This window comes from Schistocerca cancellata, chromosome 2 (assembly GCF_023864275.1).
Source record: "Schistocerca cancellata isolate TAMUIC-IGC-003103 chromosome 2, iqSchCanc2.1, whole genome shotgun sequence".
NCBI classification, from domain to species: Eukaryota; Metazoa; Arthropoda; class Insecta; order Orthoptera; family Acrididae; genus Schistocerca; species Schistocerca cancellata.
Window position 1 is genome coordinate 677,132,354 of NC_064627.1, and position 144,179 is coordinate 677,276,532.

The 144,179-nt window shown below is 38.8% G+C and overlaps 1 protein-coding gene across 1 annotated transcript; it reads right to left on the reverse strand.

The window, feature by feature from the left end:
* Nucleotides 1-25,676: 25,676 nt before the first annotated feature.
* Nucleotides 25,677-116,417, reverse strand: LOC126162410 (acyl-coenzyme A thioesterase 9, mitochondrial-like). The gene is made up of 11 exons (XM_049918906.1): nucleotides 116,082-116,417; nucleotides 115,912-115,964; nucleotides 93,677-93,801; nucleotides 81,459-81,579; nucleotides 78,118-78,233; nucleotides 63,711-63,933; nucleotides 58,270-58,472; nucleotides 56,648-56,733; nucleotides 34,418-34,505; nucleotides 29,215-29,365; nucleotides 25,677-25,862 (listed from the first exon to the last, which is right to left on the reverse strand). The coding sequence occupies exons 1-11, from the start codon at nucleotides 116,213-116,215 to the stop codon at nucleotides 25,777-25,779; spliced, it is 1,386 nt and encodes a 461-aa protein (XP_049774863.1). The 5' UTR covers nucleotides 116,216-116,417; the 3' UTR covers nucleotides 25,677-25,776.
* Between the last annotated feature and the right edge of the window lie 27,762 nt (nucleotides 116,418-144,179).

Here is a 144,179-nt window from a genome sequence, read left to right on the forward strand (position 1 = left end):
ACAGGAGTAATCACTAAAATTGAATCCATGCTGAAAGATATGGAAGTAAATTAGAATATGTAAATATAATTAATGTGTATATAGATGGTGGTATAGTGTGTATATAAAATTAAAAGTACTTATTTTAAAGTACATATTTTAAAGTGACTCATAATGGCTTTTCAATTATGTGGAACTAGTGAATATTTTATCTTAAGTTTGCAGCTTCTTTTTTTAAGTTTTATCTTTAGAATTCATGTGTTCACAGGCCTCAACAAGGTCCTTATTTTCAGAGTAGAAAAAGAATGGGAAACAAATTGCATGACTATGAACAGTTTTTAAAACATTCGACATAATAGATCATTGACGTTAAAGTTGGTGCTTTCGTAGATTAAAGAGCACATTCATTGTAATCTATTTCGTTACACCACATAGTGATTGTATCAATTAGTCAAAAAGTTTTATTAACAAGTTGTTTGCTTTATAGTCCTAACCAATCTCACCAAAAAATGGGTTTGTATACTCTTGTATCAAACAACGGTGACTGCAAAGTGAAAAACCAGACAGTCTTAGTATTCCCATAATAGTTACATACATGGGTTAAGGTTAGTGATAATCTGGCACAAATAGAATTTTTCTTACGATTTTGGTCAGATATTCCTTTCAGTAATTTTAAGTTCAGCCAAAATGTGCTTTTACAGTATGGTTTGTTTACTATGTTTCAAATCATTTATGTAATGTTCTAATGCATCAGTTAATGCTTAACCCACTCAGATATGCCAGTGTGTTCATTCTCTCACACAGTGCTGTTTCCTGCTTCCACCGCTAAGCACAATGCATGATTCGGACCAGGCTTTTGCAATCATTATGTTTTTTTTTCCCCAGTGCTCTAAACTTTAAAATATGATGATTGTTTTAAGATGACATGTAATATTTTATAAACATTTTCCATACAGTTTGTGAGGTGGAAGGACTGGTATTTGATAATACAGGGTGCCCATAAACTAAGTATCCATTTTGCGGAAAACGTATATGTGGATTATACAGGAACCGTGAAGAGACATCACAATGTTAACAATTGTCAAAAAAATCACAATTCTGGAGCATTGTTTACGTGGTGAAACCTATGCTGAGGTCCAGAGGCTGTTTGAGAGAAAGTATTGGAAGGATGCCCCTACATGACTTGCCATTCTGAAGCTCGTCAACAAATTCCAGCGTGCAGGATCTGTAGCTGATGAGAGACACACTGGGCGACCACCAGTCAGATGACAATCTGCACAGAATGTGAGGGAAGTTTTTGAAAGAAGTCCAACGGAATCTACCTGCTGGCTGAGTCGTGAACTATCCATGCCAAAATCCACCGTGTGGAAAGTGCTTCATTACACCCTTAAAAGAAGGTATATCATATCCAGGTGCTTCACCAGTTGGAGGATGAAGACCATGCAGTACGAGCAGCCATGTGTCATGATCTGTTGGGGGCTGTAGCCGAGGAGGACCTGATGAATCATGTTATGTTCAGCGACGAGGTGACATTTCATGTCTGTGATGTCATCAACAAACACAATTGCCAGATCTGGACAGAGGAGCAACCCCATGAATGCACTGAGTGGCAAAGGGACTCTCCCAAAGTCAACGTGTGGCTTGGTCTTATGAAAGATAGGATCTATGGTCCATTTATATTTGCTGAAAAGACAATTACCAGAGCAATCTACCTGGACATGCTGCAGTTGTTCTTGGAGCCACAGTTGCAACAGGATGGTATCCTTGCCTCTGTCTTGTGTTAACGAGATGGGGCACACCCCACTATGCAAACATTGTCCTGGATTACTTGAACGACACCTTTGGCTCTGAGCACTATGGGACTTAACATCTACGGTCATCAGTCCCCTAGAACTTAGAACTACTTAAACCTAACTAACCTAAGGACAGCACACAACACCCAGCCATCACGAGGCAGAGAAAATCCCTGACCCTGCCGGGAATCGAACCCGGGAACCCGGGCGTGGGAAGCGAGAACGCTACCGCACGACCACGAGATGCGGGCCGAATGACACCTTTCCTAACAGCTGGATAGGAAGAGCTGCAGATCACATGTGGGCTGTTCGCTCCCCCGATCTTGGTCCCCTGGACTTTTTTGCATGGGTTTTTATCAAGAGCCTAGTTTATGCTACCAGAGTGCCACATTTGAATGTACTGAAATGGTGAATTTGAGAGGCATGCTTTCTAATAACCGCCCAAATGTTACAGCGTGTGTTCCACGCAACCACCAGGCAATAGGAATAGGGTCTTGCCAATAAAGGTGGACATATTGAGCAGTATTAGCTACTTTCTCTAAATATAATGTTTATTTTGTTGTAGCACATCTGGAAAATGAAAATGGATACATACTTTATGGGCACCCTGTACTCTAGTCATAGGTATCTGCAAGAAGATGGGGAGAGGCAGTGAATTTATTTTATATGTAAGAAGAATTGTAATAAATCCTGAAAAAAATAGGCCATGGTATGCTATATGCCTGCTCATTCATGCTTTATGTGTGGATTCAAGAGCAACAGTGCAAAAGAGAAAGCTCCATTTTCTGAATTAAAAAAGAGAGAAAAAAAGCTTGGAATTTTTTAAAGTAAAAGTACGTCCTTTTTAAATCCTCTTAACCTCTACTGGGTGCAAAACAGCACAACATACAGCTGCAGAGTTACAAATTTGGCAGTCCAGTGAGTGCTGCTGCATAGTATGGTGTTTAGCTAGGGAGGTGAAGATACTCGTGGTTCAGTCTTAAGATGTTAATAGTCAGTTATTTAGGCCAATATGAAGGTAATTTTGGGAGGTTTTGTCACATTCATGTAATTGAATGTTGGGTGTGGGGTGTGGTTACATAAAAAACTAAAAAAAATGTAGCTTGCAAAACAATTTGCTTGAGCTTTAATTATCTCAAGTCAACATTAATAAATAGAAATCATGAAGATAATGTAAGAAATTCATTTAAAGGATCATATGTGAAGCTTTGTATGCAAAGTGTTACAGATTGCATCAAAGTTAAATACTGATAGTTTTAAAGTTTATGTCCTGCATTCCACTTTGAGGAGCATTGCTCAATGATATCTTTTGTTAGTTATATTTGTTGATTTCCCATATGAATTTCTCAGTTCTGTTCTTTTTTCTCCTACCATTATTTCAGATCTTTTATTTTTGCTGTCAGCCTAATAGTATTGGCTTATAAATAAAATATGTTTTGTGTATGTAGATTTATATCCTAACTCATTAGATACTCAGATAAAAATTAGTATCATTATTTAAAAATTGAGCAGCATCCGTAATTTAATAATATAAATATAAAATTACATAATTTGTGTACCTCAATGAAATATACTAACCTGCCAGTTATCAAGGAAGTCTGCCTGTCACTCCTTTGAGTTACTATATGTTTTGCATTTTCATCTTGGAGCACAACACTCACTGAATCAGCTATACCATTAATGGCAGTTTTAGAATTGCACACCCTGTTCAGTAAATTCCCACAGACACCCAAGGTTCCAGTCTTTGATGTTTATGTCAGCTTTGTTAATTAATGAAGAAAGAAATTCTCATTGGTACATGTATAGCAAATTTTATGTCTTACTATACAGCAACATTGTAGGTTAGCAGAATCTGAACACTCAGCTGTTTTGGAGGAATTCTGAATTGTGAAGCTGATGTTTTGAAAGCATTTTTCACTATGTTCATAAAGACAAATGTTACGAGAAGGCTCTTCTTTAATGGGTGATGAACAATATTTAGAAGTTACATTTAACAATAGTATTATATTGAATTGATCAATGATACTATAAAAAGTAAATCAGTTCCTTAAAAATGAAATTGGTCACAGATGTTAATTTTAAGGAGGGTTACATCATTTTCTGTGAGGTTCCAGTATTAGATACTTTCTGTCAATGACTGGAACCATGGTGTTATTTTTACATTGAATTAAAAACATATCAGTTACCAAAATTAATTACATTACATCCCATGGAATTTTATTTCTATGCAGATTTGTTCCAGTATTTGACATGTGTTGATCACTGCAACAAATAAGTGGAGCATCTTGTTGCAAGTATAGGGCCCAAAAGAAATGATAGAAGCTGTCCAGGCAGGCACACAAATGGTTACTGCAGCCAAAGAGTTTGGTGTGCCAAGGGTGGCACTGTATTAGAAACTAAATGGCAGAAGTCCTGAACTGTGTAACTTTGGCCCATGTGTTATACTGACTGAGGATGAAGGAAATATTCTAGTCTAGTGGCTTTTGCCAACTTAAAAAGTACACTATCCAGTCCTGGTAACAAAAGAAATATTGCTGGACAGTGTACAGTGGAAAATAATTAAACACAATAAATAAAGACAAAATCCATTTAGTAATGGAAGAGCATCCAGGATATGAAAAAAACATCCAGTTCTAGCTGAAAAAAAAATCACACACTACTTGACAACTTACCATAAAAATGTGACTGAGCAACAAATTCATAACTAGTTTTTGGGAATGGAACAGCATTTGAAACAATACAAAACAAAACAATAGTTGAACAAGAAATCCAATGGCATATCATTTTTCATTGATGGACCTGTATCTCACATGACTTTTGTCTGAGATCTGTTTGGAGAATGGTATAGTGCTTATTGCATTGTTCCGTAACTCAAATATTTTCATGTTATAATTACCATAGAATTATTTAGAACCCTTTAAGTCTGTGTTCAGCTGTCAGTGACTGGTAGGCATACATGATTGTCCAATGACTGTTACACATGAAAATCTTGCGTATTGAAAACTGGTTCTACAGCCTTGGCTTACAGAACATTTTTGAAAAGTATTACAAACAATTTTATCATAAAAAATTAATCATGGTATTCATTAAATCCCCAAGGGAGCTCTAAATTATGAATCAACATGTTTTAAAGTAATATGTTGAGAACTGTGTATGAAATATATGTAATACTATACTGTCAAAGACTGGTGCACCTATCTTACAACTCCGCACCTGAAACGGTGGGAAATTGTCAGTTCTACTTGGTAATAAAACATAGGACAGTGGTTACCTTATTCTTCCCAATGTATAAAAACAAGAGTAACAACACCCTGGACACCTGGTGAGTTTTAGGGATGCATAGCCCAAGTAGGCAGTTTCAAAAATTCTATTTTCGTTTTATGTTGGAGAGTTTTTATTCAAAATAGACAATGATTCTGTCAGTTTTCTTTTGGGCTGTATATTTTCGAGAAGAAAATGGTTGACTCTTTCTCACTAGGGACCAAAGTAAATTAGCAGTATGTTGTGCAGAGTGAGACCTATTTGGATGACAAGTGATTTCATGTTGAGTAATGGTGAGGCATGTTTTGTTTTTCTTAGAAGCTGTCGCTAACATAATTTTATACTTATTATGAATAGCCATAATAATGATGTGCAGGCTTGTTCAATGTAAGGCTTAAAAGTTTTAAACATTAATTTCAGAAAGGGATTTGGAAGAGTGGGGACAGGGTATGGTATTCCTTATAGCACTGACAGTGAGACTCATGACACAAGTTGCAGAGATGCAGGCCTGACCTTACTCTTTTGATTAAATGCCATTCTGTGCATGCTATGCCCTAATTGGATTAGGCTTACTAATGGTTAAATCTGTAGGTGGGTGTACGAGTACTGAAATTTATTGAAATGTTACTGTTCTGATGTAGACTTTTTTCACTTTTTGTGTCAAGCATAACTGAGGTCAAAACATTAATCTAATACACCAGTAGATGCAGATAACTGCTGGAAAACCGTACAGGGACTGACTATCAGGACCGACTTGAAACAGCCTGGGACCAAACTGGGACAGCATTCATCTACACAATCTGAATACAATCTTTTCAAACTTTATTGTGTAGTGACCTCAGAAGATTGTTATTGTGTTAGGAGAGGGGGGGGGGGGGGGGGAGAGACTGTCATTTAATCATTTACGTGTGTAAAACAATTGACTTTTCTTGCTGTGTGAAATTATCTAATGAAAGTCCATCTGTGGCACATAATGTGGTTTTAATGTCTTGACTAATGGTTTATTATGTTGACCACACAATTTAAAAAGAATGGTGCATAGTATCTTTTAGTTGTTAAATTAGTGAAAGTAAATTTTATTAGAAGTTACTTTTACATATTATATGGAGGTAAAATTACACATTTAACAAATAAGTGTGTATTGCTGAACAGGTGCCATATAGTTCAGCAGAGCTATGGGCTCAATGTGACATTAATTGGTCCTTGGCCCCTCCTATCTTGAACTATTCTTCTAGGTGTAAATCTAGTTGTATTTTTCTAAACTTACATCACAATTTTTTTACTCACTCCTGTCCAGACTGAAATGTTTCAAGCTCCTCCTTGAGATATTACACCACTGCCTCTTTATCTAGTTTACTGAACATGTAAATATTCTCTCACTAACTACCTGAATGTAGACAGGATGTTAAACACTAACCTCCCTTTCATCCTTCATATGAATTTTTCAGTTTGTTTTAGTTGCCCTTGTACTATCATTGTTGCAGCTGCCTAATTGTTACTTATACCAGTTTCAGTGTAGACATTTGAAAAGAGGTCAGGTCTGTTTGTTGCTATTAGACCTATTATGTTTCTATTACAAGTGGGCTTCCAAACAATCTGCTCTAGATAGCTTTCAGAGAAGACACTTAGTGTTGTTTTGCCTGATTTCCTGCCATGCTCACCACTTAGAAAATTGCATGCTGCAGATTGTGAGCTTCATTGAAATTCTCCAAGAGCAATTAATTTTTTCAGACTTTTCTTCCAGTCACTGGGTCACTGGAATGATTCTAGTATGACTTGGGAAGCCCAGATGACAGGCACCATTTGTACTGAAGTGTGCCACAATCTACAGTTGGTTGCACTTTGTTCTGTCAATAGCTGCCTGAACAGCATCACCAACGTTTTGAATAATGCCTCCATATATGCATGCACGCACGCACACAGAATACACTAAATGTGCCTTGCGGTCCTTATTGCCATTTCCCAGAGGGCTACCCTTATTTGACACACATTCACTGCTGATGATTAACAGACCCCAACCCTTTCATACATGTTCCCCCTGACATGGGACATAATAGGTCAAGTGTGACTCACTGGTTAAGTTTCAGTTTCAGTGGAAGACAGAATCTCAATAAGAAGATGAGCATAATACCCAAGGTTCTTGTTGTTGCCGGCCTTCCCTTTACAAGGCCCTTAGACCTACCACTGATATGGCACTTACAGCCAAGTAGATGAGTAGTAATAGATCCTGCATTTCTTTTGGTGGAGACTGTGTCCGTTGGAGAAGATAATACTTGGGATACTTTTAGTACCTCTGGTATGTGTATCTCAGTAGCTCTCCCGACACACCAACCAAGAGTAGTGTCCAATTGCTTAGCATCATTCAAGGTGATTTATAGCTGCTTCCGAACAGCATGTAACTCATTATGCTCCTGAGTAGGGCTGCATTGTGATGGTACAATGTTTTTATCATCCCATTGTTTATTTTCTGTCTATATGTATGCTATTAAAATATTATATAATTTTGCTATTATTAAGTTAAGCAGTTAGGAAGTGAGTGTAATTTTGAGTTACAAGTCCAGCATTTCGAATAATAACATGTCAGCTGATAGAGACTGCCAGAAAAGTACTGTAGCAGAAGACAACAGCTGGGATATGAAGGATATAATATTTAAAATTATTAAAATCCCCATCCGCTGTAAAGGATGACACACACAAAAATAAATGAAACACCATACAGAAAAAAGTAAAAAGACTAATGATAAAAATATGTACTAATACCCATTGAAGCATATTATTTTCCAGTATCACTAGCAATATTTGCAATTAGCCATAGTCTTATCTGTGGCCCAATGAAACATCAATTTGATAAATGTATCTTAATTGGATCATTCTATCGCCCACTGGACTCATCTCCTGATGTAACCGAAATCTTCAGAGAAAACATCACTTCACTTGTACGTAAGTTCCCCAGTCATACTGTAATCGTTGGTGGAGACTTAAATCACCCAACAATTAAGTGGGAAAATTACAGTTTTGTTAGTGGTGGGCATGATGAGACATCCTGTGAAACTTTACTAAATGCTTCTCTGAAAACTACTTAGAACAGCTATAGTTAGGAACCCTACTCATGATGGAGATATATTGGATCCAATGGCAAAAAATAGATCTTTGAGGATGTCCACATCGAAACTGGTATCAGTGACCATGACATGGTTGTGACAATGATGAGTACCAGAGTACGAAAGGACAACTAAAACAAGCAGAAAGATATACGTGTTCAGTAAACTAGATAAAAATCAGTAATGTCACATCTCAATGAGGAACTTGAAACTTAAAGCACAATTCAGGAGTATGTTGGGGAACTCTGGCTCAAGTTTAAAAGTGGAACACACACTAGATAAATACGTACCCAGTAGAACAGTTCATAATGGGAGATAACCTCCATGGTATACAGTCACTGTAAAGAAACTTCTAAAGAAATGGAGATTACTGCATTGTTGTTGTTGTGGTCTTCAGTCCTGAGACTGGTTTGATGCAGCTCTCCATGCTACTCTATCCTGTGCAAGCTTCTTCATCTCCCAGTACCTACTGCAACCTACATCCTTCTGAATCTGCTTAGTGTATTCATCTCTTGGTCTCCCTCTATGATTTTTACCCTCCACGCTGCTCTCCAATACTAAATTGGTGATCCCTTGATGCCTCAGAACATGTCCTACCAACCGATCCCTTCTTATGGTCAAGTTGTGCCACAAACTTCTCTTTTCCCCAATCCTATTCAATACTTCCTCATTAGTTATGTGATCTACCCATCTAATCTTCAGCATTCTTCTGTAACACCACATTTCGAAAGCTTCTGTTCTCTTCTTGTCCAAACTATTTATCGTCCATGCTTCACTTCCATACATGGCTACACTCCATACAAATACTTTCAGAAATGACTTCCTGACACTTAAATCTATACTCCATGTCAACAAATTTCTCTTCTTCAGAAACACTTTCCTTGCCATTGCCAGTCTACATTTTATATCCTCTCTACTTCGACCATCATCAGTTATTTTGCTCCCCAAATAGCAAAACTCCTTTACTACTTTAAGTGTCTCATTTCCTAATCTAATTCCCTCAGCATCACCCGACTTAATCCGACTACATTCCATTATCCTCGTTTTGCTTTTGTTGATGTTCATCTTATATCCTCCTTTCAAGACACTGTCCATTCCGTTCAACTGCTCTTCCAAGTCCTTTGCTGTCTCTGACAGAATTACAATGTCATTGGTGAACCTCAAAGTTTTTATTTCTTCTCCATGGATTTTAATACCTACTCTGAACTTTTCTTTTGTTTGCTTTTCTGCTTGCTCAATATACAGATTGAATAACATCGGGGAGAGGCTACAACCCTGTCTTACTCCCTTCGCAACCACTGCTTCCCTTTCATGTCCCTCGACTCTTATAACTGCCATCTGGTTTCTGTACAAATTGTAAATAGCCTTTCGTTCCCTGTATTTTACCCCTGCCACCTTTAGAATTTGAAAGAGAGTATTCCAGTCAACATTGTCAAAAGCTTTCTCTAAGTCTACAAATGCTAGAAACGTAGGTTTGCCTTTCCTTATTCTTTCTTCTAAGATAAGTCGTAAGGTCAGTATTGCCTCACGCGTTCCAGTATTTCTATGGAATCCAAACTGATCTGCCCCGAGGTCGGCTTCTACTAGTTTTTCCATTCATCTGTAAAGAATTCGTGTTAGTATTTTGCAGCTGTGGCTTATTAAACTGATTGTTCGGTAATTTTCACATCTGTCAACACCTGCTTTCTTTGGGATTGGAATTATTATATTCTTCTTGAAGTCTGAGGGTATTTCCCCTGTTTCATACATCTTGCTCACCAGATGGTAGAGTTTTGTCAGGACTGGCTCTCCCAAGGCCGTCAGTAGTTCCAATGGAATGTTGTCTACTCCGGGGCCTTGTTTCGACTCAGGTCTTTCAGTGCTCTGTCAAACTCTACACGCAGTATCGTATCTCCCATTTCATCTTCATCTACATCCTCTTCCATTTCCATAATATTGTCCTCAAGTACATCGCCCTTGTATAGACCCTCTATATACTCCTTCCACCTTTCTGCTTTCCCTTCTTTGCTTAGAACTGGGTTTCCATCTGAGCTCTTGATGTTCATACAAGTGGTTCTCTTATCTCCAAAGGTCTCTTTAATTTTCCTGTAGGCAGTATCTATCTTACCCATTGTGAGATAAGCCTCTACATCCTTACATTTGTCCTCTAGCCATCCCTGCTTAGCCATTTTGCACTTCCTGTCAATCTCATTTTTGAGACGTTTGTATTCCTTTCTGACGGCTTCATTTACTGCATTATTATATTTTCTCCTTTCATCAATTAAATTCAATATTTCTTCTGTTACCAAGGATTTCTACTAGCCCTCGTCTTTTTACCTACTTGATCCTCTGCTGCCTTCACTACTTCATCCCTCAAAGCTACCCATTCTTCTTCTACTGTATTTCTTTCCCCCATTCCTGTCAATTGTTCCCTTATGCTCTCCCTGAAACTCTGTACAACCTCTGGTTCTTTCAGTTTATCCAGGTCCCATCTCTTTAAATTCCCACCTTTTTGCAGTTTCTTCAGTTTTAATCTACAGGTCATAACCAATAGATTGTGGTCAGAGTCCACATCTGCCCCTGGAAATGTCTTACAATTTAAAACCTGGTTCCTAAATCTCTGTCTTACCATTATATAATCTATCTGAAATCTGTCAGTATCTCCAGGCTTCTTCCATGTATACAACCTTCTTTTATGATTCTTGAACCAAGTGTTAGCTATGATTAAGTTATGCTCTGTGCAAAATTCTACCAGGCGGCTTCCTCTTTCATTTCTTAGCCCCAATCCATATTCACCTACGATGTTTCCTTCTCTCCCTTTTCCTACTACCGAATTCCAGTCACCCATGACTATTAAATTTTCGTCACCCTTCACTATCTGAATAATTTCTTTTGCTTCATCATACATTTCTTCAATTTCTTCGTCATCTGCAGAGCTAGTTGGCATATAAACTTGTACTACTGTAGTAGGTGTGGGCTTCGTATCTATCTTGGCCACAATAATGCGTTCACTATGCTGTTTGTAGTAGCTTACCCACATTCCTATTTTCCTATTCATTATTAAACCTACTCCTGCATTACCCCTATTTGATTTTGTGTTTATAACCCTGTAGTCACCTGACCAGACGTCTAGTTCCTCCTGCCACCGAACTTCACTAATTCCCACTATATCTAACTTTAACCTATCCATTTCCCTTTTAAAATTTTCTAACCTACCTGCCCGATTAAGTGATCTGACATTCCACGCTCCGATCCGTAGAACGCCAGTTTTCTTTCTCCTGATAATGATATCCTCTTGAGTAGTCCCCGCCTGGAGATCCGAATGGGGGACTATTTTACCTCCAGAATATTTTACCCAAGAGGACGCCATCCTCATTTAATCATACAGTAAAGCTGCATGCCCTCGGGAAAAATTACGGCCATAGTTTCCCCTTGCTTTCAGCCGTTCGCAGTACCAGCACAGCAAGGCCGTTTTGGTTATTGTTACAAGGCCAGATCAGTCAATCATCCAGACTGTTGCCCTTGCAACTACTGAAAAGGCTGCTGCCCCTCTTCAGGAACCACACGTTTGTCTGGCCTCTCAACAGATACCCCTCCGTTGTGGTTGCACCTACGGTACGGCTATCTGTATCGCTGACGGACGCAAGCCTCCTCACCAACGGCAAGGTCCATGGTTCATGGGGGGAGGTTCATGCATAATAGGTGTAAAACAAATTGTAGGGCTATAGATAGAGAGATGCTGGATGAAATACATTTGGCTGTCAAGAGAGCAATTTGTGATGCTTTCAATGACTAACATAGCAGAATATTGTCAAATGACATTTCACAAAATCCAAAGAAATTCTGGTCATATATAAAGGCTGTCAGTGGGACCAAAGTTAGTGTCCAGTCCCTAGCGAATGAGACAGGTACTGAAATTGAGAGTAGCAAAGCAAAAGATGAAATGCTTAACTCCATTTTCAAATGTTCATTTACAAAGGAAAACCCAGGATAATTGCTACAATTTAATTCTCATACCACTGAAAAGATGAGTGAAATAAGTATTAGTGTCAGTGGTGTTGAGAAACAGCTGAAATTATTAAAATTGAACAAAGCTCCAGGCCCTGATGGAATCCCTGTCAGATTCCATACTGAATTTGTGGCTGAGTTAGCCCCTCTTCTCACTATATCCTATTTTAGATTCCTCGAACAAAAAACCGTGCCCATTTCTTGGAAAAAGTCACTGGTCACACCCATCTACAGGCGCAGTAACATAAGTGATTCACAAAACTACTGTCCAATATCCTTGAGATCAATTTGTTGTAGAATCTTAGAACATATTCTGAGCTCAAACAGAATGTGGTATCTTGAAGAGAATGACCACCTCAATGCCAAACAACATGGATTTCAAAAACATCGATCATGTGAAACCCAACTCGCACTTTTCTCACATTACATACTGAAAGCTGTGCATCAAAGCAATGAGGTAGGTGTAGTTTTCTTGATTTCTGAAAAGCATTAATGTCAAATGTACGATCACATGCGATGTCAAGTGATATTTGTGACTGGATTGAGGCCTATTGGTTGGAGGACACAGCATGTTATCCTGGACGGGGAGTCATCATCAAATGTAGAAGTAACTTCGGTTGTGTACCCCAGCATAGTGCTTACAAGTTACTAAAGTGACCTGTTCTAGAATATTACTCAAGTTTATGGAACACGTATCAGATAGGATTGACAGGGGATATTGAAAGTGTACAGAGAAGGGCAGCACGAATGGTCACAGGTTTGTTTAATCTGTGGGAGAGTGTCACAGAGATACTAAAGGAACTGAACTGGAAAACTCTTGAAGGTAGATGTAAACTATCTTGTGAAAATCTAATAACAAAGTTTCAAGAATCAGCTTTAAATGATTACTCTAGGAAGGTACTACAACCTCCTATGCGTTGCTCACATAGGGTCATGAGGATAATATTAGAATAATAACTGCATGCAAAGAGGCATTCAGACCACCATTCTTCCCACACACCATACTGAATTGTACAGGAAAAAACCCTAATAATTGGTACAATGGAATGAACCCTCTGCCATGCCCCCCATGGTGGATTACAGAGTATAGATGTAGAGTTTTGCATGCAAAGACAACTGTATTCCATTGGAATATTGCTCAACTTAAATTGTCTGGTGATGACAGGAGCTGTCTTGAGTCAGTAGATTTACTTATAAAGACTTCCTCTATTGAGAAGGTTGGCAGAACAGACAAAAAATGTGTTGGTTTTTATCAGAATAAATTCTCCACATTGAAGAAAAAAACCTGTCAAAGACTTTGAATTATGTACAGAAGAACCCAGACTGTCTCTTGCCGGACATATGTTTTAATAGAATGCCAAGAACACAATGATATCTTGCTGTGTGTTGTAGAGGCATGCTCAATTGATGTCTTTTAAAAGGGGTTGATCTCAGAGTAGAAAGCAAGATGAAGTTCATGTCCCCTGATACTTTACAAGAAGTGGTATGACTTGCTTTATTAAGGGAGGGGCAAACCAATTTGTAACAACTGCAAGATGTGCGACTGATGCTGTGCACACAATTTCCGAGCACCATGTTGCAAGCATTCACATTAGTAGTCCATATGTAACAGGAATGCCATAGCCTATGGTACCAGCAAAAAAGGAATCTGACAAGTATCAGAGGCACTCACAGAGGAAATAATAGAGGCCGAAATGCATTAGGAGCTGGAGTAGTCAAGAGCTTGAGCTCCCATTGATTCGGATTAATTTAATGAGGAACCAAGGATTAGAAAAGGCACGAAATGTGATGTTGATCGGAGAATTAGATAAGAAATAAGTGAAGATACTTTATGATGTTGGAGCACAGGTGAGTTTAATATTAGCCCCCCTTAGAGACAGGTATGTCTTGTGACAGCCTCACTGTCTTCTAAGGGGGTTAGGAGGTGAAATAATACTCCCTGTAGGCTCATGGGAGATTAATTTGAAGATTGATTTGGAAGTAGTTGTGCTTACCAGTAGAGGTATTGTCACTAGAAAATACAGATTTTGATATGCTTCTGGGGAGTGATTTCCTGTGCTGCGTTTGCAGTACAGTTGACTTTTTTTGCATACTTTTTGAATAGGTGATCAAGAACTCTTGTTTGGCAGTGACATTAGAGCACAGGCATCTGAGAAGGGCATGAAAGAATCCATCCTAGCATCTGAAAAGGGCATGACAGAATCCATCCTAGCATTACTGAAAGATAGAGTGCTGAAAACAACTGAATACGAAACTATACTCAGTGACATGAGATGGGCTCTCTGGGTGAAGGCCAAATCTAAATTCCCAGCACACCCTTTTTATCTGGGGGATCCGGTCCCCAGCAATAAGTTGCAATTGCATATGAAAATAATTATGCGTCTCCTGTTTGTACTGAATGAAGAAATATTTTTTGCTGTTAGTACTTATAATTTTTGTAGGACACATGCCATGATACCCAAGGGAACATTTTAGTGAGTGTACAAGAGTTGCCAGCAAATGAAACTGGGAAATGGGAAGACAAAGAAAAAGAAGGAACAGGAGGAAATTAAGATGTAGAAGAGAATATGTATATAATGTAAATGTAGATGTCATGACCACCTTAAAAATAGAACAAAAATGTGTTGTATTCATTACTTGAAAAATTTAGTTGTATTTTTTAGGAACGACAGGATTTGTCTGCTACAAATTTGATTCATAATGAATCGCTACCAGAGATACAATGCTGATCAGTCAGAAACCATGTAGAATTCCATGTTATTTGCAATCTGTGGTTGAACACAGCAGTAGAGGACAGTTGGAAGGGGGGATAATACAACCATCATGCAGTACCTGGTGTTTGTCTATTGCCATTGTCCCTAAAAGGCACAAAATTGAGAAAAAGCTTACTGAATGTGTGTCAACATAAGTGGACTGAATAAAGTAACCACTCCAGGCTCATATCTCCTCCCAAGGATAGACAAAACATTTTGGACCATTTAGGCGTCTGCCAATACTTAACAGTGTTAGACATGTATTCTGGATATCATCAAATATCCCTCACCTGTAGCAGATCACGAGAAAACTGCACTTGTAGTAGTACTGTCAGGGCTTGAAGAGTATTTGAGAGCCTCTTGGATTACGAAACACACCCACCACATTCCAGTGGTTTGTGTGTTTATTGTTGAGGGGAACAAAATATTTCATGTGCCTAGTGTACCTAGACAACATCATTGTTTTTTTCCACTTCCCTAGAGGAACATGCACAATGAACAAGAGCTTTACTTTCCCATATACAGAACACAAATTTCAGCCTGAAATAAGGGAAATGTAAATTTGCGGAACCACAAGTTAATTCAAACCTTCTTGGCAGATTAAAACTGCGTGCTGGACTGGGACTCGATGCTGGGATCTTGTCTTCTGTGGGCAAGTGCTCTACTGACTGAGCTGCCTAAGTGTGACTCATGACCAGTTCTCACTGCATTATGTCCACCACTAGTTCATTTTCTACCTTCCAGACTTCACAGAAGTTCTCCTGCGTCATTTGCAGGATCAGCTCTCCCAGTCTGGAAGATTATTTTTAGGACAAATTTTCATCCTGCTGCAGAATGTTCACTAACATGAAACTTCCTGTGTGCTGGACCTGGACTTGAACCTGGGAAACAGTCCTGCAGGTTTCTTTCTTCCAGGGGATTTAATGCTGGAAGTTTTGCAGGAGAACTTCTGTGAAATATGGAAGCTAAGAGATAAGTTACTGGCAGAAGTAAAGTTGCGAGGACAACCTGTGAGTTGTGCTTGGATAGCTCAGTCAGTAGAGCACTCTCCCCATGATTAGCAAAGGTCCCATTGGAAGTCTCAGTCCGGCACACAGTTTTTACCTGCTAGGAAGTTTTGCATCAGTGCACACTCCACTACAGAGTTAAAAATTAATTCGGGGCACAAATTAATTATTTGGGCCACTTAATTTCAGTGGATGGGTTTTAGCCTGATCTACTATTAACTGATGCAGTAAAAGGCTTTCGTTCCCCATGTAATATGAAATAGTTACAGTCCTTTCTCAGTTTGGAAAATTATCATCATAATTTTGTGATGGAATGCACCAAAATGTTAAAGAATGGAGTAATGTTTACATAGTCCCGAGTGCAAAACAACAATGCTCCAATTAAAAGAAATTCTCACACAGTCACCTCTTTTGAGCTCCCTGATTTTGAGAAACCAGTTACACTCGTGCGAAACCAGCGATTTTGCAATCGGGTGTGTTTTAGCAAAGTACCAGTTCACAGGGAATTTAAATAGCCTATTGAGTATTGCATCTAGGCAGTTAAATCAGGCCAAGCTCAACTATAACACAACAGAGATGGAGCTATTAGCTCAAGTATATAGGGTGAACTAAATGTTATTTATACGGGAAAAGGTTTACAGTTGTGACTGGTCATGAACCGTTAAAGTAATTGTTGAGCATCAAGGACACTAGTAGTAGACTGGCTAGGTGGGCTCTGAAGTGAAGTGAACATAATAATAATAATAATAATAATAATAATAATAAAAAAATAAAATAAAAAAAAATTTCTGCTTATACAGCCTATGAAGGAATGACCGGCTGGCTACCACGTCATCTTCAGCTCACAGGCGTCACTGGAAGCGGATAAGAGGAGCATGTGGTCAGCACACTGCTCTCCTGGGTGTATGTCAGTTTATGCGGCTGGAGCTGCTACTTCTAAGTCAAGTAGCTCCCTAGTTTGCCTCAAAAGGGCTGAGTGCATCCGTCTTGCCAACAGCGCTTGGCAGACTGGATGGTCATCCATCCAAGTGCTAGCCGAGCTTGATAGTGCTTAACTTCGGTGATCTGATGGGAACCAGTGTTACCACTGCAGAAAGGCTGTTAGCAAATTAAGTGAATATGGTCCCTTAGTAAGGGACAAACCAGGAAAGCTCCATCAAAGTGCTGATGTCTTGAGTCGAAAAGTTCTGTATATACAAGCCAACAAGATCCTGGCTGCTGAACTACAGAAAGACTAGCTAGAGCATGATAAATGAAAGTAATTTGCAGCATCACCAGACTTCATGGTGTTGATGAAATTATTTACAGTAAAACACACCAAGGCAGTCAGCTGGTTATTCTGAAATTCTTTAGAGAAAGAATTTTGCCAAAGCCACATGATAGTATACAAGCATGCCAAAGGGGTAAGAAGACAACTGATGAAAAAATAGCCTCACAGTTCTGGTGGCCTACTTGTAAGGAGGACATCAGAAGTTATGTACACTCTTGCTTATAATGTGAACAAAGGCACAATATATATTACCAAAAACCCACTTCAAACTCATCCTCACTAAACTATTGACTTGGTGCCTTTGACATTGTGGGACCATTACCAGTTTCAGCTGACAATGGTAAATATGTTTAATTAATTATTGATCACTTTTCTTGTTTTTAATTATGGTGCCTCTGGCAGATATAATTGTAGAATCAGTTGTCAAAGCTTTTGTGACAAATATCATTTTGCCACATGGAAGCCCTGAAAACATCATAATAGATCAAAGGAGCAACTTCTTATCATCTCTTTTCATGCACATTTGTAAGTTATTAAAAATCAAGAAGTGAGGTACTACCCCCTTCCGTCCAAAAAGTAACAGGCGTGTTGAGTGTGTCCATAAGTCTATTCTCAAAATGCTGTTGCATTATTTGAATCAAAGTTGTACAGACTGCTCCGGTTCATTTTGTCCACATATAATGCAGGAGAGCATGAACTGACTGACTGGACAGCATTCGAGATGGTATACGGATGGAAACTGCATTCGTCATTTGAACTAGATAAGTTTTCCCCAGATGCTGATGTGACAGTGGCAAAACAATTGTCCCTATGAGTGAGAAACAGGTACTGCTACTGCTGTTGGTAGACAAGTAAAACAAGGCCAAAAGAAGGCAAGAATTCTTGATTATCAGCCTGGACAGTGGGTGTTTCTCAGGAATATGGACCGAATAATATGCTTAACCTCTCAATTAAATGCAGGTTTACAGATGCCAGGCTAAATATTTGTGGAGCACTTTGAATGGCTGCAACTTTGCCAAGGATGACATGGCAGTGACCAGCAGAAATCAGCTGATACAGTGCCCCAGACCCAGAAAGGCCAGCTGGCAGTATACTGTTATGCTCCACTATAATTTACAATCAACTCCCTGTATCAGTGTTGGTAAAATGACTGAGCACCTACCAGATCTGAGAGTAAATACACTCCTGGAAATTGAAATAAGAACACCGTGAATTCATTGTCCCAGGAAGGGGAAACTTTATTGACACATTCCTGGGGTCAGACACATCACATGATCACACTGACAGAACCACAGGCACATAGACACAGGCAACAGAGCATGCACAATGTCGGCACTAGTACAGTGTATATCCACCTTTCGCAGCAATGCGGGCTGCTATTCTCCCATGGAGACGATCGTAGAGATGCTGGATGTAGTCCTGTGGAACAGCTTGCCATGCCATTTCCACCTGGCGCCTCAGTTGGACCAGCGTTCGTGCTGGACGTGCAGACCGCGTGAGACGACGCTTCATCCAGTCCCAAACATGCTCAATGGGGGACAGATCCGGAGATCTTGCTGGCCAGGGTAGTTGACTTACACCTTCTAGAGCACATTGGGTGGCACGGGATACATGCGGACGTGCATTTTCCTGTTGGAACAGCAAGTTCCCTTGCCGGTCTAGGAATGGTAGAACGATGGGTTCGATGACGGTTTGGATGTACCGTGCACTATTCAGTGTCCCCTCGACGATCACCAGTGGTGTACGGCCAGTGTAGGAGATCGCTCCCCACACCATGATGCCGCGTGTTGGCCCTGTGTGCCTCGGTCGTATGCAGTCCTGATTGTGGCGCTCACCTGCATGGCGCCAAACACGCATACGACCATTATTGGCACCAAGGCAGAAGCGACTCTCATCACTGAAGACGACACGTCTCCATTCGTCCCTCCATTCACGCCTGTCGCGACACCACTGGAGGCGGGCTGCACGATGTTGGGGCGTGAGCAGAAGACGGCCTAACGGTGTGCGGGACCGTAGCCCAGCTTCATGGAGACGGTTGCGAATGGTCCTCGCCGATACCCCAGGAGCAACAGTGTCCCTAATTTGCTGGGAAGTGGCGGTGCGGTTTCCTACGGCACTGCGTAGGATCCTACGGTCTTGGCGTGCATCCGTGCGTCGCTGCGGTCCGGTCCCAGGTCGATGGGCACGTGCACCTTCCGCCGACCACTGGCGACAACATCGATGTACTGTGGAGACCTCACGCCCCACGTGTTGAGCAATTCGGCGGTACGTCCACCCGGCCTCCCGCATGCCCACTATACGCCCTCGCTCAAAGTCCGTCAACTGCACATACGGTTCACGTCCACGCTGTTGCGGCATGCTACCAGTGTTAAAGACTGCGATGGAGCTCCGTATGCCACGGCAAACTGGCTGACACTGACGGCGGCGGTGCACAAATGCTGCGCAGCTAGCGCCATTCGACGGCCAACACCGCGGTTCCTGGTGTGTCCGCTGTGCCGTGTGTGTGATCATTGCTTGTACAGCCCTCTCGCAGTGTCCGGAGCAAGTATGGTGGGTCTGACACACCAGTGTCAATGTGTTCTTTTTTCCATTTCCAGGAGTGTAGATTAAGACAGTTATTGATTAAAATGATATGCTATTCACTTTGTACCTTGTTTTATGTGTACTGAATGAGAAATTACATATGTGGTGGGTAACTTTAAGTATGGTAAGGGTTCTAATGTTTTATGTTTGAAGAAAATGTCTGTAATTGATGCGATCAATAATGTTAGCTTTGGCAAATAATGGTTGATATAATGAATGCCTTTGCATTAGTACATGTATTAGTGTAGAATTCAACAGCATGTAGTATAGCCTTGTGGCAATGGAGACATTAGTGGATGTGTTGGCAGAAGGACATGAAGCCATGCAGCACTTGCATAGTGACAGTCCTGAGAAAAGAGAATTGGGGAGACTTAAATTTTCTCTGTTCTTGTATAAAGGAAGAGATAATCTGGTTTTGGAGTGTGATCTGGTGACATAAGTAATCGGAGGATGAAGATATAGCTACTTTTGTGTTCTTGTGATTTATTTGTACCTATGGCAAAGCCAGAACATAGCTTTCGTTTATCCACCGATTTTCTCTTCCTCTGGAAAAGTACATAGGTTTCAATGGGACATCAGGATGGTATTAACACACGACATGTATAAAAAGATGAGCTAGATTTGTGTGCTCCTTGCATTTGAACCTTGGCTCATTATTATCAGTTATAGCCAGATAACCTGTTTCTGCAGCAGCACAGTCTTGTGTTTCTGATGAAAGGAAAATGGCCTGACTGGCCAGTAGAGTCTGTCTTCCTAGCCCATCATGATTTCACATATTCGTTGGAGGCTTTCCGCATTCTAGTGGTATCCTTAGGATTATTCCCTTTTTTGAAAAACATGTTAATGCTAAAACAATACCCATTGTTTTGATATTTCTACTCTATTGATCACATCTTTTTTTTTTTGTACATTAATGTCAGACCTTAAGAGGGACTAATCAGACCAGTGTCATATAGAACCCTCCAACCATGCAACAATACCACTAATGTTCCCCTATACCTATTGATATATTTTCTAAAGTACATTGTCTCATTTCCCACTGAAGAGCAGAAAACTGGTGCATCAGATAACAGACATCACTGATAATGTGCAGTATGCATGCTGATTTCACAAGTAAGCTTCACAGTGCCGTAAAGTCAGTGCTGTTGCATAAACGAGTTGACTGTGAATGCCTGTGGTGACACATGCAAGTGTTGCCTGTCAGTCACACAATGAAGGCTTTCACGACCGAATGTTTCAGCTGCCAAGAATTCTTCTGGGTTGTATGGCCGTGGTCCATGAAACTCTTCAATCCCTGATGTTTCGTCCAAGGCTACGTTGGACATCTTTGGAAGTGCTCCTGGAACCAGGAACACCTCCAAAGATGTCCAACGTAGCCTTGGATGAAACATCAGGGATTGCAGAGTTCCATGGACCAAAGCCACACAACCAGGAAGAATTCTCAGCGGTTGCCTGTCAGTGTCGCACTACTGCACCTCGTCTCAGATCAGCACTTCTGCTTTTGTTCTCACAAACACTTTGGCATTACTAGCAGCTACTAATTCTTATTTCATTTTTACATGTTTTCCATCTACCAATCTAACTTGTTATAGTTCCCACCTTTCATGCTCAGTTTAGAACATTCTGACCTTTTACCAAAACTGCCTAATTCTACTAATGGTGAATTAGTTGCAACTCTCATAGGAAAAAAGCAATTCCCTATTTCCAAAGTAGCGTTATCGTACCAAAATGCTTACTCCAATTTACATCATTTACAGTTGCAGATTTATTAATCATAGGAATATTGGAGTAATTGTAGAATGAAAGATACCCCTTTGCCTGCTGTTGCCCTGCCTAGTCCATATACTGAAGGAAATTGGAGCCTCCCAATAATCAGCTGATACTAATGAATAACTGTGTATTATTAATCCAATATTTTTTATCCTTACACATGTGCAAATTATATATACCATATTAAAGCATAGTAAAAGCATGCAAAGTGTGGCACCACATTTCAATTTGTTCCATGTATGTTAGTCATTGCATTTGAAAGAAATATTTTTACTTAATATTTTGGGAATTTATTCACTAATTTATATTTACCTCTATTAAGGAACAGATCATGCTACGTTATATTGCTGTATCTTGTGCCATTTGAATGATGTACCCATTTGAGAGATCAGTATACTTTGAACAGCATACATGGTATGGAAAAAGTCTAAAGTGGCATTATCTCATCTACTTCTCCCCATCCTCCCTCACAATTGAGAGTCATTGTGTTCCACATGTATTATACTTACCTTTTGGTTGTTGAATAGCAAGCATAATTTCTGAAGAGTTGTGAGTGCTAACAGACAAGCAACACAGCATGAAATAACACAGAAATCAATGTGGGACTTATAATGAATGTATCAATAATGACAGCACAGCGAAATTTGGGGCTAATGGATTACAGCAGCAGACAACAGGTGAGAGAGTCTCTGCTAACATCACAACTCCACTGCAGCTTGTCTCCTGGGCTCGTGATGATATCGGTTGAACCCGAATTCAATGCTGTCAGCCACTGTGTTGTCCATGGTGAGAGGTAATGCCTGAAATTGGTATTCTTGGTACTCTCTTGACACTGTGGCTCATTCCCTAACAATTTCCAAAATGGAACGTCTCGTGCATCTACCATTCCATTTTCATAGTCTGTTAATTCCTGTTGTGTGGCCATAATCATGTCAGAAATCTTTCCACATAAATCACCTGAGTACAAGTGACAGCTCCACCAATGGCTGCTCTTTTATACCTTGTGCACACAATACTACTGCCATCTGTGTATGTGCATATTGCTGTCCCATGTCTTTTGTCGCCTCAGTGTACAGGCACCAGAAATGTTCTACTAATTTCACATTCACATTAGCACTGGTCTAGCTTTCCTACAATAACCCCATTGCTGAAGAGCTCAATTATATGTAATTCTTATTTTGTTTCACGATTTATTCTTGCGAGTATGAGTAACTGGAGGAGAATGTTGTGGCAATTATGATACCTATGTAGGAAACCTCTCCCCATTTTATCAGTTAATTCTGAAGATAAAATTGGTCATTTTGCTATATTTAACTTGGTCCTAGATGAGCAAAAGAGATTAAACTAATGTCCACTTATTTTCTTAATCATTGTTAAGGTAGTTAATTTAGAACCTAATGAAGCACTGGGAATATGTAGCTATCTAGTTATTTACATGTGCTTACAATGGATTATGTAGATCTAATTTATTCTGATTTCTCACAATATGCAGAAAAATATATAAACTACTTAACTTTGATTTTGTGATTGCTATTCTTAAAGCAGTAATATGTTGTCATTTCATTCTCAAAGCAAAAAAGTAAAACCATAGTAATTACTGTTAACTTCTAACATCTCGGTTTAACCAAAAGTTTTAAACTGTAATTTTTCATTGCCCTGCCAGTACGATTATAATGCAGTAATTCCTCAGTCACTATGCTTGTATGATTCATACAAGTTTCAGTTCTGCTTCACATATCTACCGGTACCAGCCTGGCAGTTACTCTGTTCTATCTACTGTCTCCGTCGCATCGCCAGGCCACAGCTACCGCTCTTTGGAAGGCCAGTCACATAAATGTTACTGTTATTGCTGCTTTCATGGCCTTTGAAAATTGGATATTGTGAATGGAACACCATTAAACCCTTCTTCATCATCATCTTCTTCTTCTTCTTCTTCTTCTTCTTCTTCTTCTTCTTCTTCTTCTTTAGTATTCCCTCCGTTCACAGCAAGATCACCATGTCACATGGGCCTTTGTGAAGGTGGAGAGGTGTAGAATGTAAAATTGTTATCAAGTATTGTAACAGTCCTGAAATTTTTGATTCTTCCTCCCGAGGCAGGGGTGATAGGGTGGGGCCCCTCATGCCTTACTGCCAGTGTGGTGTCAGCATTGATCGTGTGGCATTCCTGAGACGATCAATGAGCCTTCCCTCACTTAGATCAGGCCAGTTATAGCTATAGTGGACCTGGGAGTCACATTGCTCTCTCTGTTACTGGCCTTGGTATGCATAAATTTGCAAAGAAGAAATGCAGACTGGCATAAATTCTAACTTCCAAACTCTCCAGCAGTCTTTATGCTAGCTGATCTGGGCGTGTGCAAAAGAATTCATACTGACTGCAGAGATGACTGTAGTATTGCCTCCAAATATGAGGAAGATACATGTGAAAAGACCTCCTTTACCAAGTATAACTTTACAGTAAATAATAACATTTAAATTGCTGAAGTAGTATTGTGGAGGTAGGTCATGGCTGAATTGAAAAGTTTACATTTCAAATACATTTACAACAGATATGACAAATATTTTATACTTAAGTCAATGGTTAGTTGTAACCATAACTCACAGTTCTCTCTCAAATGGCACGTTTACAGACCTATGTTTGGTGCAGCATTTTTGCTTCTATTGTCATATACTTTCACCTGTGTTAATTTTCACTACCAATTATAATATGTCCTATACAAAAATTCACTTCGGTGCCTATACAATACATGCACGGGGAGCCTGTGGTGCCCCTCTCAGCTGGATGCTCCAAACAGTTGCTTGTGTCACTTGGACCTTAAACTGGCCCTCAGTATCGCTTATACCACACATGTACAATCAAGATTGCAATTAATTTGTACAAGATTTGCAAGTATTATTTGGGAAACTAGTCCATGTAATTGTGATCTTGATTATGCGTTATAAGTAATACGAAAAATGCTTGTGTAGCCTTTTCCAGACTTTTTTCAGTTGATAGAACATGACTTCACTGTACAGCACAAACTGAGCAATTCACATTAGCATTCTGATGTATGAAATAATAAAGTCAACATTTTGCAGACAGATGAATCAGAAATTATGATTTTAAATGAGTTCAGAAATATAATAAGAAATGTGTAAGATATCCATACCTGTCAGAGTTCATAGCCAAAGATAAAATTTTGCATCATAAAAAAGAACGGGTAACATCTGCATTCACCAGAGTCACTTCAACAAAGTATTATCTATCCCTACTATGGTGGCATTTGAATGTGTAATAAGCATAAAGCCATTACGGATAGCAAAACCAGTTGAGGTGTAGAGAAACACACACTGAGTGTGTTTCCTTGCCAAATGTGTGTGGAATAATAGGCGCAAAACTTCATTATGAAGATTGCCAGAATCTACACATCCTTTTGAGGTAGTAGTGTTATATATTGTCAGATATTTGTCTCTCACTAGTCAGAATAAAATTTGGTAATTCATAAGTAGAGTTGAAAACAAATATTGTAGGATACAAAGCCATAGGCCTATGTGAAAAATTAGCATGATAGCTCTAAACTAAAGATGTTGATTAACAGATTCCCTATTTACATGTTTTCTGAGAGGTTCTGATTCCAAAATAAAATATTCATTGAGCACAAATTATAATTCAGCTGATCAAAAATAAGGGTGATGTAACTATTGTGCAGACTGTTCTAAGGAAATGTGGTAACCACTGTCAGAGTTCAGAAATAAGACTCAGTTCATATGTAAGCTGCTCTTTATTTTAGTAACAATAGCCATTATATGGACGCTCATTATATATATCAACATTAGTACAAGTCTGAAACTTGTTTATTTTTTGGATCATCATACCACTACACTTTATACTTTGTGCACTTTTTCTGATAAGGTATGTTCCAAACAAATGCTTTCAATGACTAATGCCATCATTTTCTCATTCTTGCTGGAACATGTATTTACATCAATATTCTCAGACACTTAACAAAATTTTCAAAATTTTATGTTACCTTCATTAAGTAATACTGACTGAGAGATGCCAACATGATGTTACAGCACAAAAACTATTAGGGAGGTTAATCTGACACATAGTCCATGTTGGCATTAAGTACATTTTGTATGTGGAGAGAGAGGGAGAGGGAGAGGGGGAAGGGGAGGGGGAGGGGAGAGAGAGAGAGAGAGAGAGAGAGAGAGAGAGAGAGAGAGAGAGAGAGAGAGAGAGGGGGGGGGCTTTAATGAATGAATAATTTAGCAAATAAGATGACCAAAGCAAGTTTATGTGGCTGTTGAACTATGTGTATTGTCAGAAAGACCCATCACATGCTGAAAATGTCGTCTGCCATCCAGGTACATCATTGCCTCTGAAACAAAAATAATGCACAAATCTCATAAAATGCATGATTTCAGGTAAGTATTAAACTACATGTTGTTTTAAATTCAAAACTGACTGTAAATATTGAAGAAAGAACATCAACACCCATAGTGAAGTTCAAATTGAAAACAAGCCTCAGAAAGTTAATAAAGTTGCTAAGTACTAGTATGGATGGCACTGATACTATAGTATTTCAATGTACTACATCATTAGTATTCATCGATCCTCGCCCCTTCACAAGAAATTGGCTGCACACAAACATTTCAATTCTACTTTTTCTATGTCATCTCTTGGCTTCAACTAACTACATAAAATGTAAATCTTTCACAAAATTATATAATTGTTATTTTTTAGTTGACATCACAACTGGCAACACAGATGCTTCTTTTTCTTTCAAATTCCAAGGCACCCTATAAGAACACATCTGAAGGCATGTGAAGTAACTTTCATATCAAGTGTACTTTGATTATCAACAAAGAAAATACATTCCTAGAATGAATCTGCAATCATTGTGAACTTTTACAAATAACACTGTTTAGATCCCCTAATGGTTTTTAAAAAAATTACATTTTTCTAACATGTTTCACCTACTACCGTCATCAGACCCTATAGTTAAAAACGATAGTCAGCAGCAATAAAAATATCACCCACCAAACTTAGAACTTCTGAAACAAAAGTTCAGTAAATCTTATGCCAAGGCAAGGTATCAGCTACCAACTTGGCTCAAAAAGCATAACTTTGACAGTTGTTGATTTGCTGGCATATACATAATATTTCTTACATTCTTTTGTTTTTTATTACTAGGTCTGATTATGGCTGTATCCGAAGCATGTTATGAAATAACCTAATAAATAAAAAATTATGGTGCAGTATTATTTGTAAAAATAAAACTTTTGGTTACTTTATATAAGTCTTTCTGAAAATGGTTAATCTAATGGATATAAAATTACTAAATACCCTTGAAGCTTTATTCAGTTTCTGAAGAGTGAAAAAATGTAGGGTTTCATTGGCAAAGATTCCCAGCTTAATTATGCACATCTTGAATGAATGGCCTACATCATAACCTACAAGAAATTCCTCTTAAACACAAAAAATATTTTTTGATGAACAAAAGCATTATCAAGACTATCATGTCCCATGTTGTTGCCTTCAAAAGTAGGCACGTAAGTATATGAATGAACTGTGTTACTTTACTGAGTAGAGACTGCGGGGTTAGGTGATAAATTGCTGCTAAGGACACAGAAAGGTGTGAAAACAAGCAGCAAACGAAAAATTACAACCAGAACATTAACAGGGCGGAAAGCAAAGCAATTGCATAACTTAACACACGTCTAATTTAACTTTCTTGTAACCTTTCTACTGCACTTAACTTTTTTGGGCATAGTATTTTGTTGTTACTTGTTTGATTTTAAGCTCCAGTCATATTCGTATCATCTTTTGCTTTCTACTTAGCTTCTTTTAGAGGTATATGTTTGTCCATTTGAGAGTATCCTATTCTATTCTATGTGAGGTTGTCACTCACTGCTGTCGGGATGGCTGTGTGTGTGTGTGTGTGTGTGTGTGTGTGTGTGTGTGTGTGTGTGTGTGTGTGTGTGTGTTTACATTTGATGAAGGACTGTATGATAGCTAATAATATTGAACAATCACTTCTGAATGTGCCTCTCTGCTGTTCAACACCACTGCTACATGGTGGGTAGCAATCTATCCTAATTAATATTATTGTTATTTGTCTTTTTTATACTTTCCTTGCATTATATTTATGTGCATTACATTGTGTATCATTTCATTATGGCATGGTAAGTAATGCCCCTTTATGTATTGTAATTAATAATATACGAGAGGCGTTTGAAAAGTCCTTGCAAAGTCCGAGATATGGCACCACTAGCACGTATCGAGGTCATGTTTAGTTAGTAGCATCTTTGGAAAGAACGCACACCAAGTTTCAGCCATATTGGTCTATTTCTTTGTGTTTGCATTCGTGTAAATCAAGGAAGTCGAGTGATTGTCAAAAAATGGATGAAAGAGAATTTCGTATGGTGATTAAACATTACTTTATTAGAGGCAATACGCCTCAGGAGACTAAAGAGAAGCTTGATAAACATTATGGTGACTCTGCACCTTTGGTTAGAACAGTTTATAAGTGGTTTCAAAATTTTCAGAGTGGCCATGTGGGCACAAGTGATGCTGAACGTTCTGGACACCCTGTGGAGGTTACGACTCCAGAAATCATTGATAAAATCCATGATATTGTGATGGATGACAGAAGAGTTAAGGTGCATGAGACTGATAGTGCTGTGGGCATCTCGAATGAACAGGTACATAATATTTTGCATAAACATTTGGACATGAGAAAGCTATCCACAAGATGGGTTCCGCGATTGCTCACGCTTGACCAAAAATGGAATTGTGTGAAGTGCTGCAAGGGTGGTTTGCAGCTGTTCAGGAAGAATCTGCAGGACTTTAAGCATCGTTTTGTCACTGTGGATGAAACATGGATACATTACTATCTCCTGAGACCAAACAACAATGTAAACAATGGATTACCAAGGGAAAATCTGCACCAAAAAAGGGGAAACCATTCCTTTGGCCGGAAAGGTTATGGCAACTGTCTTTTGGGATTCGCAAGGGATAATCCTCATTGACTATCTGGAAAAGGGTAAAACTATTACAGGTGCATATTATTCATCATTACTGGACAGTTTGAAAAACGACCTGCAAGAATAACGCTGGTGATTAGACCGCAAAAAAGTCCTTTTCCATCACGACAATGCACCATACACACCTCAGCAGTTGTGGTCGCAAAATTATTGGAAGGAATAGGATTCTTACTCATTTCACATCCCCCCTATTCTCCAGACTTGGCTCCCTCGGACTATTATTTGTTCCCCAATTTGAAGAAATGGCTGGCGGGACAAAGATTTTATTCAAACGAGGAGGTGATTGCACCAACTAATAGCTATTTTGCAGACTTGGACAATTCCTATTATTCGGAAGGGATCATCAAATTAGTACAGTGTTGGACGAAGCGTATAAGTCTAAAAGGAGACTATGTCAAAAAATAAAAAAGGTTTACCCCAAACACGTACGTAGTTTTTATTTTTGCATGGACTTTTCAAACACTTCTTGTATAATCTAACATCGTAACAATGACCACTTCTTCCTATTGATGAAGCCATTTTCCTATTCTTCTGCCCTCCCCCATTCCCTGAATGCACTTTAATTAATGATTACAAAATAAGCCTATAGGAGTAAAAGACAATGGAAGTTATCTGTGTCCGACTGGATTTATAAATGTCCAAATTAGACATATCCAGTAGTCCTTTTATAGTGAGAATACTTACCCTGATAGGATTTTGGAATTATCTGTGGCACTTCTTCAGGCATTTCATACGTGTAATGAAACACATTAGTTGTATTTTGCTGCCCTCCACGAGGGTCAAACACTTCTGCATAAACTGTTATCTGCACATAATTGCATTCTGTATATGTAACCTGGAAGAATGATTTATTTTTATTTTTGGTACAATAATGTGGTACATAAATTAGATGAAAATAAAAGCATAAATTAGATGAAGATGAAAGCAAGGTCGGAGGGGGAGGGAGGGAGGGAGGAGAGAAAGGGAGAGCAGTATGGGATGGGAGAAAAAGGGATGTGAACTATACTATGTACAATCTGTGTATTTTAATATAGAGCAACATTTTCTGAAAACCCTGAATACCTTTAAATTTGTCCTTCTTCAATACACAAAGAGAAAACAATGGAGCAAACAAGTTTCAGCATTGATTTCTTTGCATTATCCTTTCAAAATTGTTGAACCACAGTTTCAGTGTGAGAGAAGAAGCACTATTAAAATAATATTTAGTTACTGATACAAATATATGACAATTAGTTAGTAAAACAACTGTGTTTTATGCATATTTAATATAAGAAAAAATGATGATGGACAACAACCATAAAAACTTCACGAAATGCCTTAAGTGACAACTAGTATGTGTCCAAAAGTTGGATAGCAGAGAACTTTCATTGTTCCATATAATAACAAGGATGTTTCACTGCACTTAAATGAAAGCAAGAAGTAATAAAATATCACAACAGTAATATACAGTTGTAGCAAATCAGCAGTGTCAGAGAACTGTCAATTTCATAAACATTAACTGTTACATCAAGTGCCAGTACACATTATCAGATAGCTACTATAAGCCTGAAATCTTATGTCTGCTCATTCTAATAAGCAAATGTGAATTAAAATAGCTTTCTGTGACTTCTGTTAAACACCAAACAAAAGAGAAATTTCCTAAATTGGTAGGAACGTGAGCAACCCCGTCGAAGATTGTGTCGCCAACCCCAGTGGGAAACAGATTCAGAACAGATGGGGGTAGGAGTAATGATTCTCTGAAGTACAGGGGGTTGGGCTATGGACAGATAACCCACACCCAGAAAAAAGTCTTATTACGATATCTCACAAAATACTGCCAGACAGGCCCCAAGGCAAAGACATGGAAAAGTAACAAGAACATGATAATTGGATCATGGAATGTACTGGTATTATATGGAACTGGAACCCTTGGAAGCCTAAACAGTGGAAACATACAAGGTGGGTATCATGAGCTTGCAAGAGATAAGATGGACTGGACAGTGTACCTTCCAAAGACAATAGTGTACTATGTACTACAGAGGCCACAATAGTGAACGCATTTTTGGTGTGAGATTTATAGTCAGTCATAGTACTGTACAACTAGTGATAGGATTTAAAGCAATAAGTCCAAGGATATATTACATGTGATTAAAGAGAAATTCTTTAACTATAGTATCCTAAATGCACATGCCCCTACTGAGGAGAAGACAGCAGAAGAGGAGACCTTCTATGAGGAGCTGGAGCAAGCTTATCAACAGTTTCCAAAAAGTGATATAAAAATGGTGATAGGAGATATTAATGCTACTGGACGGTAGGAACAGGTCTTTTCCCCTACCACTGGGGAAATACAGCCTCAATAAAGAGAGTAATGATAATGGACTCTGCCTGATAAATTTTACTTAACAGTTTCTAGCATGTGGGTCCAGCATAAGAATATACATAAAATGATCCGAGTGTCACCAGACAACAATATATGGAACCTAACTGATCATATATTAATAGCTACCAGGCATTGCTCTGATGTGCTAGACTGCCATAGTTTCATATGTGCTTAATATGGACATTGATCATTACCTCCTCATAGCAAAATTCAGAGACAGCATGTCAAATGCACATAAAGTTAAAGGAGAAAGACGAAATCAGTATAATATCTCAGAACATAAGGACCTAAGGAAGGCTGAAGACCTAGCTTTTAATTAGGAAAACAGATTGACAGGAATCATGCACAACTATAGTCAAAACGTATAAGAGCAGTGGAATGCAACCAGAAATTAAATACAGGATGTTGCAGAGGGAGTGATTGGTATGGAACAATAAACCAGAAGGAATGAATTGTATGATGAATAGTGTGAGGAGTTAAGACACTTGCAGATCATTGAAACACTTACTAAACTCAATAACCTTAGAAAGGAATTCCATCCAGAAACAACAGCAGTATAGGGGAAAAAAGGTAAACTATAGCATCACAGGAAGGAGTGTTACATTGTTGGGCATAATACTTTAAAGAAGTATTATACTTGGGGAATGCGGAAGCACTGGAACTAACTGAAGACCAAGAAATGGAAGAAGAGGAAAATGGGATGCCCTTGATTCAAGAGATTTGGCTACCATTAAAGAAATTAGCCAACAGTCAGTCACCTGGCAGTGACAACATGCCAGCTGAACTTATTAAATGGAGAACATCTAGTTAGATACATGCATGCCCAGATCTCAGATATAGGGACGCAAAAAGTCATCCCATATGATTGGAATATCGGCATAATATATGCTATACATAAGAAAGGGGACATCCTGGAATGTATGAACTGTAGGGGAAGTACATTGTTAAACACAATACATAAAATATTTTCCTCTCTACTTTGTATCAATGAAAAAACCTTTTGCAGAAAAAGCAACTGGGAGATATCAGAAGGGCTTTAGATCTGGTAAATTAACTATTGACAAAATATCCTCCTTGAGGCAGATATTGGAAAAAAGGGAATACAATACAGAAACACATCATACATACATTGAATTTAAAGCAGATATGATTCCATAAGAAGAAATAAACTTATTGAAGCCATGAACGAATTGGGCACACCATAACATGTAATATGCCTCGTAAGTTTGACTAAGGGAAAATCTGTATATAAAGTATGGATACAAGGAAATTTAACACCAAAACTTTGAAACTAACTGTGGACTTAGGCAAGAGGATGCACTTTCACATATGCTTTTCAACATGTCACTAGATAAGGTAATAAGGACAGCTCAAATCAACACAACAGGTACAATATACAATAGAATGGCATAGGTTCTGACCCATGCAGATGATGTGGATATTATTGCAAGAACAGAATCACTGGCACTGGCACAGTATCAATAAAACCAAATACATACAAATAATATGGCCAGAACTAAATGCAATGTTAGAAATTGACTAGGTGCAAACAGAATCTGTTAGTGAATTTGCCTATCTGGGAATACTGGCAACATCCCAGATTGTTAATAGTATGGAAATAAAGTGGCACATCGACATCCACAGTGATCACAAAGATTCGCACCATCAAGATTGAAGGCTTAGGAGTTCCAAACCATGCAGGACATTCAGCTAGGTATCCAATCTTAACGGTTGCATATAGGATCATATTGGCGTAATGGGGTGATGAGAACTGATGGAATGTGATGGCATTCACCTGAATGTGAAACAGCCTCTTGTGGAACTTATTGTGAAATTGGCTATCCTTTAAATTGTAGCTGTGGATAGGGCAATAATATGTTTTATAGGCATGGAAAAAACTAACATCCAGATGCTGAGTTTGTCCATAGGTGGTATGAATTATAGTGTCACACACTTTTTAGGAGGCATAGTGTGCTCTAAAGGAGTTAATAAACAGACTAGGAATCAAGCAAAAACAAGTTATTTTGAATGGCTATTGGCCAAAAGCAGTGCTCATACCATAGTTGTAGTTCTCTTAAGCCCATTTTACCACTCTTCTTTGCTGTGATGTAAATATTGCCTACTGCTCTTGCAAGATCTCACACATGATAAGAACAGTAGGGGACAGAGCACCTCCAACTTCTCACAGCACAATAAATAACTTTTCAGCCAATTTACCACCCAGATGAACAGCTGACATAGTTGTACATGAATGCATTAAGGCATTAATGTTAGCTGATCTTGATACAACTTCTTAGTACCTCTAATTTCCAGTGTTCCTTTCATCTGTATTTCCTCTTCAAATCCTGATTAGTTGGAGTTGAAAACAAATTCGTTACTGAATGATGGATAAGTTTGTTTACCTCACCTACAGATGTTCAGGCCAATTTTGCAGTTTGCTATGCATCATCAAGTTGATGCTTTGTTTGGAATTTCGTTATCTTATGTCTTCAAATTTTGTTGCACTGTTTGAAGTTATTTAACCATTCACTGCTTCTCTTGAAATCACTATAATCTATACCATGTGCAATTTGGTGTGTGTGACATAGTCTGTGTCTATGAAGCACATCCTGTCAACTGTACCATGAATCCTTGAAACACGCAAACACCATATTTTGTAACAAGTGCACCTTGTCCTTCCTTGAATACACATAGTTCTTCTTATGCACTACACGGTCATACTGCTGTGAACTTATTCGAAATCTGTTTGTAAAATTTTTTTTTTTTACTGTGCTGCAGATGACCTATGTACGTAATTATGTTTGGTATTCCTCGGATAACAATGGTCCTTTACTATGTTTCACTGGAGATGGGATTTGTGACTCGCTGCCTGACAAGGATGATGAACTACATGACTCAACACCTGTTTCAGTATCACTTTCAGTTTTTAAGCATGTATCGTCGTCATTGTACTCCTCATGTACATGACACCACACACTCCACTGCCTCAATGCGAAACACTAATATTTTATCTGCCACTTCTTTCTCACTCTGCAAAATTTCTTGGATTCCTCTCTGACGAAATGTCACCTTCGGCAACTGTTGTTGTAGATATAATGCAATGTTTGTTTTATTTACAATTGCCATTGTTCTGCTTTGTATTAACACCACTAGTCCTGCAGCACTGTTGTGAGTCACTCGTCAACTAAGCAGTTCAACTATGCACTGTAGCCTCATGCTGTGCTCATCATTGGATACCTCCAGTCTTGCCCCCTGTTGCCATTAGCAGCCAATGTAGTGGTTGTATGATAGACAATATGTGGGGGCACTGAATGGTGTACACATCATTAGCTTTCTGCAATCTTGCATAGGTTTCTCGCAAGGCTTTGATCTTGGATGACATACAAGAAGACTTACAAATTATTGGTGTCAGAGGATGGAGCCACAAGACACTGGACAGGGACGAATGGAATGACGTTCTAGAACAGAAGAAGAAGAATGTAGAAACTAGATTTAAGTTTTTAAAGTGTTGTATAATTACATACATACCAAGGAGTTCATTCGAAGAAGTGATCCAACATCAACTGGCTTGTGGAAACTGATGTCACTTATGTGACACAATCTGGGGCGAAATTTGCTGAAATAAAGAAGTGGTATAATTGTGTGGTGGTACTATTACTATGTAAATAATTAAATAAAGAAATCCTCTGAATGCATGTGGTTTATACTTGTGAATTATTGGACCTACCTTCAAACTCTTGCGAGCCATAAAATAACTAAACAATAGTATTTTGTTCAAACAGTTGTAATTTCTCATTCACAAAGATCTCTATCCCTAGAAATTCAATTGCCACTGGATGTGTTGCACTGATTAATCCATAAATCCCAACATGAAGGAGAGCCTTCAGGTGTATGGAATGAGTCAAATTATATGTTAACTGACAGAAGCAGCCACTTTAGGCTACCTATGGAACATATACTAAAAAACAAATACAATTAATGCTAAGTCACACACATTTATAATTATGGGACTTACTTCTAGAACAGCTTGTAAGCAAAACATCAGTTACTTTTATAAATGGCACTGCTGTTCCTCTTACACTACTCAGGTGCTATTTTTATTCACAAATACTAAAAAACTAAGCATTTATGTAATTTTCACATTACACTATGAGCCTTTCAAGATTTCTTATTATGAGCCAGTCAAGATTTCTTATTATGAGCCAGTCAAGATTTCTTATTATGGGCATCTGTGGTAACTGTAATTGACTGCATGGATTCAAAATATCCTGATAAATTATAGGAGTATTTAATAAAGTATGGTTTCATTTAAGTTTTAAATATTAAGGATTTCCAATTTCCTGTCTCATTCCCTCCGGCAACTTGTTATAGACTCCTTCACCAGTATGTAAATCTCCTTCCTGGTCCAAGTCTAGTATGCGTAGACTACATGGAAATTATTGTTGTGGTCATACAATGTAGGCTTTCACAGCCGAGATTGTCTTCACTTAAAACTTCCGGGCTGATAGGCTGTGGTCGATGTATAAAACTTGGACGTTTCGTTTCCGACTGTGGGAGACATCCTCCGAGGCAAAGTGCCAAACTGCAGAGAGAACTCCAGGAAACACTGATGATACAGGCAGTACAGAGGGATAGGCAGTACAGAGGGCACCACTGTCCAGCAAGTGGCGTCGGCTATGAGACTGTCTCTGGTAATGTCAGCATTCTCAATTAAATGTAATCGATTGTCACACTTCCAGTGCAACGCTGACATCCAAATTTTATGAAGTTTAACGCCTTCCCCTTTCCTGTTAAAATTATTACGGTGTTTATCAATCTTTATAGCCTCTCAATAAATGCGCACATAATAATGAGGTTTTAGATATGACACTTGTCTCACTGCATTTTATCTCATGATTACCTTCCTGGTAAATATGTTCTGCTATGGCTGATTTATCTGTGTGACCCAGGTGGCAGATCCTCTTATGTTCACCAAGATGGGTGTTAACACTTCTCTTTGTGGTACCGATATAAACCTGTCCGCAACTACAAGGAGTTTTATATAACCTGGTGTAGCCAAAGGATGTCGTGCATCTTTTGCCGACCTTAAAGATTCTTTCATTTTTCCTGGTGGGTCTGAAAATAGTTTCCACCCTATACTTGATTAACACTTTTCCAATGCGATCTGTGACCTTACTAATGAGCAGAAGAAAAACCTTGCCATTGGGCAACTGTTGTGCATCGTTGCTTCTGATTCTCTGCCTAGAGCGAGGTGCCTGATCTATCTCTCTGCTAGAATAGCCATTCTTCACAAAAGTCGACTGTAGGTGTTCAATCTCATCTTTTAAATAAACAGGTTCACACATTTTGTATGCCTTGTCTACCAAGGTTTTTATTATAGCTCTTTTTTGTCTATGTTGGTGGTTTGAATCTTCATGCAGATAAAGATCAGTGGCCTTTCTATACACCGTAAGGCCCACTGTTCTGCCCTGTTGTTTAATCACAGACACACAGTACATTGATTTTTGGATTAATGCTGTTTAGATGTGTCAGGAAGGCATTCATCTCCACCGCTCCATGTGTCCACATTATGAAAGTGTCATTGACACAGCGATACCATCTGGTTGGTCTCTTACTGGCAGTCTGCAATGCCCGTTGCTCAAAAGTCTCCATAAACAAGTTAGCCACCACAGGACTGAGAAGACTGCCCATAGCCACTCCGTCCATCTGTTCATAAAAGTCACTATTATATTGAAAGCAGGTTGTGATGAGGCAGTGTCGGAATAATGCCACAATATCAGTAGGAAAAATATCCGCTATGCATGAAACAGCTTCGTTTACCAGAATCACAGTAAATAGCGACACAATATGAAAACTAATGAGGATATCTGGGTCAACACTCATTTTCCTTAACTTGTCAATGAAATGAGATGAATTTTTAATATGACTGTCATTCCTACCAACATAAGATGTCTAGCTAACTCGTGGGTGGGAAAGCCTACTACGCTGACAATTGACCTCAAAGGAACCTCAGGTTTATGCATTTTGGGTAATCCCTAGAGTCTAGGTGGGTATTCTTCTGTTTTACAAAGCAGCTTCTTATCATCGAAGGAGAATGAAGATGTTTTCACCAGTCGATTGGTTATTTTTAAAATCTTCATAGGCGGATCCTTCTGAAGTTTTATGTAGTTGGAGGGAACCAAAATATCATTGATCTTTCCATGATAGTCCTCATTCTTCAATATAACGGTGGAATTACCCTTATCTGCAGTAAGAACAATAATGTTTCTATCTGCGTCGATGTCTCTCAGCGCCTTCCTTTGTGCCTGCGACAAATTATTGTTAGGTGGCTTATATGTACGTAAAATCCTAGCTGTTTCCATCGTAATTACATCAGCAGACTGCTGTGGAAGTTGATGGATACCTGCCTCAGTATCTGCTACATTATCCTCCGTGGTTACATTTTGTACTTATTGTTACATGAAGTATTCTATTTTTTATTTAATATGTAATAATTACAGTATTGTGGTTGTGAAATTCACAATTTATCTAACTATTATTGTCTCATACTCTTATTATCAACCACAAAAAACAATTATGGAGTAAATGTATGGACATCTAAAAAATTTTACTCTTTCATAAACATATTCACAGGGCACTTTCGAGTCTCATTTTTCCTAAAATAAACAAAGCTAAATTGAATAGAAGCAAGGACAAGGAATGGATAATTACTAAGATTTACATATCTTTTGCTAGGAAGAGGGAGTCCACCTTATTCAGGGGACAATCCACAGTCAAGAGAGGAAATTCCATTACCAGCAGCATTGTAAAATATTCCAATCAATTATTTAAAAAACCAAAACACTATGACTGAGAAATTAAACACATCCAAGAATAAGGTAAAAGAAGTTGGAAATGAAATTGAGCCCTTTGAAAATAGCGGTAGCAGAAATGACAACATATTGCAATCACTGGCCGTCAGATTCGAAGATAATTTCCTCATTATGGAACCAAATATTGCACCCATTAATAAACATGTGCTGTAAATTTACTTGTAAGTACTATGAACAGACATTAGTTTCCAAAATACAACCCCTAAGGAGCTTGCCGATTGAATGAGGTAGTGCAGTTGTTAAAACACAGACTTAATATTTGAGAGGATGGAGTAAGCTCTGTTTGGCCATCCTGATTTAGGTTTTCTGTAGTTTTCATAAAACACTTAAGGCAAATTCCAGGGTTGTTGCTTCAGCAATGCCACGGCCTACCACCTCTCCTATCCTCATAAACATACTTATATATTTAGTGTGTACGTATGTAGAATCTAATTATTTTCATTGTACTCATATTACAATGACAGATTCTGTATCATTGTGAAATGATACCTAAATGAATGTATGAATATGTAAATAGATTGCAACATTCATGAAATGACAAAATGTAGTAATTCAGCTGGCAGTGATAAGTGTTTCTAGCAGAATATTCAAATACTGTCTAGCTTGCTTTGATTAGCCTTAAGCTGTCTTTATAATCAACCAATGACTCAGAGTATATTTCCTGACACATAGAAATCGTGGTAGTAACACCCACCAATAAAGCAGAAGATAAACAATCCTCCTCTAACTACAGACCTATTTCACTCCTTCGAGTCCCTGGCAAAGCTAAATGAGAAAAATGACCCTGTTAGTACATTTTGTGACCATGCCAGGTTCAATTGTCTGGATCACAGAATTCGATTTGGAAAATTACTGTTACAGCACAAATGACATCCATCTTCAATGGATGGAGTACTACTTTCATAACACAAAGCAAATTGTTACATTGACAAACTGTGTCACAAACGTGAAACCAACCTCACAATGGGGGAACATAATATGTTGGCTCCTGCAGTGATCAATACTGAGCTTGCTCATGTTCTTAATCTACATAAATAATATTCCAGTGAGTTTAAAGGACGGTTCAAAAATTATAATGGTTGCTGCTGATACAAGCATGCTCATCAAGTCTCCCGACTCAGTCTCACCAGACACAGCTCAGATGAAGGCAGCAGTAAGCCTACTGCTGGTTTCAGTTACTTTTTTTAAGTAATTCATCTCACAAAGACTCATAATATACTGATTTAAACAAACAGAAATGACCCACTAGCACCACAAGTAGAATTAGTGGGTCACACACCAAATGAGATATTCTGTGTAAAATTCTTTGGGGTATGGTTGAGTAACATGTTAAAATGAAGTCAGCACATAGAAAAACTAGTCAAGAATTTCATTTTCTCTTCTTGGAAGCATCACACGTTGTATTAACCTAAACACAAGAATGTTGTCCTATTTTGCATGTTTTCACTTCTTGTTGTCTTACAGAATTATCTTCTGGGAAAGTGCATCTAAAATAAATAAAGTATTTACGGCAGAAGTGAGTAATAAGGTAACTGTGTAAAGTAGATAACCAGACATCTTGCACTGGCCTTTTTATGGATCTTATAGTTCTTAGACTAACCTCTATACATTAACCCCTTAGTGGTTTTTGTTGTTTATAACAGAAATAAATTTCATCGGAATTATGTACTACTAAGTCATAGTATAAGACAAGACTAGTTCTGGTGTATGTTCCCAACTACACACAAAATCCACCCAACTACACACAAAATCCACTGTACTCAAGTAAATATTAAGCTACCACTAGGATGTAAATAGTAGTTTTCTCATACAACTCAGGAAGTGGCAACTTTATTATTAATTTACTTGCTTCAATTTAACTGTAATGATCATGAATTTTATTGAACAGTGTAGAGAGAGATTATTGTTAATACAGTCTATACATATTAAGTTTGTACAATCTGTTTGTCTTTTATTAACCTATACCTTTGCTCAGTGCTTGATTTTTAAAAAATGAGGTTCCAGCACTGCAATGCTCCAGGGGATGTTTTGAAGTTTAGACTGCTTAGAATGTTATTTTAACACTTTAATGATCATTTTAAAAGTATGAATACAACATTTGTTTTACATTGCTTCAACTGCAGCACTGTTCTGATTTTTTTTTCATCAGAGCTACCGGCACAGTGTGCTGGTGCACATCGTCACAAATCAAGCACTGCCTTTGCTCTTCTCTTACACAGTCTTTTGCTCTGTAATTGTGCCACTCTAACATCTTGGGTTCTGCTGTTTCATTCTTTCACTCTACTACTAGACTCCTACTCCACCCATCTGCCCCTCTCCCAGTCTTACATTGCCATTCTCCCACTGCCAACCTGCTGCACTCCAATTCCCACATTACCTCTGTCCTGCTTTCTTACTCCACCACTCAGCTGCTTAACTGCTCCACAACATTCTCTCACTGTGCCACTTCCCACTCTGCCATATTTCACTTCGCTGCTTTTCTGCTGTGCCACTGTCACTCTCTTGTTTCACCACATTTCCACTCCCCCATTCTGGAGCTAGACCACTGCTCCCCATACTGCGAAGAGCCTCTCTGCCCCTTTCTCAGCTGCCACTACGCTGCTGCACCACCCTTCCACTCTGCCACTTCCTCACTCTGTCTCTGTATTGCAATTCTCACTGTATTTCCACTGCTCTTTAGTCCCTCAACTCACAACCAACTAGCCAACCCAACCAATATTTCTCCTGCTTTTCTGCTACTGTTTTAGAATTAGTGACAGAATCAGTTAACTCTTTGCAACTGCCTATGAGAGTCAACTGTCTCCAACTCTTCCCTCTCACAACATGTTCCTCTACACTTGAAAAGGAAACAATAACTTGTAGCCGTTTGATACATTTATTCTGAAACTGGCACTATACGTACAAAACTGTCATTCAGACTTTGTCTTAACTGACTGTTATACAGTACAACTTTCTCACTGGATGGCCTTGGAATTTTCACACTGTGGACTACTAGCTGCTATTCATTGGTCATGCTATGCTTGCATGACTCCATTTCATATTTATGGTATTACTGAGGTACTGACTTTGGAATGAGTCCATCTCCTCAAAGCATACTTTGTGTTTCTTCCAGTTGAATAATTTTCTTCAGCTATGTCATTAGATATCTCACTGACTTTTATTATGTCCACTTTGTCCATTCTGTGGTTCGACAGCATCCAAACCAACTTTAATTCACTCACAAGTTGTATTCTGCATGTTCCATCATGAAAGAAAACCTCCAGGGTTGTGGAACAAATCAAAGCACACTAAGTTTGATGCAAGTATGGTGAAATGCTTCTATATGCTACCATCAAGATAATTGTATTACTTATCTAAGGCAATTAAAACAGAATCTTGTTAACTACTAGTGTGGATAAACAATTAATGATGAAGAGAAAATTTTTTATCTAATTTATTTATTTATTTATTTATTTATTTGGTGCATCAAATCCTACATGTACAAGATATGTAGGGATATTGGATAAACCGAATTTTTTAGAACATAATTCACTTTATGTGATACAAGCTTTTAACTATAACTTATACAGTATTGCTAAACAGACTAGCTTGTTTAAGAGAATTCACTAATAACTGAGCACAGCACAGCCATTAGACTAGATTTACAGTTAAAATCTTGATTAACTGCAAATTAGCAAAAAAATCATAATAGAACAACTCAGTCCAATTATGTACTATTCCATTAACATACTTTTTTTATTTATTCCTATATGCATTTCTACTTTCTGTAACTGAGAGGGGTAGTTTATTATAAAGCTCACTTCCCATATTTCTAATACCAAGCAGGCTTTTGGGCAGTCTTTGGCTATTTACATGAATGTCTGCACAACAACTAGTATTATGAACATGAAAACATTTATTGGTCTCAAACAAATACAGATTCTGATTAACAAAGGCCACTGTTTCTAATATATAAATGCAGGGAACAGCAGTATTTTTCAGTTCACTGAAAATAAAGTTAGTGGAGGTATGTGGAGACACATGGACTTCCAAGATGGCGTCAAGTGAAGTTGTATGTGATGATAAAGTGAACAAAAGTTACAGTGGAGTGGTAAAAAAGCGACCTTGTAGTGATTGCAACGGAGAAATTACGAAGTTAAAAGAGCGCATGTTAAGTCTACAGTTCACAATGGATGCATTAAAACGTGAAATTTCCCGCCTAACAAATGAAAATTCTGTGCTGCAAAAGCCACAGACAACACATGTTCCTGTATCTCAGACAAGTAAACCTAAATTGCAAGACTGGAAACAAGTAAGTGCTGAAAAAGCAAAAAGAGCATCAATTGTAGCAAGTGAACAAAATGTTATTGATAAAAATAGGTATAGTGTACTCTCAACAAGTGCTCACTGTAAATCTACAGAACTTGTAAAGAACATAGTAAATGCAAACTTGAAAGAAACACTGTGAAAAGTACGAAAGTAAGATACAATACGAGATCCTCAGTTAAAAATTGTAAGGAACCTTTGAAAATTGCCAAAACGAAGTGTAATGAACTCCTAAAAACAAACGGAATAATGTCAATTAATAATGAAAACGGATACAGTTCACAGAATGAATATAAACATTGCAATGAAGTTAGTGACTCCCGCAACGAACTGTATAATTCTTGTAGTATGAAACAAACTCTGAAGTGCATGTGCTTCTACTCTCAGATAGTCATGGAAGAAATCTCGTGGAAATCCTAAATGACATTAGCAATCATCTTCAAGTGAGTAGTGTTGTGAAACCCGGCGCGATAACAAAAAACGTTATAGAAGACGCTGATATCTGCATTGAAGCCCTGAAGAACTTCCTTGAAGAAAGTAAGCAGAAAAATACAATTGTCGCTACTGTTCCGCATCGGCACGATCTGATCTACAACTCGTGCGTAAACAAGGAAATACGAAAAACGAATATTAGAATTAAGGCACTATGTTCAAACTATGGAAATTGTTCTATTCTAGACATAGGAAAGTTGGATAGAAGTCAACACACATCCCACGGATTGCACTCAAATTATGCAGGTAAACGCTATTTGTGTGAAAAATTAAATTTAATCATAAAAGAAAGAATCGAAATGAAAACCTTAAATATATAAAAACAGTTTGTTAACAACTGAAAGAAGTCCGACAGAAACTTTTTTTGACTAACTCAGCCTTCACCATACATATGTGAGGGCGAAGTACTTGACATCGCAAATCACAGTAAAATCAAAATAACATCGCAAAATGTCCAATATATTACCAATAAAATTGAACAAATTGACGAATTTCTAAGTGTTAGTAGCCCTCATATTTATCTTGTGAATGAACTAGGGTGCAAAACTGAAGAATTACGCAGCATTAATTTAAGTAGTTATAAAATTGTCAGTGTCTATTGTAGGGAACAACATAAAGGTGGTGGTTCTGGTATTTATGTCAAAAATAATGTCCAGTGTGAAAAAATTGATTGGATAGATAAACTTGCATGTAAGATGGTCTCTGAAATAGCTACCATAAGAATAAAGCTCAGATATAGCAGTTTAATAATAGCTAGCCTGTACAGATCCCCTAACAGTAACATGGAAGAATTCTTTTGCCATTTAGAGGAACTTACTGATAAACTCTCACCTCATAAAAAACAGACTATAATAGTAGGGGATGTGAACATTGACTCCTTAACTAATAGTGTAAGTACCTTAGATATATTGATATATTACAGTCCTATAATTACAACCACATGAATTCAACACCAACAAGAATTACAGGTGACTCTCAGACATGTATTGACCATGTTATTACAAACTTAAGTAAGGAGGACCTTGTAGTTGGAACTGTTGAGAACCACATTTCAGATCACAGTGCATTAGTCCTAGAGCTTCACACTGACAAAGAAATAGTATCTCATAAGGAACAATTTACTTATAAAAGAAAGCTTGACTATCATGCATTAAAGGAAAAACTGGCACACACAAACTGGTATCAGGTAGGCCTATATGCAACAGAAGACATTAATGAAAAGTGGGAAATATTTTATACAACATTAACCCATTATCTAAATCAAGTATGCCCAAGGGTCAAAATACTAAAGAAAACTGACAGTTCCAGGAATCTTAAACTCTCCCCTAATGTGATGAAATTAAAGAATGACATGAATGATCTATATATTCTTTTTAAAGACACCAAACTGCAGTACTTTCAGTCTAAATACAAAACCTGTAGAAAAACCTATAGGGAAGCACTTAAGACATCAAAGGCACAGAAGTATGCAGAACAGATGAGTCAATCCTGTAATGTTAGCAAAACAGCGTGGAATATAGTAAAGAAGGAAAGTGGGGGGGGGGAATGACAAGGCATTGTGTAACAACATACCGTATTTACTCGTATCTAGGCCGCACTTGAATCTAAGCCGCACCTGAAAAATGAGACTCAAAATCAAGGAAAAAAATTTCCCGAATCTAAGCCTTAACTAAAATTTGAGACTCGAAATTCAAGGGGAGAGAAAAGTTTTAGGCCGCACCTCCAAATCGAAACAAAGTTGGTCCATTGTAATATGAGACACAATTTAAGTCAAATGAATTACGATTCAGCTATAGTAGTTTGGTTCGAGTCATAAGCTTAGCAGTTAGGCTTTACCAGGTAGCCATTGCTAAGCGTCAGGCGCTCCGTCCGTATTTATACGGATACCCTTCCTTTTTCACGTGCTTCTTCTGGTTTGAATTGATTGCTTATTTTTCTTTGATCTGATAAGTGCCATTCTCTTTGTTATAGGTGTTTAAGTCACTCTAAGCTGAAAATGCATTACTGTACTGTGTCATGCATTGTTTGTCGCATCTGATAATGAGTGTTTACGGCCTTTCGCCGCTCGCAGCAAGGCTTGCTTTTGTGCGCGCTACCGCTGCTTACAAATTAAAAAAAAGAGGAATCGTCTCATTAGCGTAACAATGGCAAGAGACTACTATTTGTTGTTACTTACACTGCTGCTTTCTTTGATAATGATCAACAAGAACCGAATAATAGACTGCGTATGATAGAAGATGTTCTGAATGAGAGTTTAGTGAAAATTTTTCTCCGTTTGAAAATCTTTGCAGACGCCTCTTTAGTACATTACATTCTGCACAGAAATTAGTCATTTTAGATTTAAAAATCTAGTCAATTGCCGTGCTTCATTTCTGACTGTTCCACTATTAGGAATAAGAATAACACGAATATAAACATGACATGATATGTATATTCTTCCACGTTTGCTGTTGTCTCACTCCAGTTTCGTAGTTTATTAGGCAGACAGGATTTAAATGAGATTGCAGCACACACGAAAGAATACATGGCGAAATGTTTATATTCGTATTATTCTTATGGTAACGAGAATACTGCATGTGATTCACAATTCATAAAAGTTCCTATTAGCAACCATCTCTTCTCACAGGTAGGAAAAAATTCAGAACGTAGAGTTGGCCATATTGACAAACATCCCAAACAGTCTTGCCAGTCGGATATTCGTAGTACATTGAAATGCCTCTACATTCGAAGATGAACAATACGGAATTTGTATTTACTTCGTTGAATAATGTATGAAAATGCAGTGGTCGAAACTCGGGGCGGAGAAAAAAGCTCGTCTTCCATCCTTTTTTTAAATTTATTTACTGGCGCAGAGATTTTGGCGCCAGTATTTTTCTTTGTGCCGGCAAAGCATGCCTGTGTAGCGCTACATATATTCGATGGCAGAAGTTAGTTGTGGCGGCACCTACCAACATTTTTGAGAACTTCCGCTTACTACACGCTCGATTCTAAGCCGCAGGTGGTTTTTTGGATTTAAAAAACCGGAAAAAAGTGCGGCTTAGATTCGAGTAAATACGGTAATAATAAGGGGCAATGAAAAATTGGTTAGTGACCCAAAAGAAGTATGCGAGAGATTCATAGATCAATTTAGTAAGATGAGTAAGGAGGATGTGATCAACCCACCGCAGGTGCTAAATCCCAGTAATGTCAGTCATTCGTTCTTCCTGAGGTGTGTTACAGAACAGGAAATCCTGAGAACCATTTCCAACTTAAAAGCAAGTACATCCAGTGGCTGGGATGACATCTTAGCCAAATTTCTGAAATAATGCAGTAATGAGTTAATAAAGCCACTGCAACATTTAATAAGCAGCTTTTTCAGACAGGGGTCATTTCCTGATTTGTTAAAAAGTCACTGAAATAAGACCAGTGCATACAATGGGAAAAACTACTGATGTACAAACTTATAGGCCTATTTCATTGACATAAGAACTTAGTAAGTTGTTGGAAAGGCTATTTTTTGATCAAGTGGAATCATTTTTCTCTAAGCACAATATATTGAAAAGTTCTCAACACGGTTTCAGGAAGGGCAAGTCTACAATAACAGCCATACCCACATTTACTCAAGCAGTATTGAATAAACTTGATGATGGAAACCAAGTTATTGGCACCTTTCTAGACCTAGCTAAGGCTTTTGATACTGTAAATCACTCCATTCTTCTACATAAGTTAGAAACTTATGGGGTCAGAGGAGTGGCATTATATTTGTTAAGATCGTACCTTGCTGACAGGAGACAATGTGTTAAGTTGTATCATACAACTGGGGGACTTATATAAACAGTAAAATCATCTTATAAAATTCAGGGAAGTATTGTTGGGCCTTTTCTGTTCATTGCGTACATCAATGATATAATAATTCCAAAAAATGCAGACCTTGTGAATTATGCCGACGACACCTCCTTCATAAGCTGGGGCCCTACAAAACAGCTAACAGTGCAAAATAATATGAAGAACACTAGCCTCATCACAGAATATGTGACTAAAAATAAATCGGCATTAAATAAGGAAAAGACAATTCTAATGGAGTTTATGCTAAATTACAAATCAAGACAAGTGGATACTGAGCCAGAGTTATCAATTGAAACAATTGATAAACATAAATTCCTGGGTATTATAGTTTATGAACATCTTACATGGAAGGAGCACATCAGCTACATGTGTAAAAAAATCTCGTGTAATACCTACCTGCTAAAACGCCTTTCTAGCATAATAGCGTCACCAGTCTTAAGACAAATCTATTTTGGTATTATACACTCCCACCTACAATACGGTATTGAGATTTGGGGCGGGGCACCAACAGTATACATGGATAGGGCTTTTAGAGCCCAGAAGAGAGCAATTAGGATAATAGCGAATATTAGTAAACGTCAATCCTGTAAAGAATACTTCATTAAGTATAATGTACTGACAGTGTATTCATATGTTCTAAGGACTATACTGTCTGTAAAAGAAAATATGGAGCACAGTATAATAAATAGTGATATCCATAGTTATACAACAAGGAAGAAATAAAAAAGCAACCAATCATAATCCATTTTCCGCTGGAAGATTTTTTTACAACAGATTGCCAAATACCATAAAAATGTTAAAAGGAAACATATTTAAAATAAAATTAAAGCAGCTGTTAATTGCTAAATGTTTGTACTCCATCAAGGATTTTTAATGTTGTGTGTACTTTATTTCTACTACTAAACTATTATTATTGTTCATGTATGTACTGACTGACTATGTCCACGACTGTAAAAGTCATTATGGACAAATAAACCATTATTATATTAACTTCAGGAGCCTTTTTTGCACCACAAAAATTTTACCAAACACCGACATACGCAGTGGGATTCCAGAAGAGAGAATTGAGTATACTAAAGCAAAATAAACTGTTTTTAGTGTTGAGAGATCACAGATTGACTAAGAATCTGAAAACCATAGTACAGACTGCTCAATTTCTTTAGCAGCTTTTCTCTGTGAATATTCCATTGTAAGTTAGTGTCTATCCACACTTCAAGGAATTTACAGGATGTATACGCGGACAAGGAAGAAAACACCGACTTATGCAGTGGGATTCCATAAGAGAGAATTGAGTATACTAAAGCAAAATAAACTGTTTTTAGTGTTGAGAGATCACAGATTGACTAAGAATCTGAAAACCATAGTACAGACTGCTCAATTTCTTTAGCAGCTTTTCTCTGTGAATATTCCATTGTAAGTTAGTGTCTATCCACACTTCATGAAATTTACAGGATGTATACGCAGACAAGGAAGAAAAATTCCCGGATTTCCCGGTTAAAAATACACTTTCTCCAGGATGGAAACATAGTTTTTCCCTGTTAATTGACAGTATATTTTCTCTCAGAACTGTATAACTTATCAATACTTTGAATGGTTATGGTTTTATACATGGGCGTAGAATTTTGAGGCGCTTTAGAAAACGAAACACGTTTTGGAAAGATGTTTGATGTGCAGTAACATGTACGCTGCATATTTTCGTATTACGAAAGTATAAATTCGAATCCCACCCAAACACCGCATGTTACTTTCCGAAGCATTGAAATCGAGGTTGCGATGTGTATTTGTAAGCCAGTCATAGCTCATGTCACGTGATCTCGCCAGCTGATGACAGCGGATATTCAGAGCTTCGGACACGTGGTGTAGTCAGCCAATAGCAACATCACTGTTAAGTAGCGCGAACACACGAACAGGAAAAGTTAAAGGTTTACATTAATATATGTAATGTTGCTACAAGAAAAACAAAGCTTTCACATATAAAATTGGTCTCTAAGGCCAATACGCTGCAAGAGAACCTAAGCTTTCACATATAATGTTGGTCTTTTATGCACGTATTACATTTTAAGATATATCACACAAATGTGACAGTAAATTTTTTAATAACGACATAAAATTGTGATCTTTTGGGCTATAAATTCTTCCAAGTGGCTCGTCATCAAAGAGCTGATTTTTAAACAAGTCCCAGATTCCCAGTGAAGTAGGCATCGACCTGATATTAAGCTTTTCAATGTGGTTTTGGGATGTAAATTTCCTTGGGTACCAGTATTTTGTTATTTCATGTCTGGTTCTTTGTTACGGCATAATGCCATATGTACTAGAAGATGAAAACGTAAACTTGAAATGCACCGAACAGTTGAAACTAGCCAATAGTTTGAAATTAAACCCTTTGTTTCAAATACACTGAGTGCCTCAGCGGAAAAGATTAATAAAAGAACATTTCTTCAGAAAACCGATAAAAATAACTTCATTGTTCTGCATGGCAATTAATGCTTGACTGTCAGAAATGCGGAAATAAAATAAAATCTGAAACTAATAACGTATTTTGGCCTTCCATAATTATGTGAATGTATTTTAATTGACATGATAGCTCCCGGCCAAAGAAATCAATTTCGTTTTCATTTGACGTGAGTGCAGTAGACAAAGAGGAAACAGCCAAATCACTAAATGTAAACACAGGTCACATGGAGACTACCCGCTTCCCTATTATAACTCAGACTGCTCTGCGCATCAGACCCGTATCTACAATATTTCCGAACTGGGGCAATAGTAGATAGTGGCGTCCCTCGAGCGTTTGAGATAGGACATTTTATATTTAAAAAAAAATTGAATTTTCAAAAATATGATCATTTTGTAGTGCACATCTTTCTGAAGACTCTAATACATAAAACATACTTGTCGGAGGAATTGTAAGATATGTTATCTCCTCTTAAGTGTGCCAAAGTGCAGCGCCACACCTCTTCACACAGCATTCTTCTATCGCATGTCACTGTATTTCGGTCTGTGGAACTGAAACGCGTATATTTTGTACTGGATGCCATCAAACTATATTCAGGACAGTGGAAATTACAATGTCCTACGGTGCCTCTCCTGCTTCCAGTAGGCCAGTTTGACATCCTGCCCCCCCCCCCCCTTTTTTTTTTTTTTTTTTTTTTAACTCTTCAGAAAACTTGCACTCTTTATTCCCTTTTAGATAACAACCTGCTGCTTTGTGTGACATAAAATTAAGTATAGGATACATAAAACCAGTAAAGAGAAGAGACAAGCAAGACAGTACACATTTCTTCAATCCTTAGCTCCTAGAATTTTTTTCTCTCTAATCTTGCTACAGCTTTACATAGCATGCTTTCCTTTCTGCAAAAGGATCTGTTACCTCATCAAAGTTCGTCAAACGTTTTGCTACATGAAAAATCAAAATGTCGTTGTCTAATACTGAAAAAGCTGTAATTACAAATAGGCCCAAGACTGGTGTGGTTTCTCTGATTACCTATATTTTGTAACTGTCTGCGAGATAAAACAAAATAGGCCTTTATAATACTGCAGCAATTTTAACACATGACAAATAAACGAGAATGTTTTGGCAGAAATGGTCATTTTTATAACACGGCAGAATATAATCCACAAAGTACCAATATCAAATGCCTATTAGGCCTACTACAAGCATAAAGCTTTACATTAGGAAATAGTTTTACACTTCATTCATACGCTCCAGTTTCTTAAGCATGAGATTGAAAAGTAGTAGCGCAAAATTTTTATATCAATTTGGAATCGTCTTATGCTTCCATAATTTGTGTGATGTCCCCGTTTCTTCTCCTTCCTCGTTCTAACAAACAATGTTGTCATCACTAATTTTGTATCTATTCCTGCCAATGTCAAAGCTTATTCGCCGGTTAACTTCACTAACTCTGCCAGAATCACCAGTTTAGTTATCCCGCAGTTATTCTCCGGTTAGGTATTGTTACGTGTTCGTACGACGCGTTTTCCTCGCTACTTCCAGAACAGACCTTAAAGCAGCTGCTTGCTGGAGATTGTACAACTGGCCCTTGCTAGTATAGCGATGTGGCCAAAAATTTTCTGTCAAAATTACATTTTCTTGGATACACCGAGAAGATAATATGTAATCTTTCTTACCTGTTATTCCTGTTAGTCGTTTATTCGCACTCTGGTAGTCTGAATCTATGGATTCGCTGGTAATCGTAACAATGCTCATCATTCACAAACCCAATCAACCACATAATCAGACAGTGGTTGGCTTTCTTTCGTTCGGCTATACTCTGCTCAGCTTGTATAGCCCCTTTTGTCTGCAGGAAAGTTTATTTCTAAATGTGACAAGGATTCGACTGACAGAGACATCACGTACACTATGCATGCATTCACAAATCAACTGATGATTCATTCAGAAATCAACTTAGAATGTATTCAACAATGTTCAAAAACCGACAGGAAGACGTTTCAAAGTCATACGAATAATCGATAGACCAACGTGCGCTGGATACTCGGCACTTTGTGAAAAACAAGGTTTATATGAATTTGCCCCCACTCCTGATCCAGGGCTGTTGCGCAACTTGCAGCTTGGGCGCGCCAGTAAAATTTTTCCCAGTAGCACGTAGCTGCCCCCCCCACCTTTTTTTTTTTTTTTTTTTTTTTTTTTGCTGCGACTGCTTACACATCCAACAGCCACGTTTCTGTAGCCAGAAGCAGAAGAAGATACTACTAAACTGCGCATGCGCATGATCCCACTCGTAACTGCTAAAACAACGCGTGGTTGCGTAACAAAAAGTTCCGATCGCGTACGTAAACAAACACAACGGAAAAATAACGTAAAAATATTTGGAGACAGTCATGCTCGCAATATTTCGACATGCATGTCGAACTCTGCTCAAGATGGTTCGTGTATATCAGCAATTGTTAAACCAGGAGCAAAATTCGTGAATGTGGTAGAAGACATACACACAGAATGTGCCAAATTCACGGAAAAAGACTGTGTTGCGATAATCGCAGGAGCAAACGATGTTTATTGCAACGAGGCCAACACTTTCATTAAAAAGCTACTCGTATTGCTGCAGTTATTACAGCATACAAACATAATACTAACAACTGTGCCCACGAGATACGACCTGGCAGACTGGTCTTGTGTGAACAGAGAAATTCGCCTAACGAATAGTAAACTGAAACACTTTTGCACTAAGTTTACGAATGTGACACTACTGGATACAGACAGGTATGAGAGACACTGCTTCACAAAGCATGGACTACATCTAAATCAGTTTGGCAAAAATAAACTAGCAGCAGACATTGGAAAAGCTTTCCATGAAATAATAGGCCTAAACAATAACGATCATGAAAGCAGACCAGTCATAGCCCTAACTAACGAGGGAAACTAGTGAACTGGGCCAACTCTAGCAGGATTTGGTACAGTAACAAAAATCTGCAACAAGTAATTAATACACAAACGAAAGTTCACTCAAGCAGCTTTACAATTAAAGACAAACAAAAGTTAACAGTGTTTCATCAGAACATAAGAGGCCTATACTGCAAGCTGGATCAGTTCACAGCAAATATAGAAGACACAAAAGGTATAAACAGTGCCCACATTCTGTGTCTAACAGAACACCACATCACTGCTGGTATTGAAGTGGTCCCTATTCCCAACTATGTTTTGGCAACGTCTTATTGCAGGAACTATATGGACAAAGGAGGAGTAGCTGTATATGTAAAAAACAATGTCTTGTTCACGGCAATAGATGTACAAAGATTCTGCTTTGAGCTACATTTTGAAGTATGTGCTATAGAGGTGCCAGACACTGCCTCTAGATTAACAGTTGTGGCAGTTTACAGGGCACCATCTGGTAATTTTAAAGTGTTTGTTAAACAATTAGATACTCTTTTGTTGTACTTAAGTAGAAAAAATAGGGGCACGGTAGTTGTTGGGGATTTTAACATAGATTTCTTGGTTAATTCTCCCTGCAAGGTGGAGTTTGAAAATCTCATGTGCACGTACAACCTTGTTCCCGTGGTTAGCTCGCCCACCAGAACCACAACCTCTTCCAGTACTCTCATTGACAACGTTTTTGTTGATCAGAGTAAAGTCAACCATATTAATATTGAAATGGTTATAAATGGTCTGTCTGACCATGACGGACAACGAGTTACTTTCAACAGTTTGGGAATTCCTCTGAGTGACACCTCACCTAGATGGAAAACAGTAAGGAAAATAAGTGAGGAAGCTATTCAAACGTTCAGATCATGTCTTCAGCATACTGACTGGACACCTGTTTATCTAGCAGAAACTGCTAATTCAAAATACAATTTATTCACAAATGAGATAGCAGGTACCTTTGAAAGTGTATTTCCAAAAAAGTCATACAGAGTCCAACCTGCTAGGTCTGCAAAAAAAACCATGGCTCACTAAGGGCATTATAGCTTCGTGTCAGAGAAAAAGACAACTCTACATAGCATCAAAGACTTCTAACAACCCTGCTCAGCTAAAACATTATAAACTCTACTGTAAAATTCTTGCCAAAGTAATTAAAAACTCTAAAAGTATGTGTATAGCATCTGAAATTACTAATTCTGAAAATAAAATTAAAACAATCTGGAATGTGATAAAGAGAGAAAAAGGGACTGTAAACTACACCAAAGACAAAAATATTGTTTTAACTGTTGACAACTCAGAGATAACTAATAGTGAGGAAATTGCTGAAATCTTTAACCAACATTTTTTAACTGTCCCAACACAGATAGGTTGCCATGGTTCTGTAGATAAAGCTGCCTGTATAATGAAAAATAATTTTCCAGAGCCTTTCAGTCAAAAAAGTGTGCCTCCATTACTGCCAATGAAATCAAAAAAATCATACAGTCTTTGAAAATAAACATTCTGCTGGTATCGACGATATTTCAAGCAAGCTGTTGAAGGCTTGCTGTAGTGAAGTGACCGAAGTTTTGGCTCACATCTGCAACACATCCATGCAACAAGGAGTGTTTCCAGACAGAATGAAATACGCTGTTGTCAGGCCCCTGTACAAAGCAGGGGATGCTACAAATGTGTCAAACTATCGCCCTATCTCTCTATTAACAATATTTTCAAAAGTCCTAGAAAAAGCTCTGTACAACAGGCTTGTGGCACACCTTGGTGACCTGAACATCATTAACAGTCAGCAGTTTGGTTTTCAAACGGGAGTTTCAATAGATAACGCAATTTTCTCATTCACAAATGATGTTCTAGTGTCTATAAACAGAAAGAGGCTGCCAATTGGTGTCCTATGCGACCTATCAAAGGCGTTCGACTGTGTAGATCACCAGATACTCCTCAAGAAGGCCTGTCATTATGGAATTACAGGACCTGTAGGAAACTGGTTAAAATCGTACCTCGAAAATAGGAAGCAGAAGACTATTCTAGATGTTTCAGATAGTGTATCACAATATATAGTGGACTCTGAGTGGGGAATTGTGCAGCAGGGAGTGCCACAGGGATCAGTGCTTGGGCCCTTGCTGTTCCTCATATATGTTAATGACCTGCCTTTATCCATCAATAAGCAGTGTAAATTTACAATGTTCGCTGATGATACGAGCATTGTGGTGGATGATGTGTCAACTACTGACTTAGAATCTGAGGTCAATGATATCCTTAAAGAAGTTCTGGGTTGGTTTAGTATTAACTCCCTTTCAATAAACCTGAAAAAAACCAATTTTATCCAGTTCCAGACAACCCACAAAAACCCAAAAGAAATAGTTATCACACAGAATGATCAGATGATAAAGCAAGTGTACTTATCAAAATTCCTAGGCGTATACGTGGACAGTAGGCTGAACTGGGAACATCACATTCTACAAACACTAAAACGGCTGACGTCGGCAACATTTGCTTTACGAATTTTGTCACGCTTCAATGACATTACCATCTCAAAGTCAGCTTACTTTGGCTATTTTCATTCAGTCATGTGTTATGGCATCATCTTCTGGGGCAATATACCTGCCGCAAAGAAAATCCTCACAGCACAAAAAAGAGCAATAAGAATCATTTGTGGTGTACCCCCACGAACCTCATGTCGAAATCTTTTTAAACGACTTGAAATACTGACAGCAACATCTCAGTACATATATTCACTGATGTGCTTCGTAATAAATAACCCCACTCTGTATGAAACGAATTGCCTACATCATGAACATAACACCAGAAGAAAAGAGGATTTCCACTGTGAGTTAAAGAACTTGACACTTATTCAGAAAGGGGTAAAGTACGCTGGAACGAAAATTTTCAATTCCCTACCCAACAGCATCAAAAGTATAAGGAGTAGTACATCAGTATTTAAACGTAGCTTGAAAAATTATTTACTTGAGACCTCACTTTATTCACTAGAGGAATTCTTTCAGAGAAATAAGTAAAACCCAGATTGGAAAGATGATTTTAAATTTTTTGACACTGTTTACTGTTAAACTGATGTAATAATGCCCTAATGTAAAAATTCCTGTTTTTCTCATTTCCATTTTTGGGTCACTTTTAAACCCAAAGTGGGAAGTTTTGATTACTGTTCAAGGTTAAAATAGATGAAATAATGCCCTATATATGAAACTGCTATCTTCACATTTATGTTTACTAGTTTTTAAGCTAATAAGCATGACTTTTGTGCACTGTTATTAATACTATAACAATGTCTTTATTCTATGTATTTTATTATGTACATTGACACGTTCCACATCTGAGTGACTTGCTCACATGTACAGATCTATGGAACAAGTATATAAATAAATAAATAAATAAATAAATAAAAATAAATAAATAATGTTAACAGTTGTGATGTCATGCTCATCGGAGGCAATTTGTTGTTACGAAGCATTGCATAGTCTTCCTGAAGCCTTTGAAACATTTTGCTGTTGGAAGACGCTTTTATGAGCACTGTGTTTTGTTGCTGTATATGGCGCATTTCCTTTGCAATTTAAGTTTTATTTTAGTTTTTTCTCTCGTTCATGTTTTATTGCTGCAGTATTATTCTGCAGTAGCAGGATACAGTAATATCCTTTGTTAGAGTATTCGTTCTTACCAGTTAAAATTACAAAAATTTAACTGAGAACAAAAACAATGAAAAATTCCTGGAATTCAAAAAAATTCCTGGTTTTTTACCGGATGAAAAAAATTCCCGGGTTTTTCCTGGATCTCTCAGGTCGTAGACACTCAGAATTTAATCCCATTGACTTGCTCTATTGTTTCATCCTCAATTATTATGAGCCTCATGTAGGTAGGGTAGTTTTTGGAGGCACTGAAAAGCATATGAGCAGTTTGCTTTTAGCAAACAATTTCAATTCCTGCATTTGCAGAGCCCAAAGATTCAGGTAATTAATAGCAGAAACGATTACAAAGAAATACCTCTAATAGTTTTTTTTTAAATTTCCTGAGATGTATATTCTCCTACCTGCTGTACACTGTGAGCAAGTTAAGAGGTTTTCCATGGGAATAAGAAACACAAAACAAGAACATAAGATCCATATGGGACTTCTTTCTAATGTCTTGTACTGTCATTGTGAATATCACAGTACATTTAGATCTGACTTTTGTTATTAACTTTGAATATAGGAATGTGTAAATATATTGAAAATACATATGCTGAGACCATTTAAAAGACACCTACAAGATGCCAGATTTTAAGTATATGCTTTAGTTTTAATTGATACTGGAGTTTCATGGGCGGAACACATAAAACAGAATGAGTTAACCTAACCACACCATATTTAGCGAAAGGGCTGAGTGAAGAATAAACAACCACCATGTGCCCCCTCGCCCCCACCCACACCTCCCAGCCACACACACACACACACACACACACACACACACACACACACAGAGAGAGAGAGAGAGAGAGAGAGAGAGAGATATGATGATGATGATCTGGTGGTGTCCCACGACATACTCACATGCAATATTTCAAATAAAAATAACATTAACATTTGTCAAAATATAAGACTGTAAAACTGTTAAATCTTCCTATATAATAGGTAGTGGTTATACAAAGTGCCTGAGACTGAATGACCCTTTCTTACATATCTATACTAAGGATAAATTACTTAATACATATAACTGCCAACAACTTCTAAAATATATGAGACAATGCAACTAACTGTCAACGACAGAATGCTTGTGTAATTCCAATTGAAGATTCCAGTAATGAATATATAAATAAAGAGCACCATTAAAATCATTACATCAAAATTATATCTTGTGTGTGTAATACCAAAATAATGTTGAACAGTAAATCATAATTATGATGTTACATACCTGTACAAATAACCAGCAGTCCAAGAGAGTTCTAAAGCCTGTCGCATAAGAAAGCCCCCAAAAACCTTGTTGTGCAGGTTACGGTCCTAGAAAATGTGCATCATTTCACACATTTCAGTCATTGTATGCACCAATAAACATTGTGGAGAATAAGGAAAAAAACAACTCTTTAAAAGTCTTTTATATGATAAATGTACCTATCTTGAGCAGATATGACAAATTGTGTTGCGATCACCAGAATCAATTAACTATTGTGTAGAGTAGAGAGAAGAATGGAAGAATAGAGCTTAGAATTTCATCAGTGATGGGTCCACTAGAGGTGGAAAACATGTCAAGATTGGAATATAAAGTAAAAAAGTACAACATTCCATTCTTGAGTGTTGCTCATATCATGATATCCAGAAGGGCAAGTGAATGTAACTGTCCACACAGCTCATGACACACTCTGCTGTTTGTACATTTTTAATATATGACAAGAAGCATTTGATCACATACTGCAAAGAGTTAAGGCACGTAGTCAGGCTAACATACAGTTTTGAAAATTAGATTGGAGTCTCCTGTTATCATAACACAATTGTTGTAGTAATTCAAAGACTGGTGGTTCAAACCCAACAGGTCAAGGGAAATTTTTTCGATATTTGCCATATTAACTTTTGATAACATTCATTAATGTGAATCATTCTTAGCTCTCAAATTGTTCCAATAATACATGAAACAATGTTAATCATTCTCAGAATGTAACTACTGATATCATAAAATGTTCATCACTATCTCTACTGTTATGAAGTCTTTTCTGTTCCAAACTTCTGTCTTATTTCATCATCTCCATATGTTTCAATATCTAAAGAATAATAAATAAGCTCTTTTTTAGACTGGGAAAATAGAAAAAACTTAATTTTTGAATGTGCTTAATACAAAAACAAAAAGACTTGCTGTTTCTTGAACTTGGAAAAAAAGTGAACATAAAGATAAGAAGAATGATTACAAAATGTGAGATAAGTTGTGAAAGAGAACTTTGACAAAACAACTTTTGCATAAACATAGGCATACAACACAAATGCACACAAAATAAATCTAAATATGAGTAGAAAATGTATACTACTCATCACTAAAAGAGTCAAGGTTGTGAAACACGCTTGACAGGCGACATTCTTGCAATGTAGTATTTATTTAAGGTGGGAACATACTGACTAAAAAGGACTTGCAATACGGCGGCCGAACTTCCCCGCATGGGGCCACCTGGCCAACAATGCCATACGATCATTTCATTCACTGACTAAGAGTGTTATTCAAAAATAAGAGTGAAAAGACTGACTCATGCTTTAGGTTAGAACAAAATTCTTACAAATATTAGTACCTAATTATTGTGACAATTGCCATGAGCGGTTTTATAAATCCTGGACATTTAGTTGGAGAGCCTTTGTGGAATTGAAGCAATATGAGAAGTTGTTTCTGCTTGCTCTAAATTAAATAAAGTCTTATACAAAACAGAGCAATAACACATGCAGAAACTATCAGTAAAACTTGATGAAAAGACAAATGAGTTTGGAAAGACAGCAGTAAAACCATTAATGACATAGCACACCTTTAAGTTACTTGTAACTATGAATATACATACTTACTTCGGGGTGACTAAAAACAATATTGCTGAGTTGTGCATCTTCCATCCATAAGCTCCTGGGAGGCAGAATTCTTTTGTGGAACGACATTCTATGTAGATCAATTGTTTTCAGGAAAAGGTCATGGATTAATCTCTGCTCATTAACATCTGGTGTCATTTTGAAAAGTGATTCCTGCTGTACTTTTACACGTCGTTTCTTCCTTACTGAAACACATGTCATAAACAAAAATGATTCTTTTACTCTGCAACAATGTTATAAACACATAACAGAGGACTCTGTAGATGTTTAAAGTGTTGTTCCATATTAAATTAAATATAGCACTAATGACAGAGTTCTCACTGAAAATTAATGAGACATTTGAGAGAAAGCAGATGTACATAACTTGCTTTTCCAAACATTTCTTCCTTGTTTACACTGAGTATTAGTACATCTGTCTGCACTTATCTTCCTTCAGCATTTATAAATAATGACAGGTGACTGCATTCAGCAGGCAGCTGGAAAGTTTTACATCAAAATGCATGAGGTGCAATGCAAATGGAATATAGTAACAAGTAATGCCCATGTGTACTTGATGTTTTTTACAGCAGCCAATGAAGTTATTATCGACTGAGAACTTGCCTACATCGCAAAAGGACTGAATATGGCTTACTACACTGCTTATTAGAAACTAAGATGCAAGGATAAATACCGCTTGCTCCATTTTTATTTTCTGCCTGCCTTAGGTTTTTACCTTTTCTATCTTTCATTCCTGTTCTAGCTTTTCAGCTCTTGCTCTTCTTCTACTGAAAGTATAAAGACATGTGTGAAAGTTAACCAGAGAATGAGCAAGAGCTTGAAAGCTAGTGGAAATATTGTTTTCTGTTGCAGATTTCTATGCACAACACATCAATCAGTCATAGGTAAATGGTTTGCCTTTCCTTTCTTTGATGTATTATTCCACCCAGAAACATCAATTGTAGTTTATAATTTTAGGTGTTCTTAATTGGAGACTCAATATTTGTGATGACTTTAATATTGTCTTCCTGTGGGGGAGTGCATACCAAGGACATCTATAATTGTTGACATCCATTTTTTGCTTAGGCCTAACACTAAGCTCCCAAAAAAGGTTGAAAATCACACTGCAACACAAGATAATGATAAATTGTTCTCAGAACCAAATACTTTTAGTTAATTAGCTGTAAATGTGAAAGTAAATGGTTTATCTAACTACAGTGGTCAAATATTCTGAATAAAACATGTAAAACAGGTAGCCAAAGATCATAAGATAAAAATATTGTGAAATGAAATCATGACCAACACATTCCAGTCTGTAACTAAGAGTTCAAACTCTTGACATCAGTATTACAAATTTCCTTTGTCTGTTATCAAATAAGTAAAACACGCAAAAAAATATAACATGAAGAATTAAGTAAAAACAATCTGGGAATTACTATACCAGGGAAAGGAAACAGTGTTGTGAGTGTTACTGATTTTGCAGACAATCTGTGACAGAAGTTATGATTAACAGAAATCACTGGCCACCAAATTCTATCATTACATCTTCACAATGACAAAAAAATGGCATCTGTTAACAGACAACTAAATACAGATATAGTAGTTATATACCATCAACAGTTTATTCCATTAATAAACATTAATAAAAAAATAAAAGAATACAGCGTCTAATAATGTTATAAAATTAATTTTGTTGCAAATTGTAGTGATTCTTTTAGTTGTAGTGGTGTTGAAGTCAGAGAGTGAAAATCTTGTACTGACTTTGTAGCAAACTTTTATCCTGTCTTTGTAATTAGTCAACAATTCTAGGCATGTTTCCTGATAAACTTAAAAATGGGTTAGTGATGCTCTCATATAAAAAGAGAGATCTCCCGTTAGTGACCCCTTTTACTTACTACAGTCTCTTCAAATTGTGTTGAGATAATAGCACAACATATCAACTGCCTCTCATATTGAACCTGATTGTTGGGTATATTCTATGAACTAGCCAACAGCTTTGCTTGTGTAAGGTATAAAATTCTACTACAGAAACTGAAGTTATGGCTTTCCCTTTACCTGTTTTACCACCATAATGGAAATCAGATGGTCACATGGATAAACTGCACTATACTAATAAAATTAACCTCAGAATAGGGAAACCATGAGATCCAGAATGTTTAATACTGGGTGTGCTCCTTTTCTAACCTACATAAATGATATTCTGGTGATTATAAGAGGGCTGTTCAAAAACTGAAATGTTTTCTGATTATGCAAGCATACTAATTAATTATCCAAACTGAACTGTAACAGACACAGTACATATATAGATGACAAGGCCCACTCATGGCTCACAATAGACAGAAATATTACAAGTGATGTAGGAAAAGTAGCAGTTTATTTAAATGGCTGTTTTTCTTCTAATATATGAGGTAATCTAATAGTAATTACCATAATTATCAGTGTGAGTAGATTAGTAATAGCCATAATTTGTTGTCTGTATACTTTAGAGATTTAGACAGCAGTTGTTGCTGCTGCTTGTTAATGTATAATTTGACTTGTTCCACATCCCTGACAGCTCTTGTTCATGATGGGATTTACAGAACATGATATGTGAATTAAACAGATGAGTGACTTTAATACCACAAAGACTCATGTATACAATTTAAAGAAAAATATAGCATGCTGGGACCTCAAAGAGGTAGTAGTGACCATACACTAAATGATACACTATGTTTAGAAGTTCCTATAATCCAAGTGTGCAACAATATAAATTTGATACTACACATATAGTTAAACTGATTAAGAAACTCAGCAAAGTGTGAGCTTGTCTTTTATGCTTATATTCCCTATTCTCTACTTGAATTGTAGGAAAATGCAATTATAATTAATAAATTATTTATCCAGAAAAATTGAGCAGTAAGAATATAGTGTGAAGTAGGTAACTGCACATCTTGCAGACACATCTTCAGATATCTAACTTGCATTTCCGTACATGGTTCCAGTTGAACTATGATTTTTTGATGGAGGACATTGAAAAAATTCAGAGAAGGGCAGCTCATTTTGCATTATCATGAAATAAGGGAGACAATGCCCAGATATGATACACGAATTGGGACAGCGGTCATTAAAACACAGGCATTTTTTACTGTGGCAAGACCTGATGAAATTTCAATCACCAACTTTCTCCTCAGAGTGTGAAAATATTTTGTTGGTGTCCACCTACATATGGAGAAATGACCATGATAATAAAATAAGAGAAACCAGAGCTCACGTGTTAAGATTGATAAGTTCATTTTTCCTGTGCACTGCTCAAGAGTGGAACAATAGAGAAGTAGCTTAAAGGTGATTTGATGAACCCTCTGTCAGGCACTTAATTGTGAACTGCAAAGTAATCATACAGATGTATATTTTTCAACTTAACCAACTTCTGACATGGTAAACCACAGTACTCTTGTAGACAACATGTTCCTTGTGGTGGCTATTTATGCAGCAACTATAAATAAATTGCTGTAGCTTACAAGACAAATGCCTTTTGCATGCTCCAGGTTGATTTCTTTATTTCATTTATGTGCCTAGACACATTTTGCCTTTTTAACAAGGCATTTACAATGAGTGTCACATCAGTGTCTAATTAAATTATTTGAAGCTCAGGCAGCTTTCCTTCTTGTGAAAAACTAGTTGAAAGCCTCCAAATTTTGATGTAGTCACTGGGTTTCCATAACATAAGACTTAACATCACATAAATTATTAAAGCTTTATGGTCACGGAACCTTGTGCTGAACGCTTTTACAGACCACTTAAATTCTATTTATCAATCAGGAATTGATCCAAGTCTGGCTGACTGGTTGGTGTTATTCTTATTACGAGGTTTACAGTAAGATTATATTATCTGATAAGACTGACCAGAATGGCTCTCTATTTACATTTAATGAGAAATTCTATTTTAAAGCCACCACAAACTATAACATCACATCTTGTTGCACTTACTTTATTTTGGGACCATTCCATTTTTTCCAGAAATATCCTTAATTTGGCTGATGGAGAATGTTATACTACAGCTATTATCAAATGTAACTTTAGAATTTTAATCACTGCCTCCTTGAAGTCTTTTTCACTGCTTTGGAGGGTAATATTACCTATATTAGTAACTTCTATACTGCCTTGGGTGTGCATGGCTTCTTCCCTGCAGTGATCACCAGGTCTCCAACAGTAGTCAACCAAAGAGGAATTCGTGTGTTGTTAACATATTTAAATGTTCTAATTTGTTGTAAATGGGCTGAACATTTTGGTGAAAGATTGGTGTTGCCAATTTTCATGGAATATTTACAGTATCACTTCCTTGTGTTTAAATGCTGCTTGTCTGGCACTGTTGTTTCTATTATAAAGAAGTTCTTGTGGAGAGCTGATTTGTTTTATGAAATAACTCACTATCTTATAATTTTTCAGCACAATATAATTGAAGTGAATATGTGCTTACTTGAGACAAGACAACAACAACAACAACAACAACAACAACAACAACTACTACTACTACTACTACTACTACTACTACTACTAATAATAATAATAATAATAATAATAATAATAATGGTTATTGGCATATTTATAGTGATGGGGTTAGCTAAAATTAATGGGATTTGATCTGAACTGCACTAAAAACTTAACTAGGGAAATAAATAGAGTACAGTATGTTGACCATATTTAGCTACTGGATTTATTTGAACAATTGTGTAATAATAATTATTTCACAATTCTGTTACTTCATTTGTAATACTTAGTTGTACTTGTCCATTTGCCTGAGTGATACTAGATATTACTTAAAATTACCAATTATATTACTGAAAACACTATTCAATGCACTATACTATGTTAATTTAAGTACATTTCCACTTAAACCAAAACAAGAAGTAATGCCAGCAGTTAGCTAGAGGCCAAACAAATTACAATTTTCATGACTAATGGGTAGTTTTGTTTGTAATTATTCTTTGATGATGTGGCAAATTGAACTACCCAATTGCAATGTGCTGAAAATTAAGTTTGCCAAATATTTAAGCTTACTGAAAATTTATGACACGTCATTGAGTACCATCTCAGAGCTCACATATCCAGAGCAAGTTTAAATCTGCAGAAGACCCACAGCCTTGATGAACTGCATGGCCTCCATATTCCGCAAAATGTAATAATATTTATTTTAATTCAAAACTGCCAATGGTTATCTTTCTTTTGTAATAATGGGCAGTGCAGCTTCTAGGTCCCTAACAGTGTTGGGCCTGTAACATGTGCAGATACCAGCACCATGTAATCTACAGACATGCCATATCTATGCATGGGCATTTGTGCTTTCTAGCTCTGTCATCTACCAGGACATATAGGATCTACACCATTATGGAGTGCATCTATTTTTCATGTGAAAAGTGGCTCAACACACAAACAGAGAAAATATACAAGAGAGGGCAAGCAATACTTACATTCACCACCTCTAAATATTTCCTTTTCTTCTTCAGTTTCAGGTTCAAGAAGGTTCACTATTGCTGGCCCAGATAAAATAGAATTTCGAGCTGCCATGAGGAAAACTGCTCTAGTCAGTTTCTGCCAAGAACCATGCAATAACTGTTCCAGCCACACAGTCACCTCAATTGAGGACTTCCCAACCCATGATACATGCCCCGACAATCTGATATCACCATCATGCTGTCAAACAAGAAGAATACAACTTTTTAATATAAACCTAGAAATGAAACATAAATAACAATAAAGATTAGCAATGGGGACCAAACAACATCTGCATAAATATTATGCACATCACTACGGATTCCATGATATATTGTTGTTAGTCACAGACTTATTACAATAAAAATAAAAGCTTCACACAACAATTAATGTCACATTATCAGGATGAAACTTCTACTCTTCTGCTATGTTACACATTTTTGAATCACCAGAACATTTTAAAACTACACACTGAATAAAGGCTTGATCTTAGATCTTTGACTTTTGCAGACAACTCTCCCAGCACAAGACAATGTCGTCATTCGGTTAATAAGTATGGGATATGATTTTAATTGGTAAGGATGTGTCTCCGTTCTAATATACCATATTCAAGAAGAATATAAAGTGGTACATACTAACATATGCATTCGCAACCATCCTCCAGTTTTTTGGAAAAAGAATGGATTGCAGTAACTGACGTCTAAAATGCCACATTACAGAAATTCCACTTCCAGAATATTAAACAAGAAATCTGATGCAGAAGTCAGTTAGTCGTTATTACTGCTCAATGAAAGCTGCAAACACATATAACTTTAAAATTTGTGCTGAACTCAACTCAGCCCCCTAACACTATTGATAGTTTCACATTTTGGTTCAAATGGCTCTGAGCACTATGGGACTCAACATCTTAGGTCATAAGTCCCCTAGAACTTAGAACTACTTAAACCTAACTAACCTAAGGACATCACACACACCCATGCCCGAGGCAGGATTCGAACCTGCGACCGTAGCAGTACCGCGGTTCCGGACTGCAGCGCCAGAACCGCTAGACCACCGCGGCCGGCTCACATTTTGGTGTTTTGCTCAAATTCTAAATGACTTTGCTGGTGATTGAACATTGTTAGATAGTTGTATTACTGGTAGACAAATAATAGTATGGAATAGAGCACTGCATCTGTGGCAGACCAGCACGAATGGTGTTTGTTCCTCACTCGCTGAGTGGGGGCAACACGCGTCTATGTGTCTAGGGAAATATGGACTCTATACAGCTTCATCACAATATAGCAGCTATAATAGACTTGGCAAGCACTTGAATGCATTTAGAATTAGAATTTCTTTTTACTGTTGACTTTCCATGTTTTCTATGGAGCAAGTGTATGCTGTACATCTGACATTCCACAAATGTTACCAAAGTGGCTTAGAATGATTACATATGATGAAAAATGTGTTTATGGAATATTACATGTTATTGATGGTCACTGATTTAGCTGTGGAACCTTAATTTTGTGTGAAGGAAGAGCTGATGAAATAGTGCTTTCATTCAGTCTCCAGCTGAAATCACACTGACAATGAGACAGATTTTGGACAGAATAAATGAAAAATATTTATATTGATGTATGTGACAACTTATTACAATTCTTTATTTATAATTAACAAAAGCATTTTAAATAAGCTACATAGTACCCTGTCACGAGGAAACTGAGAACATTAATTACTGGAACTTTTTACAGTACGTAATGGTAACTACACTGAGTAGAAAGAGGAAGGAAGTGCAATGCAATGTGTAGTGGTAAAGGAAGTGCATCACTCATGTGCACATTACAGATTCACAACCTATGTGTAAGTGAACACATGCCTGTGACATCTGCTTGGCTACTGACAACAGACATTTGGCTATTTCATTAGCTGAGGCAGTGTCACTCATCTTTGCTAACTTCCGCCAAGCTATACAAAGTTTATTGGCACTCTCTCACACACTACAGACAATTCAGATGGGCCACATGCTAGCAGAATTCTGGTAAAGAATAAAAATGACTGCAGAACAGACAAGACATTGCTTTCTTATTAGGTGTCATTAAATTGTGCCCAACAACCTATGAACAAGAGCTATAAGCTATAGTTCTGTGAACTTCTGTACTCAACTTAATTTTGTCATTGTGGCTGCATCACGTTTTCAGTGATTTCTTTCTTTTTATACAATCATGAACATGTCATTGCTTTAAGTGCATAGTAATTAAATATAATGGTAAGTTGGGAAGGAAAACATAAGTACAAAAAGGTAACTGTGAAGCAACCATGGGTAACAAAAGAAATACTTCAATTTATCGATGAAAGAAGGAAATAGAACAATGTTCTGGGGAAACTCAGGAATACAGAAATACAAGTCGCTGAGGAATGAAATAAATAGGAAGTGCAGAGAAGCTAAGATGAAATGGCTGCAGGGAAAATGTGAAGACATTGAAAATGGTTCAATGGTTCAAATGGCTCTGAGCACTATGGGACTCAACTGCTGAGGTCATTAGTCCCCTAAAACTTAGAACTAGTTAAACCTAACTAACCTAAGGACATCACAAACATCCATGCCCGAGGCAGGATTCGAACCTGCGACCGTAGCGGTCTTGCGGTTCCAGACTGCAGCGCCTTTAACCGCACGGCCACTTCGGCCGGCCAAGACATTGAAAAAGAAATGATTGTCGGGAGGACAGACTCAGCATACAGGAAAGTCAAAACAACCTTCGGTGACATTAAAAGCAAGGGTGATAACATTAAGGGTGCGACGGGAATTCCATTCTTAAATGCAAAGGAGAGAGTGGATAGGTGGAAAGAATACATTGAAAGCCTCTATGAGGGGGAAGATTTGTCTGATGCGATAGAAGAAGAAACAGGAGTTTACTTAAAAGAGATAGGGGATCCAGTATTATAATCAGAATTTAAAATAACTTTGGAGGACTTAAGATCAAATAAGGCAGAAGGGATAGATAACATTCCATCAGACTTTCTAAAATCGTTGGGGGAAGTGGCAACAAAACGACTATTCATGTTTGTGTGTAGAATGTATGAGTCTGGCAACATAGCATCTGACTTTCGGAAAAGCATCATCCACACAATTCCGAAGATGGCAAGAGCTGACAAGTGCAAGAATTATCGCACAATCAGCTTAAAAGCTCATGCGTCCAAGTTGCTTACAAGAATAATATACAGAAGAACGGAAAAGAAAATTGAGGATGCGCTATATGATGATCAGTTTGGATTTACTAAAGGTAAAGGCACCAGAGAGGCAATTCTGACATTGTGGTTAATAATGGAAGCAAGACTAAAGAAAAATCAAGACACATTCATAGGATTTGTCGATCTGGAAAAAGCGTTTGACAATGTAAAATGGTGCAAGATTTTTGAAATTTTGAAAAAAGCAGGGGTACTCTATAGGGAGAGATGAGTCATATGCAATATGTACAATGGCCAAGAGGGAATAATAAGAGTGGATGACCAAGAATGAAGTGCTTGTATTAAAAAGAGTGTAAGACAAGGATGTAGCCTTTTGCCCCTGCTGTTCGATCTGTACATCGAGGAAGCACTGATGGAAACAAAAGAAAGGGTCAGGAGTGGAATTAAAATTCAAGGTGAAAGGATATCAATGATACAATATGCTGATGACATTGCTATCCTGAGTGAAAGTGAAGAAGAATTACATGATCTTCTGAACGGAATGAACAGTCTGATGAGTACAGATATTGACTAAGAGTAATTCGAAGAAAGATGAAGGTAATGAGAAGTGTAAGAATGAGGACAGCAAGAAACTGAACGTCGGGATTGATGGTTACGAAGTAGATGAAGTTAAGGAATTCTGCTACCTAGGCAGCAAAATAAACAATGACGGATGGAGCAAGGAGGAGATCAAAAGCAGACTAGCAATGGTAAAAAGGGCATTCCTGGCCAAGAGAAGTCTACTAATATCAAATATCGGCCTTAATTTGAGGAAGAAATTTCTGAGAATGTACGTCTGGAGTACAGAATTGTGTGGTAGTGAATCATGTACTGTGGGAAAACTGGAACAGAAGAAAATCTAAGCATTTGAGATGACAGATGGATGTTGAAAATTAGGTGGACTGATAAGATAAGGAATGAGGAGGTTCTGTGCAGAATCGGAGAGGAAAGGAATATGTGGAAAACACTGATAAGGAGACGATAGGACCCTGACCCTCGGTTCTGGGTGACTTTCCCAAAATTTACCCCTTTTCCTCGACCTCTCCAGTCCTTTTCCTTCACCCTTCTTCCTTCCCCTTCAGCCCTTCTGCCTGAAGGAGGAGCCATTGGCTCTGAAAGCTGGCCAGTCACAACAGTCTTTTATATGTGTGTTCTGCCATCGTTTGGTGAGTAAATTTTTTATCTATCCAATTGCATAAATTGTATGCCATTTAGTCAATCTGTAGTGTTCTATATCAGTCAGTCACTGCAATTACTGTATCATTCAGCATTTTCATTCAGAGGGTCATAGTGTTTAGATGTCTGAAGTGGTCGTTCTGCATCTAAATATATTTGTCTGTATTACTACTTATCAAATTTTGTTAGAATAATTTGAGAGTTTTTGAGTTACAGACATGTGAAATTAACTGTGAAAGTTTCTAACTAAAAGCTGATTATTATATATTTCAGGCAATAAACCTTATGAACTACACCAGTAAATTAGACTATAGTGTCATGTAAAGTAATTATTTACTTTTGAAAAATGCTTTAATTAGCTGAGGAAGATTTATGAAGATGAAGAAGATGAACTTCCATGAGACTTAAGAGGTGCAAAACACTTGGTATCTTTACAGTCTACAGTGTCTTGTTTTGATGTAAACGTTTCAGTGCTCTGTCAAATTATTCTCACAGTACCATATTCCCACTCTTCTTCATCTACTTACTCTTCTTTTTTCATAATATTATTTATTATTTAACCTTATCTGATTTGAGCCATTAGGCCCCCTCGTGCATCAGACCAGGGTTTCACACGTACAGTACCTTTTTTTTACATCACAGTACCTAAGAAATAACAACTTTAATATGACAAATAGTATTAAAATGACTTGAGTGTCTATAGTGACAATGTGAGTTAAATAATACTGACTATGAACTAATAAAGTTAACACTGGCAGCACCTGTACTATTGCTGCTGCTGCCAATTATAGTGATAACAGTAATAATAATAATAATAATAATAATAATAATAATAATAATAATAATAATAACAGTACCGTAATTATTGATACATGTTCAATTACCCGAAAGTTCCTAAATGCAATATAACATATACTGTACAGTTAAAAGGAAGTCACGCTTGATCAAGGTCCATGTCACTTTCCATTTTTGACCAGACATAACGTCTGAGAAAAGAAAGAAATAATAATAATAATAATGACAATAATTATAATAATGACAATGGAATTTATAGGTGTACAAAACAGATGTTTTCTGATACAGCTAGTTCTGGAGTAAGGAAATTTATCGAGACTGCACCAGCTAAGAATACTGGCAAATAAGGAAGATCTGGTTGTAAAGATGGTTGTACAAGTGTAACGAGTGCATACAGGAACAGTGGTAATCTTTATTGTCGTTTTAGCAGATAAGTCATAAGTCTCTTCTGAAGCAGGAGATTTTGTTCAGTTCTCTAATATGATGCAGCAAGTTATTTCAGAGTGGCGTTCCTGCTGCTGAGAAGAAAGTGGCTGAACAATGGAGTGGGATAGAAAGGATTTTGCTCTGATGGGAACAGGTGTCTCTGCCATCTTGTTCAGACAAGTCAAGGAGAGATATGGGAGACACTGCAGGTTGTAAGACAGTAGAGAACACTGAGGGTACGGAAATCTCCATGCTTGTCTGCATGCAGCTAGGATAGCTGTGAATATGATGGTGAAATATGATCAAAGAATCAATCATCATACATGTAATGAGCACAGGCATTCATAACCATTTCCAGGTGCTGTGAGCTTTCCTGAGAAAGGCCTTGCAGGATAACAACACTACAATTAACAATTGGAAGTATTAGTGTTTGTACAAGTTTCTTTTTCAGGCCAAGGAAGAAAAGATTTTTATATTTTTGTATGGCATGGCAAGATGCTGATACACCTTTGCACACTGCAGTTATGTGCTCTGTCCAATTTAGATTTTCATCTATGATTACTCCTAGACTACTCTTGTTGAAGGACATACATTGATATTTGTCCCTTTCAGGGTTAAAGATGGTAGGGATTCCCAATAATTTGGGCTAATTGGCTTCGAATGACCAACCAGTACCATTTGGGTTTTGGATTGTTTGAGTTTAACCCTATATCCTGCACCCATTTTGATAGTCCACACAGGTCAGTAGTGAGATTCTCAATGGCTGTCTTTGGGTTTTATTAGTTTCGCACTTACAAGAAACTCTTGGAATGAGAGGTCGCAAAAGGCCAGTGATGTTTACGGCATTCAATGCCCCATGTATTGTCTACCATGCAACCACAATATTGGCTGGTAATGACAACAGGAGGCAGGACTGGAGGTGTCCAATGGTGAGCGCATCATCAGGCTATGCAGCGTAGTTGAACTGCTTAGTCAACGGGTAACTCACAACAATGCTACTGGTATTGATACAAAGCAGAGCAATGACAATGCTAAACAAACCAAACATTGTATTATGTTTATGAAAACAGTTGCTGAAGTTCACATTTTGTCAGAATTTTGGAGATTGAGAAAGAAGTGTCAGATGAAATATTAGTGTTACTGCAAGATGAGTCAGTGGAATGCGTGGTGTCACACACACTCGACTGGTGTGGACAAAGTACATGATGAGTGCAATGAAGGCAGTACATGCTTAACAAGTGAAAATTATACTGAAACAGGTGTCGAGCCATGTAGTTCATCATCCTTGTCAGACATGTAGCCACAAATCCCATCTCCAGTGAAATGTAGTAAAGGTCAATCGTTGTCCAACACAAGAATGTATGTGGAAGATTGTCCACAGCATAGGAATAAAAAAAATTATGAACAGATTTAGAATAAGTCCACAGCAATATGACTGTAGTGCACACGAAAAATTACAAATATTCAAGGGAGAACAAGGCGCGCTTGTTAAAAAATCTGGTGTCTGGCATTTCACAGATGATTGGTACAATTTACAGGATCTGCCTGACAGTGATTTCAAGTGGAGCAGTGGGTGGCTGCATAACTTCAAACAGTTCTACAGAACTGGAAGATGTAAGTTAACGAAATTTTAAACAAAGTGTCAACTTCGTGATGCACAGCCAACTGCTGAATCAGCCTGAAAATGTGTAGATGAGACAAACAAACTTATCCCATCATTCAGTAACGAATTTGTTTTCAACTCCAACCAATCAGCCAATCAGGATTTGAAGAGCAAATACATATGAAAGGAACCCTGGAAACTGGAGGTATTAAGAAGATGTATCAGGATCAGTTAACATCAGTGCCTTAATGCATTCATATACAACTATGTCAACTGTTCATCTCAATGGTAAATTGGCTGGAAAGTTATTTATTGTGCTGTGAGAAGTTGGAGGTACCCTGCCCCCTACGATTCTTTCTCATGTGTGAGATCTTGCAAGGGCAGTAGGAAACATTTACATCACAGCAAACAGGAGTGGGAAAACAGCCATAATGGAACTACAATTCTGGTATGAGCACTACTTTGAGTCAATAGCTGGTCAATATTAACTTGATTTTGCTTGATTTCTGGTCTGCACACAAACTTCTCTAGACCACACTATCCCTCATGAAAATTGTGACACTTTAATTCATACCACCTGGAACCAATGGAGAAATTCAGCCTCCGGATATTTGTTTTTTCCATGCCTATAAAGCATATTATTGCCCTATCCACAGCTACACATTAAAGGATAGCCATTTCACAATAAGTTTCAGAAGAGATTGTTTCGTATTCAGTTGCATGTCATCACATTTCATCAGTTCTCATCATCCCATTACACCAATATGATTCTGTACGCATTCTTTAAGAGTGGATATCTACCTGAACATCCTGCACAGTTTGTAATTCCCAAGGAGTCTGGCTTCAATCTTGATGGTGCGAACCTTTGTGATCACTGTGGCACGCCATTTTATATTCAGTGTTCATGGTGCAAGTTAATGATTTTTTTTAAAAATTTCTTGAATGTCAAAAATGTCCATTTGCTGAATGTAATGGGTTCATTCCATAGAAGGTTGATCTCCGCACCTCCCAGACACTCATTTTCTGTCACCCTCAAGATGCACATAGCTAGTCATTACGAGCTAATATTTTTCCTGTCATAACTCTTTCAAATGAGCCTTACCAAAGACTGAACTTGTGACCTCACACTCAAGGGGTTCCTTGTTAGATAAAACTAGAGGTCATCAGTATAAGTATACATGTGGTATTTGCAATATGACAAAACTGATGACACATCAGTGACATACAATGAAAATTGTACAGAACCTAACATCAAACCTTTGTAGATGCCTGATACTATCTGCCTCCCCTGTGACTTCATGACACATTGCTGGTAAGACATCAAGCACGAGCGAAACCACTGCATTGCATTTAGCAAGAAATTTAGGCTGTTAAATGTGGCAAGTAACATGTCGAAGTCGAAGAAGTACGTGATTGTCACCTCTTGTGCACCCATGACAAGCTTCAGACCATCTGCTACCTTTATTAAGGCAGAAGATGTGCTGCGATGTTTACAGAAACCTAATAAGTTTTTGTCTAGTCTTCTATTTGTGGTTGAGTAGTTTGTTTACTGATAATGGAGTATATATTCTAAGGCCTTGGACAATACAGGAAGAATGCAAGTAGGTCGGAAATCAGAGGGTGGTGTGGTAATGTCTATTTTACATAGTAGCTCAATTAGTCCCTGTTTCTATGCCTCAGGGAGAACACTTGTGGTTAAGGAGTGGTTAAAGATATCACATTAGATTACATTAATACTTGTTCCATAGATCATGAATACAGCATTTTGTAATGATGTGGAATGTGTCTGACTTTTTTCTTTTTTCTCTTTTTACAATTACTACTTCATATCTGAAAATTCATCTTCTGCGTAGAAGAAGTCGTCATTCAGAAATTCTTTTAAATTGTTTTTAAATGTTGGTTGGTTAACTGTCAGACTTTTTTTTTTTTTTTTTTTTTTATAAATGACCAAAGACTTTGTTGTGCAGCATAATTCACCTCTTTCTGTGCCAAAGAAAGACTTAACACAGACCAATGAAGATCATCATTTCTTCTAATGTTGTAACTATGCACTTTGCTCTTATTTTTGAACTAGAATGGGATATTAAGGTTATTAATAACCAATTTCCTAAGTGAATATGTGTATTGTGAAGGTACTGTGAATACCCTTAGTTCTTTAAATAAATGTCTGCAAGGCGATCTTGGGTGGGCTACAGCTATTATTCTGATTACATGCTTTTGTTGCAATAGCCCTAACAGCATAAGTAACTGAACTCAAACATTTCAGCAGATCATAAATGTGTTTTTCCAATTCAATTTCTCACCAGTGCACACCCCCAGAAATTATGAATATTCTGCCTTAGCAACAGACTTCTGTTCAAAGTCTACATTTATTAATGGTGTTATGCATTTGATGTACAGAACTATGTATACTGTGTTTTCTCAAAATTTAGTGAGAGCCCATTTGCAAACAACCACTTAATAGCTTTCTGAAAGACATTATTTATAACTTCCTCAGTTAATTCTTGATACTTCCCCAATTACAGGACTCTGCTGATTTTTGCAGACTACCTGTGCTGTTAATTTCAACATTCTGCATTCTTCCAGTTAAATATGAACTAAACCATTTGTGCACTGTCCCACTCATACCATAATACTTAAGCTTGTCGTGAAGAATATCATGATTTCACACACTCAAAAGCCTTTGAGGGATCACAAAAAATGTTTGGTTATTCAGAGTATTTCATATTTGATCAGAGAAAGCAAATTCAGCATTTTCTGTTGAAAATGCTTTTCTGAAAACCCAAGTTGACATTTTGTTAGCATTTCATTTTAACAAGTACGTGAAGCTACTCTTGAATACCTTACTTTTTCTAGAATTTTGGACTAAGCTGTCAGAAGTGAGATCAGGCAGTAGTTGTTACCATCAGACCTATCCCCCTATATATGCAATGGTTTAATAATAGCATATTTCAGTCTATCCAGAGAAATGCCCTGTTTCAGTGTACATACGTGGCTGAGAATCCTACTTATCTCTTGGGAACAAGTTTTTAGTGCTCTAGTATCTGTTGGAAATGCGATGAATTCCACATAAATTTTTATTTTTAAGTGAATTTATTATTTTCCTAATTTCAGTAGGAGATGTGGGCTGAATTTCAATTTTATCAAATTGTATAGGTATTGCCTCTTCCTTATACAGCCTTGCATTTTCTATATTCTCTACAACACTTAAAAATGATTATTAAAATCTTTTCTGCTTCTATTTGTTGACAAACTTTTCACTGCATCTGATAGAAATACAGTCTTCCTGTGCTTTCGGTTTCTCTATTTCCTTTTTAACAGTAATCCAAATTGTTTTACTTTTCTTATCAGAGGTGCTAATCTCAGACAAATGCACATACGTCTGGATGTTTTAATAACTCTTATCAATACAGTGCAGTAGTTTTTATAATGTTTGACTGTTCCTGATTCATTACTCCTTCTAGTTATAAGATACATTTCCTTTCCTGTTTAAAAGATATTTTTATCCGTTAAGTAAGCCATGTTTTTTTAGATGGTTTCTTACAATTATTTTTAGTCATTTCCTTACAGGAACTGTTTTCAAACATACTCAAAGAGGTATCATGAAATAGGTTACATTTTAAATTAGCATCAAGTTCCCTATACACCTTATCCCAGTGTAAATGTTACAGCCTTTCCCTAAAATTTGCAATTGTTAAATTGTTGACTGAATGCATTATTTTGGAGAACTGTTTTGCATTACTGTATGCAGCTATGTCATATACTGAAACTAGCTGTGTATCATGATCAGAAAGACCATTCTTGACAGGAAAAGGTTTTATTTGATTAAATTTATCATGGTCAATAAAAACATTATGTATTAGTGTGCTGCTTTCCTGTACTACCTGAGTAGGAATATCAATAACCGATGTCAAATTAAAAGAACTAAGTAATGATTTAAGGTCATTCTATTGGTCAGACTCTTTCAGAAAATCTACATTGAAATCCTCACAAACAATGATTTGCTTCCCATTGTCTGACAGATAGCACAACAAAGAACCCAGGCTTTTCAGAAATAGCTGAAAATTTCCCAGTGGGGACCTATACATAGCTGCAATTATAAAAGTACCACTATTACATTTTTTCCCTGTGATAAATTTTAACATACACGGCAACTCCATCTCTCTCTACAGTGTTCCTACTTACATGTGCAGAAAGCTTATATTCACCTACATATACCTTTCATATATGTGACTATATGATCTTCAGACAGGGGTAGTACATATATTCCACCCTCAGTTTCTAAATCTTCTAAACAAAGAAGGAGCTCATCTACTTCATTGTTTAATTGCCTGATATTCTGATGCAATATACTAACATTATTTTTCATTGTACTTTTATGAGAATCTTGTAATATTTTAACATCTCTAGTAGCTACCTGTCTGATCTTCTCATTAAGTGTCCAATGTTTCAACAGTGAATTAATTTCATTCAATGTTGAAACATTGGACATTGATCTTAGCCTGATATTATGTTCCAGTGGGCAATAGTACGTCAATAACAAGCTTCATCATTTGGAGTGCAATGCCATCATGTCCAGTAGATGCTGATCTGATATGCATAAAGTGGTCGATGAGTCTGTTTTGTTTGTGGTTAATTTGTGGTTGAGGTAATGTGAAGTGCGGGTTCAGTTCTTTTGCTTGGACAAATGGATCAGCTGCAGCTTTTACTTTGCCTATACCAAGACAATGCAGGTTTTTTTTTCTTTTTCTTTTCTTTTTTCTTTTTTTTTTTCTTTTTTTTTTTTTTTTCCTTCCAGGCATGGGGCACAATTTGTATGCCCAATGTGCAGTGTCTCTGAGATTCATGAGCTGTTTTAGTTCTTCAGAAAGGCATGGCACAGGTTTCCTTATTACTTCTCCAATATTTAAGGGAGCATATCTGTCATGTAGTTGAGCAAGTTTGTTAGTACATCCATGAAGTTTATCGTCTATGTGCAATAACGGAATTGGAGACATCCCCCCAAACTCTTTCTTGCCATTAGTTGCAAGTTAAGATAAATTAAAGAATTTCAAGTCTCGTTGTGTAGTCAGTTGTGGTTTCTTTCAGGGACATTCTAGCAAGTACATCATGAAAATTATGTCATCAACAAACATGCCAGGTGCAGATATTTGAGAGGCATTAATTACTCCATTGGGGGATTTTGTTGCAAATATATCTTTGAGAGTGTGACCACTAATCTTATGATGGGTAGGAACAGGGTGAAATAGTGAAATGTTTGAAGAAGAAAGCATCCACTTAAATTTCACACAGGAAATTTATGTTAATGTCGCCAGTATTAATTATATGTTCAAATGTCCATTTGAGACTTGAAAGAGCAGTTTTGAAGCAGGCAAACCTGCCTACTTTAGGATACTTGTACAGGACATACATCAGGCACTTTCTGTTAACGGATTTGATCTCTATGAACATATATTCCACTTGTTTATCTTCATTTTTGTTGGATGTGTGCAGCACAGTAGCATATGTATGCCCCCTCATCTGTTACATCTGTTGTCTTAGAAAGATGTAGCTGTCTAGACTTAGCGAACTTGTGGGAATACTCTGTTTGAGCCAGGTCTCTGACAAAAGGATTACATGGATATCTGTGTCTTGAAATATATGATGGAACTCATCGAGATGAGCTGGTAGAGACTGGGCATGGGCAATGTGCAACTTGGTATGTTCAGGTGCAAAGCTCATGAAGATGCCACTGCTGGACATAAGCAACTCTGGGTGAGGTAACAATGGAGAGCGAAGTGCACTGAGGTAGGGGAGCATGGGTTCCCAGATGTGAAAGCAGCAGGTATCTCTAGGGAGGTGTGGAGATTTTGGGGCCAAGCACAGTGAGCTTTGCAGCGGTCGTTAAATAGCTGACTAAGGCAGATGACTGCTTCCAGGGACTATATAAAAGTCTGGCCAATGTGACTGCACCTACCATACAGCTATCTTGAGTATTGAGACATCCAAGTGATACCACTGTGGCATGGTCCATGGTTTTGGGGGGCTTTCGTCTCTCCCCTTCCCCGCCCAAAGCACGGCCGGAAGGCCGTTGCTGGCCACGGGAAGGCCACAGCACAGCAGCGCGTCTAACTTCCGAAACCATACAGGGTGCGCCCCTGCCTCTTCAGGGCGTATACCACGTCCATGGCCGTCACAGTCTTCCGCTTGGCGTGCTCAGTGTACATCACCATGTTGCGGATCACGTTCTCCAGGAACACCTTCAGCACTCCGTGGGTCTCCTCATAGATCAGACCCGAGACGCGCTTCATGCCGCCCCTCCGAGCCAGGCGGTGGATAGCGGGCTTCATGATGCCCTGGATGCTGTCGAGCACCTTGCGGTACCGCTTGGCGCCACCCTTGCCGAGTCCCTTTCCTCCCTTGCTGCAGCAGGTCATTGTTCTTCTTGTCGAGAAACGTGCACAAACAGCAGCTGCAGCAGTTCCTCACCTGTTGCTTGTGAGTTGGCTAGTATTTAGTATTGGGGGGGCAATGTGGAGGGTAAAAATCACACAGATGAATACTCTAAGCAGATTCAGAAGGGTGTAGGCAGCAGTACATACTGGGAGACGAAGCAGCTTGCACAGGATAGAGTAGCATGGAGAGCTGCATCAAACAAGTCTCAGAACTGAAGACCACCACAACAACAACAAAAACAACATTTAACAGCAGCCAAATTTAGTTTAATTTAGTACTATGTTTGTATCTGCCAGTGTACAAAAATGTTCAAATGTACAACAAATGATATAAAAGTAAAGAGAGCAGTAAAGGGAAGGTTTGCATGAAAACTATAGTGTTTCACTTGGGATGGTCTTGTTGGAGATGTGTGACTTTGCCTCCCTATGATGAGTGAACTGACTTTCACAGTCACTAGTAGAAAGACCCCACAGGAGAAATGTGGAGTCTGAATCATAGAGCAATTTGAATTTTATACCACACAAAACATTATGACATGTGAGCACAATAATAAGTATGCTATGACTGACCTCTGATTGACTCTTTGTTGGATAATACTGAAAGATTCAGCGGTCGAGCCATAAACCATTCACAACTATTATTTATAATTTTTCTGAAAGGGCAACCTATATGATGGTACCAACAGTACAAACATGCTGACAGTCATTTTATATTCCAACTGTAGCATTGTTAGCACAACTTCTTACCTTAGGAGTTATGTCAGTGAAATCAATTTGATCAACAAGTACAGTGACAATTACATATGGCGTTGGTTGTCCAGCTGGCTTTCTTGGGTTCAAGATGTGCTTGTGAGCCACCCAAGCTGTTGAGAAAAAATTTTTGTACATCATTATGGTTTGATAAAATAGCGAGAAATTTTTACAAGAATTGTGTGTTCCGTCAGAAATAAGGTTGAGTTTTAGAGAAACAATATCTGAAATGAATTGTTATTTGGATGCATCCAAGCAAAGGAATTATAGTGATACAGATTGCTAGAAAAGAAATCAGAGAAACAAAATTGCAGGGTAAACAGTGACTGGGGAAAGGGGAACAACTCAACAAGACTGAAAATGTTGTTAAGTTTGCAGATGACATCATTTACTGGTGGTAACTACAGAACACACATACACCTGCATCTGCACTTGCACACCAACTTTATCCCAGCCAACTACACTGTACCAGCACTTCATCTTGAATGGGGTGAGGGGTTGTATTGGATGAAGTGGGTGAGTGGAGAAAGGAGGCTGGGCCAGTGGCAGGAGGGTTGGAAGGAATGGAGGTTGATGCTGGGTGGTAACCGTGAGCTCGCTCTGGTGCAGATAGCAAGAGTTATGTGCTGTGGGCAGTGATGTGGGAGGGTGGTGTGTTAGGAATAAATATATAAGAGGAAGATATGAGTGTAGAATAAGTTTTGTATGAGGCATGAGGATAGGGGTGGAGGTGGATTTAAATCTGGGACAGGAGCTAATGGAGACTAAGGCCAGGAGGATTGCGAGATAGTAGGATGTGTTGTAAAGATTATTCACATCTAAATAGAACAGAGAAACTGGTATTGCAGGAAGGGGGAAAGAGGAAATTCATGTGGCACTGGTTATACACAAATCAAAAAAAGTTTTTCATCACCTCAGTTCCGAGAGTTCCAGAAACTGTACAGAAAATTTGAATAGAGATAAATATAAACATCATTTTTGCCCTTTTTATTGCTCATGAAAACCACATATTGAATGTTGTACCACCATACAGCGAGACCTTCAGAGGTGGTGGTACAGATTGCTGTACACACCGGTACCTCTAATACACAGTAGCACGCCCTCTTGCATTTATGCATTCCTGTATTCATCGCGGCATCCTACCCACAAGTTCATTAAGGCACTGTTGGTCCAGATTGTACCACTCCTCAACGGCGATTCGGCGTAGGTCCCTCAGAGTGGTTGGTGAGTCATGTAATCCATAAACAGTCCTTTTCAATCTATTCCAGGCATGTTTGATAGGGTTCATGTCTGGAGGACATGCTGGCTACTCTAGTTAAGCGATGTCGTTATCCTGAAGGAAGTCAATCACAAGATGTAAACAATGGGGGCACGAATTATCATCCATGAAGATGAATGCCTCGCCAATATGCTGCCCATATCATTGCACTATCAGTCAGAGGAAGGCATTCATATACCGTACAGCCGTTACAGTGCCTTCCATGACCACCAGCGGCTTATGACGGTCCCACATAATGCCACCCCAAAACAGCAGGGAACCTTCACCTCGCTGCACTTGCTGGACAGTGTATCTAAGGTGTTCAGCCTGACCAGGTTGCCTCCAAACACATCTTCGACGATTGTCTGGTTGAAGGCATATGTGACACTCATTGGTGAAGAGAACATGATGCCAATCCTGAGCGGTCCATTTGGCATGTTGTTGGGACCATCTGTACTGCACTGCATGGTGTCGTGGTTACAAAGACGGACCTCGCCATGGCCGTCGGGAGTGAAGTTGCTCATTATGCAGCCTATTGTGCACAGTTTGTGTCTTAACACGACATCCTGTGGCTGCACAAAAAGCATTATTCAACATGGTGGCAATGCTGCCACGGTTTCTCCAAGCCGTAATCTGTAGGTAGCAGTCATCCACTGCAGTATTAGCCCTTGGGCGGCCTGGGCGAGGAATGTCATCGACAGTTCATGTCTCTCTGTATTTCCTTCATGTCTGAACAACATCGCTTTGTTTCATTCCAAGGTGCCTGGACACTTCCCTTGTTGAGAGCCCTTCCTGGCACAAAGTACTGTAGTATTGACTGTCTAGGCATGGTTGAACTACAGACAACACGAGCCATGTACCTCCTTCCTGGTGGGTGGAATGACTGGAACTGATCGACTGTCGGACCCCCCTCTGCCTAATAAGCGCTGCTCATGCATAATTGTTTACATATTTGGGTGGGTTTAGTGGCACCTCTGAACAGTCAAAGGGACTGTGTCTGTGATACAGTCTCCACAGCCAGCGTCTTCCTTCAGGAGTTCTGGGAACCACGGTGATGCAAAACTTTTTTTGATGTGTGTAAATTATTCATTGTAGCATATTGTGCTTAGCAGCATATTCCACTACTGGGTGGTCAACTCTGTTTGTGGTTATAGGTTGCTGGTGCCCATTAATTTGAATGGACAGCTGGTTGGTGGTCATGCCCACATAAAAGGCTAAGTTAAAAAGGATGTGGTATATGATGTGATTATCTTCATAGGCAGCCCTGGGTATGATGGGTTAGAATATATTTATGATGACACTCAAGCAGAATGTGCTAGATGAGTGCATAGGACAGGCCTTGGACTAGAATCTTCCACAGGTGAATGATCATGTGGTAAGGGGTTAGGAGTGGGTGTGACATAAGAATGGAATGGGATATTTTGTAGATTGGGTGGTTGGTTGAACACCACTTTGAGAGGAGTCTGAAGAATTGTGGGTTGGATGCTGCTCATTTCCTGGATATGGTAAGTAATCAAAGTACTGGTGATGATGATGTTTGGTTTGTGGGGCGCTCAACTGCGTGGTTATCAGCGCCCGTACAATTATCCAATCTTTGCTCAGTCCAATTTCGCCACTTTCCTGGATGATGATGAAATGATGAGGACAACACAAACACCCAGTCATCTCGAGGCAGGTGAAAATCCCTGACCCCGCCGGGAATCGAACCCGGGACCCCGTGCTCGGGAAGCGAGAACGCTACCGCGAGACCACGAGCGGCGGACACAAAGTACTGGTGAAGGGTATGGTTCAGTTTTCCAATCCAGGGTGATATGGTAATGGTTGAGAGACGATGAAAGAAGTGGTCTGTGTTTTTGATGTGGGAAGTAGGCTGTTGGCAATGGAATGAAGGTGAAGGTGTTTGTCATCTCAGGAGGTTCTTTCCAGAGGAACACGGTGACCAGCTGCTGTGGGGCATTTTGGATGGTTAGATTTACGAATTTTGGAAAGCATGCAGAAGGTGGGAGTGCACGTGGTATTTGAGGTGACCTTAAATTTCATAAGTATATATAATGTAGACAAATTCCCAACAAGGTCTCACCTGCAAATATATCCATGTCCTCCATAAGTCTCCCCAGCCGTACATGCCCAAGAAATGTCACATACTTTTCTTGCAGTGTTATATCTGTGCTCAGTGGAATTACTACACTGGAAAAGCTATCCTGAAACAAAAATGTCCATACAGTGAGATACAATAGTTTAAGATAGTGAAATACATTATCATTGCGTTGTTCATTTTATCATGTTCACCAGCAAATGCTTGGAGAAATTCATTTATATCAAACATTAATTAAAATCATATCTCAAAATGAGCAAGAAATTGACCTAATGAGAAAATATGCTATGTAAAGGAAGTCAGATGAAAGAACAGGAATGACGAGCAAAAACCACATGTAACCAAAAATGACATCTTTCATAATACTCCACTAGAAATTTAAGGTAGCAACAGCAACTGCAAAGGAGTTTCCAGAATAGAACCAAATGGAGTAACAACACAACTGCCAGATCATTTATGAAATACCAGTCATTTGCACAGAAGCAAGAAACTGAAACTTATTACAACTTTAAAAGAAAATGAAAAACATTTCTTAATATCCACTATTAGAAGCTGCCTGATTCTCTGTATTCCAAGATGAAGATTCTTATTTGCTGCATGACAAGCAGCAGTGTGTACTGCAAACTGTTCTCTATCACTGAAGATGTAAATGATTGTTATTCTCGCAATGCAGTCATGTATCTATCTGACTAGTAGTATGAGCTAAATAGCAGCTGTTTAAATAAACTATGAAATTAACAACTTTTTCAAACTAGCTTACTTCCTGTTAATTTTACTGTGTCAAACATTTAGCCCATGTAAAGACCAATAATATATATCAGTACAGACATAGCTTATTGTTAATATAGTATACAGATTTACTTTCTAACAGATGCTTCACTTTTATAAATGTAAACATTGAAACACTCCATGTTTCTGAAGATTATCTTTCATGGTTGAATCTGTAGATTAAAATAACACATCGATTGGGATAATTAACTGACAAGAAACATAGAACGAGAAACGTAGATACAAAAAATGCAAGAAAGAACATTTCTACGTTCTTTATTGGTGTTTGAAATTGAAGGAATGTACTTATCTAATGTCTAATCAATGGTGACATCATTAGGTGTGAAACATCAGCTTACACCATGGGTCTGAAGGAAGATTACCTGTAGTCTTATTATGGGAACTATTATGGCTTCCAGTTTATTATTACTAAAAGACATTATGAAAAAAAATTAATTTACATACTGGGAGATGGGTTTAGCCTAGTGGCTCTCATACTTGAAACCAGCTCTCCTGCTGCACTACTTCAGACAATGTGTGATGGTTCACCTTCTTTATTTCTTCGTTTGTTGACCTCAGTGTTGCTATACTGGCTGAAAAATTTGGGGGGTGGAAGTCAAACACAGACTACTTTAAATGATGTAGCTAACAGGTGCACATTTGTGTTTCACAGATGTTTACTTTCCCTGTTCACAACCCCCTCCCCCCCTCCAATAATACAAAGTTATATGGCCAGTGCACTATTGTTTAACTTTTGATAAGTCTCATTAATAGGTTGCAGGTGAACATCCACAGACTGCTTCAATAGTTTACTGTTGTATATCTACAAGAAGTAAAAACCTAACCACACAGTTCACAAGTCCTGCAGACTACTGCGGTACATATTGAACAGACACTGTCATTGTTTTAACACACAGACTAATTGTGTTACACTTATTTCACAGTTAATTTGATGCACTGTTGTTGTTCTAACCAACACAGGTTCTTGTCTCAAACTCGGATGTGGACTGATTGTCTCAGGACCAAAAATTGGGCCCTTATATATCCTCACAATAATAGGTACTGACACTACAAATTGTTTGAAGTTGAAATTACAGAAATTACAATTAAAACTTAACTCATTAAATTAACTGAATACATCGAAAAATTAGTTCTTTTTAACAGTTTCTCCTACTGCAAGGGTTAAGCCAAATTATTTGTTTAAATCATGAAATTAACATATATGAAATTAACAAACAATACTTTTGACAAAACTGTTAATTACTTTAGGTCTGGCTTTGCTGACATGTTTTCGAATAGAGCCAAATAGATTCGTTATGATTACTATTAGTTGTTCCTCCAAATGTTTATATTTAGTACAAAAACTATATTTGTTTGTAAGTCAACACTAGAATTTAAGTTACAAAACAATCACTGATTTCGTCCTATAATGAAAAATACTAACCAAGAATAGCCAAAATAAGTTAGAAAATCAATTACATACATAAAACTACACACAAAATTAGATCTGGTGTTATATTCTTTAAAACTGAGGGCCAACATTTCTTTTTTATGAAAATGCAGATTTTATTCACGTACGTTAATGGTAATTGGTTAAAAGTGAAAAAATGAATTTTAAGGAGGCAGATGACAAAACAAGAGTAGAAGTAAAAAATATCCCAGCTTGCTTCATCACAAATTCCATACATTTTCAGGAACACAATTAAGATGCTTCATTCACTGGAGAAAAATAAAAGTAGAAAATGAAGCAACACACTCCATAATACAACATTTCTTTTTCAATAATATGTTTTACAACTAAGGGATGTTCTTTGTTGAAGTGTAAAGTATGCAGTATTAAATTATATTATCTTTAAGTTACAACTCTCTGTTACATTATCCAGACATTCTTACTGCAGCAAATATTTTCCATCTATGGAAAATCCATGTGTTACACATTTTTAATTATCACCCATAAAAAACAATTTTTCCAACCTGCAACACAAAACATCAGATAAATGTGCCATGGACTTGTATTTTACATGTTGTTTTAGTAAGATAAGTGCCATACACAATAAACAGATATTTTTAAGAAATCTATAATTCAGTTATTTGGACATCCTTAATAACTCTAAATACGAAGTTCAAGAGGGGTTAATTGTTAGCTTTTGTTCACATTTACACCTTCATACATATTATCTGTGGATTCTGAGTGGAAACAAAATGCTTTCTTTGAAGTATATCAGTAAGAAGGATAGAAGAAAATCTAAATAGTTTCTGTTTGAGCATTTCTTTACTGATTCATTCATAGGGTTTCATGGATGACAACATGGAGCAAAACCTATAGAGCTGCTAGATGAGTTTGGTAGACATTAACAACAAACACAGCTATGAATAAGTGATTGTGTTCACAGTATCAGCAGTTAATTAAGTAATTAATTTGCTTCCAACAAGTGACAAAAAAAGCACGAGCTTAACTTAGAACACTATATCTGTAATTCTTTCATTAATAGCACAACACAAAGGATTTATAATTCACATTTTCTTAAGCTACACAGGTATATTTAACAAAAAGAATAACTGGTAGCACAACTCTTCAGGTTTTTTCTTTTTCTTCTTCTTCTTCCCCTCCCCCAACTACATGATTTAATTCTGGGGGATTTAAACACTTAGGTATAAGCCATTTCCTGCAGTCTCTCTGAAATTTGTCATCCTCTTTAACTTTTTGTACTCATTGGGTATGAAGTTATAATACATGGCTCTTTGATATATATTAGCCTGAGTCTTCTGCAGTCAATAAATTGTCACTACTCTACTACGAATTATTTGTGTTGCACAGGGAGCTGCCACTTTGAAGAAAGCTCACTTACATCAAATAGCTTCTATTTCTCTCTTATATAATTTACAGTATCAAACTGACACTCAACATACAACAACAGTAATCTAAGTGCCATTTTGTAACGGCTTAGAATTTTAGCAGCATGGAAAGCTGCCCAATACTAAAACCAGGTCTCAGCCACAGTCAGCCTGCCAAACAATGCCCCTGCTGATACTGTAATCCAGAATCTCCGACACTTCTGTAACCACCATACGTATGTGCCACTGACGTAGGAGTGGAACAGTCTTCAGTAAGTTTCAGCAGTTTGACTGCTGCACAACAGTTGGATCCTGGTCATCAGCTCCCATTCCTGAGGCTTCCAGGCGATGTAGAAACATGGCTCTCCTGTAAACTCAGCACTGGACTGCCATATTTAAACTCCCAGGTCCAGTCTGTCGCCATCGGCACAGCTGGGCCTTTCTATAAAACACAGCCTGTGCCAGGTTGTCACCGTATGTATGACACCACCACAGTACATTTGCTGTCTCTGGGCTGTGAAGCAGCATCTGCTCTCTGATAGTGTCACTTGGGGCTGCAAGCATCTGCCTCTGCCTCCATGATCTAGGTCAAGCCAGGAGTTCCAGACAGCCCAGCAATCTCCACTGCCCACCAACTGGTAATTCCATATTCATTGCGTGAGTATTCCTGCTAGATTTGCCTGCCTAGCCCTGGCTGCCACGTGGCTCATTACTGTTCACCATAAATTGTCTGGTTGTTGCAGATGCACTTATTTGCATTGCACGTATGGCTGTTAATAAAGAGATTTGACAACAGATTGGCTGCTTAAATTGGCGGCACTTCCACCCACCTCCAACAAGGAACAACTTACCCACACCTTCTCATAACAATGACCCATTACACTTGGTTTTAGAACAACTGTTGAAGGCTGCTTTGGTGAACCAATTCAGGGCAGAAACAAAGACGATGCTGCAGCAGTGGCAATCAGTGCAAGTTTTTAAGTAAGTGCACTTTAACTTTTGTTTGGGCCTTTAAGGTTGTGCTTTTCTTTCTTTCCTTTCTTTTCTGTACACCAGTGATTGTAGTAGCAACCAAAAATGTCTGTCGGTGAGAAAGTTACAACTCAGGTGATGATATAGATTTCCTGAATGAGATAGCCAAAAAGCCAGCTGATAATGAGGCTTTGTGTAGGGAAACATGTTTAACGGATGGAAGAAAGAAATGGCCGACTTCTAACGTGTCTCCAGGCACCTTTGATGCTGATACTGACTCACTGGTGTGCCTCATTTTCGAATAAACTGAGGAAGATGTTCTTTTTTCTTTAGGCCACATACAGCCATGAAGTTAGGTACATGGAGTAACAAGCAGCTGTTAAGTACAGCTTGTTTAAAATTAGTACAGGATGCTAGAAAGTACGTAATGGGCTATGAGAAGTTGCAGAAGTTCAGTCTTTTAGTATAAAAAGCATGGGTATTGGTAGAAAATTTTTTAATGTTAATACACATGAACTGACAAATGATGATTCAGCCAATAAGGCTATTCTGCAGGAAGCAGAACAATGGGCACTTGATGTGTTTTTAAGGTGTCTGCAGCTGAGATGCCATGAAAAGTGTGCATGGAATTCCTGAAAACCTCGAACGAAGCGAAGCAGTAGCAACTGTGGCAGCTTTGTCTGTGCCAGTGTCAGTGATTAGACCAAGAGAGGAGCGGGTAGTTTTTAATACAGAGGTCATATGTTATTGATGTGGCTCTCACCACATTCAGTGGTTTTCTACAAAGCCACAGTCTAAAAGGTGCAAACAGGTCGGGCACTCTTTTCAGAAATAGCAGCAGCTGTGTGAAGATGGAATCAGGGTAACACGTGTACCTCCATTAAATGGGATGGGGGTGCTGTGATCTCTGCGCAACACTCCCAGTAAGTCTGACCACAGGACAGCCCTGTGTGAAATCAGTGGCAGACATTTGCCTGTCTGGCTATGTTTAAGGAGGACTCTGTATGTTTTTTTTTTTTGGATACATGATCACAGGCAGGTATCCTTGGCTAATCAGTGTTGGTGCAGTGAATTTACACCAAACATGTTGTAGGCTAAGTGGTGTAGGTAGTAATAGTGCTCACTTGCTCGGTTTGGTATTGTTGGATTTCTGAGTGTGGAGGAGGAACTTCCGGGTGTGTCTGGAAGTTCACCTTAGCATAGGCATAAGCTGCAATGTCACTCTCGGCCAGGACTTCCCTGTTAAACATCACACCAATGTCAATCTACAATAGCTGGATGGGACATTCTGTCTTGGTTTTAGTGCTGAGAGAACCAAACTGTTGCAAAGAACACCTGAAATGTAAGGAAAACCAATTAAACTGAACACATGGTCTCTTAGACACAACTTGTGGGATACAATATGAAAAGGATGGGAGGACTGCTTTGGTTCGATATAGGAGCTGACTTGCAGATATACTTGATCTGTAGTGAAGCCAGAGAACAAAGAACGAGTTGACTGGGGATTTCAGTGTAGAGTACATGAACCCAGGACAGTCTGTCAGTTTAATTGCATCAAGGGGAAAGGTGTTGCATCTGAACGGATGTGACAGAGTGGACACGGAGAGATTATTAGAGGAATACACAGAATTATTTAACCTGCCTGGACCAGTGCCTGCTATGTCACTAGTGCAGCACATAATTGCCACTGCAAACAGGTCGCCTATGTACAAGAAACCATATTGGGTCCCCCATCATCCACTAGCAATGATAGGAGTTTACTGAACAACAGCTGCAGGACAGAATTATAGAAGAAAATGCCAGTCCCTGGTCAGCACTGGTTGTCATTGTGCCAGAGAAGTCCTGAGATGGTAAGAAGATTAATAGGTTCTGCTGCAATTATAGCTATTTAAACCAGTGAACAACAACTGATCAATACCCCATGCCGAACATTACGGAGACCTTAGACAGTGTGGGGCAATGCTGATATTTTACCCTCATGGACTTATGAACATTCCACAGCTTATTAGATGGGGTGCTATGGGGGTCTGAATCCAAAAGAATACATGGTCTTCCTGGATGATATCATTGTTTTCTTCAAGGACATCTGGGAGCACATGGTATATCTATGAGAGGTATCTGAATGGGTACAGGGGTATGACCCTGACTCTTATTGCCACTTCATATTACAGGAGGCCTGCTCTTTAGGCCATATTTTCGGACATGATGATGTACGAAACTGACCCATGACTAGTACAAGCCATAAAAGATTTCCCAACGACAAACAAAGTAGAAGAGTTGTAGTCATATCTTGGGATCACCAATTTTTACTGAAGATATATTCCAAAATATGCAGATGTAGGAAGGCCCCTTATGCCTTTGTTGAAGGATGTAGTAAAGTTACAATGGACTTCAGATTGCAAAACAACATTTGAGTGATTGAAAAAATTACTAGCCTGTGGTCCCACCCTTGCTTTTCCCAACTACCAAAAATAGTTTATATTGCCCTGTGATTTGAGCAGCCGTGCTCTAGGCTGTGTCTTAAGCTGTCAAGAGAGAGAGAGAGAGAGAGAGAGAGAGAGAGACAGGAAAGAACACCCACTAGCATACACTTCTAGATAGCTCAATAAAGCAGAAAAAAACTACTCAAATACTGAAAAAGAAATGCTCATGCTAATTTTTTGCATCTCTTATTTCTGCTGATATCTATACAGGCACTGTCACCAAGTTTGGGCATTACTGAGTTAAAAGCAGCTCCATATTTAATTTCCCAAGTGAGTCTATTTGTACACTGCAAGGTGGCTAGGCCATGCAATGCAATCATGGTGACATTGCAGAGAGACCATGCAATTACAAACCAGCCTGCAGAGTATTTCTACACCATCATGAGGTGTTGATCTGGGTGCGCCTAGAAGCAATGTATCATGACAACAAGCGTGCTATTGATCGCTGCAATACCCACCGTTTATAGCACAGCTTTGCACAGTCTGATAGCACCCTCCATGACTCTGGGTCCATGGGAGTCTCTATCATGCTTCACACCATGGCCCAACCAATAGCTAACATCAGTCTGGGCAGTCTGCTCCACCAGACCAGCTCAAAGTTTTTAGTCCACACCCATGGACTTAGAAAATCACTAAAGATAAGCCACCCTCAGGCTCCATGGCAGCACTGAAGCCCTGCCTTGGAGAGCAGCGATCTGCAGCCAGGGCGATAATGCTGCCATACTTCTAAATCAGTAGCAAAGGGTGCCTGTGAGAATTCAGCAGATGTTTACATTGCTGGCTTTGCTCATTCAGGGCCAAAGAGTGTAAACTGAGGCATGCACTGATGAGTGGGGTGAACAGCGTCAGCAAAGCAGGAAGTGGATATCAAATGGCGTCCTGCTGCCATGACTTTCTTGACATCACTGGTACCGCCAGTGGACCACGTGCCTGCAGACAGCATGGGTATCGCAGCACTTTTATTTTGTAACTTAATATCAAATAACATGCATTCAAAATTCACAACCCGCCACTCAACTACCTCTACATCATCCTAGCTTGCTACAGAGAGGTGTCAGAAGTATCTGTGGACCTCATCAGCCAACTGGCCAAAAACGTCGATCTCCACACAGCATGGCTTCACAACCACAGCATGCAGTTTCATCAAACAGTGGGGTGAGTGAGAAGACTACAGGTTTTTGTGGTTGTTTTCTTTGTTTTATGTGTAGAGGGCATGTAGTCTAAGCAAGTGATACACAGGGATTTGATGGTTATATTTGTACAGCCAGGAGAACTGGCTCAACGTTCACAATTCTGTGGCAATACAAAGGAGCATTATTTACTGCTTGTGATATGTGGTTAGTGTGATTTGCCAGGGCATTCTGCACCTTGTGTGGATTCAGTACCAGTAATTCATGTTAATTGTCATTGGTAAGGGCATGTGCCTAGTCAGTGCACAGGGTCATGATGGATGATGATAAAACATAATACGTCAGTGTGAGCTGTGTCATACAGCCTGTTGTGATAATATTTTGTGTTCTTTAAGTTTGTTTTGGAGATTAAGGTCCCTCAATGGTAGAGTCTCAAATGTAGTGTGTCACTAGTTGGGAGACAGTTCAAATATTGGTTAATGAAGTGAAATGGTGCAACTGAAAGCAGATAATGCATATTTGCATTATAGGCTTAAAGCTAGGGAGGAATGGCTAGAATTAGCCAAGCAAGCTATTCCTTTATTAGATCCAGCCACAGCCAGTTCGATCACACCCTTCTCTGAAAAGTCAACTGAAGACATAATGACCCGGTTAGCAGCTAATTTGGGGTGGAGGGGGGGGGGTGGGGGGGGGGGGGGGAGGTGGTCACGGAATAAGTTATTAGAGGTGACAAAGTTACAGCTAGTAGAGGAAGCCAACATGAATGTCAGTTATCTATACAGGTGAACCATACTTCCCCAAAATTCTCCCAAGAAAACAAGATCACCCATTCACCTTCCCCATTACAATCCTGACATGCTCATGCTCATTTCATTTCATATTGCTTAGAAATGTTGGTTTGTTTTTCCTACTCGTCTGCATTAACTTACATTTTTCTACATTTACAGCTAACTACCATTCATCACACCAACTAAAAATATTGTCTAAGTTATCTTGTATCCTTCTACAGTCACTCAACTTCGACACATTCCTGTACATCACAGACTGCTGCCCACTCTGTCCACCAGATCATTTATGTATATAGAAAATAACAGTGGTCCTATCACACTCCATGGGGCACTATTGATGACACCGTTTCACTCACCATTGTGGAAATCATACTACTTAAGTGGTCTACGAGTCACTTTCATACCTGGGAACCCGTTGCGTATGCTTGTATCTTCGTTAACAACATGCAGTGGCATACCATGTCAAATGCTTTTTGGAGAAATATGGAATTTGCCTGTTGCCCATCATCCACAGTTTGCAGTATGTAATGAGAGAAAATGGCAGGCTGAGTTTTGCATGAGTATTAGTTTCTAAAACTCTACTGATTCGTGAACACGTTCAAGAATTCTGCAGCAGTCCAATGTTAAGGATATTGGTCTGTAATTTTGCAGATCCATTCTTTTACCCTTCGGTAGAGAATTTTGTGGGCAGAATACAGAAGGTGAATGTGCTGACACATGATTTAGAGGAGAGTGACATGGGAAACAGAGATCTACTCCATGAAACAGAACAGAGGGTATCGGACGCATTTTTAAGGGGTTTGCCGTGTGATGTGCCTAGAAGGGTGAGGAGGGGTGTTCCGAATTATTTATATCCTATGGTCAGTTTATCTATTGGTGAGTGTGAAGAAACTGATGTAGTAACAGGAATATGGGATAAGAGTGTTCTTTATTAACGTGAGATGTTGCAGCTGTTGGGCAATGGGACATGGACACCACCAATGTGATTGTAGAAATGGTAAGGAGAAACGGGATGAATAAGCAAGTGTTAAATGAAAAAGGAAACCACAATTCTACTAGTATGAGTGCAGAGATGGAGTGTAGTATAGAGGGAATAATGAAGGGTATGAAGCACAAGTTGTTATTGGTCACTGGCGTGCGTGTGTCAGTAGCAAATATGGTCCTTGTGGGTCAGAGGTGATTAAATCCTCCATACTACAAATAAGGTGGAGTTGGAGATAGTGAGTCTTTAGGCTCAGCAATGGTAGATTTTCAGGTGGGGATGTAGTGTTTTAAGCAGTGCATAGAGGTTGTAGTCCAGGTAAGTGATCATCACTGCATGGTCTAACCCCAAGATTTTCTGATAATGCAGTATACCAAAATTGACCTTATATGATGTATAGTTGATGGTAGAGGGACAATATTCCAACTGGAGGATACAGCTGCCAGGATATTACAAATGCGAGGTGCACCAATCTTAAGGAGTGAACCACCTAAACTGCTGTCAACACACTAAAGATTAATTCACATGATATTATGCTGCAAGTAAGCAGGAAGTTGGTCTAGGTAAATATGGGACCGGAATGGCCCATTAATGCATTGGGCTTTGTGGAACCATTGGTGAAAATGACAAATTAGACACATCACATTGCTTTTTAAGGAGAAGTATAGTATGCATACGGGATGAAATGTAAACGAAAGTAGTGTCTGTGAATTTAGATAATTTTGGCGCTGATGAAGTACAGCTGACCAAAGGAATGTTATTACCTAATTTGGAAGTCCTGAGAACTTTCCTGGCATGTATAGTTTCAATCATGCTTGTATGAGCTACTGGAGTTGGCAGTCATGCATGCATGCATGCATGCAGTTTGCTTCCTTGTGTGAATGAATGATGTGTTTTTCTTTTTTTCCTGGCAGAGTCTGTGGCTGAAAGATTATGCATAAATGTCTTTTAATTGTGTGTGTGTTTTGTGTAGCGGAATAATACTTTTTTTTGTGTGAAGGTTAACTTTTTTTTTGGTCAATTTATCAGTAAACTATACATCTCACGCGCAAATTGTTGGTAATAAGGATTTTACAGCACTTTACTGAGTGTGTCCACACCACTAATCAATTCTAATAATGAAACTGTAAAACTGCTGTGCCTGTCTGAATACACTAATCTCCAAAACTAGTAGACAAATTTTCAGAGCATTTTTTGCAGATATCTTGAGTGTACCTTTGGGCAACATATAGGCTTCATTTCATTATATGATTCATTTCCAGTCATCAGAACTCCACAACTGAAATGTATTTTATGAAATTCATGTTGGAAAATACATCAAAAGTGATTCTATTTACTGAGCCGTCATTTTTTATTTATAAGATCATCATCAGGACACAAATCATCATCTTGGCATATTATGTGCTTGTATAAACCATCATGTTCTTCATAATGACCATTCTGACTGATGTTTCAAACATACAAGGTCAAATCTGCTTCTAAATTTCTACCTTTGTAAATTTCAGATACAGACAACATTACAGGTTGAACATATGTGATGGATGTCATTAAACAGCTTAATGTGAATAGCCAACATCTACTCAAACTCTCCTCTACTGTCATGAAATATTGGACATGATTGAAGAGCAAAGTGTACATATCACATATGTCATTATCTGAAATGTCTTACACTCAAATCCTTGCAATTATTACAATCTTTGCTATTCTGTTTTTTTAAGCCTTCTAGTGGTACACATACAATTACATAGTAATAGAGGAAATTGCTTTGGGTGTAAGGTGTAGAGCTATGAATGGAGAGGAAATGAGATAAGAAAATGAATAAGTTTTCTGAACCATGAATTCCCTCAACAGCATACAGTAAAAGAAGAATTGATAGAGGTTTGATGCATAATGTACAGGAAATAAATAAAATCTTAAAAAGAAATACATCAGTAAAATAAATTGTGTCTTATTTCAGATTCCACAACTGATAGGAGAGGATAGGAGGTGATCACGACTAGAGTCATATTTTTATTGATGTTATACAACATCTATTTCATTCACGAAATTTTGTCCAATTTGCAATCTTTGTAATGATGACACTACATCTACTGCTTACTCCATATTTCACTATGAATATCTTTCTTCTACCTCACAACTATGTCCTATTAAAAGTACATGTATACGTCTCAATAAATTATTAATTTATATGAAACAGCTAGAATTCTCTTCACAAAAACGTTCAAGGAAATTGTTTTCTGAATACCTTCATTTTCCTAACAGGAAGTTCATCCTGGCTCTTTGGTAGGTACTCCAGCAAATGACTCCGACTCAGCTGTAACGGTTTGTAGCTGCGCTGAATCCCCATGACTTCTATAAGATGATTTTTCACTGTCAAGTAAAAAGAAAGAGGCACATACAAGTGTGTGATATTGACATTAACAAGTGATCAGTGCCATGAATATATAGTATTTTTTTGCCCTGATAACATAAACATGTTAGTTACTAAAGGTATTTTTAAATAAATATGACAGCTAAACTTTTGTTTTATCTCTAAGCCCTAATCATGCTGTGGCTTCAAATAACTGAAAGAACAGAATGGAAAAAGAGAGTAAGTCTTCAGGGATGCACAAAATTCCAGTTGGTTGTACCTAAAAAGAAAATAAAAGAAATGGATCAATCTGGCTATAATGAGGAGATGTAACAAAGCTACAGCTGATGATCATGATGCTTTAAGGAGGATAGCTGGAACAGAAAATCAGTGCAAATATTGATTTTTATCATTGTTAGCCAACAGTAAATTCCTTCCTGAAATTCAGGGAAATAGAATGTGGTTTGCAATAATTACATGAAGTTCCTGAAATATGTAAATGCAAGAAACTATAGGAAACAGTTCTGAGAAGTGAAAGAAAATAACACATTCACACTAAAACAAAATACAATATTTATATGCAGTGATCACATGTTATGAGAAATACTTGGAAAATAATCAGTTGGTCAGAGAGAGAGAGAGAGAGAGAGAGAGAGAAAGCAGGAGTAAAAGTATACACACAAAAGAATGCAGGGCTGTTACGAAATTGACAATATAGCTCTGAAATTTCGTAATATAATAATATAACAGATTTCAGTCAAGTTGGGTGAACATAATTCTTGCGAAGGTCCTGAGTTTGAGTCTCAGTCTGACACACAGTTTTAATCTACCAGGAAGTTTCACTTCAGCACACTCCACTGCAGTGTGAAAATCTCATTCTCGAAACATCCCAGGCTGTGGCTAGGACACATCTTGACAATATCCTTACTTCCAGGCATGAAAGAGAGCTTCTGTGAAGTTTGGAAGGTAGGAGATGAGGCCTTGGTCAAAGTGAAGCAGTGAGGATGGGTTGTGAGTCATGCTTGGGTGGCTCAGTCGATAGAGAACTTGCCTATGAAAGGCAACTGCCTATGGAAAGCAAAGGTCCCGAGTTTGAGTCTCGGTCCGGTCCACAGTTTTGACATTAGAATGGTGGAAGCAGTCAAAATTACACCTGTCGTACTTTTTTCTTTCATTGTCATATCCAATTTATTTACTTCATTAATGAAATCATGTGACTTTTCCTAAGTGTTTCTCTTGTGTATGGTGATGTAGTAGGATTTACGAAATATATTTTTTTCTTCAACATTTCATTTGATATATCTTGAATGGTAGAAGGGGTAAAATTTGACCCCACTGTAATTTCTCTTCTGAATACATATAAATTATCCAATGATGAAGAAGCAAGAGTCAGCAGTCATGCAGAGCTGTTGCTGCTTATTGTTGCAACTTGCCACCTGTAAATTCCAATCTATCACAGTTATTACTGTATCATTTAGGAATAGTTTTTGTCCATGAAAAATGTTTTCAAACATGTGTCAACAGCATTGACTTTCTGATGAAGAAGTGTTACATCTCTTTGAATTTGAATCAGAGATTGACTTCACTGATGAAGATGATGATACTGTACCTGAGACATGTGACCGAGGAGCGATTAGTGGAAGAGTATTCATATGCTGATCTACATCAATTGTCACAGCTTTCATCACAACAGGTACAGTTGGAAGTGTCTACAAAGATGGTTGCCATGGATGGAACAATGTGGGATATTGCCAATTTTTGAACCATGTGAGAGATTGCCAATTTTTTGTTTTCTGGAAAAAGGTCAACTGTGAACATTCTAAAGGAGAGAGGAGGTCCCAATGCTTACATCTGCCAATGAGTAGATGACTCTGTCATCAGTGCCTTCCGTCTTATTTTTGATGAAGGAACGCTATGTCTCATGAAGAAATACAAAGAATCAAATGCTCAAAAAATACTAAAAAACCAATGGCTGGATTGTGTCACTTGAGGAAATACAGATACCGAGAGCCATCAAGTAGGATTGGGGTGTCATTTGTGCAAAAGGTATGTCGCACTCTTGGGGGACCCGAGCTGAATGTCTGGCACCCAACAAATTTTCTCTTGTATCTGAAATTTGGGGAAAGTTGACTGAAAACTGTATTCCTTCTTAACACCCTGGAGAAAATATGACCACTGATGAGCCACAAGCAAAACAAGATGCAAGTTCACTCAATTCACACACAAATATGGTCTCAAATTCTGGTTGGCTGTCGATGTAACAACAAAGTATACATGAAATGCTTTCCCATACCTCAGCAAAGAGGACATGCATAGAGAGAAGCAACCATTTGGAAAGTACACTGTTCTGTATGTCATGCAGTCATTTGGAAATAAAAGAAGAAATGTGATGAGACAACTTCTTTATGTGTCTTAAAATTGCTAAGACACGCAAAGAAAAGAAAACTTCATTAGTTTGTACAATGAACAAGATTCATTGTGAAATCCCCCATGAAGTAAGGAAGCCCAATGCTGAAACACACTCCACCACCATCCTACATCATACAGGCAACACAGACTGTGCCATAAGACTTTATACCAAGAAAATAACAATCAAAATGTCATTCTTCTGAGTACACTGCATGCTGAAGTAACAGTAAGCAAGGAAGGAAAGAAAGAAGAAACCTGAGGCCTTAACATTCTACAAAGCAGCAAAATATGGGGCGGACGTGGTTGACCAAATGACCCGTAAATATGCTACAGAGATTGCATGTAGGAGATGGCGAATGCAAGCCTTCTGCAACATCCTGGTCATGGTGGCAATAAATGCAGGAGTCGTCTACAACATAGTTACAAACAGGAAAATGGAAAGGAAGAAGTTCATACTTCAGCTGGTGAATGAACTCAAGGAAACGAAAGAGCAAGAACATCAGGCAGAGAAAGAGGATATAGGATTGAAATCATGTAGAAAGCAAAGGAAGTGCCAAATCAGCCTCTGCAAAGGCAACAAGACCATTGAAAACTTTGTAAACTGCCTCAAAGCTGTGTGAGGAAAATGTGGGTGTAAAACAGAAATCACCTGTGCTAAGTGTATCTAGCAGAGTCCAATGACTTGAGTTGTAGAACACTTGTAAGAGTGATATGGACCAAAAATACTAAATGTGTCTAGAAGATGTGTCTAGAAGATTGTACAGATAGATGATAAATGAAAATCTATAGTTCGAGAAATTTGTTGGCATTAGCAACAATCAATTTATAGGATATTTTCTTGTTGAAATAAATAAGTAATTATTAATATATCTAAAAACAAAGATGATGAGACTTACCAAACAAAAGCGCTGGCAGGTCGATAGACACACAAACAAATACAAACATACACACAAAATTCAAGCTTTCGCAACAAACAGTTGCTTCGTCAGGAAAGAGGGAAGGAGAGGGAAAGACGAAAGGATGTGGGTTTTAAGGGAGAGGGTAAGGAGTCATTCCAATCCCGGGAGCGGAAAGACTTACCTTAGGGGGAAAAAAGGACAGGTATACACTCGCACACACACACATATCCATCCGCACATACACAGACACAAGCAGACATTTTCACACTGGCATACAAGAACAAAGCAATGTCATCACAGACCATGCTATGTCACTTGGGCATGGACAATTGCCTTGTACCTGGGATAAAGGGGGCTCCCTGTTAGTATCCTATTGTGCCCATACTGTTTAACATCATGATCTTCCAGATGAGTAAGTAATTATTAATTATCATGTTAAATAATTACTGTGACTACTAGTAAAAAAGGAATGGAATAACAAAAACTAAAATAAAGTACTTGTTTAAGTCAAACATGAAAATATTTTATGTGGAATCAAAATGAGTCCTTTCTGCCATTTTAGGAATGTCAGAAACTCTGCCATTCTAGTGTTAATCTGCCAGGAAGTTTCACATCAGTGCACACTCCACTGCAGAATGAAAATTTCATTCTGAAAACAATAACTATTTAACTAGTTTTTTTTTCATTTTAAGTAGCATAGACCATTTTTGTAATTGACAAACTTTTCGTCAATTGCACTGTTATTGAAGTTGTTATTAGCTAATATTTTATCTGCACTTCATGGAAGGCTTTCAAGGCAGTTTTTTTGAAAAGACTGAAAGGAATGATGTGTTCACTGCCACAAAGCTGTCACCACCTGTAGGACTATCTGCCAAATAACAAAGGAAAAAAAGGAGTACACATAATGAAAAGAAAGTTACTTTTCACTGTTGTGAATGACCATTGGACATTATTACAATATCATTTTAGCAGTCCTCTGGCTCACTTCAATGTTACATGGATCCATATTATATAAGAAACTAATAGTGAAGACAATACAAACAAAGAACTACAGTGCATACATTATAAAACATTTACTTGGGTTGTTCAATGAACAATAACTACTGTACCCAGGAACCAGCAAAGATTACCACAATCCCTTTAATATCCTCCAGTGATACCGATACAGACCTACCACATAGAGCAGTGCAGCTGGGGCAGTCTCCATGGGGTGACACACTGGCATACAAGAACAAAGCAAGGTCATCACAGGCCATGCTATGTCACTTGGGCATGGGCAATTGCCTTGTACCTGGGATAAAGGGGGCTCCCTGTTAGTATCATATTGTGCCCATACTGTTTAACATCATGATCTTCCAGATTAGTGCAACATTGATGAACACTGCTGTAATACTTGTTGCCTTTCATGGACTCTATGTGGTTTACTTGTGTTTGTGCAATTGAAGACTCTTGGCTCTGAACTGATTTTCAAATTGTGTAGCCTAGTATTACACTGCTGAGTGAACTCTGTGTTCCATCCTGTCATTAACGTATCTTGTATTAGTTCAATAAAGTGTGGTTATGAGGTATTTTAAATTGTGTGTGAACAAAAACCAGTAAAATGAATATGGAATTTGTAAAGGCATGTCAGCTACAAATGGAATTGGAAGAACAGTAAATGGAACAAGAGTGGGTACAGCAAGAGCAACGACTTGAGCAACAGGAGCAGCAAGAATAAAAGCTAGGAGCACAATTTGTGGAGCTCCATCTGGAGCAGATAGCACCCACCATCAGCCCCCCCCCCCCCCCCCCCCCAGCTGCCAGCAGGACCTGCATTCTCGGCAGGCAATGATGATAAAGAGGACTAGTAATCCTATAGACTGCAACAGCACTTCACAGCATTTGAGGTAAACCAATCTCAATAGTCAGCAGCAAGTCTTTCTTTCTTGGTATGGTCCAGATATGTTTCAGTTACTGCCTAAACTAGCTCCAGCAGCAGACCCTGACTTGTTGCCTTTTGTAGAAATGTGTGAATTGCTAATGACATATTATAGAAGCAAACACCCATAGTAGCAGCTATACTGCATTTTCATCAGTCACAAAAAAGTCAGGCCAAGCTTATCAAAGCTTGGTTTAGATCACAAGTGCTCATTTTAATGTTGTCAGTCTCATATACGTGGTCAGTGTCATACATGAATTCACTGAGTAATGATATGCAGATAAAGAAATCTGCCACAAAGCATTAAAATTACTAAATCCAAATTACTCAAGCAACTGACCTCACGCAATGGACCAATGCAGAACTTATAGATTAGCCTCCAGATATAGTTAAAGTATGAAGCTGTAGAAGCTCATGTATGAGTAGTTCAAATGCTGCCACAGCATCAAATTGTTAGCCAGGCTTCAGCCAAAAATCAGTGCAGAGCAAGCAAATAGCATGCCAGCCTGGACAGCAACCTGAAACTTTTCCCACCTCATGGAATACAGGGGGAATGTATACAACATTCACACTACATCTACATCTACATCTACATCCATACTCCGCAAGCCACCTGACGGTGTGTGGCGGAGGGTACCTTCAGTACCTCTATCGGTTCTCCCTTCTATTCCAGTCTCGTATTGTTCGTGGAAAGAAGGATTGTCGGTATGCCTCTGTGTGGGCTCTAATCTCTCTGATTTTATCCTCATGGTCTCTTCGCGAGATATACGTAGGAGGGAGCAATATAGTGCTTGACTCTTCGGTGAAGGTATGTTCTCGAAACTTTGACAAAAGCCCGTACCGAGCTACTGAGCGTCTCTCCTGCAGAGTCTTCCACTGGAGTTTTTCTATCATCTCCGTAACGCTTTCGCGATTACTAAATGATCCTGTAACGAAGCGCGCTGCTCTCCGTTGGATCTTCTCTATGTCTTGTATCAACCCTATCTGGTACGGATCCCACACTGCTGAGCAGTATTCAAGCAGTGGGCGAACAAGCGTACTGTAACCTACTTCCTTTGTTTTCGGATTGCATTTCCTTAGGATTCTTCCAATGAATCTCAGTCTGGCATCTGCTTTACCGACAATCAACATTATATGATCATTCCATTTTAAATCACTCCTAATGCGTACTCCCAGATAATTTATGGTATTAACTGCTTCCAGTTGCTGACCTGCTATTTTGTAGCAGCAGTCACTGTGCTCTCATTTCTTGCACTCAATGTTTCACTTCATACAACTGGCTTAACTGCCGTTTCTGTGATGTGGTATGACAGTGCTGTAAAAAACAAGGCCATTCAGTAGTTGTGTACTATAGCAATTAAGTGCAGGGGTTCTGGGAAGGTTCAGCATGAAAAATAGACACAGTAGTAGCTAAATATTACAGTACCTGTGGTGGAAAAAATCCTACAAAATGTCAGTGAACCTAACTATAAAATAATACCAAAGGTGTTTCTTAATCGCACTGATGCTATAGTAACTTTAATCAACTTGGAAATTTATCATCAAATTGTGTCCACACCATTACCTTGAGCTATCCCACATTTGGTGCCATAGAGTGATCAGAGCACTCGAATATGGACACATTCAGTGCTGAAGCAGAGTACAAGAAAGTGACTTGCAACTATTGATAGTGGATCAGTATAGAATAACAAATATTTTGAGACACTGTGTATCTACAAATTTTGAATCCACATACAGGTCACAGTACATTTAATTGAGCAGGACATTCTCTTCAAACCCTATAACACTTACATAAGGAATTTGAGTCACTATTTGCACCAGGTCTTGAGTATGCTAACAATTTCACAGTGCGTATCATTTTAAAGCCTGAAGCAACATCCAAATTCTGCATGGTATACCTAGTGCCAACTGCAGCAACACAATCAATTAAAGAAGAACCTGACCACCAAAAAAGTTTGGAAATTCTCAAACCTTTCATGTCACGTAATTAGGATATAATGACAACAGTAAGAAAGAAACCAAATGAATTACTAAGATAATGTGGAGATTTAAAATCAACAATTAATTATGAGTCAATCATAGATTCATGTCTAATCCCCAAGCTACAAGAATTGCCATCAAAATTAGCTCAAGGGGAGTATTTCTTAAAAACAAATTTAGAAGATACTTGCCTGCAGTTGCCACTAGACAAAAATTCACAAAATATAACGGTTACCAAAAGTCCTTTGGTTTGTGCAAAAATATACTGCTTCTGGTTGTGTCAAAATTGTGCCAACAATTTCTCAGTATTATCTTGAGCAACTATGAGCATCTTCACTTGTTGCACAAGTTACCTGACAATATCTTAGAGACAGATCATAGCAAAACTGAGCACCTGAAGAATTTGCATGCAATATTTTGTCATCTTTAAGAAGCCGACCTAAAGTGTAACACTGACAAATATAAGTATTTCAAAAAGAAAGTAGAGTGCCTCAGCATGGATTAGCACAAAAGGCACCATACATGAAGTGCACCATGTAGCTGCTATCAGTGTACTGCCATACACATAGAAACTATCAACACTACAAGCATTCTTACGGAAACTCAGCCATTACTCAATATTTATCACAGAAGCAGTTGATCTCCTGCATTCATTCAACAAACAATGCTACAAAGATTTAATGTTTATTTGATTAAAGGAATGACAATTACTATTCCAAAAACTGAAATGGAAACTCCAATCATGACCCTTTCTAGCCATGTACACACCTAGAAAAACATCAGTGGTAGCAGCAGATGTGTCCCAATATAGTCTAGGTGCAGTGCTTGCACTTCAAAATCAAGGTGTAGCAGAGTTGCCCATTCATTCTGCTTAGAAGATGTTAACAGCAGTATAAATAAATTATTCACAAATTGAAAATGAGGCACTTACTGTAATTTTTGCACTAAAGAAATTTCATATACGTGAATGATGTGAAATTCCATTTGGTCACTGACCAAAAACCATTCCTTGGATCATTTGGTCCAAGGACAACGAATCTCAGAAAAGACAGCTCAAAGACTGCAGTGGTGAGCTCTGTATCTACGTTAGTACAACCATGCCATCTACTAAAAGCTAACAGGGAAACATGCAAGCACTGATGCCTAGACCCAATTACCTGGAAGTCTGTGCAGGTGAACACATCGTCAAACTTCCCTTATATTAATAAAATTATATCCACTACCACAGAAACATCAATTAGGGCAATGAACAAAAGTTTTTTTTTTAATTTTTCTATTGAAGACCTCCTCAGACAATAATTTATGACCATAGACCACAATTTAGAATGAAGAACCTTGAGGATTTCTGATATAAGAATGGTATATAACACAGGAAATTGGCACTATTCACCCTTGAAGCAATGGCAAAATGGAAAGTAAGATCATGACATTTGAACAGCAGATGCTGAAAACTTCTGGGGAGGCATCCAAGAACACAGCTCTAACTATTTCTTAACACTTACAGAACAATGGTGACTAATGGAAGGAGCCTGACTGAGGTGTTTCACAGCTGTCAGCCAAGGATGCTGTTCCATCTCCTGCCTCCAGAGTCAAGAACATAATAAGCCTAACAACCATTGTGTTTACACACACTAGGATGTTCTGTTTCATATAGACGATACCTTATATTCATCCACGGTTATGTCTTTGCAGGGCTACCTCACGTATGAGGTTGACGCCAGTAGTGGGGCCTGCAGAGAAGACACCAAAATCAATTGTGGCTGTGGTGGTGACACCACCACCACCACCACCACCACCACCACCACCACCACCACCACCACCACTACACCCCCCCTCCCTCCCCTCATCCTCTGTCACTTCTGTAGCAACTTGAGCCAGTACTATGACAGCCACACCTCCTGCTCCAACTGACACAAGTCCCTCTAATGGAGATCACAACCAGGGTCTCTCAGCCAGATGCTCCAGTGGCCAGGCTGTGCCCAGACTGGTGACTGTCAGTGCTGCAGGGTCATTTTGGCCTATTGTACTGAACCCAACGGGGAGGGATATAGTATCCAGAAGCACTATTGATACAGGCCCATCAGAGATGGCTATGCAGCTTGGGGCAGTCTCTCATGAGAGGGAAGCACACAAGAGCAGGGCAGTGTCATGTTAAGGCCTTAGTGGCGTGGCGTGGCATGGCCAGATGCCTTGTGTCTGGGATAAAGACCAATTACCATTTCAACATCAACATTGTTAGACTATGTTGTTTACCATTGGATCTGCTATGTGGACCCATTGACAACAAATACTGCTATGATACTTTGTTTTGTCTCAAAAACTCTGCTTGGTAGACTAGTGTTTGTTGTCAAGTGAACTCATTGTTCCACCCTGCTATTTATGGTATCTTGTGTTCGTGCAATAAATTGAGGGCTCTTATTGTGGTATAGGAAAATATGCAGTGTCAGTGTCTTACTGGCACAAGATAGAAAAACAAAAGACACAGGACCTTGCAGAAATGATGTCACAAGCTTTATTGGGTCATTAAGGACTATGGAAGGAATTAATCTTTGAAACAAGTAGTAAAGGCAGAAGCTCCAGTCATTTTATCAGAGAGGGAGGACATTGGTGCTTAGACTTAAATGATTTTCATGCAACATTTTTTTTATAAGTCTTGCTATTATGTCTAAGATCTCATCTCTATCTACAGTATTGTTTTTAATCTTAAATTTACAACAAAGTTTTTATCTGACTTTTCTCCCAGCTCAGTTCCTCTGTAATGAAATATGTGATTTAATTTTAATTTCATTTGGCCTCTGTTTTTTCCCCACCTAATAATCCTACTATAGTCCGTTTGATGTAACTTAATTTCTCTTCTATCTGCAGTTTATTCTCCCAAAATGTTAGAAAATAGAAGCAATTGGTTTTCTAATGTGTCATCAGCCAAACTTTGTACAGAAAGTCACAGAAACAGAAGTAGCTAGGTGTATCTCATGACCTAAAGCCATTACCTAGGTACCCTTAATCCACTGCTCCCAGCAGCCTTTCACTAAGATCAGAATTCCAACATGTGAGGAACTTGCAAGTGCAGTAAAATTTCCAACAACCCATCTGTGATATGCTAGCCTACCAGGCCCCAAAGTTCCATGAGACACATGAATAGTGCTAAACCTTGGCAGAGTTATGCTCACAGACACTTCAGCCCAAGCCTGAGTGTTTATCTCAGAGCCTGAGATCAGAATCATCAGATCCTCGGGTTGCTAGTCAAAAAATAAAAGTTAAATTTCTCATTAGTAGTGTATGCCTAGTCTACATCTATAGACTCTATCAAAGGAGAACGGGTAGTGCTGGTATGACATCAGTCCACAGCTCTGTACATGCTCCAAAGGAAGAAGAGTTCAGTATGTGATGTCTATGTCTTCTGTACTGGTGTTGGCAGGGAAAGAAGCATGTGGGATGCAGCAAACAGGTCTGGTGTTAATAACACAACTGATGTCTTGGATATCATAATTGTAATGCTGAATTTTTCAATTATATATGGGTCACAGATTATGAACAATTGCATATCCCCCCATGAACCATGGACCTTGCTGTTGGTGGGGAGGCTTGCGTGCCTCAGCGATACAGATAGCAGTACTGTAGGTGCAACCACAACGGAGGGGTATCTGTTGAGAGGCCAGACAAATGTGTGGTTCCTGAAGAGGGGCAGCAGCCTTTTCAGTAGTTGCAAGGGCAACAGTCTGGATGATTGACTAATCTGGCCTTGTAACAATAACCAAAACGGCCTTGCTGTGCTGGTACTGCGAACGGCTGAAAGCAAGGGGAAACTACGGCCGTAATTTTTCCCGAGGACATGCAGCTTTACTGTATGGTTAAATGATGATGGCATCCTCTTGGATAAAATATTCCACAGGTAAAATAGTCCCCCATTCCGATCTCCAGGTGGGGACTACTCAAGAGGATGTCGTTATCAGGAGAAAGAAAACTGGTGTTCTACGGATCGGAGCGTGGCATGTCAGATCCCTTAATCGGGCAGATGGTTAGAAAATTTAAAAAGAAAAATGGATAAGTTAAAGTTAGATATAGTGGGAATTAGTGAAGTTCGGTGGAAGGAGGAACAAGACTTCTGGTCAGGTTACTACAGGGTTATAAACACAAAATCAAATAGGGGTAATGCAGGAGTAGGGTTTAATAATGAATAGGAAAATAGGAATGCGGGTAAGCTACTACAAACAGCATAGTAAACGCATTATTGTGGCCAAGATACAGGGTGTTTCAAAAATGACCGGTATATTTGAAACGGCAATAAAAACTAAATGAGCAGCGATAGAAATACACCATTTGTTGCAATATGCTTGGGACAACAGTACATTTTCAGGCAGACAAACTTTCGAAATTACAGTAGTTACAATTTTCAACAACAGATGACGCTGCGGTCTGGGAAACTCTATAGTACGATATTTTCCACATATCCACCATGCGTAGCAATAATATGGCGTAGTCTCTGAATGAAATTACCCGAAACCTTTGACAACGTGTCTGGTGGAATGGCTTCACATGCAGATGAGATGTACTGCTTCAGCTGTTCAATTGTTTCTGGATTCTGGCGGTACACCTGGTCTTTCAAGTGTCCCCACAGAAAGAAGTCACAGGGGTTCATGTCTGGCGAATAGGGAGGCCAATCCACGCCGCCTCCTGTATGTTTCGGATAGCCCAAAGCAATCACACGATCATCGAAATATTCATTCAGGAAATTAAAGACGTCGGCCGTGCGATGTGGCCGGGCACCATCTTGCATAAACCACGAGGTGTTCGCAGTGTCGTCTAAGGCAGTTTGTACCGCCACAAATTCATGAAGAATGTCCAGATAGCGTGATGCAGTAATCGTTTCGGATCTGAAAAATGGGCCAATGATTCCTTTGGAAGAAATGGCACCCAGACCAGTACTTTTTGAGGATGCAGGGACGATGGGACTGCAACATGGGGCTTTTCGGTTCCCCATATGCGCCAGTTCTGTTTATTGACGAAGCCGTCCAGGTAAAAATAAGCTTTGTCAGTAAACCAAATGCTGCCCACATGCATATCGCCGTCATCAATCCTGTGCACTATATTGTTAGCGAATGTCTCTCGTGCAGCAATGGTAGCGGTGTTGAGGGGTTGCCGCGTTTGAATTTTGTATGGATAGAGGTGTAAACTCTGGTGCATGAGACGATACGTGGACGTTGGCGTCATTTGGACCGCAGCTGCAACACGGCGAACGGAAACCCGAGGCCGCTGTTGGATCACCTGCTGCACTAGCTGCGCGTTGCCCTCTGTGGTTGCCGTACGCGGTCGCCCTACCTTTCCAGCACGTTCATCCGTCACGTTCCCAGTCCATTGAAATTTTTCAAACAGATCCTTTATTGTATTGCTTTTCGGTACTTTGGTTACATTAAACCTCTGTTGAAAACTTCGTCTTGTTGCAACAACACTGTGTTCTAGGCGGTGGAATTCCAACACCAGAAAAATCCTCTGTTCTAAGGAATAGACCATGTTGTCTACAGCACACTTGCACGTTGTGAACAGCACACGCTTACAGCAGAAAGACGACGTACAGAATGGCGCACCCACAGATTGCGTTGTCTTCTATATCTTTCACATCACTTGCAACGCCATCTGTTGTTGAAAATTGTAACTACTGTAATTTCGAAAGTTTGTCCGCCTGAAAATGTACTGTTGTCCCAAGCATATTGCAACAAACGGTGTATTTCTATCGCTGCTCGTTTAGTTTTTATTGCCGTTTCAAATATACCGGTCATTTTTGAAACACCCTGTAGATACGAAGCCCATGCCTACTACAGTAGTACAAGTTTATATGCCAACTAGCTCTACAGATGACGAAGAAATTGAAGAAATGTATGATGAAATAAAAGAAATTATTCAGATTGTGAAGGGAGACGAAAATTTAATAGTCATGGGTGACTGGAATTCGGTAGTAGGAAAAGGGAGAGAAGGAAACGTAGTAGGTGAATATGGATTGGGGGTAAGAAATGAAAGAGGAAGCCAACTGGTAGAACTTTGCACAGAGCACAACATAATCATAGCTAACACATGGTTCAAGAATCATGAAAGAAGGTTGTATACATGGAAGAAGCCTGGAAATACTGACAGGTTTCAGATAGATTATATAATGGTAAGACAGGTTTTAAATTGTAAGACATTTCCAGGGGCAGATGTGGACTCTGACCACAATCTATTGGTTATGACCTGTAGATTAAAACTGAAGAAACTGCAAAAAGGTGGGAATTTAAAGAGATGGGACCTGGATAAACTGAAAGAACCAGAGGTTGTACAGAGTTTCAGGGAGAGCATAAGGGAACAATTGACAGGAATGGGGGAAAGAAATACAGTAGAAGAAGAATGGCTAGCTTTGAGGGATGAAGTAGTGAAGGCAGCACAGGATCAAGTAGGTAAAAAGACGAGGGCTAGTAGAAATCCTTGGGTAACAGAAGAAATACTGAATTTAATTGTTGAAAGGAGAAAATATAAAAATGCAGTAAATGAAGCAGGCAAAAAGGAATACAAACGTCTCAAAAATGAGATAGACAGGAAGTGCAAAATGGCTAAGCACGCATGGCTAGAGGACAAATGTATGTACAGGCTTATCTCACTAGGGGTAAGATAGATACAGCCTACAGGAAAATTAAAGAGAGCGTCAGAGAAAAGAGAACCACTTGTATGAATATCAAAAGCTCAGATGGAAACCCAGTTCTAAGCAAAGAAGGGAAAGCAGAAAGGTGGAAGGAGTATATAGAGGGTCTATACAAGGGTGATGTACTTGAGGACAATATTACGGAAATGGAAGAGGATGTAGATGAAGATGAAATGGGAGATATAATACTGCATGAAGAGTTTCACAGAGCACTGAAAGACCTGAGTCGAAACAAGGCCCCGGGAGTAGACAACATTCCATTAGAACTACTGACAGCCTTGGGAGAGCCAGTCCTGACGAAACTCTACAATCTGGTGAGCAAGATGTATGAAACAGGCGAAATACCCTCAGACTTCAAGAAGAATATAATAATTCCAATCCCAAAGAAAGCAGGTGTTGAAAGATGTGAAAATTACCGAACTATCAATTTAATAAGTCACAGCTGCAAAATACTAACGCGAATTCTTTACAGACGAATGGAAAAACTGGTAGAAGCCGACCTCGGGGCAAACCTACGTTTCTAGCATTTGTAGACTTAGAGAAAGCTTTTGATAATGTTGACTGGAATACGCTCTTTCAAATTCTTAAGGTGGCAGGGGTAAAATACAGGGAGCGAAAGGCTATTTACAATTTGTACAGAAACCAGATGGCAGTTATAAGAGTCGAGGGACATGAAAGGGAAGCAGTGGTTGGGAAGGGAGTGAGACAGGGTTGTAGTCTCTCCCCGATGTTATTCAATCTGTATATGGAGCAAGCAGTGAAGGGGAAGCAGTGGTTGGGAAGGGAGTGAGACAGGGTTGTAGTCTCTCCCCGATGTTATTCAATCTGTATATGGAGCAAGCAGTGAAGGAAACAAAAGAAACATTCAGAGTAGGTATTAAAATCCATAGAGAAGAAATAAAAACTTTGAGGTTCGCCAATGACATTGTAATTCTGTCAGAGACAGCAAAGGACTTGGAAGAGCAGTTGAACGGAATGGACAGTGTCTTGAAAGGAGGATATAAGATGAACATCAACAAAAGCAAAACGAGGATAATGGAATGTAGTCAAATTAAGTCAGGTGATGCTGAGGGAATTAGATTAGAGAATGAGACACTTAAAGCAGTAAAGGAGTTTTGCTATTTGGGGAGCAAAATAACTGATGATTGTCGAAGTAGAGAGGATATAAAATGTAGACTGGCAATGGCAAGGAAAGCGTTTCTGAAGGAGAGAAATTTGTTAACATCGAGTATAGATTTAAATGTCAGGAAGTCTTTTTTGAAAGTATTTGAATGGTGTGTAGCCATGTATGGAAATGAAACGCAGACGATAAATAGTTTAGACAAGAAGAGAATAGAAGCTTTTGAAATGTGGTGCTACAGAAGAATGCTGAAGATTAGATGGGTAGATCACATAACTAATGAGGAAGTATTGAATAGGATTGGGGAGAAGAGAAGTTTGTGGCACAACTTGACTAGAAGAAGGGATCGGTTGGTAGGACATGTGTTGAGGCATCAAGGGATCACCAATTTAGTATTGGAGGGCAGCGTGGAGGGTAAAAATCATAGAGGGAGACCAAGAGATGAATACACTAAGCAGATTCAGAAGGATGTAGGCTGCAGTAGGTACTGGAAGATGAAGAAGCTTGCACAGGATAGAGTAGCATGGAGAGCTGCATCAAACCAGTCTCAGGACTGAAGACCACAACAACAACAGCATTTTGTATCTATGTGACTGTAGGACAATCATATTATAACATAAATAGAACAGAGCATAATACTATTTTTGCTACATTTAAAAGAGAGCTATACAGAACAATTATGTAGACATTTTCTGTTTCATTTTTCTTCAACTAGTTTATCAATATTAGGACATAATATCTGTGATGTTTGTAATCCAAGACTGGGTGTTAGGTTGTGATCTGACAAGGTGCTTCAGGATTTGGACTTTGCTAATTTTGTAACAGATGAGAAGTGGTCTCCCATGTAAGTTGAAACAAAGATACATAATATCTGTGGAGTGAATGCATACAACCACAAAATCTGGTTTGGCTAACATTCTTGTAGAAATCAGCAAGGTCTTCCTTGTGGTAATACTTGTCTTTCAACAAATCATCACACTGTACATTTAACAGTTCCATTTGGTAGCCGGTAGGAACTTTGATGACTTACTGAATAGAGGGTTGCAAAGAAACATAGTAGGTGATGTTGCTACATCATGAAACCTGAACTCAAACTGGTTAAGAAGATTTTGTAGGATCTGCACATATTCATCAGAGAGACTAATATCTGGAGTACACATATGTGACAACTTCAGAAAATGCACAATGTATCCAGCCAGCAGTTGATTTGTTCACAGATCCAATGCCATTTGGACAGCTTTGATACTACAATACATTCCTATTATGATGAGGCCCTTGCCTTGGAATGATTTATTTAAATTAAATCAGCAAGGAAAGCTAAGTCACAAAATCAGGTTTATTCTTGCAACCAAGAAGTGGACTATTTTAATTTGTCATGAATAATGCTATTTCATCTCTTAACTCGAAAACCCAATCTAATACCTTATCCTGGTTAGCCAGCACACTTCACAATGCTAATGGAGATCACAATACAGACTGCCACACTCTTCAAGAAAAATTTTAAACTCTCTGTGTCCAAGGTCTCTTGAAAGGATGGGATTTATAGCTTAAAACATGGTGTCCACACCCTTTTTAACTTTAATGTACCTGGCACAAAGATTCTCTTGATAAAAGATGCAGTGGATTGCAACGAGATCATAAGTCTTGCAAGGAACATGTTTCATATGTACTTTCATCTGTGTTATTAATCCAGCATTGACTCCTACCACAGACAGAGCCACATCTGTGGCAGAAACCATCTTATTTCAAATCAGGCCAGCACTTTCAACAGCTCTTTGAACACCTTTGAAAGTGTCCAACCCTGTGGTGGTGCCCTTAAGGGGAAGTAAATCCAATACTTCCTCTGTGATGTTCAATTTGTCATCGATGACACCCTTAATCAAAACACCTAACTGCCCAGTATTTGATATCTCACCACTCATCGACAGTGAAGTATTTAAATAACTTTAACAAGTAGCTTATTGCAGCTCCAGTATCCCAGATGTTTTATTTGTGTAATGAAATATTTGTTGATTACTGGTTGACTAACAGGGTATGATGTTAAATGCATATCCATATCATGAATTGAGTCATATCTTAATAGCGGAAAATAAATGATACGACAGGAGTAAAACTAAATTTGAGATTGCAAACATTAAATACCAAGTCCCAAAAGGCTTTAGAGAGCTTTTCAAAAACTGTGATGTTTACTGCTGGTAACTACATTGATGAAGGGCCAGAAACAAATTTATACCAGACAAAGCCAGGAGTACAGTGGCACAAGCTTACAACTGGCTCACACCAAACAGTGTAATCCTTCATCTTATAAAAGCTTGTTTTATATAATTGTGAACAAACAAAAAATTGCTTACAGCTAGTGGAAGTTGGGACTGATGTGCCCACACAACCTCCTTGCATTAAATTCTTATTAATCCATACAGTGAAAAACTGAGGTAAGGTGGCACCACAATGTGATTAATCAGAATGTTCAGCTCTGCCCTCTTTGTAGTCCGAAATCTCTCACATTGTATTATTGATAACATACTTTCACTCAATATTGTTCTACTGGATAATCACAGCTATGGTCAATAAAGAATTTATTCTACAGAAGTGCACAATAAAAATATTGTGTACAGTTGATAACCAAGCATCTTGCATATGCCTCTTCTGGGATCCATGGATTATTACACCTTTGTGTCAATACCTATACTCTGTAATGGTATTCATGATAACTGACACGAGTGAGTTTATGATGAACTTAGCAATTCACAACCAAATTACTACAAGTAGAACCATCATCAACAGAGACTATGCATACCTCTCTAGAGTTCAATGGACAACAGGTATTCCAGTGGACACCATCAGGAATTTGAACTTGCTGTTATTGAAAGTAAAAGAATACATCATTAGCCATTCCTAAAATTTATCCAAATATTTAGACTTGGGGATATAAATTCAACATGACTCTAATGTTTACATCAAGTAGATGTTGACTTTGCCAGTAAATGGACAGCTGATAGCAGTTTCTGCAGTCATATAAATTCTCTGTTTTCAGAACTGCATAAAAATACCAACTAAATACTTTCTGGCAGATTAAAACTGTGTGCCAGACCAAGGCTCGAACTTGGGACCTTTGTCTTTCTTGGGCAAGTGCTCTACCACGCACTTTCCTGCAAAAGGCTAAGGTACCGAGTTCGAGTCTTGGTCCAGCACACAGTTTTAATCTGCCAGGAAGTTTCAGATCAGCACACACTCTGCTGCAGAGTGAAAATTTCATTCTAGCAACTGAATACTTTAAGAGACACAGCACTGACATTTTCTCAGAGCAGCCATTTTTCTTGTAATTAATACATACATGCATACATACATTACAGTAACCTGGAAGTAATCATCAGTGTAAGCAGATTAGCACTAGTCATAATTTGTTGTATTCTTTACAGAAGAAGGCTTCAGTTCTCTCTCCCTGTTAATGTACAATTTGATTTCTTTCACACTCCTTCAAGATGGCATTTACAGATCACCATGTGTGATATACTGAATAAATGAAAGAGTTGTCATGATGTTCTACTGATTTCACTTGATGAGCAAGTAATTTATTACCAGTTGTTTATGTGCATTGCTGCCAATTGATGACATCTCCTGTTTTACAGCCTATGTCATCCTTGTGACTGTTACTGTCAGGAGCAGTCAAACTGACCATCAGTAGCTTTGCATGCTTTGTATAGATTTATTTGATGATATATTTAAGTTTCTTGCATTTAACAACTTTCCAGTTGTGAGTTGGAAACATCACTACACTCAATGAACCTGTTTAACAGGACATTTCCTTTTCCAGGATAATAACCTATCAAAGAATGATAGTGTATGTATTTATGAGTGCCAAGATTACAGTATTCAAAGGGCTCTTCACAGTTCATTCATTAATATGTACAATTCGGTACTCACCTTCATTGCTTGAGTAACAGCCACTCCTTTCACTGTTTCTTTCATTGTCTCTGATCAACCCTAAATTATCAAAATTTACTTGTCTTAATTTTATTTTCATAGGAAACGTTTGGTTTCTGCCTTATCAGGCATAATAACAACAAGCATAAATGTTACTGCCACAGCAATTCTCCCACAGCCACCATAACTGTGTTCCTACGTCCATGTTACATACCGCAGCTGATACTAAAGGTTTTGATGGGTCTTTGCATCAATAAGTGTTGTATTAATCTGGTGGAGTGATGTGTAACTGTGTGTCTACACAGATGATGAATGATTGGGCATCAACCTGTTTGGAAGTTTCATTTATTTTTGCATGTAACAAGTGTATAGAGGGACGCTGTGTGTCTTCAAGATAGGGTGAAAATTGCAGTAACTCCACAAGATGAAATACCTGCATAAGTGTTTGTAAACTCCATGCAGTGTCATACCAGGTTGGAGTAATGGGGCATGGCCAGAGTAAATGCCAATAGTGTAACAGTACTGTAAGAGATCCAGGTAGACACAGATGAAGCTTACGAAATATTCATTCATGTAACAAACTGTCACACTCTCTTAGGTGATGTTTCCCATGTAGTCATGTTGGAATAAGTTGTTGTATTCTTTACAGAAGAAGGCTTCAGTTCATGGAACCGTGCATGGAGATAGTTACAGCAGAAACTCTTCACCTTTTTTTATAAAAGTTCCATATACCCTGAAGCATTTCAGTTCCAGCATTACACAAGACTGTGATATCAACCATGAAGTCTGATAACCTTCCACCATCATGGTCATCCATAGGCATATTTCAAGTGCAGAAGGTTAAAACTATGAGAAATAAATAACCTCTAATCTGAGAACATACACATATAAACAGGAAACACTGCAGTGTTCACTGGTGTGTGTTTCATTGTCATTTTGATTCAATTTGTTTGCCTTCTCATATCAGTATTAAAGTTTTTATTCATTTATTTGCTATTTGCCACTTTTTTGTGTCAAATATGCTAGAAACGTGTACACAGTACATCAATCTGTGTCGTGTAATATATACTTCACTTTCTATTAAAACTACACTTGCTAATACACTTTTCTGGCAGCAGCAACTGGTTTCATGAACTAGCTGTGCAAGAACCCTCCAGGGTGCAGCATTCAGATTCAGATTATGATGTGCATAATGGAACTCACTCAGGAACAATCATTTGATGAAACTCTTGTTTCAGTGTTCCACTCAGAATTTATATGTTCATCAGAACTATTTTCCCATAATTTGTCAAATTGCCAAAGAATTCACAGACATCATGTGAATATGTTTTTGACAAGAAAGTGTGACGTGATCCATGTACACACATACAAGACTTTGAGAAAAACTTGTAGGATGTGGGAAACACACAAAATTTGAAATATTCATGTATGACTGGAATTTAGGAGATAGGAGGAGGAGGGCAAGGAGATATGAAGGAATAAGAGAGGTAGGGAAAGGTAAGGCAAGTTTTTGTTACATGATTTCCTAATGCCTTAACATCACCTTTGGAAATAATTACATTGCAGTTACACAAAACAAAACAATTTATTTATATGATACATGGACCAATTTTACTTTGATCGGTGGTTCCACAAATGTGCGAAACAAAGACCTACATTTCTTAAATGACTTAACTATTAATAAACAACAGGCTGGATACTTGTACCTATTTTATCTATTTTTCGGGTATACTTGTATTTTATTATTGTTTCATACTTTTTGTCTTCATTCTAACTATTTCCTTGTTTACTGCCTTGTCAGTTACCTAGTTATGTAGTGCATATATCTTTTAATTGTCTGTTACATAGGCTAATTGTTTACTGTTATTGTCATTTACATAACTGTGCAGTATATCTATGTTTTAATTATTGTCCTTTTATGTACTGACATTTATGAAGGTATTTTTAACACACTGATTGCTTGTAAAGATGCTCAAAGACTAATAATGCATTTTTACTTATAATTACTTGCTTATCACTGTTAAACAATCAATACAGTCTCAAATTCCCCTATGAGCAAAAACAAGAAGCCTTAACAGGATGAACATAGCTGATCAGGGTTTTTTTTTTAACAATACTATGAAATTTGCTGTGTAATGTACAGTTCAGCACCAGACAGAACACAAATTCATGAAGTATTTTTCAGAACTGTTCTCTGACTGCAGGAGATATATACAGGAGACCTTATATTTTCTTAAACAATTATCTATTTAATATTTTTGTGCTCCACAGTTTCGAGAAATTGTACAAAGGGCATTCTTGGACATGTGATTAGTGGTAGTGGGAAGTGGTCTTTCATGCAGTTCTCTATAATCCTTTATGGTGTGCTCAACATAAAGCTTAATTTCTGCACAATTCAGAGAGACTATTAAGTCCTGAAGACAGTGCTTTATTACTGCACCCCCTAGTTCACATTTAAACAAATGCCCAAATCAATTGTAAATTTGTGCATATCATATTTTGTAAGTGATTTTGTATCTTGGCAAACCTGTAATTATACATGTTATTGTGAAAGAAGTTCTGAAAGTTAGCTTTTGTTTCCATGTAACTACATATGAAGCTATTGATTTACAAAGAGCAATTATTTTAAAAAAAGTTCATACACAAAAGCTAAAGTACTAGAAAAATGACACTCCCGAATTGTATAGTTTTGTTAATGTGGATAAAGTGTCCATGCAAGATACTTGAGTTAGTACTAAAGTTTACTGTAAAGAGAATACATGCTTTCATCACTTGCCACAGTCTTCTTCCCTGACTTTGGCTATTCAACAGTGTGAACACTTAGGCTACTCAAAAAATGTTAGATATAATTTAGAATCAATGCGTTATTACAGTATGCTATGAATATGAACTCTGGAGATTGTAGACCAGTAGCTTGGCTGGAACCCCACTCGAAAATGGACATAGTACAATCAAGTGTTATGCCCATACTTCACTGTTATTTAGGTAAATTTATTTAACACAGAAAGCACAGTGCTAATGAGCAAGATTCGGAAGGTAAGGCCAGATATTTATAATAACGTGCAGTCCAAAAACAAACAACAAACTACGCAGGAGTTATAATTGCTTTTAAGAGCTGTCTGTGAGAGTAAGCACCTTTTAGCAGTGGAAGCGCATCCCCTGAAAACAAAAATGCAGCTGCTAAACGCAATATCGTTCAGGTTTACTTACCATCTTGTACAGTTTCCACAGGAGCCTCCTGACTGTACTGACAAACCACGCCTCTGTTGAGGAGAAAATACTATAGCAAAAGAGTATTTGCAAGACGTGTACGAATGCGAACTAGCGTCTCCAGAACTGTTGTTAAAGGCGACTCGTGAAATAAAAGTGCTCCAACTTACCTAACTAAGTTCGTTTCTGCACTTAACAAGAAACGTGCTTTTATAATTTTTCTTAGCGCCGAGGACGACATGGTAAGTGGCGGTAATGTACCACTACTGTACAGACATGTGGGTTTCGATATGCCGATAAACATTCACTTGGCCCCTGTCATCGTACTTTGCTTTTCTTCTCGCCGTCGTTAATCCGCCGATTATTATTGGAATTATGATGCCAGTTGTGTTATGCAGTGACAGCAGACTGAATTGTAGTCGATAATCGCTGTATCAAGTACAGTTCGCCAAGGACTGACTAATCAAGACGGCATCCTGCACGAATCGGGAACTGACTGAGGCCATGGTTATATTTGTCCATGACAGCCTACAAAACACTTTTTCTGCTAACGGAAAGGTTGTAATAACTGCAATTTGTAATCATAGTAAATTTCGTATTTGGTGTATTTCTTTATTTGAAAACTGCATGTATGTACAATAAAATTATATTCAAAGGCTTCCATCAACCGCGCTATCCCCTTGACACATGGAGGTGCAATAATTCTTTGCCTTTTCTCTTTTTTTTCTTCTAATGTCATCTCTTAAGTACAGGGAGTACGGGATGGGGGGTCTGCTCCGTATATTTTTCGTCTTACAATATATCCACTTCCATGTATACAAAAGTTCCGAAGTTCAGCTCCAAGAAGACGAATAACATGCCGGCGCCGGCCAACGACTTAACTACTTAAGTGTTCTTTTTCAATCAACCTCCGAACCTCGGAACTCCCGTGACATGTCATGTCACTGCCTTCCTGTGACGCACGTCAAAATCTGTGGCATCGCTGCAACAATATGAAAGCAAAGGAAAATTTCCGGGGAAAGATAAGATCTGGAGATAGGTGCTGAATATTTTCTTTTTGTTTCGCTGATAGAGGTAGTCTACAGGTATCTTTTTATCCTGGGGCTTATAAATGCAATACTTCCGTTAGAGCCTTAAACCAGCTTATTCCTTCCCTCGATTGTGTAAAGTGAAATTGAATTATTTATATTTAATAGTCTTAGTGAAATAGTGAAACAGCGATATATTTTTCATTAGATATAAGGCCTTAGCGCTATTGTTATTATTATTGTTATCATTATTCTATCTCTAGATCAAACAAATACCATATGTCTTTATTCTCAATGCAAAATTGAAATCTATGTATCAGACTAGGCTAAAAGACGAAATGCACAGTTATTCTACAGAATCCACCAGTCCCCTTTTGTACGTACCACCTCCAATAACAAATCTGAATCGAAGTTAACTTTGGAACAACACCACCCACTTTCTTGTTGTCTTCAAGTCAGAAAATAGGATTTCCAACATTTTTTTTTCAATACCGCGTGCCAAAAGACTCACCATTTTATTTACTCGACTTAGCTGTTTTGATTCAAATTTGTGATATATTAATATATCCTATACAGGTACCTCAGCTTAAAAAGATGGCAATTTTTCTTATTTGTCTTTGTTTATTCATTTTTAAACTGTTCGCTATCTCTCCGTATTTATTTGGTAGCCTTCAACGCGTTTCATTTGCTTTTCTCTGAGGACTCACCTGGCACATATCTAATACTTCCTGTTTCTCCACTTGGTAAGACGGTGGAGCTGCATTCGGCGGGATGGCGACTCAAATCTCCGTACGGTCACGCTGATTAGGCTTCTCGTAGTTTACCCAAATGTCTTAAGGCAAATCCCAGGATAGTTCCTTGGAAAAGAGCGTTGCCTATTTCTTTTTCTTTCCTGCAATAATCCAAGCTTTTTTGGTTCAAATGGCTCTGAGCACTATGGAACTTAACTTCTGTGGTCATCAGTCCTCTAGAACTTCGAACTACTTAAACCTAACTAAACTAAGGACATCACACACATCCATGCTCGAGGCAGGATTCGAACCGGCGACCGTAGCGGTCGCACAGTTCCAGACTGTAGCGCCTAGAACCGCTCGGCCACTCCGGCCGGCTGAGCTTTTTTGTTTTTGTTTTTTCTTGTTCTGTTTTTGTATTATGCACTGCTAATCTAGCATGAATGATAACTGAGATTAATTTGTCGCTCGTTCCGTACGTCATGTAGACATGTTTCACGTGGTCTTACTTGAGTACTCCTCTGGAATGCAGTCTCAGCTTCTCTATGACAGACTGCTGAACTACCATAATTAATACAATAGTTTATTGTCTCTAACATGGCTCACTGTGAACTGGAATTTGTAGGTATGGTAATAAGTGAAAATATAAATACATCTTTCAAAAGCTTCTGATGTAAAAGGCTAGTTGGACTCACATTCAGGAGGATGTCAGTTCAAACCCGCTATCAGCCATCCTGATTTAGGTTTTCCATGATTTCCCTAAATTGCTAAAGGCAAATGCTTGGATGGTTTCTTTGAAATGGCATGGCCGCTTTCCTTCTCCATCCTTCCCTAATACCAATTTCTGCTACGTTCCTAATGACCTTTTTGCTGATGGGATGTTAAACACTAATCTCCTCCTACTTCAAATGCTTCTATGGCTACATGCTGCATATGAAAATAGTTCTATTCTAATTAGGATGATCCATCCAATAAGTATGGTAAATTGAGTTAACACACGTTTCACCCCTTTTTTTTAAAAAAAAAAACGTCTACACTAGTATATAGTATTAATCGAAATTTTAATGTTCAATTGGCATGAGTGTAGTTTGAAGTGATTCCTTACCAGTGTGTGATGTAATGGCAAGAAGTAATGTTTGTTAAGCTACCAGAAAAATAATTTCAGGACCTATAAATTTTTAAACATTTTGGGTACAAAAGCTCAATAATTTGTTCTAGTGGTCTTGTATAACTATGACAAAACCAATGTGAGCTGCAACAGTTCCAGTACAAATGAGTTTGAACTGTTATTGTATTAAGATAAAAATGTTCTTGTCATTTTGCTGTCTGATTTTTTTTATATCCATAGATCCCATGGACAGGAATCTCTCCAATGTGGAAAGAAGTCAAGGATGTACATTTTGTCAACACACTTTACAATTAAATGACTTAACAAATCGAATTTTACTGTTTTAAAGCGCTAATATTAATTGAGTCACTAACTGAAGAAAGGAAACCTGTCCAAAATTTTCAGAAGTAGTTTTATATGCATCAAAGAAGTCCAACTGGATAGGAAAATCATTTGTTGCAGATACAGAATAGTCCATAGGCAAAATAATGCACCCCTAGCAACAGGTATAATTCACCAGTTACTACAAAAGGGAAAAATGTTCTGGACATGTTTGCTTTCTGCAATAAACAATAATTCCTGCAGGCCCAATGATATGGAATTTGGCATCATCAGGAGAAAACTGATAATATACGAATTGTTAATGAGGTGACAAATCTTGTGAGTAGTAGCATAGAGTCAGTTCTGGCACATTTTGTTTGTGTGGGTTGCATACATTCAGGTGCAAGCATACATTCAGAGACAAACTTGTTGATTTATGACCTCTTCCCCTCACCTTGACATTTTGTTATGCAAATTGATTTAGGACCCCTGGGAATAATCTGTACTTCTGAGAACCTCCCACTCCTCCCCCTCCCCCTCCTCCTCCCTTGCTCCTCTGGGAAATCCCCAAACCTCCTCTCTACCCCTCACCGATACAAGCACAATTTTGATACCAAATTAATTGACTAATTAATTAAATTGATCAATTAATTACCCCCTCCCCTCCTGGAAAAACCTCCAGCCCTTCTCCACTCCCCTCCCCTTTACAAAGAAAATTAGCAAAAAAACAGCTCAATTTGTGCAGAGCTGTTGGTGTGGAAGGTGCAAGTATCATATAATTACACTTCTGGAGGTTGGAGGTGTTGTCTTGTTGGAAAATTTTCGCATGTGTGCTCACCTTCACATTCAGGGATCAACTGAGCTATTGCACAATGCCAGCACCAGAGTATGTCCCACTGCGAGCCACTCGCCCCCTCCCTCCCCATCCCTCCCAGAAAAAAACCGTCGGCAAAAGTCGCTATGCTGGTGGACTGTAAATTCAGCTGTGTTGCAGAAAATATAATAATACGTTGTTTATCTACAAACTTCAGTTTGCTGAGGTTGGACCTCTTTATTAGGTGGGAAAAGCACATCATTCTCTGCTATTTATTTAATTTTGGATGATGCAGGCTTTGTAAAATACATAAAAAAGAAGTAATTAGATAAACAGATAGTTTTTTTTCGACTATGCGAGAAATAGCATCATGAAATTTCCGTCAACATAACTCACCACATGTAATTGCACTGTTAAAAACCTTCTGATCGCACCTTCACACCTACCACAGGCAGATGTCCTGGGGGCCATGTCACCCAGGACATTGCGTTTTTACACATCCACAAGCCGGCACTTTGCTGTGACTGCATCACACACACCGCTACCAGCTGGGGCAGGACTAGAGCTCCACATTTGCATCGACCATTCTCAAGTGGCTACTTCCTGTTGAACAAACAATCAGGTGGTGACAACCCTTTGATATTTGATACCTAGGAAACTACCACTGCTTTCTCTCAGGTGGCTAATTCCTGTTTGTGAATGGAACAATGTGTGCAAATACACAAATACCAAGATGTTCCTCCCATGCTCCCGACCCCTCATGCAGATCTGGCGCTGACAGTTGGTATATCCCTTTGTTCTCATGCTTCTGGCGCTACAGAAACCTGTAGTGGATGGAACAAAGACATTCGAGAAGAACTATGCAGCGTCTGTTGTGTGCCACCAGAAACCGCAATAACCTCTCCTTTGTCCTGAACAAAGTATCAGATATCTGGGAAACTCCCAACCCTTACAAATGTGCTGTGCTGTGGATGCCTTGGAAGAGGCTCTCACTCTATCCAATTGATTGACTAATTAATGAAGTCGACACTCTCTGTATGGGACAGCTTTTCCTTTCTTCCTATGGATGGATACCAGAACTGATATATGTGGCAGGGAATTCCAGGATTCAATCCCACAGCTCCCAGTTTCCAAACCCTACTCTTACCCCTTCTGGCTTTTTGCTTGCATCCCGTTGGCGGATACTGGCACAGGATGGTCGTTTGGCAGTAAGTCCATTACGTTGGAGGTAGCTGAGAATTTAATGTTTCAGCTCAATTGTGCTATGTCCTTAAACAATTTGCAGGAGACGGGGCAGGGGCTTCACTAAAGTGTGCTTGCAATACCACTATCGGAAATGATAAATTGATCAATTGGTAATTTGACCTTGGTATTGGTTTTTAAGTGAGTATGTAATCCCTATGTTGGTTCCTTGAGCTACACCAAGATGAAGAATGAGGGGGAGGAGGATTAGGAGGAAGGGTCTGTCACATTATAGGATAGTAACAATAACGAATACCACTTCCACCATTCCACTGCAAGAAAGAGTCCACTGGACTGTATTGGGAAGCAGTAAACATCACACACTTAACACTAGAATCGCTAGAACATATTGTATACCTATAACTACTGATGTGGTCATTTTGACTGCTATATGAAAACTATTATTTTAATTCTCATTACCATCGTTTTTTTTGGGGGGGGGGGGGGGTTTATAAAACTAAAATAAGATGAATTATTTAATTTTTCTCGAATTTAAAATTTTTTTCCATTTATTACAAACAAGAATGAGTTTCTAGAAACGTTTTATGTAATTAAGAAACACAGTTTTTATTTCGAATTCTTTTAGTAAAGAAGCTGACGAATTTATTGTTTACTCATTTTTACTGTAATATTTTATGTACTGCGCTCATAGTCATGAAATCTGTTTGCCAAATCCACATCCCAGAACATATTTGTAAAACGCTGCCTGACTTTTTCTTCAGTTTATTTGCACTCACTGATGTGGATTAAATATCTTTAGTAGTAGGAACTACATACCACGTCCTTAGTTATGTCCTTTGAACAAGAACCACACACTCGCCATTTGCACTTTTTGCCAATATAATATTTGACATTGTCTCCTCATTTTATTTTCTTCTGCAGAGTTTCCAGATTCAGCTTCTGTTTCCACAAAGTTAATTTTCAAGTGCATGTATCCCATACAAAGCTCCTCTGCTAGCTTCAGGATATAATTTCGACGAGTGATCTAAATCCCTGTTACTTTCGTGAAAATGATCCATGAATTGATAGATGCCAACTCAAGATTATTATAAAATACATGAAGTGGCCATCTACAAGTACCAGCTCGAACAGTGTATCTTCTTACCATTTGATCCATCACATCAACACCATATTTTGTATTGGTGTAGAAATCTGTTGTTTCTGGAGTTTTTTTTTTTTTTTTTGGACCAGTTTGAAGTTCAACTTCTGATTGCAAAATGCTATACAGAAGAACATTCTTGTTTCATTTGCCTTGATATACAGTAAGAGTGCCAATGGAATGTTTGAAGGGATCTGAGTCGTAAAGATTAGCCTTCATTGCCTTGACAGCATTAGGGATTTCTCTCCTTGATCGACTAATTGTTCCAAAAATGCTAGTACCTTTAGTTCTCCACTTCTCGCCCAGTTTCACTGTTGCAAAAAAATTGTCCGTAGTCATGTTCCGCCCCTTCTTTTGAATTGGCTCCAGCAACTTCAATGCTACACTTTCAGGAAGAGTCTGGTCATGTGATCTGTGGTCGTCTTTTCCTAAATAAGGATACCATAGCACAGAAACTTTGAGTCAAAGTCGACCGGAAGTCAAAATTTTGTACAAAATTTATCTGGTTTGTTTGGCATATACTGTAAGAATGGACATCTTGTTTTGCTTGTAAAAAGCCGTTTAATGAGTCAAATTATCACCTGGAATATAGATCAAATGACAATTTTCAATGAATTTGTTCCAAAATTTTGATACTGAAGCGAATTTATCTGTCTTCAAATGTTCTGATCATGTGTTTCTAAAGTTGAAGCGCAAGAATGTTAGAATTTCTCGAAAGCAGTTTCTCCTCATAGTATCACTGAAGATAGGTGGGCCCCGGTTTTATACCACAGTTCATCAAGTTCAGTACTATAGGTTCCAAGAACATCATGAGCATACAATAAAGCAATGAAATCCTCCAGTTTCCCCAAACTTGCACTCCACAATTCATTTCCTGGAACACATTTTGCCTCCTTTTTTGTACACTGTTTTATATCTTCAGTAATTGATTCATCAATAGACAGACACCATGCACTCACTACACTGGCATGAGAAACATATCACTTTGAATATGAATTATGTCCTACATTTTCTCTTACAATGTTATGGCTCGTCAATCTACCAGATGTGGTCTTTCCAGACTTTGCTGCAGTCCACTCCGTGATGCCATCAGTACCCAGCAACAACATATTACATGGTCCTGAGAGGCATGTGTTGATCTGTCCCTTCTGATATCTTCTTTTACGTGATACATTTTCTGCTGTCGTAACAGAACAATACAAAACTTCAAATTAAAAGTGTCTGCTCAGAATAATTGTCATCTAATTCCTAAATTTTATATGAAAGTTGAATTTTGACATGTAAATAACGCATTTCATAATTATTATTAACCTGACTGAACAACTACGTTTTCAGCATAATCTGAATCACTGCTTCCAGAGTGACGGTAATATTCGTCTGCATCTTCTCTTAGGACTTCTTCATCTAGGCCACATTCTGCTTCAGACTTATCATCTGGAATATCACGGAAGAGAGCGAACAATTCTACATTGGTAAGCGACGGAGACCTGTGAGCCATGATCACTAAGCTGCTACAAGCTAGCGAATAGCAATATGACTGGAGACGCTGAGACAAACAGTGGACATAAATAAATTAAAAGAATTTCATTATTGTGCGTATTATTACTGTTTAGAGACTGATTATTAACAGATTTAATCTCAACCAGGGGAAGGACATGTTGTAAGACACTTTATTACAATAATCAATACAGAAGTCAAAACGACCACTCTCGCAGTTGTAGGTACATTTGTTAACCGCGTCTTAACCATTTTTCAAATAATAAATATATTTATTACGAGTGATTCTGGTCTTTAATCTAGAAAAGTCACTGGAGCTCATTGGAATACGACAAAAACTGCAGTCAAAATAACGTTTTGAAAACGTGTTGCGGTCGTTTTGAGCGCTCTGACGGTTCTAGTGTTAAACCACGATCCATTCCATAGTAGTAGTTGTCATAGTTAGATGTTGAAGAGTGCTGGAACACTTGTACACCCTACGCGCTCACGTCCCAATGTCCACATGCAGCGCCCCAGGCCAGAGGTCGCGAGGCGCTAGTTGCCGCCATGGACGTGCGACTCGGTGATCGAGCCAGGTCTGCAGCCGGATTCGACCCATTGGAGAGGACCGTGCGGCTGTGGAGGGTGTCCAGCATGACCAGAGTAACAAGAATTCGAATGCTACCAATATGTTCAGCGCCAACACCTTTCAGTGATCGATATTGAATCTTCTCAAATATCAACGTAAAAATCAGAGAATATCGTAACACATACGATCACGAAGGCTGCCCAATGCATATTCACCCATTCACCCATTCAGAGGGCGCTACAGTGAGAAACCCCACCTGACCATTTTGGGCAGCTCAGTGGCAGCCCACACCTTAAACTGGAAATGTCCATTCGTTCCAGTCACCAGCTACTTCCACCATGCACCCAGAATCCAGGCAAAGTTTTCCTAGGAAACCAGCCACCTATTTATCAGTTAGATATTACGATTGTAGTCTCAGTCTGATGACATTCAACAATGAGCGAATCATCACAAATAGTGTGTAGCCTCCAAAAAAATTATAGTATATCCACATGGACACTGGCTAGGTGTCTCGGTTCTCCTCAGTTCTAGGAAGTAATTTGACATTTAAATCTTCCAGCCAATCAGATTCGAGAATAGGCTGCAGGTATTTTCAATCCAAGGAATAGAAAAGCAACTGGAATCACTCAACAGAGGAAAGTCCACTGGACCTGACGGGATACCAATTCGATTCTACACAGAGTACGCGAAAGAACTTGCCCCCCTTCTAACAGCCGTGTACCGCAAGTCTCTAGAGGAACAGAAGGTTCCAAATGATTGGAAAAGAGCACAGGTAGTCCCAGTCTTCAAGAAGGGTCGTCGAGCAGATGCGCAAAACTATAGACCTATCTCTCTGACGTCGATCTGTTGTAGAATTTTAGAACATGTCTTTTGCTCGAGTATCATGTCGTTTTTGGAAACTCAGAATCTACTATGTAGGAATCAACATGGATTCCAGAAACAGCGATCGTGTGAAACCCAACTCGCTTTATTTGTTCATGAGACCCAGAAAATATTAGATACAGGCTCCCAGGTAGATGCCATTTTCCTTGACTTCCGGAAGGCGTTCGATACAGTTCCGCACTGTCGCCTGATAAACAAAGTAAGAGCCTACGGAATATCAGACCAGCTGTGTGGCTGGATTGAAGAATTTTTAGCAAACAGAACACAGCATGTTGTTCTCAATGGAGAGACATCTACAGACGTTAAAGTAACCTCTGGCGTGCCACAGGGGAGTGTTATGGGACCATTGCTTTTCACAATATATATAAATGACCTAGTAGATAGTGTCGGAAGTTCCATGCGGCTTTTCGCGGATGATGCTGTAGTATACAGAGAAGTTGCAGCATTAGAAAATTGTAGCGAAATGCAGGAAGATCTGCAGCGGATAGGCACTTGGTGCAGGGAGTGGCAACTGACCCTTAACATAGACAAATGTAATGTATTGCGAATACATAGAAAGAAGGATCCTTTATTGTATGATTATATGATAGTGGAACAAACACTGGTAGCAGTTACTTCTGTAAAATATCTGGGAGTATGCGTGCGGAACGATTTGAAGTGGAATGATCGTATAAAATTAATTGTTGGTAAGGCGGGTACCAGGTTGAGATTCATTGGGAGAGTCCTTAGAAAATGTAGTCCATCAACAAAGGAGGTGGCTTACAAAACACTCGTTCGACCTATACTTGAGTATTGCTCATCAGTGTGGGATCCGTACCAGATCGGGTTGACGGAGGAGATAGAGAAGATCCAAAGAAGAGCGGCGCGTTTCGTCACAGGGTTATTTGGTAACCGTGATAGCGTTACGGAGATGTTTAACAAACTCAAGTGGCAGACCCTGCAAGAGAGGCGCTCTGCATCGCGGTGTAGCTTGCTCGCCAGGTTTCGAGAGGGTGCGTTTCTGGATGAGGTATCGAATATATTGCTTCCCCCTACTTATACCTCCCGAGGAGATCACGAATGTAAAATTAGAGAGATTAGAGCGCGCACAGAGGCTTTCAGACAGTCGTTCTTCCCGCGAACCATACGCGACTGGAACAGGAAAGGGAGATAATGACAGTGGCACGTAAAGTGCCCTCCGCCACACACCGTTGGGTGGCTTGCGGAGTATAAATGTAGATGTAGATGTAGATGAATCACCATTTCCGAAAGGTGCTGCATCCCGCCAAAACTCTCTCAGGCAAATGTTGTAAAGCATAGGTGTCTAGCACTATGCAATAATCAACAGCACTCCTGTGGACGAAAGGATTCGAAGGACATCACCAATATGGGTTTGTGTGCTGTAATAAACATCGCAGTTGGTAGTGTGACAAAGAGCATGTGACGATCTGCTGAGAGGAACCAATAAGAGGACGTTATATGTATTCTTTTGGTTACAGTGGTATTGCCCACTCTGCTAATGTGCTATAGCAGTCTAGTTGAACCCTTGTATTGGTATATCACGCAGATGTTTACAAAAAGGTATCTATCACCCCCCACAGTCGGATATAGTCCTCAATGCATCGAAATCACAATTCCCCACCTCTAATCTATCCCCTTCCCCCATAGAGACATACATAATTTTTTACAGGAACAGTAGTCTGATCACTTCCAGCAGACGTCTGGTGATATGATGGGATAGTAGCCATAGTAACTTTACATTCCAACAGCATCACATTTCCAACAGGTAGCGCGATTATGGTTTATAAATGTATAGCGTCCGAAAAATTATGGTATGGCCATGTTCACACCAGCTGGGCGCTGTTTTGCAAAGCCTACAGTAGCTTCCCAGCAGCGAAAACCTTCCGCCATATTGTCGTTATCACATATTTGTCGAGGAATACAGGGCGTAATTACAATTAAAAAGCCCTCGCATTTTTATTTACATTATGTATGTTCTTGCATCATAGATGGCGTTTGCCAGAGAAGGAAGAACTGATATCCTAACCAAGTCACAGACCCCTACTAATTCCTTCTAAAGCCCATTACATTCCAACAGCACTCTTTCGTAATTAGAGGGCTGTCTAGTCCTCCATCCATCACTGACTGGGTAAGGAGCTATCACAGTGAGAAAAACACTAACTTCCAGTGCACAAATAAGCGTAGCTCCTACAATTCATCGATACTGAGTGATAGTCTCTAAATGTCCCCCCTGTACATGTCCTATCTCCTGTGGTAACAACTACTACTATGGAATGGAATATGATTTAAGTGTGTGGTGTTTAATGCTTCTCAATACAGTACAGGGGACTCAGTATTGCAGGGGGGAGTTGGAAATGGTAATTGTTGTTGTTATTATTATCCTACCATGTGGTAGACCCTTCCTCCTCATCCTCATTTTTCGAACTAGTGTAGCTGAGAGAACCAACATAAGAATTATATAGTGATTTAAATATCAATAGCAACATCAAATTTCTGATTCATCAATCTATTGTTTTCGATAGTGGTATTGTGAGCACACTCCAGTCAAATCTCTGCCTCATCTCCTGCAAATTGTTTAAGGACATGGAGCTGAGATTCTAAATTATCAGCAGCCTCTGACATAATGAACTTCCTGCCAAAGACTTACCTGTGCCACTATCTGCCAGCAGGATGCAAGGAAAAAATCCATAAGGGGGAAGAATAGGGTTTGGAAACTGGGCAGTTGAGGGTTCGAATTTCAGAATTCGCTGCCAATTATACCAGTCCTAGTATCTGCAAATGCCAATGGGCTTGCTGCAGTGGTAACACCTGTTCCTGTCACATCACCAAAGTTAAGTACTGCAGGGTTGGCTGGTATTGGATGGATGACCATCTGGTCTGTTGAGAACTGTTGGAAACCAGGATACATACAATGCTTGTGAGACATCATGAGGAGGTACTTGAATGAGAAGTAGCAGCTCTGGTCATCAAAACTGACAATAACTGTCAGAGTGGTGTGCTGGCCACGTGCCTCTCCATATCCACAAATAGTGATTGCTATAGGCTGACGATGATATGGAGGTCAGACAGTACCACTGGGTCTCCTGAGACCTGTTCAAACGGAATAGTTAGTCAGGAGTTAGTATCCACCAATAAGATGCAAGGAAAAACTGTCCCAAACAGAAGGTATCGAGTTAATTAATTAGTTAATCAATTTGATAGAGTGCAGAACCTATTTCCAAGACATCCATAGCCCAGCACCTTTGGAAGGGTTAGGGGTTTTCCAGGATCCACTGGTTTGTTTAGGATAGTGGAAGAGTTAGAGTGGTTTCTGGTGGCACACAACAGACGCTACCTAGTCCTTCTGGAATGCCTTTGCTTCATCTTTTACAGGTTTCTGTAGAGCCAGAAGCATGAGAACAAAGGGATATACCGACTACTAGCACTAGGTCTGCATGAATGGTGGGGATGGTAGAGAAACATCTTGGTCTATGTGTGTTTGCACATGTTGGTTCACTCACAGACAGGTAGTAGTCACTTGAGAGAGAGCAGTGGTGGTTTCATAGGTATCAAATATCAAAATGTTACCATCACATGATGTTTTGCTCGATAGGAAGTAGCCACTTGAGAGGGGTTGACGCACATGCGGACCTCCACTCCTGTCCTGGTTGGGCCAGTGGCACGTGTTGCACTCATGGTGGAGTGACTGGCTCATGGATGTATGAAGAAGCAATGGTCCAGCTGCCTCAGCCCCCGTGACAGTTGCCTGTGGTTAGTGAGAAGATGTGGTCAGAAGGTTTTTAACAGTGTAATTATGTGTGGTGAGTTTTGTTGAGGTCGATTTCGTGATGGTAATCCTTACCCAATTGAAGAAAAAAAGACGTATTTACATACTTAGTTACTTCTTTTGATGTATTTTACATGACCTGCATCTTACAAAATTAAATAAACATCAGAGATTAATGAGCTTTCCCCACTAAATAAAGAGATCCAATTCCAGCAAACTGAATTTTATAAATACACAATATATTATTATACCTTCTGCCATGCAATTGAATTTCATGTCATGGGATTCTCCCAGTTCACTAACTCAGCGAGGCCAGCCAATGTGGCCGAGCGGTTCTAGGCATGTCAGTCTGGAATCGCGCGACCGCTACGGTTCGAATCCTGCCTCGGGCATGGATGTGTGTGATGTCCTTAGGTTAGTTGGTTTAAATAGTTCTAAGTTCTAAGGGACTGATGATCACAGATGTTAAGTCCCATAGTACTCAGAGCCATTTTTTAACTCAGCGACTTTTCCTGCCAATTTTTCTGGGAGGGTGGGGAGGGACGGGGCGAGAGGTGGTGGAGTGATTAATCCTCTGGTAGTGGCATTGTGCACTAGCTCAGTTGATTCCTGCTCATCAAGGTGAGCACACATACAAAAATTTTTCCACAAGACAACACCTCCGATCTCCAGCAGCATAATTATATAATTACGATATGTAGTTGCTGGGTAGGGCAATACTTGCAAGTTCCACACCAGCAGGTCTGCACAGACTGAGCGATTTTCCCACCAATTTTCTTTCTGGGTGGGGGGGGGGGTGATGGAGGGTTGAAGGTCTTTTCAAGAGGGGAGGAGGTAATTAATTAAACAATTTAATTAATTAGTCAATTAACTTGATATCAATAATGTGCTTGTATCACCAAGGGAAGACAAGAGGATTGGTGTTTTCCCAGAAGGATGAAGGAGGAGAAAGGGGGGGGGTGTTTCTGAGAATGATGGATTATCTCTAGAGGGTCATAAATCAATTAGCGTAACTATAGGTTAAGGGAAGGGTGACTGAGTCATAAATCAATCAAGTTTGCCCCTGAATGTATGCTTGCCCCTGATGTAGGCAACCTGTACAGACAAAATGTGCTAGAACTGGCTGTTCCCTACTACTCTTGTACTGGATTCTTCACAGAAGAAAGACAAGCTTAGTGTTTTTCCCATGAAAACAGAAGATGTTACCAATTACAGTACTTGGTAGCCGACATTATACAAAAAACTTGCCTTGGTAATGATTCTATGGGAGAGATGTTCCAAAGGAGTAAAACATTTCTTTTGCCCTATGAAAGCATCATGAACTTAGCTTCAGCAAAGATACACCACAGGTATCTCAATTTAAGATAAACGCTAAAATCAATGGCCTATAAGCCGAGAGCTTTTATTTAAGGAATACTTCACTGAATCTAGAACTACCAAGGAAACTCTCTACAAAGCCAAACTACCCATAATCATCTTAAATGCAGAAAGTATTTTAAAAATTTAATTTATATTCCAAAACATAAGGCTTTTATGTTCCACATTGTTTACTGTAAAAAGGGAAAAATAGTTGAGCTTCCAATTACATAAAGTTGGATAAAAATTATATAACCTAAAGCACTACATAACCATATATATATATTTGAAAAAATATAGAATAAGTTTGCTTCAGGGCTTATGAAGCAGTTTTTTGTCTTTCCCATAAAATTAGGAAAAGCAGCCGTGTTTACTTGCTCCACTTAGCAGTTCAATTAAAGTGTAACTTAAAAATTGATATTAATACTTTCTGAGAACATAATCTTCAGGGGAGTAGAAGAAATTCCCCAACTTAAAGTTATTTAATTCAGTCATAAACTTCACCACATTATCCATAAGACATTTGGCATATTCTGGTAGGTTCTTGAATACATGTATATCAATTTATCTGACTGCTTTATGTCAAATGTTTGTAGTCACTATAGAGCTTTGTTGTTGGTTCTAGTATTATATGCACGTTTTGTACTATTTTTGAAAAAAGAAAAAAAATTGTAACAGCAGATGACATTGATGAGTTGTGTCTTCTGAAAGAGTTCTCAAAATATCTTGTTCTTCTGCAATATGTTCTAGAAGTAACAGCAGATATAATTCCTGTAACACATTTTTGTGTTTTAAAATTTTTCCAACCAAGTGAATGTTCAAGCAAATTTTGGACTTGTAGCCAATAATGACTCACTGAAAACCTGAAATTCAGTTGATTCTGTTACTCATTGATGAGTGAAAACATGCAGGATGAACTATTTATTTAATTGTAAAGAACCAGATGAAAATTTGCTTACTGCAAATATCGCTGAACTAACATTCTTGTTCTATGACATAGTATGTTTTGGTTAAGAGACACTCCTCTATTAACGAATTCGTGTGTTTTTTCGCACAATATTTCTTCCTCCATTTACTTTTTAGCCACAGTGAATATTCTCAGTTTTTGTATTTAAGTCTATTATATTTTATGGCATAAACGTAATTTTATAACTCATTTTCTTGAAAAATGACTATCATACACACATCAAAAAAGGTTTTGCATCATCTCGGTTCTGAGAGTACCGGAACCTGTTCAGAAAATTGTAATGGAGATCAACATAAACATCATTTCCGCCGCTTTTATTGCTCATGAAAACCACACATTGCATGTTGTACCACCATATAGTGAAACCATCAGAGGTGGTGGTCCAGATTTTTGTACACACCGGTACCTCTAATTTCCAGTAGCACGTCCTCTTGCATTGATGCATGCCTGTATTCATGTGGAATACTATCCACAAGTTCATCAAGGCACTGTGATCCAGATTGTCCCACTCCTCAACGGCGATTCGGCGTAGATCCCTCACAGTGGTTGGTGGGTCACGTCGTCCATAAACAGCCCTTTTCAATCTATCCCAGGCATGTTTGATAGGGTTCATGTCTGGAGAACATACTGGCCTCTCTAGTCGAGCGATGTCGTTATCCTGAAGGAAATCAATCACAAGATGTGAACGATGGGGGCGTGAATTGTTGTCCATGAAGATGAATGCCTCGCCAATATGCTGCCCATATGGTTACACTATTGGTCAGAGGATGGCATTTACGTATTGTACAGCCATTACGGCACTTTCCATGACTACCAGCAGCACGCGTCGGCCCCACATAATGCCACCCCAAAACATCAGGGAACCTTCACCTCGCTGCACTCGCTGGACAGTGTGTCTAAGGCGTTCAGCCTGGATCAGGTTGCCTCCAAACACGTCTCCGATAATTGTCTGGTTGAAGGCATTTGTGACACTCATTGGTGAAGAGAATGTGATGCCAAGCCTGAGCAGTCTATTTGGCATGTTGTTAGACCCATGTATACCGAAATGATGCTTGGTGTCGTGGCTGCAAAAACGGACCTTACCATGGATGTCTGGAGTGAAGTTGCGCATCGTGCAGCCTATTGCACACAATTTGAGTTGTAGCAGAAAGTCCTGTGGCTGCACGAAAAGCTTTATTCAACATGGTGACATTGCTGTCAGGGTTTCTCCAAGCCAGGTAGCTGTCTTTCACTGTGTAGTAGCCCTTGGGCGGCCTGAGTGAGGCATGTCATCGACAGTTCCTGTCTCTCTGTATTTCCTCCATGCCCTGACAATATCGCTTTGGTTCACTCTGAGGCACCTGGACACTTCCCTTGTTGAGAGTCCTTCCTGGCACAAAGTAACAATGCGGACGCGATCGAGCCGTGGTATTGACCGTCTAGGCATGGTTGAACTACAGACAACACGAGCCATGTACCTTTTTCCTGGTGGACTGAATGGAACTGACCAGCTATCGGACCCCCTATGTCTAACAGGCGCAGCTCATGGATGGTTGTTTATATCTTTGGGTAGGTTTAGTGACATCTCTGAACAGTCAAAGGGACTGTGTCTGTGATACAATATCTACAGTCAATGTCTATCTTCAGGAGTTCTGGGAACTGGGGTAACGCAAAACTTTTTTCGATGTGTGTAGTTTCTTTGGTTATGTTGAATTTCGTAAATGAGGCATTTTAGTATTTTGCATGGGTTCAGACTGACCTGAGGCAACATGCACAATACAAGAGACATCAAAGTAAAAGTGTAATTCTGGAAATTCAAATAAGCTATCAAGGTTTTTCTTTAACTTAAACAGTAAACAAGAGTATGAAAAAGCACTGCATATTAACTTGGTTTGGTGTATCAGGTAGTGAAACATAACATAAGTTATTCAAGTCTTGACTGTGGAAACAAACTTGTGTCCTATATTTTTAGTGATCCCGATTCTGCAACTACTTTCTTGTGGATGCGCTAAAGTGGAAATGACTGTGAAGAAGGTTCTTGTGGTGCAAACTTCTTAAGCTATTTTCTTCAGTGCCTGAGCAAGGTGTACCAAATATTTCATAGTGGTAGAATTTTTGTTCTGTGTCACAACTACTTTGTGGAGCGAATCTTTTTATTCATGAAGATTAAATGGTATGACACAAGAAACAGATGTTTAACAGATTTAATAAAGGCAGAACTCCAGATGACAGTAAGCTATGAAAGCATGTGATGTGCAGAATTTTTTAAATTTGCAAAGAGTAATATTCAGCCATTAAAAAGTACCAGAAGTTCAATGAAATACAATTAGATTCGATATGAATTGGACTGACTAGCCTTGAAAATGATAAATATGTACTTTTTGTGTACTTCTGATGTGCAGTTCCGCATATCAATATTTTGTGCATCATGTGAAATATATGGAAGGGCTATGTACTTTAGTGTGATATTATATAAATCCCTACTTCAGTTCTGAAAATGTTGTTATAAACAAATAACGAGTCATCACTCTTTTTTATTTTACTGATTCTGGCAACCCTTTTGTACATTGATTTGCACTCCTGGAAAAGAATTAGTACATTCTGAAACACTCATGTCAGTATGTGGTGTAGCCCCCACTGGTGGTAATGCAGCTGCTGATTCAGGCATCCTGTTGATTGTACATTTTTCGAATACTGTCCTGGGACACATTACACTGTGCCTGCTCGATCTATTCACATAATTCTGTAACAGTTGTTGGCTGACAAAGTTTTCCGTGTTCCACATTCTTCACTACCAGGAACTACCGCCCACGCATCCCATCCTAACAACAAATGGACGCAATAACATTTTACTCGGCCGTCCAAAAGACCCCGTCACAAAAGTGGTGCCAGGTGTGGGATTATTTTCGGAAAACCTACAGTCCTGAAAAGTGCAGCGATGTGTAAACTTAACATCGGAGCATCTTCACGACAGCACAGCAAGCAGCAACAGCCAAGGACATCGTCCGACAACATGGGGACATCCAGTGCTGGAACTGAGGTTAGTCTACTCAGATTGGCTTAAAACGAAAGGCAGTGATGGATTTTAAATATTTCTGTATTGAGTGACCGGTATAGACTGCATTCAAAATGGTAGACGCAAACGCGAGTAACACGGTCGATCTCCAAACCATTATAGAAGAACTACGAAGAGAGATTCAACAATTAAAAACAGATAAAAGCGAGCGTAGCCTCCCGGTTGAGTTGTCACATGGCGGCACTTCTGTTCCAATAAAGAATTTTTCACTGTTGCCATCTGTACCAGAGTTCAGCAGAAAACCTGAGGAAAATGTGAAAGTATTTTTTTCGGAAACTCGAAGGTGCAGCTCTGTTGGGTTCGTGGACTGATTCAGATAAGCTAGCAGTTGCTAAATTGAAAATCCAAGGAGGCGCACAAAATTTCATTAGCGCGGAGCGATTTGCGTGAAAACAGAAGTTTACAATGATTTTAAAACGGTAGTGGTTCAGAGGTTCAAACGCAAAAATGCAATCAGATTCTACCGTGAGCAACCTCATAGTTTGCGCATGCGGCGTCACGAATGTATCGAGCAATTCGCTGATAGAATCCGAAACATAAATGCTCAGACTTACGAGCTTGTAGAGGACGAAAATGAGAACAGGATCCAGCTTTTCGAAGCCGATCAGAGAGCACTTGCCACATTCACCCATGGGTTGTATGGGGATGAAGTAAACAAAGCAGTCAGACTAGCACGCTGTAAAACATTTCAAGAAGCAGTAGAGGCAGCTGTTGGTTTTGTCGAAGCATTGAGACGCCCAAATGACATGCGAAAAGAAGAACGTCGCGTGTTCAACTCAAATGTGGAATGTTACCGATGCAATAGGCCCGGTCACAAGTGCAAGGATTGTAATGAGAACAGGACCTGCCACAACTGTGGGATACAGGGTCACTTAGCGAGGAACTGTTGCAACAAAAGGAAACCAAATTTGAGCAGCAGACAACTCGGCAGATATTTAAACGAGTGCGGGGACGTACGTGCCACCACAGCGTCCTCCCCTTGCCCGAGGCAGTGATTCCTGTTAGTGCAGCTGAAAATCAATTCGACAATGACTTCGTGATAGGTGCTGTTTATCGCGGAAAAAATATTAAATTATTGATCGACACGGGAGCACAGACCTCATTAATGTGGTGTTCTATAGACGAAAGGGACAAGCTAAGACCGCCAATGTTTAATGTGCGGGATCTGAACGGTGGGAAACTACATAACTATGGAGAAGTTGACGTAGAATAGTGCCTAGGCCAGGACAAATAAACAGCAACGGTGCAAGTGACTTCTAATAATGAAACGCGCTACGATGGTGTACTTGAATTTGATTTCTTATCCGCTATCGGGGCAGAGATATTTGTCGCAGAAGGAAGGATCAGGCTAGGTCATAACAATTACAACCTGGAAAATCATTCTTCATGTCGCACTCAAAGCAGCCGAAATTCTGACATCGAGGGACCGATCACCCCGACCGACACATCAGTTGGAACCCTCCGAGTCGAAGTACAAATTACTCAGCCACAGCAAGTTCCTCAGGGAACAGGAAAGACAATCCGTGTTGAAGTAAAGTCGCCACTGATCAGGAAAGGAGCTCTGTTGTTGACCAAACGGTCGGAAAATTGTGAGTTATTGGGCACAATGCATAGTTATGTTGCCCGAAGTATAGGCGTAGCTACAATGGTGAGTCCGAACGTGGCGAGAGTCCCAATAACAATAACGAATATGAGCAATACAGATGTCGTTTTGCCACGAGGAACGAAGGTTGCTGAAGTGTTGAGCATAAGTAAAGATGATGTAATACCGATTCCAAACGAAGCAGCAGATGTAGCAGTCACGGGAACAGACTCTTGTAGTGATATTGAAACATTGAAACAAGGAGATGAAAATGAAATCGATTTAAAGAATAAAATTTGGAAGAAGATTGATCATTTGTCAGCTGATGATCAGAAGATTTTAGCACATGTTTTGTTAGAGTATTCAGATCTTCTCAGAGAACGTTCAAATTTACCTGTTACTCACTTAGTTCAGCATGGAAATGCAGCACCAATCACGCAGAAGTCTTACCGAATTCCTTTCAGTTAAAGAGAATTGGTCGAAGATATGGTCAAGGAACAACTAGAGGCCGGAATTATTAAACCAAGAGATCCTACTGATCCACCATGGTCATCACCAGTGGTCCTAGTAAAGAAGAAGTCTGTTTTGGGCGAACCACAGTTCCGCGTCGATGACCGAGCTTTAAATGCCGTCACCACACCAGACATTGACCCATTACCAAACTTGGTAGAAACCCTGGACTATTTGGGCAGATGTTGCATATTCTCAGTCTGTGATCTAACTAGCGGATATCACCAATTAACAGTGCATCCAGATGACCAAGCAAAAACTTCATTTGTACCTGCAACAGGAGTGTACTAATACCTCCGTATGCCTTTTGGACTACGTAACGCCCCAGCTACCTTCCAGCGCCCAATGGATTCTGTTTTACGTGGGCCCACCCCAACACAAGCTCTTGTATACCTTGCCGATGTGATAATTTTTGGTGAAAACATGAGGCAACACACTGAGAGACTTCAAGCAGTATTTGAGAGTATCAGAAGTGCGAACTTGTCTTTATCAATAGATAAATGTCACTTCGCACAAAGTGAAGTACCTTGGACATGATATAACCAGTGAAGGTGTTCGCCCTGATCCAAAATTAATCGAAGCTGTCAAAACTTCTCCTGAACCACAAACAGTCAAAGAACTACAATCATTTTTGGGTTTATCGATTTTCCATCGTCGCTTCATAGCCCATTATACAGATATTGCAAGGCCAATGACACAGTTACTTAAAAAAGGAACCACATTCAATTGGTCAACAGAATGCAAAAATGCAATGGAAAAGCTGAAAACTGCTCTAACCATAGCTCCTGTTTTGGCCTATCCGGATTTTAGTAAGCCCTTCACCCTCTCCGCAGATGCTTCAAATTTTGCAGTTGGTGCTATTTTGTCCCAAAAATTTGATTTGCTTCCCAGCAATTAAATAAGGTGGAATGTAACTACACTACCACTGAAAAGTAACTTTGTGCTCTGGTCTTTGGTATCAAATAAAACAGATGTTTCTTAACAGGAAGAAAATTCACTGTAATCACAGACCATGCCGCACTTAAATGGCTGTTGAGTTTAAAGTATCCCAGTTTGAGACTAACAAGATGGGCATTAGAACTGAGCGCTTACCAATTCACAGTTATCCATCGTCCTGGGAAATAACATGTGAATGCTGATGCGATGAGCCGTAAGGTTCGTGTTTGTGTCGCCATAAGCCTGGAGGAGGAATTAAAAGCAGCCCAAGAAGAAGATCCACAATGCGAAATATGGAAAAATGATCAACGGTTCACTGAAATAGATGGACTGCTGTACAAAGTTACTAACAAAGGGAATCGCCTAGTTATTCCAGGAAGCAAGAGAGAGCAAATCCTAACTGAACAACATGATTCCTTACTATCAGGACACTGCGGTAAAAAGGCAATGAATATCAAATTAGCTGAAGAGTATTGGTGGCAAAGTCGTGAGGCTGACTTATTTGAGTTTGTTTCACAATGTGATTCCTGCAACAGACGGAATAATTCGGGAAGAACTAAGGCACGTCGTCGGTCCCTTGCCGAAGACTAAGGATAGAAACAAGTACATATTGACGATATTAGATCATTTCTCCAGATATGTTATGATGGTACCAATACCTGATCAAAGTGCTGAAACCACAGCTAAAGTTTATCTGAAGGGATGGATTCCAAAGTTTGGATCTCCATTAAGCATTATCAGTGACCAAGGGACGAATTTTATGAGTGATTTACTTAACCAAACATGTAAGCTGATGCAAATAACGCAGTTGAGAACCACACCAGCACACCCTGAAGGCAATGGCCGCGTCGAGAGAGTACACAGAACCATCATTAAAATGCTTAGCCACTATGTAAGCAGCAAACACGATAATTGGGACGTTTGTCTTCCATATGTTGTAAATATCTACAACGCTAAAATGCACTCATCAACGGGCCTCAGTCCCTATGAAATTGTATATGGACGGAAGATGCGTTCACCCTTGGACTTTGCACGATCGACAGCTGGAATCAGCAATGAACACGTAAGAGAGTTAGCTCGCAAACTGAAGGACGCATGGAGGGGAGTGAAACAGCGGAATCATCAGTCCTTCGTTCAGCAAGCCAAGGAACATGATTGCCAAGCAGTCGCGCAGCAGTATCGAGTGGGAGACTTTGTCTACCTGAGCAACGTAGTGCTAAAGAAGTCGCAGGTCAAAAAGTTTAAGAAGTTTTGGAAGGGACCATACCCGATATGGGAGGTAGTGTCACCCATCACCCTACAGCTCCAACTGCCTTTTCGTTCGGTTGTCGTCCATGTCAACTGTGTAAAGCCCTACCTGGGTAGATTCCCTGTAGCAACGCAGGACGACGACGAGGACCGATCGAGGAGCAGACCAGCTGCTCGAAAATCCACGAGCCAAGCAGCGTGAGTTCACAGTCCAGACTCTGAGCCCGAGGCGTCGCCGCCGCCAACCCAGCTATCTAGCCCAAGGCACACTTACCACAACCTTCGTAAGCGTGTGTAGTGTGAGTGAGTGCAAGGTGTGTTGCGTTTAGCTAAGTGCATATGTGAATGTGCTGTGCAACATAAAATCGCAGCTATTGCGCAAGGTGCTCAAGTGTAAATAATATCTGTTCCACAGGTCACCGAAGACGCATATTTCTTCATATTCGTTGTTTAATTCTGGTGTGTAGAACTTATTAACCATGTTTACTGTAATTCCATTCTTTGTTATGTTAGTGTATTCCATTAACGCTGTAGACGTAGTATCAAAGAATGCAGCTGTGTTGTTTGAACCACAATCAGACATGGCAGTCTCACCGCACAGTGCTATAATTGTGCTTAAATATTATTTGTCTGAGATTCACCAACAATTTGATTCTGTTAAAAAACAAGTTGGTTTTATCTGTTCAATTAAGAATAATGATACAGTCTTGGAAGCTGGAACCTCTTGGTGTAACAACTGGATTACTGCAAAAATGCAAGTAGAATCCACTTTCGCTAGCTATGAGCAAGAGATTAACTGTTTCTTAAAACTCTTGCCACATAAAAGCTTGATTAGGCGCAAACGTGCCTGGTTTGATTTTGGAGGTAGAGTTCTTCATATTGTATATGGTACCTTAACTAGCCAAGATCTATTGGACATAAAGGATAAAATACTAGCTCTAGAGCAGCAGTTTAATACAAATTCAATTACCTTTCTAATGAAATAATTGTGTTAAGAAATATGCAAAAGACCCTTACTAACCACACATTGTTTGTTGAACAAATTGTGAAAGAATTCATTACACTTTTTAACACAATTCGTGGTGAAATGAATGCAACAATCCGTGAATTATATGCAATTCTTCAAGCTGTGAGTGCACATTTAGATTTAAACACACTACTGTTAAGAATTACTGACAGTTTATCAAACACTAAATTTTATGCTCTCAATTTAAGAATAGCCTCAGAAAGTAGTTCAAACGATTGCTTTAATAGTGTTTTATTGCATCCAGACCAATTTTTACAAATGTTGCTGTTGATTGGACAAGAGCTATATGCATCATCTACCATGATTTACCATGTCAATTCCTACAATTTATATTCTTATTACAGATTAATTACCACATATTCTTTAATGATTGAAGATCAATTAACTAATTTTTTCCATACCGATTGCCAGATCCAAGCATAATTTTGAAATGTGTAAATTCATACTTACCCTGTGAAATGGAGCCAAGTAGGTATTCACGCAATGTATCAGCTAAAGGATTCTTTATTAATCAGTAAAGATAGAAGATATTTTGTATCCCTGAATGAACATGATGCTCGTAAGTGTAAACGTAGTCATAAGCTAATTTGCCCAGAGATTGCAATATTCTTAGATACTAGAGTGTACATTTGTGAGAAAGTTTTGTTCATGAACAATCCGCCTCCCGGTGACTGCCCTAGGATTTTAATGCATCTTCATCAACTATTCCCTAAAAGAAATTCTGAAGGTATAATAAATTCGTTTAACTCAACTCTCGAAATCACATTTACCTGTAAAACATTTGACACTCCTGAACTACCCTTCACATTCAAATTAACTTGTAGTGGATTAATTCTGAATGTTACACACTGTGATTTATCATGTGATCTGTTTGAAATGCCTTCTATATTACCAACCACATTTCATGCAGATGTAAAATTCCCTTTAACAAGTATTTTACCTGTTTATTACAATGAATCATACTTACTGACCTATGCAAATCATTCTCTGTCCAGCTTACCCGAGAATGACAATTTAACTGCGGATATCCATGAAAGTGTAATAAATACTAATAATGAGTTAAATTTCATAGAAGTAGCAACTAAAATTAAGTCTATTGAATCTTCCGATAATGCTAATCCATATTTTATTGTCAGTGTTGCGTTTTTTGTGCTTTTATTGATGTCTCTTGTATGTACAGCCTATGTAATGTATGAAATTGTTGTCCTGAAAACCCGCTCGTCAGAGCCCATCGTCACTGTGTCTGCAAACAGGATAAATGTTGAAGTGCCACCGCCCCCCCCCCCCCCCCCCCCCAACGCCGCCATTGGCGAGACAAACGCATGACGCCCAGGAGGTCGTCTCGAGCAACCTTCGGTAGCTCGTTTTCATGAGGAAGGGTGATTGTAACGGCAGAATTGTACGGCGTAGCGGACAGCGCCAGAATCGCCGCGCTGTGCGCTTATCACGCAGAATGCTGACGGGAAACGCAGTCTGAGCTGCGCGCCGTGGCGTGTACACAGCCACCAGCTATGAAGAGCAGTCTGAGACCGGCCAGTTGCGAACATGTATTGCTCTCGACACAGTGATGACGGGTTACCAGACGCGCGTAATGCACTGTCGCACCGTCTACATTAATAAATGGTAAAACTAAGTTTTCCGTGTTCCACATTCTTCACTACCAGGAACTACCGCCCACGCATCCCATCCTAACAACAAATGGACGCAATTACATTTTACTCGGCCGTCCAAAAGACCCCGTTACAAAAGTGGTGCCAGGTGTGGGATTATTTTCGGAAAACCTACAGTCCTGAAAAGTGCAGCGATGTGTAAACTTGACATCGGAGCATCTTCACGACAGCACAGCAAGCAGCAACAGCCAAGGACATCGTCCGACAACATGGGGACATCCAGTGCTGGAATTGAGGTTAGTCTACTCAGATTGGCTTAAAACGAAAGGCAGTGATGGATTTTAAATATTTCTGTATTGAGTGACCGGTATAGACTGCATTCAAAATGGTAGACGCAAACGCGAGTAACACGGTCGATCTCCAAACCATTATAGAAGAACTACGAAGAGAGATTCAACAATTAAAAACAGATAAAAGCGAGCGTAGCCTCCCGGTTGAGTTGTCACATGGCGGCACTTCTGTTCCAATAAAGAATTTTTCACTGTTGCCATCTGTACCAGAGTTCAGCAGAAAACCTGAGGAAGATGTGAAAGTATTTTTTCGGAAACTCGAAGGTGCAGCTCTGTTGGGTTCGTGGACTGATTCAGATAAGCTAGCAGTTGCTAAATTGAAAATCCAAGGAGGCGCACAAAATTTCATTAGCGCGGAGCGATTTGCGTGAAAACAGAAGTTTACAATGATTTTAAAACGGTAGTGGTTCAGAGGTTCAAACGCAAAAATGCAATCAGATTCTACCGTGAGCAACCTCATAGTTTGCGCATGCGGCGTCACGAATGTATCGAGCAATTCGCTGATAGAATCCGAAACATAAATGCTCAGACTTACGAGCTTGTAGAGGACGAAAATGAGAACAGGATCCAGCTTTTCGAAGCCGATCAGAGAGCACTTGCCACATTCACCCATGGGTTGTATGGGGATGAAGTAAACAAAGCAGTCAGACTAGCACGCTGTAAAACATTTCAAGAAGCAGTAGAGGCAGCTGTTGGTTTTGTCGAAGCATTGAGACGCCCAAATGACATGCGAAAAGAAGAACGTCGCGTGTTCAACTCAAATGTGGAATGTTACCGATGCAATAGGCCCGGTCACAAGTGCAAGGATTGTAATGAGAACAGGACCTGCCACAACTGTGGGATACAGGGTCACTTAGCGAGGAACTGTTGCAACAAAAAGAAACCAAATTTGAGCAGCAGACAACTCGGCAGATATTTAAACGAGTGCAGGGACGTACGTGCCACCACAGCGTCCTCCCCTTGCCCGAGGCAGTGATTCCTGTTAGTGCAGCTGAAAATCAATTCGACAATGACTTCGTGATAGGTGCTGTTTATCGCGGAAAAAATATTAAATTATTGATCGACACGGGAGCGCAGACCTCATTAATGTGGTGTTCTATAGACGAAAGGGACAAGCTGAGACCGCCAATGTTTAATGTGTGGGATCTGAACGGTGGGAAACTACATAACTATGGAGAAGTTGACGTAGAATAGTGCCTAGGCCAGGACAAATAAACAGCAACGGTGCAAGTGACTTCTAATAATGAAACGCGCTACGATGGTGTACTTGAATTTGATTTCTTATCCGCTAACGGGGCAGAGATATTTGTCGCAGAAGGAAGGATCAGGCTAGGTCATAACAATTACAATTTGGAAAATCATTCTTCATGTCGGACTCAAAGCAGCCGAAATTCTGACATCGAGGGACCGATCACCCCGACCGACACATCAGTTGGAACCCTCCGAGTCGAAGTACAAATTACTCAGCCACAGCAAGTTCCTCAGGGAACAGGAAAGACAATCCGTGTTGAAGTAAAGTCGCCACTGATCAGGAAAGGAGCTCTGTTGTTGACCAAACGGTCGGAAAATTGTGAGTTATTGGGCACAATGCATAGTTATGTTGGCGTAGCTACAATGGTGAGTCCGAACGTGGCGCTTTGTGGTTGTTACAAAACAATACACTTATTGTTTCTTCACTGTGCCAATCACAAAGCACTTAACAAAACTTCGGCTACCACTGTAGTATCTAACAAAATGGTCCACAACCTTTGTGAGACTATTACTCCTGAACCATACCAAATGTATTATTTTCCTTATGTTATCATGGTAACCGTATCTCCCCATGTAGGTCGGCGTCAACAAAATATTTTCGCATTCGGAGAAGAAATTTGGTGATTGGAATTTCGTGAGAAGATACTTCGGCAACGAAAAACGCCTTTGTTTTCAGGATGTCCATCCCAAATCCTGTATCATTTTAGTGACACTCTCTCCCCTATTTCGCGATAATACACAAAGTGCCCCCCCCCCCATGAACCATGGACCCTGCCGTTGGTGGGGAGGTTTGCGTGCCTCAATAATATAGATAGCCGTACCGTAGGTGCAACCACAACGGAGGGATATCTGCTGAGAGGGCAGACAGACGTGTGGTTCCTGAAGAGGGGCAGCAGCCTTTCAGTAGTTGCAGGGGCTACAGACTGGATGATTGACTGATGTGGCCTTGTAACACTAACCAAAACGGCCTTGCTGTTGTGGTACTGCGAACGGCTGAATGCAAGGGGAAACTACAGCCGTAATTTTTTCCGAGGGCACGCAGCTTTACTGTATGATTAAATAATGATGTCATACAATATCCTAAACAAAGTGTGGGACCTAACTAACGTTAGACTGTATAAAACGTTAACATAGCTATTTTTAAAGCAATGAATTATTTAAATCCTTAGCTAAACAACTGAAATAGGCAGAACCAAACACTCCATTGACTCTTAATTTTTTGTTAAATGGAAACTGTAGAAAAACGTGAGTTCACCAATTAACAGTGCATCCAGATGACCAAGCAAAAACTTCATTTGTACCTGCAACAGGAGTGTACTA

Coding starts and splice junctions, on each gene's coding strand:
- LOC126162410 (XM_049918906.1), bottom strand. CDS start 116,215: ATGTTTATCGGCATATCGAAACCCACATGTCTGTACAGTAGTGGTACA. Junction 63,934..78,117: donor TCACTGACATAACTCCTAAG/GTAAGAAGTTGT, acceptor CTTGTTTGACAG/CATGATGGTGATATCAGATT. Junction 29,366..34,417: donor TTCTTCGAATGAACTCCTTG/GTATGTATGTAA, acceptor TCATTCTTCCAG/GTTACATATACAGAATGCAA.